Raw genomic sequence first — 144,179 nt, 5'->3', positions numbered from 1 at the left:
CTGTTGGCAATATTCCAGCAATATCACGGCGGGGGACACCAGAAATGGGCTTCACACATTGTACCCATGTGGGTTCGAACCCGGGTCTTCGGCGTGACGAGCCAACGCTTTAACCACTAGGCAACTCCACCTTCCTGGTTATGGACGATCACCGCTCGAGGATTCATCTTGATAAACGACAGTAGAGACTGTATATTCTCATGAGTCATCATACTGGACAGGCAATCTGACGTGTGGTCAGTCGTCCATCCTCCATAACCAGATAATGTAGATTAGAGTTGGGAGCTTCCAGAGGAGTGACAGACGTTTCAGCATGCTGTGTCAAAAGGCTTCTCACTTCTCATCAGCAGGATCCATATTTATCACACCACGTGAGAACACGTGACACCCAGCTGATTTCATTGAGTAATTTATTAATGTGGATTCATCACGAGTTCGCCGCTATCACTAGAGACTATACTTCAGACAAAGCAGTAAAAACACCGAACGTATCCTCCCCATAAGAGTCTTCTCAATAAGTTTACAATGGAAAGGCTTCAGCTTTTCAGATTCCTGAGGTATCTTACTGGAAGAGTGAGTGAGGGAGTGAGGGAGTTTAGTTTTACGCCGCTTTTAGCAATATTCAAGCAATATCACGGCGGGGAACACCAGAAATGGGCTTCACACATTGTACCCATGTGGGGAATCGAACCCGTGCGTGACGAGCGACCACTTTAACCACTTGGCTACCACACCGACCCAGTACCTCGGGGGAGGTCAGACGGTTAGTGGATGATAGCTGGACGAATGAAAGGGATGAAACAGGGATAGATGTAGCCTAAGTATTATAGAAACCAGAGTCAGGAATGATATATAGCATGCTAATCTGCTTATTGTGTAACTGTCTGGGGATATAGGGGGTAAATATTCACTCAAGATATGTTGTTCCACTAAGACAATGCAAATGTTCGAAGTCTGTTGCTGCCATGGCTGCAAGGAACGCATGTGGCTTTAAACTTATAGACATCTCAATGATCCCAACTCATCGTGGTTTCCAAACTTCTTGAAGAAGGATTATGGAAATGGTCATGACGTCATTTCTGCTGAGATGGACTTTTTCTGTTATACAGAGATTGATCACTTGGATTGATCAAAGAGAGTATAATCCATCTTATCTTATTCGTTTCAACAGCCATATAAATTTTATACATGTGTTATTCAACCACACATTTTATACAAAAATACCAAAACGAAATATGTTACGTTCATACATCACTATAAATTCTGAAGTTGATGTGATTCTGTTTAATATTAAAACAAGTAAGGTTACCGACACTTATTTTTTTTATAAATCAGCGATAAATTATGCATTTCTGGTGTATAAATAAACCACGATAGATATTCGAATCATAAGCACGTACAAGCTACGTCATATCCGCCGCTCAGTTCGTATCCCGGCAACGTCGCTAGCGTTTGATGTTGACGTCACACCCTTCGTTAACCAGTGCAAAGCTTGACGTTCACCTACCTGTATTTAAACCACCTGACGGTGTCAACCTTTGTACTTAGAATTACTGTGTTACTGGGCCTTCCCCGCAGGAATAATATACCCGTTTCCCTACCGAGCACGTTCAGTGACGAAGAAGTTCGAGAAAAAGCTGTTATTTGAAAACCAGCGTAGGAGGTTAGTGAAAGTGATAAATACACGCGGTACAATGTGCATGTAATGTCCTCAAACGCTTCAATAGATCTTCCAGGTGTGATTCTACAAGTTTGCTCTCCGTTCTTTTTTTAACGCATTCGTCTTTTTGTAAAAACTGCGATAACCCCATATTCAAATATTTGTACGTCTTTGGCGAGTCCAACCGAGCCTTTGCGCGTATAATACTGGCAATGCAGAGGACAGCCCTTTGACTGGGTATATGTTTGTGTTGCGCTATTAACGGGGGGTGTTTAAAATGTAGCCACGTCGCCAAGTCTGCAAGGTCTTGTGTGTAGGACATGATTAATGAATGTGAGAAAGCCCGTTTCAAAATATTCACCACAGATGATAACCTCGCATGACGTGGAAGGAGTCAAATGATTGACATACCGGCATACCAATACCCCGAGGTGTGTATTGTCTATTTGGGGACATGATAACATGGGTTATCATCGTGATATTCACGTAGCTGAGATTCCGAGTTGTTTGCATATGTGAAAATGTGTGTAATGAGAAACTAATGTGTAGGAAGGTCATAGAGTGCGTAATATATCATTGCTTTATCTTTCCATAATTGCAAAACATACAAGATCCCATTATTAATTATTCTTCGCGCAGGAAGTAGGGTGTCTATAGACACATGATATAGTGTCCTATGCTTTATCTTATAGTAATTAGGACTTTATGTATTACACGTCTTGTTTGTGTGTGTGGCGGGTGTTACCCGTAGAGCAGGACATACTAATCCTTATCGTTGACACCTGGTGTCATTACGGATTTTCAGGAACCATTCGTGTGATTTTGATCACTGCTTTACTGTTGCAACCAAATGAATCTTTTTCGGTAGTCCGAACTGGTAGTCCTCAGGCGTTGACCTTTAGGGTTATTATAATTAGCTTTGGACTGTCGAAGGTTTTGTGAATGATATTGTGCGTTATATTGAAATATCAGGCAATGCTTCTCAATGGTTATCCGCAGAACAAGGTCCAACCTTGTGTTTCATGACCATGCTCTTACAGTAGAAACCCATCATATTGCAGGTATATACCTGATTACTATCATCATATACATCATCAGCAACGCATAAACCCGATAACCTCTTGAACCTGCGTGACGAGGTTTGACATACATATGAATGACATCCCACAAACATTATTTAATTTAACAATGAAAGGTATCTACGCGATTAAACGGTGTGTGAATTGTGTACGCTGCCGTCTCGGCAGGTCATATACCTTTATTCACAAACACCGGGTGTCAATGGTGTAATTGGGTACGATATCTGTGGTGTTTTGGAAACACTTGCATAATGTTTGTGACAAGGCAGAATCAAAACACTTTTTAAATATAAATGTATAGAGAATATAAAGAAAATATTTTACCAAAGAATCAGGTGTGTACTTTCTTTTGAACGTCAGTTTATGAATGAGTACGTCTAAAACCAATGCCTAACGAAATATATGATTTCATTATGGTCATTAACTGGTACTTTTAATTCCTAATATATAACCTCTCTGTTGTCAATGTGTACGCTTAACCAGGTGATGACTATATACATCATAGCAAATTCAGACATTAATGACTGTGTGTCCAAACTACTGTCGACACGTAAATTATGTAAATGCAGTTCCACCATTTTCTGCTTTACCATTTTCAATACTTACGTGAACTAATATAACAGATATCTCCATCATAATTGTTTTGTATTCTGTATTTAAGTTTATGATATTCCCTCAAAAGATTTACATGTTACTCTCATCGGCGGTAACCAACATGCACAGTGTGACCAGTGAATGATAGTGAAGATATGGGTTAGAAGACTTGGGTCAACAAGCCATGCGAGTCGGAAGAGTCACTTGCTTGTCTGGTTTAGACTCGATTATTTACAGACCTAGGTCATATCGCTGTAACATTGCTGAGTGCAGCGTTGAACAACAAACTCACGAATACGTTTATATCAACAATCTACTCTCTGTAACCAATCACTACTCCTTCCCTTCACACGATGCAAAGCACATGCAATTTGTATATATGTGGCTCTAGAACTCCCAGTAGTGAATAAACGATTTGAATACGTGCAGCGTCAGCAATATAACAACCCAATACATGATGGCTAGACTAACGCTTAGTCTCGAAATGCAAACAATGTGGTTAAAAACAAATAATTCCATCAAAGTTGAAAACGAGCCGCAGCGAGATCGGAGATTCAGAACCAGGGGAAATCTAGACTTGCTTCATTAACGCCTTTAACATTGCAGATAGGACTGATCGGAAAGAGAACTAATGTGGTTCAGGGACTGTGAGACAGATTTCAAGGTGGTCGGTAAATAATCAAGCATGGACCTAGCAAACGAGTGGCTGAAACTATGAGCATCAATCCTCGCCTCCAAGACTAAATGTCACGTAACTATATTCTCGTCACTCGATCCCTATTTTAGTCAGCTCGAGCACAATCCGGATACTCCACGGGGCAACAATTATCGCTATGTCCGATGTGCACCCATGAAAGGTTTATCGTATAATGACATTTAAAGAAATGTGTTCGGAATGCACTTGGACTATAGGCCGGGAGGTACGTCTCACAGATCCGTAATATTCTAAATTCTTTGTCTGTCATAAACCTATGTTTTGCTCATAAGCCACCATTGTCTCATGATGTCGAGAGGAACATCCTTCTCTGATGTTTGTTTCACCGCTTTATGTGCGTCTGCATAACATTTTGTCATTTATTACGTTGTCAAACATCAGCTGCCTCAGTATGATGAACCGGTCTCTGAACAAGTGCATGAAAGTGATAAATAACTCGTATTGTTCAAGAAGCTTCAGGTTTGGCAAGAAATATGTCTTATTTATGGTTTGTGTATGAACTTTGTGTACTTATTCTATGTAGGGTTGTTCATAGGGTTACATTGGATTTAGCGCAAAAGTAATATTCGTATTACTACAGTTCCCTGCTTTAGGTTCATCAACAATATGTGGAGCAGGCTTACGAGAAACAATATGTGCCTACAGCTGGACTATTAGCCTTGCTCCAAGGCTGTACTGAATGCTGAGTCCATGGATGTATAGTAATTCAATCCTTCAGAGTGGCAAGTCTAGAAAAGCGGACAGTAAGGACCCTGTCCGCTATTTATTATTTTTTTAGAAATCATTTAAACTATTATTTTTTACCTTAGAGACTTGTGCAAGTCTACTGGGTTATGTAAAGAAGAGGAAGAGAAGGTGATAAAGTATCCGAATCTGCCCCGGTGACCTCACAGGCGAGGGGGTAGTACATGAATAGGTCAGTAAGCGGAAAGAGTGCGTGACGTTGATTTACAACCACTTTCATTTTACCAGTTTACCATCATGTTATCAATTTGGTCGAAGCTCTTGTGTGGATAAACATAGGAAATCTTTTCAGGACGAGGCTGGAAAGAAAGATCTGTATTGCCTCTGACACATAGTACCGTCATTAATGGTACTCAAACGTACATGAATGTAAAGTAGTTGCTTTACCTATGTATAGTTGTGTGAGCAGTAGCACTGACAGATATAGGCACCTTTAGTAGGCTGTGTAGTTCTGTCAGTTGTAGCGCTGAGGGATATAAACATCTTTAGTAAGCTGTGTAGTTGTGTTTAGTGTAGCACTGACAGATATAGACGCATTTAGTAGGCTGTTTAGTTGCGTCATCTTAAGTACTGAGAGATATTGACACCTTTAGTAGGCTGTGTAGTTGTGTCAGCTGTAGCACTGACAGATATGGACACCTTTAATATGTGTAGTTGTGTCAACTGAAGCGCTGACAGATATTGACACCTTTAGCAGTAACGCCGTGATACATAGACACCTTTAGTAGGCTGTGTAGTTGTGTGAGCATTAGCACTGACAGATATAGACACCTTTAGTAGGCTGTGTAGTTGTGTGAGCACTAGCACTGACATACATGAACACCTTTAGTGGGCTGTGTAGTTGTGTGAGCACTAGCACTGACATATATGGACACCTTAAGTAGGCTGTGTAGTTGTGTGAGCACTAGCACTGACATATATGGACACCTTAAGTAGGCTGTGTAGTTGTGTGAGCACTAGCACTGACATACATGAACACCTTTAGTGGGCTGTGTAGTTGTGTGAGCACTAGCACTGACAGATATGGACACCTTAAGTAGGCTGTGTAGTTGTGTGAGCACTAGCACTGACATATATGGACACCTTAAGTAGGCTGTGTAGTTGTGTGAGCACTAGCACTGACATATATGGACACCTTTAGTAGGCTGTGTAGTTGTGTGAGCACTAGCACTGACATATATGGACACTTTAAGTAGGCTGTGTAGTTGTGTGAGCACTACCACTGACATATATGGACACCTTAAGTAGGCTGTGTAGTTGTGTGAGCACTAGCACTGACATATATGGACACCTTAAGTAGGCTGTGTAGTTGTGTGAGCACTAGCACTGACATATATGGACACCTTAAGTAGGCTGTGTAGTTGTGTGAGCACTAGCACTGATAGATATGGACACCTTTAGTAGGCTGTGTAGTTGTGTGAGCACTAGCACTGACAGATATGGACACCTTTAGTAGGCTGTGTAGTTGTGTGAGCACTAGCACTGACAGATATGGACACCTTTAGTAGACTGTGTGAGCAGTAGCACTAACAGATATAGACACCAAAGAGGCAGCCTGAAAATGCCAGCTACAAAAACATCCATGGGAGATAGAGCTTTCAGTGCTGCTGCACCAGCTTTGTGGAACTCTCTGCCAGTTGAACTGAGATCAGTATCTTCCCTGGAAGCATTTAGGAGACAACTAAAAACTCATCTCTTTCTAGCTACCTACTAGTTTCTCCACTTTCTCTGCGCAGCGCCACTGAGCAGCACTGGTTGGACATTAGGCGCTTAAACAAATGCATTATTATTATTATTAGTAGTAGTAGTCGTAGTAGTAGTAGTAGTCGTAGTAGTCGTAGTAGTAGTAGTAGTAGTAGTAGTAGTAGTAGTAGTAGTAGTAGTAGTAGTAGTAGTAGTAGTAGTAGGCTGTGTAGTTTTGTCTAGTGTAGCACTGACAAATATAAACACATTTAGTAGCCTACTCAATGTGTCCCTATCTGTCAGTGCTACACTTGACACAACTACACAGCCTACTAAAAGTGTATATATCCCTCAGTGCTACAGCTGACAGAACTACACAGCCTACTAAAGGTGTCTATATCTGTCAGTGCTACTGCTCACACAACTATACATAGGTAAAGCAACTACTTTACATTCATGTACGTTTGAGTACCATTAATGACGGTACTATGTGTCAGAGGTAATACAGATCTTTCTTTCCAGCCTCGTCCTGAAAAGAATTCCTATGTTTATAAAGACAAGAGTTTCCACCAAAATGATAACATGTGGTAAAATGGTAAAATGAAAGACAGCTAAATGGGGCTTGTAGTTGTGTCGGTTGAAGCACTGACAGATATAGACACCTGTAGTAGGATGCGTAGTGGTGTCAGCTGAAGCACTGACAGATATAGACACCTTTAGTAGGCTGTGTAGTTTTGTCAGCTGAAGCACTGACAGATATAGACACCTTTAGTAGGTTGTGTAGTTTTGTCAGCTGAAGCACTGACAGATATAGACACCTTTAGTAGGCTGTGCAGTTTTGTCAGCTGAAGCACTGACAGATATTGACACCTGTAGTAGGATGCGTAGTGGTGTCAGCTGAAGCACGGACAGATATTGACACCTTTAGTAGGCTGTGTAGATGTGTCAGCTGTAGCACTGACAGATATGGACACCTGTAGTAGGCTGTGTAGTTGTGTCAAGTGAAGCACTGACAGATAGACACAGGAGCACAGACAAATACTTACACTTGCAATGCAAATAGTGGTAGAAGTAGTAGTAGTAACAGTAGTAGTAGTAGTAGCAGCAGCAGTAGTAGTAGTAGTAGTAGCAGCAGCAGCAGTAGTAGTAGTAGCAGTAGTAGTAGTAGATAGTAGAAGTAGTAGTAGTAGCAGCAGTAGTAGTAGCAGCAGCAACAGCAGCAGCAGCAGCAGTAGTAGTAGTAGCAGTAGTAGTAGTAGCAGCAGCAGCAGTAGTAGTAGCAGCAGCAACAGTAAGTAGTAGTAGTAGTAGTAGTAGTAGTAGTAGTAGTAGTGGTAGTAGTAGTAGTAGCAGCAGCAACAGTAGTAGTAGTAGTAGAAGTAGTAGTAGTAGTAGTAGTAGTAGTAGTAGTAGCAGCAGCAGCAGCAGCAGCAGCAGTAGTAGTAGTAGTAGTAGTAGTAGTAGTAGTAGTGGTAGTAGAAGTAGTGGGAGTGAGTGCATCAATGCGTCACAGTATCTGTGTCGGGGAGTTAATTCACAAGCAAGAAGCAGGAAAAAAATGAAAACACTTACTCTATTAACGTGCACAGCAGAAACAACAGTGTGCAATATTGTGTTTATAGACGTATCCCACTTTGGGTGGTACCATAAGGACATGTTTATATTACCTAACAATGTGAAACACGGGACGTCAGTCTTTTACATGTTTAGAAGCCGTCAACCGGGATCGCCCATGAAGAGTAGGCAAGTGTCTGTGTGTTATTTATCCTGTACCATTACCTCTAACAATTTTGCTGTCGGCTTTAAACAAGCTTTAGCGAAATTAACCGTATCAATCCATTTACCGCAAAGAAGATCAAAGACTTGCGCCAATTTGATTGACACCTCATGAAACCTCAGTGTATTTGCGAATAGTTTTTCGTTTAAGATTGGCACGAGACGTAAGGGTTTTTCGCCGATATTTATTCAATCAAGGGTATTTACTCCCTGCTCCTCTGCTGTGAGTGTCTATCACGTCGACTTAGGAGACGGAGTCGGTGTAATTGCTTCACTGTGCTTAAAGTAATGATTCCATCATCGTGTAATTTGCGTTTTACGATTATGCTGCATCTTTGCAACGCTGGTGTCTCAGTCTGCATAAAGGGGTCATTTTGTTAGTTGCGGTATCGATTCTGAAGGCTTTGGTACAATGTAGGCTGGTAGTTTGAGTGTTGTGGACGTAATATAGGACAGGTCGTTACTGTAGACAGTGCCATGGCTGAAAGGACGGGGCGTTATTGGATTTCGTTCGTTGCCTGCCCTTGTGAACGGTGCGTTGTTGTTTCACAATGTAAGATTAAGTTTGTGCAGCTGCGCTTGCAAACATGAGTGAGTGAGTGAGTGAGTCGCTCTGAACATTGCTTCAGGTTGATGAAAGAGTAAAGCCAGAATTGATGACGGTTTAATTGTTGACGTTACGTTTAACGCTGCGGTGAACCAACACCCAGAGGTATGAACCTGACAAACTATATTTAAAGGGCCTATCTGCATTTTAACATTGTATCAATACATAGTATCGCATGTCCATGGGGCGGCGGGGTAGGCTGATGGTTACAGCGTCTGCTCGTCCCGGGTTCGATTCCCCGATTGGGTACAATGTGTGAAGCCCATTTCTGGTGTTACCCGCTATGATATTGCTGGAGGATTGCTAAAAGCGGCGTAAAACAGTACTCACTCACTCATCAAATCCAGTTATGGGTTTCAAATGTTAGATCTTTGCTGTTTACTTGTGGGTATTCTTTTGTTTGGATTGCGCAAGACTTTGGTGATGAAGAGTTATTTCTATTTTCATTAAAACAAAGATTACAAGATATGTATTATCAAACCTGGCACAATAGTATTTCATCTTCATCCCTTTTATGTCATTATAATTCGATTAAGTCAGCTATAGAACCAGAGAAATATTTAACATCATTAGAAAATAAGGATTTGATAAGAGTCATGTGTAAATTTAGACTTTCCCAACAAAATTTTAATGTCAATTTTTCCAGAAGGTATAGACAAGACGATATTGACCTTATTGAATGTGCAAACTGTAAATTGGGTTTTATTGAAGATGAATTCCATGTATTATTAGTTTGTGATAAATATAAAGATTTGAGAGAGAAATATCTTCCACACATTAAATATGTCCATAAAAACAATATGTTAATGGTAAATTTATTAAACTCTCAAAATCCTCTTGTTATACATGCAGTTGCAACATTGTTAAAACATATATTTATTGCTAGATAACTACTGCAATTTGTGCTCACGTGACATTAAAAATACATTATACATTAACTGTAAAATGGGCCATAAGGCCGTATATTACCGAATAAAGTGTCTGTCTGTCTGTCTGTCAAATCCAGTTTTAACTTAAACACTGTTCAAAATGGCGTTAAATTTAGGTTTTTCAATTCAAACATTAACATACAAATAATGCGTAAATGTGATAAAACAACATAACATACATGATAGAAATGATATTAAGGATGCCAGGTCTTCCTGTCGTTCCACTTGTGAAAACAAAGTACATTGCTGTGTTATCTGCAGGCAGCCTGGGACACCTGATTGTGTGGTAGTCAGCTCTCCAGTTTTGAGATGATATTAGTAATGTGCGGAAAGGCCTATTAGCTAATTCGGGGTCAGGTCCCATGCTGTTCTAGGAAGTGATGATGTGGGTGGAAGGATTAGAAGAGTCGCTCCTGGCAGTTACGAAAGGAAGCTATTTGCAGTAAACATGTCACAAAGGAAAACACACTCTTCATCCACAATGCCCACTTGAGATGAATAGCATCCCACGCACAGATACGTAACTTCCCTCCATTGTCACACGCAGTGTGTCGTCAAGAGCCTCTGTGAGATTAGAACTATGGGATGTACAGAATACAACTGCATTGTGTCAAATTAAACACCGAATTCGATTATAATATTATAAAATTTGTTTTAATTAGATGATGGCTTGAGAGAGACTTTCGTCTGGCAAATGATGTTCTGACTGAAATATAACCCTTATTACAGAATGCAAGAGTGAAAGAATGTTGTTTTAGCAACTACTGAGAGGCATGTATATGTTCTGCTGAAATAAGTAAAGGATCACCGGAATCTATCATATATAATCCCTCATATGTGAGTGAGTGAGTTTGATTTTACGCCGCTTTTAGCAATATTCCAGCAATATCACGGTGGGGGACACCAGAAATGGGCTTCACACATTGTACCCATGTGGGGAATCGAACCCGGGTCTTAAGCGTGACGAGCGAACGCTTTTTACTACTAGGCTACCCCTCTGCCCCTCATATGTCAAGTATATGAAAGACTCGGACAATCCTTAACTTTGCGTGAGTAAAATGCTTCTATTCCCAAAAGGACATATACCGTACAATACTTCGGCAATGATCACAGAATGTAGATAGGTTGTGATCTGGACCAAGTAAACCAATGGTTGATAACATGAGCAACAGGTAATACGGCAAGATCACATACAAACCACAAGATTCTCATTACTGATAGACCTCCACGACAGGATAGTGATTCCATCTGTGTTTATTGTCCGTCTTCTCTCATACGACCTTATACCCAAAAGTCATAAGCCGAACACTGTCCCAAAATGGGTCATGAACCTAAGTCAGCTGTCCATACGATAATCATCTCATCTCACGGCAACACCACGACGTCCAAACCATGGTAATGTGTTCGATTAGATACTACTGCATTTTTTAGGACAAAATTAACTTATCACTCTTGACATGTGATCTAACTTCCCGGAAATCAGGACCAGCAAGTTCTAGATATGCCATGTTAGAATGAAATAGATTTTACCAAGAAAGATTGTACCAAAGGTTTCTCGGAAGTGTGCAAATCCTTTGGAAGTCAGTGCACAGTGTAATAAATGCACTATGGCTGCTTTAACGTTTCTTATAATTTGAGTGTTTTAGTTTTACATATGGGTTTTAAGTCAGTTGACGCTGTGAACGAAGACTCCTTCATTACATCGACGTGTGTAAATATCTTGACTACATGCGACACAATGCTGCTTTGTGTTTAGCACTAAATCTATCGCAAAACGTGGGATTGTCAACCTGGAGTTGGAATTATTTTTGCGACCAAGGGGAAGTTTTCATTTGTTGCGGGTATTTCATGTTCGCATTAATTTCATGGATTTCAGTTCCTGTTTATGAGGTGGCATAACAGTAAATGGGTTGTATATTAATTTGCTGACCTAAGCAATATTTGCTTGTTTCCTAACCTTTCATGTAATTTACATTGCTTTCATTTGGTATAAAACCAGCAACTAGGCTGGTCGTAAAAACCGAATGAGTGAGTTTAGTTTTTTGCCGTTTTAGCAATAATCCAGCAATATGAGAACCAGAAATGTACTTCACACATTGAACCCATGTGGGGAATCGAACCCGGGTCTTCGGCGTGACAAGCGAACGCTTTAACCACTAGGCTACCCCACCGACCCCCGTAAACACCGATGCATCGGAGGGTCAACCGGAGGCATGGTCGATTTCGTCTCATCGTTATTGTGTCCGTATGGTTGAAGTCTTGTTCACAGCATCAATCACTATATAATGTTGTCCGATTATTGACTCGACGTCGTTTCAGAGCTTGGGCATTGAAGACGGAATTTAAAACAAGCAAACAGTCACATGTTTATAGAAATGATATCGGTGCTAACAGTAGCTAATGTGTAAGATATTCAGATCTGTAATTTGCCTTATGTCCTGTGAGTGTGAATTCAGGGCCCACTTGCACAAAGCACTACAACCACCTTAAGACTGTGTTAGAGTATATGAATTACGGACAGTTTAGCCCTAAGATTGCTTTGTGCAAGCGGAACCTGATCCATTGCTCTTGAATCTTTTGACAGCTGCTGTTTGAACTTTTTCGACAACAGGCTTACATCTCGTATATGTTCCCTCCAATAACATAGCAGTAAACATATTTAACTAAACGTGATAGACGTAATCCAACAAAGGATTCGAAACCGTTGAAGTGAGTAAGTAAGTTTAATTTTACGCCGCTTTTAGCAATATTTCAGCAATATCACGGTGGGGAACAACAGAAATGGCTTCACACATTGTACCCATGTGGGGAATCGAACCCGTGTCTTCGGCATGACGAGCGAACGCTTTAACCACTAGGCTACCCCACCGCCCCGAACCCATTGAAAGGCAACCTAGTTAAACTGGCCCCATTGGTGAGAAAGTCACTTTGTCGTTTCACTTAACCCTATATCAGAGCCTCCCGTCCTGCGGTCATCCGCTTGTCGCCGGCAACAGAAACAGTGCGATCTGAACCGTCCACTAGGGCACACTTTCCCACCAACTATCAAGGCTTCACGCCACAGGAAGAACACTTATCATTCTCTATGGTATCAGAGTAGAAAACAATAACATGTTCAAACAACTAGTGATGGATTAATGGGCCCAAATCACACTCGGGGTAACTTATTACATCAGTGTGAAATGCCTGAGATTGGATCGAGGTTCAAAGGCGCTGGAGACTTTGTTAGTTTAATAATCTACTTGCCATTTATCAAATAGTTAAAATGCTTTCTCGAGAAGGAGCATTGCATTCCGACGAGGCAATACCCTAAGCGTATAATCCACGTCGACCCTGTAGTGGTAGGTGTTCTGATTAGCCTTGTCGGTTTAGTTTTACGACATAGACGTTCAGACATTCAAGATATATTGTGTTGTTAGAGATTCTCTGAAGGAGGCTGGGATAACGTGACTTATGTCTGTGGGAAATGCAAGGAGATGTTGGAATGTAGGCATAATTTAGTTATTTAATTTGTAAGTTGAAGCCAGTAACAGTTCTTAAAGTAAGGCGGCAAGAAGAGGTGGTGGCGAATGGCTTCATGCAATTTTGTTGCGTTGAAACAAGATCCTAGATCATTTATTCTAAATAATTGACACATTTCAAATATATATTTTTGACGGGTATAAATATGCAGGTTTGTTGAATGCAGTGTATTTCATGACGCATCAGTTGATAGAACCGTTCTGTGTGAATCATCTACCTCTCTCAAGGAGTGGTGGCGAGCCTTGTATTTGAATCACGACCTCACTCAGTCAGGCACTTGTATTTTTGACCGCCGTGTGAATCATATATACCTCTGTCAAGGAGTGGTGGAGGGCCCAGCCGCCCGCTCGCTCACTCACTCACACTTCGGTTCCATCTGGCCATGGAAGTTTTTTTAAGTTGAACATTTCTGTAATCTCCAGATGGTAACGTATTTTTTGGAAGATTAATGTTTTTGTTTAATGAGAACACAATCTTACTTAATCGCATCTTAAAAATTAGACTAAATCAGAATGTTTAAACAGTTTTCTTCGTGCTTTGTACCATTTGACATCATATAAGAGAAAACTAGGAAGAAAAACAGTCAAAACAAAATGTGGGAACCATTAATTTGTTCTAAACCTTTAAAAGTTAAGAAATCATCGACAATGAGTTCATCAAATTTTGATCATTTGGTCAGTTTAAGACGTTTTATTCTTCCTCATGTAATTCCAGCCAGTGACATTCTTGACTTGCACCGACCATTCTATCAATGTCCAATAATTAAATTTGATTTATATAAGGGATTAAGACATAGCAGTTTGAATATGCCAATCCAGTTTCCTTCAACACGTTTTGAAAGAAAACACGTGGATGACAATCAAATTGATTCATTAATAATGAAATTTTCATCGTGCAATATCGAGATAAAAAACCATTGGATGCCAATCTTAAGACATTTATGGCACTGTCCCTTGATCAGCTGATCAATCATGTTTTATGTAATTATAGGTTGATTCATACCTCAGTCGATATGATTGATTGATTGCAGAGCCGTATTTCCCGGTGTTCTGTGCCGCTTGGAACCTGTCCATAAGAGCCAGCAAGACGAGCAGTTTACCGTGGTCAAGACACTGTACCAGAATCTTCAACTGGGGAGTTTAAGGTCATCTTTAACAACCAGTTAGAGAGTGAGTTGGATTTTACGCAATTTTTGGCAATATTTCCGCGCAGCGACGGTAAGGGACACTAAGAACTGACTTCAACATCGTAATCATGTCAAGAATCGTAGTGAAGAATTTCTGTGTTTGTAGACAGCGATTTCTGAACGTCAGTGCGAATATGCTATTGGACAGGTTGGCAGAGGTTTTCTGTGTAGACGTTTCTCGTTATGGTTAAAGCATGGCATTTGAAAATGAAATAATTCCGGCGACACCGTGGATTATGATAGAGTTCAACCATTCTACAGTGACATTAAGACAGCGTCTATATGTACAGTTGCTCGCCTCGACTATGGCATCTATCCACTAACACACAATGAGAACGCATCCTCAACTTCACTTTGAACAGATAAGATGCAAACCATACAACGACAATGTTGTGCATGATTATCTGTAAATATGAACTGAATTTGATATTTGTTGCAATTTTGCAAAATATTAATTTAAACAACCGAATATACATTTTGGACGTTCTTTAGTTGTATTCGGCGATCAGGCATACCTTTAAGTGTGAAAATAAGTGGCGGAGAATATTTCTAAACTCACGAAACATGAACCATATTATCAGGGTAATAGTGTATAAATTTTAAAAATAGAGAAGCAGTTGCATTTCCCCGGGAAATACATTAAATACACATGGGTGCTTGAAGAAACAACTGAGAAGGATAGTGTATCTTCAATCCATTCTTCATTGTCGAGTACAGTGTCATGAAGACACATGTCTAATAAGGATCATGTCATACTTGCAACGTGTGTGACAAATACCAACTGAAACTTGGAGTGACGACAAATATACCAATGATTGCATGAGCTAACAGCACGAACCACACATTTCTGGTTTGTATTTCATGTATATGAATATATTACGGGGCCCACCTGGATTTGCTATAAAATCATACTTAAACCATATTTGTCATACAAAAATTAAAACAGGATAGTAAATGTAACATAACCGATTCTTACCAGCACCACAAATGTCATGATCCTTATTTATTATATCCTGTTTACAAAATTTTCTAATGTTCTTGCGGGAATATATTGTTCCGTGCAGCCACGTATTAATCGCCACAGCGAACCGTGATGTTTAATTGCATGTACGACTAGCATTATGTCCACAGAGATGACAGGCACTGGCACACGTGGGACAGTTGAATCTCTTGACATGCATGTTGGCAGAGTCTGGTCAAAATAATTGTTTAAACAATTTCAGCAACAAAAGGTACATTGTTCAATGACATATACATTTAACTATGAAATATAGGAAGATGGAGATAAGAAAGGATACAACGAGGTAATAATAAATGCACTCCGGTGTCACTGTCATTGTCCAAATGCATAGACAGGGAAATATTAATTATGGCACATTTTACGTCATAATCAAGTTCGATAAGGAATTTAACATTTTCATGTATTAACCAATATTCTTGCAGATACAACTGCCGATTTATGCGGTCTCGGATTAATATATTCATCGATTTTGTGCTGGGATTGTAAATATTATGGGATACAGATATAACCCATGTGAGTTTGGGATGGTAACATCCTATATTTGGAATAAACATTTAGAGTGCCTTGAAGAGTTCAATACCAAGTGTCTATTCCTAATGCAGGATGTTACCATCCCCAACACACATGGGTTATATCTGTATCAGATAATGTCATTTAAAAAGTCTGTCACAAACATTTAACTCAACATTTCATGAGTTCCAGTAATGTATGGTAAGTACGAAGGTCAGTCGACCAGCGATAACGGTCAATTTAGTTTCAACTGAACTGTTTCTGAACAGTGGCGTAACTCTATATCAACAAAATACAAACTGCCTTCACACACATGAGTAATTGCCCTTTATCAAAGGGGAAGCTACTCTAAACCAACTCTACAAGACGTTCACGTTTGTGGGAAGCCTACCTGTATTGTCATCGACGGGTCATAACGTTACGACGTGCAGAGTAAGATGGATACACAGAGACAAATAAATCAAGGGAGCAATTACAAAATATTTCGGATAAATCCAACTGTTTAAATTTGGTGAAACGGACAGCTTGTGCGAACTGAGTCGCAGTTATGAATATAAGAATGAAGTCTCAGATGCCCCCTAGGTCGAGGCTGATTTTTAGTTTCTTCTAAGGTTTCGAAAATCCTGGTAGTTTCTCCGTTCCGTTGTAACTCGATCGCCGATTGAGGGCGATTGATGTTTGTTTGTAACAACTGAAACAAGTGAGTGAGTTTAGTTTTACGCCGCACTCAGCAATATTCCAGCTATATGGCGGCGGTCTATAAATAATCGAGTGATCAACAGCATGAACATCTATCTACGCAATTGGGATACGATGACATCTGTCAACCAAGTAAGCGATCCTGACCACTTGATCCCGTTAGTCGCCTCGTACGACAAGCATGGGTTACGGAAGATCAATTCTAACCCGGATCTCCACGGGTCCTGAAAGTTATACCTTCCTGACCGCTAATATTTGCATTTTATCTGTGATAACCCAACGGATACTGTTTTTATCAGTTGGCTTTATCCTGACGAGAAACCTATGTTATGTGTGATAAAACGAGAAAATCCGTGAAATAGACGGGTTTTAAAATGTTTTACAACACTTGAATATTAATACCATATATCTTTTATAGTGTATAGGCGAGCCTATTAGTAATCAATTTTTAAGCAAATATAGGTCCAATATATTAAATTCCAAATAAACTTTTATTTTGTTGTTGACACATGTAATGACATACAAACGCGCGCGCACGAACACATCCAAGTGATGTTATGTGTGTATATTCTATCTCATATTAAAAATAGTTCCAATGTGAGAAATATAACCATGCTTAACGTGGTACTGGATTGGCATTGCATTGTACACTAGCAACAGACGCCACGATATGTGTCTATTACTGTACGCGAATTATACGCAATTGTCTCTTGCAAACCGTCTTACCAGATTCAGAAGTATACACCTGGAAGCGGTGTCTACAAACCTGAAACTTTTCTGAAACATTTTCACGTGTTTTGTTTCATTTTCATTCTGGGAACAGTCGAAGTCAGTATCTCTTTCTACATGTTATGGTTCTCGTAGAATAGTGGTTCCAAAGTGGCTTTGGCAAGTTTAAAACAACCATTCATCATGTAACGTTGGCTACAAGAAGCATTTAATCTTTTCTGGTGAGAATGATCCATGTAAATTTTCCGTTCTTTGGATCAGTGGTTCTGAAGAAGATGTCGAAACACACGGACAATCTTCGGCCAGGGGAATTAAACCAAGTGACTGTTTAAAAGGAATTCCTTGTACTTGAATTACTTAGAGACACGACTGGTTTATGGCGTACTGAATAAGACACGTGCTCAGGGGGGTTGGGCAACTTTAATTGCATCGCGCTTTCCGTACGTTATGTTTAAACTGAATTTGAAACATATGTTACCGGTACTAGCGATAACGTAGGTAAGGTGGGTAGGCGAGTGGGTAGAGCGTCAACTCGGTACGTCGATGATCGAGTCCCTATACAGATACAGTACTGGTAGAGAAGGTTAAACACGCATTTCATGACAAGGGAGTTAGGGAGTAATTTACATTTCTTTCAGACATACGTATGCGAGGGAATCACGTGTGCGTGTGCATCTGTGTGTGCGTGCGCGCCTCTGTTTACATGGTGTTGAAACACCTGTACCCATTTTCAAACATACCAGCCGTATTAACGTATAAAGATTATAACACTTCATCACTATGTGAATAGAATAACAACGTTTCCTGACAAAGGCACATTGCTCCTCTAAAAGCACTTTTGAATTTCCCTTTAAAATTATCTTGCTCAATTACAGTATATAAGATCACTTTCAATCATATCTTGAAAGCTCTTATCTTAACAGCTCCAAATAACTTTATTTCAGTATAGCCTTGTGTTAAATGCGTTGTCTCGTCACGCCGTATGCCCACATTACGCTCTGGGTTGACCTCATACATGTATGCATGACGTTCGCTCATCGAATACCCGGGTTTGATTCTCCACATACTTAATATGCTCTGTCCTAATACTGTACCCACAAACAATCCGGGTTAGAATTGGTCTTCAGAAACCCATGTTACCCGTTAGAGGCGACTAACGGGACCGGGTGGTCAGGCTCGCTGACTTTGTTGACACATGTCGACGTATCCCCATTGTGTAGATCGATGCTCAGGCTGTTGATCACTGGATTGTTTGGTCCAGAGTCGATTATTTACAGACTGCCGCCACATAACTGTAATATTGCTGAGTGCGGCGTGAAAAAACAAACAAACAAACAAAAAACTGTCTCAATATTGCTGAAAAATTGCTAAAAAGTACCGAACAGACATTCTCTCTTTCAATTGGTTATATTCATTGAAAAAACGTCTCTAAAATCTGAACTTAACCGGACTTCCTTGTTTCTAACAGAGTAATACCCCAAATCTTGCAATACATTGATTTGCGACATGGACTTCTATAATCCCACCTACTTTCATTTTGTGAGTAAAGGGGGCGGCGGGGTAGTCTAGTGGTTAAAGCGTTGGCTCGTCACGCCACAGACCCGGGTTCGGATCCCCACATGGGTACAATAGGTGAAGCCCATTTCTGGTGTCCCCCACCGTGATATTGCTGGAATATTGCTAAAAGCGGCGTCAAACCAAACTCAGTCAGTCAGTCAGTTGTGAGTAAAGAGTAGTTACATGATAACCACGATACTGATGCGCAAAGATGTCTGGGATTAGTCTGCCAAGTTCCAAGAAAACACACGTCCAGGATATACAGATGTTACACACATGTGATCATTATTCAAACAATGAGTCAATGTCAATCAATTGTGACACATACCAAGTGTGTGAGTGCAAACAATTCCTTGGGATTACCTTCACACCGCCTCCTCCTGATAGTGCAGTTACATATCCTGAATCGTGATCTCTGATAACGTAATATCCTGTTCTCGAGATTTCATGAATTGGCTCTTGGCCGTGACAAAAGATAATATATGATCATTATTATTCAAATATAACAAGCAGGATGCCTAATCGTACGACACTGGGATCCTTACACCTACGCCCCTGAAGACTGTTTCTTTGTTCTTTGTTTAACGCAGCACTCAGCAATTTTTAAGTTATATGACAGCTGTCTGAAAATAATCGAGATGGGGCCAGGCAATCCAGTGACAGCCAACATGAATATCGATGTACGCTTTGGTGATACTACGACATGCATCAACCAAGACATCGATCATTTTACGACAAGCAGTGTTTGTTGAAGGCCCATTCTAGCCCGGATCTTCACGGGTCTTCAAGAAGCTGAATGCCCATTTTAGCCTGGAACTTCACGGGTCTTTAAGAAGCTGAAGGCCCATTCTAACCCGGATCTTCACGGGTCTTTAAGAAGCTGACTTTTACCAGACTATCTTCGAAACCTGAGAGATGGTGACCTCAAGATGGTATGTTTGTTAACCACGAATGTGTGTAGAATACATATTGTACAAGATAACTCTCAGCAGTAACTTAACCAGTTATTCTTTTTTGTCGTATTGCTTTGACACGGAGTACTGCCCACAGTATCGACCACTGGTTTATCCTATCCTAGTGTGGGATAGTGGGGGACATTGTGTACAGTAGGTAAATTGTGTGCTGTCCGTTTAACTTGACAGTAATATATTTTTCGGCTAGAATCATGACGAAAGCGATGTAAAGCCACACTCACTGAACTATATGTGAGTATGGGGTTTGTCTACCACAATGATCTGTGTGTATTTACGACCTGAAATGAAATAAATTATTGTGTAAGCACGCACACGCACACACCCATCCACACGCACACTTCCATCCCCCACACGCACTTACACACATCCACACCCACGAATACATAACACATACGAAGTATATACTATCCCAAAAAAGAAACGCATATGCGTTTCGTTTTTTTTTAATAATCTATCAGTTACCTATTGTGTTCAAACAATCGTCAAAATATGTAACAAAAGTGTTGATAACATGAATTTACACAATTGCACTAGTAAAAAATCTACTTTACCTGAAAATGTTGATTTTAATGAGATTTCTTACAATGATTAAAAAGGCATCATCACAACGCAACAGAAATCACCTTCCAGTTGAAATTGTGCAGCAAAGAGCATGCACTGTCTGACTATAAAAATAGAGATTACTTTCGGAAATCGGCATTCGTTTTGAAGGAGGTTCAAGGTCAAATCACTACGCCTCGTCTTGACGCTGCGACACGGAACATCGCCATTGAAAGAATGCACGCTGGAGATTACCAATGTTCTGTTGCCAGGCGTGTGAATGTTAGTCTGAGCACGATATCACTGCTTACAGCTCGTTACAACCAAACAGGTATAAAAAATGACCGTCCGCGTACAGGCAGACCTCGAGTCACCACTGTAGCCCAAGATCGGTACATCAGGGTACTACATTTGTGTGATCGTACTGCCACGGGTGAGAGCACAGTAGCCAGGGTACCTGGACTTTGGAGGATATCCGGTCAAACTGTACGGTACAGGTTGAGAGAGATTGGAGTGAGAGCCAGGAGATCAGACGTCGGGACCGTGCAACGTCGTCACCATGGCGCTCAACGTCTCCGCTATCTAAAATTATCCACTTGGTTGTATAGACAATTCCTTCTTTTAAACTGATGCAAAAATTCATTTCCTAAAGTCTATTTGTGGACGAGTTGTACATGTTTGAAAATACAACATTTTCGCAACAGATTTTGGGTTATGCGTTTCTTTTTTTTAATAGTATATATTCGAATCCTCACATTCATATATGTGTGTGTGCGCGTGGTGTGTGTGTGAGTGTGTGTGTGTGTTTGTAATTATGTATATATTGACATATATATCAAGTTTGACGTCCCCTGCAGACATATGTATAAACATACATATCGCTTTTGAAACTATGTACGAATGTGAGGATTCGAATCGAACCCGTGCGTAACGCTTCAACCATTCGGTTATCTTACCGCGGAATATAAACCACGCACGCTCAAGAAAGTTGAAGTACACATTCCGCATTTCAAACACTGTTCGGGGATGTTAGCAGTAAGCACTCGACTCTAAATGTCCATTGTTATCACGGGAAGCTAACGCCACAACAGGTATGCACACCGTCGCCCAGGTATGCGGAGGGGTAACTAGTGAGCCATGGAAAGAACGGCGTGTACACAGAGCATATGGAGACACCTCAAGTACAGCTAGTTTCGTTTTAACACCAATCCTACAAAGGTCGTACACTTCATTATACCATAATCCTTGATAAGCCACTTACTATTTCAAAAGTTACAAAACCATATTTTTATCATAATTCAATTTTTTATGTTTTTTGCTTTATCCTTTTCAGGATAAGTGTTAAAGTCTAACGTTACGTTTAGGCCAAATAGAGCACAAATTTGTCTCCACAAACACACATGCCGCTAATCCATTATAACTATCGTCTATTGTTTCCTACCGTAAATTATCAGTATTATTTTTGATATTCCTGTAAATAAGTGCATCGATTGTGCCGTCCCTTTTATGGTTCACTCTTCTTCCTCATGTTAGTTGACAGCATTCTATCGTGCAACTTAACATATTTGAAAATATAATTTAAACATATTCATCATAATTATATTTAAAAGTGAAATTATGGATGATGCATAAATAAAATGAAGTCAATGTTCGTTAATTGAGCTTCGTAAAGGGTATATTTGTGTGTTTTAAGTTATTATTGTTCTTTAAACAACGTGATAACGAGCAAAACATGCGGTGGTGTTACCTGACAGTGTTGAACGTTCAGATATAGTTCACTTACTGTTATCTTTCGTTCACACCACGCACAAATATCTTGCCCTCCCCCATACCATCTGTCTTAAACATTCACAAAAACCAACTCTACTGGGTTCACCTCGAGTAGATGCTCGCATATTTTATTCATAGCGATTATTTTCAGAAATAACTGCTTAGTCCGGGGGGCAAGATACCCACGGTCCTTTTCACAATGACATAAATGTTTTCAGGGCTTTTCACAAAACACCATTATTACACCAAAAACTGAACAGCGGATGGGTGGAGCAGGGATAGACGAAGCAGTAATCGCCACAGTACCGCCTCAGGGTGGCTGCCATCCCACCAGGGAAGGTAAATGTTATGAGAATAGAGTAGATTAGAAGAGGCGGTGAGTTGGAGCAGCAGAAACACTCACTAGAAGGCTCTGCTAATGTGCAACTTTGTCACATCAGGTCGGTCAGTATACACTGGAGGGGCGTGTCCTAACGTGTAACATGTCATGCCAGTCTGTAACGCAATGATAATGGTAGATACTTCTCTTAAAGGGCATCTTGTTCATGCCAGCCATCAGTGAAGATCTCACAGACTTATCCTTATGTGGAACTTTCTGTCACAATGCAGTAAAGCAGTGTTGATGGTGGAAACTTCTCACGTTTACTAATGTGCAACTTTGGCACATCAGCCAGAAGCGAAGTGTCGATGATAGCAACTTCACCCGCAACTGTGTCACATCAGATGTAGTTCACAGTGTAGATGGTAGACGCTTCCTGTAATGTGTAACTGTGACATCAGCCAGTAAAGCAGTGCAGATGGTAGAGGCCTCCTATAATGTGTAACTGTGACATCAGCCAGTAAACCCGTGTGAATGGTAGAGGCCTCCTATAATGTGTAACTGTCAATTCAGCCAGTAAAGCAGTGTAGATGGTAGACGCTTCCTGTAATGTGTAACTGTGACATCAGCCAGTAAAGCCGTGTAGATGGTAGACGCCTCCTATAATGTGTAACTGTGACATCAGCCAGTAAAGCCGTGTGAATGGTAGAGGCCTCCTATAATGTGTAACTGTGACATCAGCCAGTAAAGCCGTGTAGATGGTAGAGGCCTCCTATAATGTGTAACTGTGACATCAGCCAGTAAAGCCGTGTAGATGGTAGATGCCTCCTATAATGTGTAACTGTGACATCAGTCAGTAAAGCCGTGTAGATGGTACAGACCTCCTATAATGTGTAACTGTGACATCAGCCAGTAAAGCAGTGTAGATGGTAGAGGCCTCCTATAATGTGTAACTGTGACATCAGCCAGTAAAGCCGTGTGAATGGTAGAGGCCTCCTATAATGTGTAACTGTGACATCAGCCAGTAAAGCAGTGTAGATGGTAGAGGCTTCCTATAATGTGTAACTGTGACATCAGTCAGTAAAGCCGTGTAGATGGTAGAGACCTCCTATAATGTGTAACTGTGACATCAGCCAGTAAAGCAGTGTAGATGGTAGAGGCCTCCTATAATGTGTAACTGTGACATCAGCCAGTAAAGCCGTGTGAATGGTAGAGGCCTCCTATAATGTGTAACTGTGACATCAGCCAGTAAAGCAGTGTAGATGGTAGAGGCTTCCTATAATGTGTAACTGTGACATCAGTCAGTAAAGCCGTGTAGATGGTAGACGCCTCCTATAATGTGTAACTGTGACATCAGCCAGTAAAGCCGTGTAGATGGTAGATGCCTCCTATAATGTGTAACTGTGACATCAGCCAGTAAAGCAGTGTAGATGGTAGAGGCCTCCTATAATGTGTAACTGTGACATCAGCCAGTAAAGCAGTGTAGATGGTAGAGGCCTCCTATAATGTGTAACTGTGACATCAGCCAGTAACATAGTGTAGATGGTAGAGGCCTCCTATCATGTGTAACTGTGACATCAGCCAGTAAAGCCGTGTAGATGGGAGAGGCCTCCTATAATGTGTAACTGTGACATCAGCCAGTAAAGCAGTGTAGATGGTAGAGGCTTCCTATAACGTGTAACTGTGACATCAGCCAGTAAAGCAGTTTAGATGGTAGAGGCCTCCTATAATGTGTAATTGTGTGACATCAACCAGTGACATAGTGTAGATGGTAGAGGCCTCCTATAATGTGTAACTCTGACATCAACCAGTAAGGTCGTGCAGATGGTAGATGCTTTCTATAATGTGTAACTGTGACATCAGCCAGTAAAGCCGGGTAGATGGTAGAGGCCTCCTATAATGTGTAACTGTGACATCAGCCAGTAAACCCGTGTGAATGGTAGAGTCTTCCTATAATGTGTAACTGTGACATCAGCTAGTGAGGCAGTGTAGATGGTACAGTCTTCCTATAATGTGTAACTGTGACATCAGCCAGTAAGGCAGTGTAGATGGTAGACGCCTCCTATAATGTGTAACTGTGACATCAGCCAGTAAAGCCGAGTAGATGGTAGAGTCTTCCTATAATGTGTAACTGTGACATCAGCCAGTAAAGCCGTGTAGATGGTAGAGGCCTCCTATAATGTGTAACTGTGACATCAGCCAGTAAAGCAGTGTAGATGGTAGAGACCTCCTATAATGTGTAACTGTGAGATCAGCCAGTAAAGCGGTGAAGATGGTAGAGGCCTCCTATAATGTGTAACTGTGACATCAGCCAGTAAGGCAGTGTAGATGATAGAGGCTTCCTAAAATGTGTAACTGTGACATCAGCCAGTAAGGCAGTGTAGATGGTAGAGGCCTCCTATAATGTGTAACTGTGACATCAGCCAGTAACATAGTGTAGATGGTAGAGGCCTCCTATAATGTGTAACTGTGACATCAGCCAGTAAAGCCGTGTAGATGGTAGAGGCCTCCTATAATGTGTAACTGTGACATCAGCCAGTAAAGCAGTGTAGATGGTAGAGACCTCCTATAATGTGTAACTGTGACATCAGCCAGTTAAGCGGTGAAGATGGTAGAGGCTTCCTATGATGTGTAAATGTGACATCAGCCAGTAAAGCAGTGTAGATGATAGAGGCTTCCTATAATGTGTAACTGTGACATCAGCCAGTAAAGCAGTGTAGATGGTAGAGGCTTCCTATAATGTGTAACTGTGACATCAGTCAGTAAAGCAGTGTAGATGGTAGAGGCCTCCTATAATGTGTAACTGTGACATCAGCCAGTAAGGCAGTGTAGATGGTAGAGGCCTCCTATAATGTGTAACTGTGACATCAGCCAGTAAGGCAGTGTAAATCGTTGAGTCTTCCTATAATGTGTAACTGTGACATCAGCTAGTGAGACAGTGTAGATGGTAGAGTCTTCCTATAATGTGTAACTGTGACATCTGCCAGTAAGGCAGTGTAGATGGTAGACGCCTCCTATAATGTGTAACTGTGACATCAGCCAGTAAAGCAGTGTAGATGGTAGAGACCTCCCATAATGTGTAACTGTGACATCAGCCAGTAAAGCGGTGAAGATGGTACAGACCTCCTATAATGTGTAACTGTGACATCAGCCAGTAAAGCAGTGTAGATGATAGAGGCTTCCTAAAATGTGTAACTGTGACATCAGCCAGTAAGGCAGTATAGATGGTAGAAGCCTCCTACAATGTGTAACTGTGACATCAGCCAGTAAAGCAGTGTAGATGGTAGAGGCTTCCTATCATGTGTAACTGTGACATCAGCCAGTAAGGCAGTGTAGCTGGTAGAGTCTTCCTATAATGTGTAACTGTGACATCAGCCAGTAAGGCAGTGTAGATGGTAGAGGCCTCCTATAATGTGTAACTGTGACATCAGCCAGTAAAGGAGTGTAGATGGTAGAGTCTTCCTATAATGTGTAACTGTGACATCAGCCAGTAAGACAGTGTAGATGGTAGAGGCCTCCTATAATGTGTAACTGTGACATCAGCCAGTAAAGCAGTGGAGATGGTAGAGTCTTCCTATAATGTGTAACTGTGACATCAACCAGTAAGGCAGTGTAGATGGTAGAATCTTCCTATAATGTGTAACTGTGACATCAGCCAGTAAAGCGGTGAAGATGGTAGAAGCCTCCTATAATGTGTAACTGTGACATCAGCCAGTAAAGCAGTGTAGATGATAGAGGCTTCCTAAAATGTGTAACTGTGACATCAGCCAGTAAGGCAGTATAGATGGTACAAGCCTCCTACAATATGTAACTGTGACATCAGCCAGTAAAGCAGTGGAGATGGTAGAGGCTTCCTACCATGTGTAACTGTGACATCAACCAGTAAGGCAGTGTAGATTGTAGAGTCTTCCTATAATGTGTAACTGTGACATCAGCCAGTAAGGTAGTGTAGATGGTAGAGGCTTCCTATAATGTGTAACTGTGACATCAGCCAGTAAGGCAGTGTAGATGGTAGAGGCCTCCTATAATGTGTAACTGTGACATCAGCCAGTAAGGCAGTGTAGATGGTAAAGTTTTCCTATAATGTGTAACTGTGACATTAGCTAGTAAGGCAGTGTAGATGGTAGAGTTTTCCTATAATGTGTAACTGTGACATTAGCTAGTAAGGCAGTGTAGATGGTAGAGTCTCCCTATAATGTGTAAATTTGACATCAGCTAGTAAGGCAGTGTAGATGGTAGAGTTTTCCTATAATGTGTAACTGTGACATCAGCCAGTAAGGCAGTATAGACAGTAGGGTCTTCCTATTATGTGTAACTGTGACATTAGCCAGTAAGGCAGTGTAGATGATAGAGGCTTCCTATAATGTGTAACTGTGACATCAGCTAGTAAGGCAGTGTAGATGGTAGAGTTTTCCTATAATGTGTAACTGTGACATTAGCTAGTAAGGCAGTGTAGATGGTAGAGTCTCCCTATAATGTGTAACTGTGACATCAGCTAGTAAAGCAGTGTAGATGGTAGATGCTTCATATGCTGTGCAAGTGTGTCACATCAGCAAGCAACGCAGTGTATATGGTAGAGGCTTCCTATAATGTGTAACTGTGTCACATCAGCTAGTAACGCAGTATAGATGGTATAGACTCCACATAACGTGTAACTGTGACAGCAGCCAGTAACGCAGTGTGCGTGGTAGAGGCCTCCTATAGTGTGCAAGTGTGTGACATCAGCTGTAACGCAGTGTTCAAGAAAGGCACTTTCACGAAGAAGCATCAGTGATGATGATAGAAGCTTATCCTGATGTGCAGCTGTCTCCCATGAGCAAGTAACGCAGTCTGTGGTGATAACAATACATACATACATACATACATACATACATACATACATACATACATACATACATACATACATACATACATACATACATACATACATACATACATACATACATACATACATACATACATACATACATACATACATACATACATACATACATACATACAGGGCGGTGGGGTAGCATGGTGGTAAAGATTTCGTTCGTCACGCCGATGATCCGGGTTCGATTCCTCACACGGGTACAATGTTTGAAGCCCATTTCTGGTGTCCCCTGCCATGATATTGCTTGAATATTGCTAAAAGCGGCGTAAAACAATACTCACTCGCTATCACAATTGACGCTTTATCAAACCTCTTACCAATGCTTTGCATAGCCAGACAGTATACATGTCACGAGTATGTCAATGGCTAAATGGCTAAATGTCGTTAGTAATAATTAGTCCAGATAACGTTATCTGTTATCTGTTATCTGGTCTATCTTTAACAAACACAACACATAAACAACACATTCTGCCGTCTGAGGAGACGATAACTTACACTCTCTGATCGTCATAACAAACCCGGATAATACACACGTGTTGTTTTTCACGCCTACACAAATCCAGGGTGTATAATTTCCCTAACAATTAGAATATCGTCTTCTTGTGTTGACAACGTCTCTGGCAAAGGGTATTGCCGTGCTCTTGGGCTAAGGTTAGGATGTGCTAACTGACAAACACGATAACATTCAATGTGCGTGGTAACAACACGCAGGGATATTTTATACGAATATAGCTTGTCTGAAATACATGTTATTCAATTTTGTTTATTGTGTTCAGTCCCGTGGGAATTGAAGGATGGTGAGGCTTTGGGTAGTCATGCTTGACGTTAACGCTACTTAAGCACTGGTGCTTCACAGTCACGTACACTGTTGAATGATTTCTGGGTACCAAGAAGAAACGTGACATGTTGTCGTTGAGCTGGCAGCTTTAGGATAACATGTTACCCAGGACACGTGCATGTCTTACTGCCAGGCCTTAAAGAAGTGAATACAGAAACGTTATATAAATTGGGTAATGTCCCAGCTATCTAAGACGAATATTCTTTTTTACTTACCCGTGAAAATATATACCTGTGTATTACATTGATGAGCCATACATTATGAAATTCCAATATTTGTTAAATAATTTACATCAGTTTGTCATGCAAACAAAAGTGACAAACCATTTCTATATTGGCATGAATTCTGCACCAAACGCAGACTCGATAGCGTTATTCCGACTATATCAAGAGCATGTGCCTATGAATCTCTATGAAATATTAATGATAACAGGTGCTCGCGAAAAGGTGAATCTATGTTGCCAAATCGGTGGACAAACTGGGTCCTTATTCATACAACACGCAATGATTTGGGGAAACAAATATGTGCATAATGACTCAAATGTATGTAACACCATTGTGTGTATGCTCCATTGGAGTGTGTGCTTGAATAAGATCGGTTAACTGAATACGTACCATTGACGGCATGTATCTATCAGTCTTCGTTCTTTAGTGTAGAAGCCCGAGTTCCCCCTTCCCCTTTCCCCGTTCTCATTTCTTTACCACTTTTATGAATAGTTGAGGTAAAACCAGATGACTTACAGTATAAGTGTCTGTCTGCATGTCTGTATATAAGTGCGTGTGTGCGTGTGTGCGTGCGTGCGTGCGTGCGTGCGTGCGTGCGTGCGTGTCGCAGACTTATCACAGTACTTGATTTTGTGCGAACTTGAATAATCCCGATTCTGTCTATTGTCAGATTGTTTAGTGGTTAGAGACCGTCTACGTGGTGTAGTGGTTAGAGCGTTCGCCCGGAGAGGGGAAGGTCGCGGGTTCGATCCCCTGCGGCGTCATATCAAAAGACGTTAAAATATGGTACTCGTTGGTCCCTGCCTGGCGCTAAGCATTAATGGGTACAACAAGGACTGGTCGGCTCGAAGTATAATGTGTCTGAGTGGGGTGTTCATACATAACTGCGACATGGTATCTGAGTGAGCTAACACTATAAAACCAGCTTAAGTCTGGGCTAGTACAAGCAACCACACATACACACGCATGCACGTCGTCATATGAGCGAAATATTCTTAAGGACGAGGTTAAACCCCATTCCACCTGACCTCACCTCTAGTGGTTAGAGCGTCTCCACTGGCCGCCTGGTACCAAAAGACGATATTAAACTGTGCTTGATGCTTCTCTGTCTGATGCAGAATTAGTTAATCGTCTTCTTGTGTTGACAGCGTCTCTGGCAAGGATTACTAACTGATAAACATTCAGCTACCGTTATACACAGCACACAGGGTCCTTTTAAACAAATGTAACTTGTCTGAAACGCATGTTATTAAATTTGGTTATTTGTGATTCACTTCCATAATGCCATACAAGTAATAAGACATTTAAGGCTTGCCAGAATACTGTAACTATCATCTCCAGATAGTCGTTTCCTTTATCATAATTTTACGAATATATGATGTTTTGTGAAGATGTAATTAATTTATAGTCAAACCTCTTTCACAAGCGTTTATGACAGGCATGCGGAAGGAAAATAACAATTTCACTAATCACCGACAAAAATATGGGTCCGAGACGTTCCCATGTGTCTTTTCAGGTGAGGATTTAACTTACCTTTGCATACTTTCCTCGAACAAGTAGTATCATCACTGTTTGGGGATTCACGAACACAGGCTCATGATGGGGTCGGAACACTACAATGGTCACTCTAGATATCTAACAGAAACGTTTTGATGGTAGGGTCTCCTTGTAATGAGTTGAGCTGAGTTGGGCATTACGTCACATCAGCATTATTCCAGCCATATAGCTCCGTGGTGTATTGGTTAGAGCGTCCGCCCGGAGAGCGGAAGGTCGCGGGTTCGATCCCCGACCGCGTCATACCAAAAGACGTTAAAATATGGTACTTGTTGGTCCCTGCCTGGCGCTCAGCATTAATGGGTACAACAAGGACTGGTCGGCTCGGAGTCAGTATAATGTGTCTGAGTGGGGTATTCATGCTTCACTGCGGTATGGTATCTGAGTGAGCTAGAACTATAAAACCAGCTTAAGTCTGGGCTAGTACAAGCAGCCGCACATACACACGCATGCCATATGAGCTAAATATTCTCAAGCACGACGTTAAACCCAATTTCACCTCACATCACCTCCAGCCATATAGTGACGAGATCAAGTCTGCATTCATAAACCTCTTCTTGTAATAGCCATTGACGGGGTGTTGATGGGGCCTTTGACCTGGTTGCTTCCGATTTTTCTGATGTTGACAAAAAAAATACACTGTTTATGTAATACAAAACCGCATAATTCATGTTTTCAAGGCATATTGTACGCACTTTGCATTCCTAGACGAAACTTCATAGTGGTTATCTGAAACAAATATATTAAGGTTCTTGTGCTTAAGTAAGATGTCATTCAGAATGCTGAGGTTATTATGGTTTGCATGTATTGTGTAACTATTGATAACGAAAGCTTATCTAATTATTTCAACAGAGAAACTCATCATTCCTGACCTCTACAGTACGGAAACCTCAACATACAGACACAGAGTGAGGGGCTTGGTTTCACGCCGCACTGTACAGACAGACGTCGCTTCGCATTCGTTAATCCCAAAAGATGCTCATTTTGCTCAATTTGAATGAAACGGGTTTCACTGACTGTGTCATTTCAACGTACGACAGAATTCAGGTATCAAATTCTATCAAACTCATCTCTTTAATGAATCCAGGATGTAATATCATATTTGTATATACATGCAACATAGTTTGGTATCCTGTGACTGGTAGTGTCAGTAACGGGGTTAATGATGTCAACGATGGTGCTAGGGTGATCGAGGTCGGTCGTCGTATGTGGTCAATTATCCAAGTACCATCCACCCGTATTGGCCACCTGATCCTCATTTCAGGTGTATTTTACGACACCAGCAGAGGTCCAGGGGCCAAGTCTACCCTGGAATCCCTACGGGGTGGGACATTAGAGCAAAGATTTATGACAGAGATTAGCATCAATAGAAAGAACTCCACGCCTAACATATTTCATCCTTCTGGTGCATCATCAGTCACCCTATTTACATCGTGGAGTCGTATTCAGAAGCCACAAAGGAACACATTTTTAAACAACTCCTGATGTTTAACGATAATAAGGACACATTTATTCATTTATGGTCACGGAATGTCAAATATGTTGTATCATGAAACAAAAAATGGCTTGTTGAAAGCCAGGCAAAAACCGACGCACATCCAATCAACATGAATGTCAGTTCAATGAACTCATTTCGCGGATAGTCATACTTTGGAGTTATTCATATCAATTATAGCAGAGCACCTTAACAAAATCTAAACAAATTGTAGATAAGTGTATGTGATGTGTTTAATTCAAACATTCTTTTGAAAACTGATTACCTCAAGTGCATATGGTTCACGCAACTCTGATAAAACATGTCAAGTTATAGCCTGTTGAAATTAATATTGTTTACCTAATTTTCCACCTGAAAAACGTGATGAATATTTGAAATATTTTGAAAAAGAGTCTGTGAGATAATATAGACGTTTCCCTTACTAAACAGGGAAGGTATAACGTCTAAAGAGGTAATGGCCATTTTCATTATTCATTATAATACCATGAAATCACAAGAGGAATAATTCCAATTATTCCTTTATAAAAAGTTGGATTACCAGCAAAGTGTTCTTCAGTGGAGCATGGACGTTGTTAGCTCTATGATAATAGCAACATGATACAAAAGTCAACCACTATAATTTATGGGTTCGTGAGGATAATGACTTAATAATGTGGTGGAAGGGAATAAAACTACCTATCAGTTGATCTACAGGGGAATGCGGCTGCAGGGATGTTCTCATCGATGTCTTGTGAACCCCTTCTACATGAGAAAGACGTGTCCCTTTTCAATGACATAACAGCAGCAGTAAGGGATGTATCTAAACATAACAAACAGTGGAGAGATATGGGCGTGTTTTATTCCGGGTGGTAGCATTGTGAATACTTTGTATGACTGCTCACCGTGCATGTAAGGAATTCCATATGTGTATTATGCAGAACCAACTGCTCTCCGCTCAATTGCTTCATTTGTATAGCGACGGAGTATTTTAGGGCTGCGAACCAAATGACTGGTGTGTATGTGTTTAGATACACATTAAGATTTCCGAAAACTTTTATTATCTACAATGCTATGACTTCTTTTGTAGCCCGTCTGCAGTTATAAGTACAGACAATGGCTGGCTGACTTTCTATAAATATTTCAATGTGCTTGTGAACAAAACGCTCATGGTGTGCCTCATGTGTAGTTTAGGCGTAAACATAATATGGTCTACAAGTGACTTTACTCTCCTGCGATTCGATACCATAACGTAATCTCACGGTCTCTCTGAAAGGATTCATAGGTTTGAAAAAAATATTAGCCTACACAGACATACAATGAAGATAAAAGAAAGTGAGATTAAATGTTGTTGAAGAGGTAATTACAGTGCGTGTTTACTTTCAATACAGGTCATGTACTAACGTTCATATATATATATGAACGATATATACAGTACAACCAGAAATTATTGAGAATTTAAGATTGTAATTTTTTTAAAATATTTCACTCATTACTGACGTATTAAATGTGAATATTAGCAGAACATAACTCCAGATTCAAAGACAGGTGAACAGTTAGTATTTTGTCAAGTCACCATGGGCAGCAATGCAGGCTTCAATGCGGCGGGGCATACTACTGATCAAAGAAGTTAGAAAGTCGTGGTCCATGCTGACCCAATATCGGACCACCTCTTCTTTCATTTCAGCAATATTTGTCAGATTCTTCCTATTGACACTTTCCTTCATAAGTCCCCAGATATTTTCTATTGGATTTAGGTCAGGGCTATAGCTTGGACAATCTAATAATGTCATATTTTGGGTCCGAAACCAGGCCTGTGAATGCTTTGAACGATGTTTTGGGTCGTTGTCCTGCTGGAAAATCCAAAAATGTCCATAGAATACGTGAGCAGATGGAAGTAAATGTCCCTCGAGAATATCTGTGTACCGCTCACTGTTCATATTGCCTTCAAATACACAGAGGGGCATTGCCCCTTACACAGATATGCCACCCCACACGTTAAATTTCGGACTGTACTTTGGGCGCTGATACAAAGGTTTTTCAGTTTGTTTGGTCCAGAATTTCAGAGTATTAGGAAACAGCCACACAGAACTTTCATCTGAGAAAATCACATTGTCCCAGTTAAAAAGTCTGTGCTGTAAGCACCAGTTCAACCTTCACTCCTTTTGTTCAGGTTTCATGATCGGTGATGGAATTCCTCGACTTTTCTGCCAACCCATTGCATGCAGCTCAGTTCTAATTGTCTCCTTACAGACAGCCACAGTTCCTCTATCAATCACATCCAGCCTTAAGTTTTCTAAACTCCTTCGTTTGTTTTTAGAAACAAGAATACCAAGCCGCCTCGTGTCACCTACAGTCAATTTTCTGGGCCTTCCTGCGCCTCCTTGGTGCTCAACCATATCCATTTGTAATATTTTTCGAAAACACGATAAACAGTGGACAAAGGGATGCCTGTTCTACTTGAAATCACTTTAGCTGATCTGATGTCCTTGTTATAATACTCTAAAATCAACTTCCTCTTCTCTAAATAATCCATACTGAGGATCACTGTACTGAAAATGTCGTCTGCTAGCAAGTACACAAAGGGGGATAACTCTTCACAAACTAATGAAAAAGGATTAACGGAGTTGTCTCTCTTGAATGAAACCAAGCACTTGATAGCTGGTCAAAGTTGTTTATACTAGAAGTCCAATTAAACATATTCCTTAAATTCTCAATAATTTCTGGTCATACTATATCATGTCTTGGTCATAGTCGTGTAATGAGTTTCTCAGTCCCTTAATGCGCTGCAGAGTTCCTTCCCCTAAACGCAAATGCTCGAATCTCAGATGTACAACGACTGTGATTTGAGATTTTCGGCATCATTTTCATGGGCATTAAAACAGTAATGCACGTTATATTTAGTAAGGCGTCATCCCCCAGGAAGATCCGGGGTATATTTCGTCTTCAGCTGCCCATGCTTGCCGCAAGTGGAGATCCATTCGTAACTACTCGCCTCTTTCCGCGACCTAAGAGAAGACTCGTACCTGTATTATTGCCAAGAATCGTGGCAAACCAATCAAATCACGCGTAGTAAAATATGAAATGAGGTCAAAAAGTTTATTTGCGATTATCGATTTTCAGTATTATTTCTATGATGATAAAATGATCTTGTCACTGATATTTGTTGACGACATAAGAAACTTACTTACAGTGACTTTCGCGTTGTGTTATAAAATAGCAGGAGTAGCCATATTTGGAATTAGTTATCTTTCCTTGGAAATAGTCCTAGACTATTTTCATCTGCGTGTCCGTTTGCCCTTAGACAAGGCCCAGTCGTGAACATGGCCACGAGAGGGGTACGAGTCGCCATCCGGCTTGCCGGAATGACACGAGTAGTTACGAATGGTTGAGATCGGGCGGTGAGGCTTGCTGACTTGGTTGTGCATGTTGATGGGCATGGTGTCAATCAGTGGATTGTGTGGTTCGACTACTTACAGGCCACTGTCATATAGCGGGAATGTTGCTGGGAGAACAGAAACAACCCAATATCTGTATGTGGTTTGACACTTCATGGTCCAGGAACTGGTCCATGTTCAGACCAATTATAACTCGGTACCAGCACTGAGAAAGATGTTCTGTTTCGATATTGCTCATGCCTTTTACTCGGTCAATGCCTGGAACTCGTTTAAGTTGTCGTATAGTTTCAAACAAGGTGTTTTTAAAGTAAATACATTGATGCACGAAGCGCATCTGATTCACTTAAACAAGGTTTTTAAAATATACAGTGGAAGCCCTCTAAACCGGCAGCCCTCCCATCCGGCGTGCTCTAAATAACGGCACTTGAATTTGGTCCCGGCAGAAGCTAGTTAATTTATGATCATTTACACGCCCTCTAATCCGGCGCCAGTCTATTCCGTATTTCGGCACAACAAAGACCCAATTTACTGTTTCTACAGTAATTAATGCTCTCTAAACCGGCATCCCGTAAATAACACAGTGGATTACCATAGGCATTAAGCTCATTGATGTTGCCTGATAAAAGGAGTATGGATAAGGATTAGGCCTAAGTTGGTGAGGTAGGTGTATAATGAATAAAATTCTATTATATTATAGCATGTTAACATGTATTAATCTTTTCTTACATGGCAATGCAGGTCTCTCAATCACTAAAAACCAGAATGATTTCAAATATGTACATATCTATATCTCTCAAACAAAACGTTTTCTCAGTTAACATCTGCTGTGCATATCCTAGCCTATGTCTGTCACTTGTGTACTTTGTTGTAAGATAAATTGTGTAACTATCGGGAGAGGGCTTTTTCTGGATAACTTGTGCCCAATCCTTTTCTAGAATGAATAAAATATGTTTAAAACAAAACAAAACATGTAGGGGATGTTTGACGCATCAGTGACCAAACGATGTTCGATACAATTCCCAATTCTAACTTAATTGTACCGTATGCTCCTGTCTATATTCCCATGAACAGTTAATGTACGTTTATATATGTGTCATTCATAAAGACATGCTCGTGATGTAGTAAGGAACGCACAATCGACTAAATGTTTTAAACAAAAATCGCTTCCTTTATTTTTTTCGTTAAAAAACTCGAGGACAATACAGCTTTAATTCACCGAGCATAGTATCACATTCATGTAAAACCATTTCAAAGCCATAACAAATAAATTTATGATTTGGTGTGTAATTCCTGTTTCGGTAGTACAATGGTATCTCCTAACAGCAAATCCCGTATCTTACACAGATAAAGGTTGCTGAATATCGTCATATAGACCCACAGAAATTTCACGAGGGCAACGACAATAAATGCCAATCACAGTGATCCCACAGAAAACTTAAGACACCCTTCCTATGAAACCGCTTTATGTAAGATTGTAATGAGATTTTATCTGAAATAACCAACTCCTTTTAAAACACCTTCAAGTTTCTTAGGTGGTTTTTCCAAAAGCCATAAGCCATGAGGGATTTGGAAAATGACAACAAGAGACGCAAAGTAACAATCCATGAAAGTCAACACCACTCTGAATCACACCTAGGGAATAACACACACAGAGGAATATCTAATTTCCTAAATCTGGTCAAAATCCGTGGCTTTCTGAAGGTGAATGCTTTCAGACGCAGGGTTGAGGAGAATGACATGTTTTTGGTTCGTCTAGCGTTAATGATAGGTTCCCCTTAAACCTACGCTCAGGAAATACCACCTTCAAGTGGCCTTGCTCTTTCGCGTAAAGAGGATCAAAACGCTGATTTAAAACAAGAGCCATAAATGTCCATCTTTAATCGGTTTGAAGCAACTATAACAGGAAATTAATCTAGCCCGTGACAGTCATGTGACTTCATAAGAGAAAACGGTCTCCCGTGGTATCATTTAGAGTAATATTGCAGTAATTTGATGAAACGCCTAACCTTTGTCGCGGTGCATTTTCGTTGATACATCCTGTTTTGAATGATTCAACACAGTGTAAGATTTTCAGTTAAATAATGGGGTTCTTGAAATGATTACCTAAACACCGAGACTGCGAGGAGACTTGTTAAGACGGGTTGTAATTCTATTCCATGTAAGTCAGGACACACAATTGTGGCATATACTATTTTTCTGAGTAATTTAATCTAAGTCAGTGAGTTTTAGTTTCTAGTATTTCAGTTCTACGTGGATAGCGGCATGTCAGCTTGTTGACGTGGGAGGAAAACATTGAGTGGTGCACGCCCTCACTTTTACCACGTTTATTAAAACTCACAAGGATGGGCAAAGTGAATCTAGTACATCTGGTCATGGATTCATAAGCAGGAGCATACAGTTTAGTCTTTGACACGCCTTAGTATATGTACGAAGCTAATTGTCTCTGAAAACAGACATACAAAAAAAATGTAATGCTTGCAGCTCAGTGTGGGCATACAAAATCTTCTTAGTGCGAACTTGGATTTGAACCATGCACCGATTAAGGGTTTCTGGATGTAGCTCTTCACGGTAAACTGATTTTGATATTATTCAAAAAGTAGCGTAATGTACATAATCATATTTATTTCTTCATCCCATCTTACCCATCACCGTGTAGTGGAGACCCACTTTAGAAAAGGTACCCAGCTTCTCTTTATTGTATTTACAATGTATAAAAGTTGGCCAAGGTGTCCGGGAGCGATGATGTGGTGGCTTGCGGCCTTTCATACCACAGCGGACGCTGCTCTTTTCAGCAACAAACTCCGACCAAGACGTCAGGTCGACAACGTAATGACGATGGCAAAGAACTAATGGGAAAACAAACAACCAACCAAACAACCAACCAACCAACCAACCAAACAAACAAACAAACAAAACAACACAAAACAAAACAAAACAAAACCAAACCAAAACTAGCTAACAAACAAACAAACATCCTCAGAGACCTTTCAACACGGGCTGTTGAATCCCGAAAGGAATCCCCACTAAAATTGTCTGTTACATTATGCATTTAATAAGTCATAGGTTAAACATGGTTTTCTTCATATACCAATGTGAACATGTATGACATATGGAAACCTATTTACTGTGTCAAAATGTAATTAAAAAAATTCCAACCATCAAAAAAAATTTAAATGGTCCTTAAATATGGGTGGGTACATTGCAATTACGTGTCAAACCGTATCGTATATTGTATACCTTTTAAGCTAGTTGATGTATGTAAAATATCCCTTTAGCCCGAGCCACGTCACATAGACATAGCCTTGTCATTTACACCGAAGCATGCTCGGCATTTTGTTTCACGTGAAAGACCCATTCATTGTACCACACACATACGTCTCATGAGAGATTTAACTCGTGTTTACGGGACCTAACCCACGTCGGGTGTAAAGTATATATCATCTGCACTTTGTAGGATCTCTACCTGATGTTGCACCTTTGGGGTCTGACCCAACTTCTTAATAGAAAGGTGCTGTCACTGTTGCAGACACTGCGGGTACTATTAGACCGAGGACGTTGATGTGCTGTTATCCATCAAGTTGGTCTGGGGAATCTACAGCTTTTGAAATGTATAAGCGTCGGTAGGTTGTACATTACACATGGGAGATGGTAGGCTTTGGTGGTAGTGGTCACATGTGTTATATAACGTCCCTTCGGATGTTTTTGATGAAAACAGCACGGAAAGGGGTGAACAGCGCGTCCCAAGGGCCAAGTACTGGAAGACGTACTCTCCCGTCCATGATATCAGAATGCAAGCGTCGGTAGATGGTTTCAAAGGAAAGAATACATTTATTTTCAAAATGCCTCCGAGTGTATATCTTGCACGTGTGACTACCAGATGCAGGGTGTTCACGTAGCTCGTTTCTTCTGCTGTAGTTTTGTCATGTTGTATTTCACGCACTCTGTGAAGTTTGATCATGTATTTATCATGTATTTTAGAACGCAGGACTGTCATAACAGAGCATAAATTACAGATGTGGATATCAAATTAAAGACATGTAGGGGTAGGGGAAGGTCGGAGGAGGCGGTTCGGGGAGGTGATGCGTGCATTGGTCTACACCGTGGTTATTTGCGTACCTTGGGCGCGCTAGACTGAGTATAGTTTTACGCCACCGAAACACAGAATGTATCCTTCCCAGTAGGTATACTCCATCAGCCGGCAATGGAAAGGCTTCGGCTTTTCATATTCCTGCGACATCTTCCTGGGGAGTATTCAAGAATGAGTGAGGGAGTGAGTGAGTTTAGTTTTAAGCCGCTTTTAGTAATAGTCCAGCAATATCACGGCGGGGACACCGGAAATGGGTTTCACACATTGTACCCATGTGGGGAATCGAACCCGGGTCTTCGGCGTGACAAGCGAACGCTTTATCCACTAGGCTACCCCACCTGCTAGATACCTGCTCGAATCCTTTTACATATTGTGCTTCTCTGTTAGCATACGTTCAATAGTGTAAGTACATTAGGACAGGACTTGCTATCCTTTTCGCCAACACATATTTTCAACACTATTTTGCTCTCTTCGCCCAGTGAAATATGTTTATTAATGTTGTGCTAACGTTTCTGTCTTCCGAGCCGGTAAACGTTTAAGACATATATTCAGTCGGCTTTCATTTCCCAATAGGATGACAAGCCGGGAGTGGTATACTGGCAAGAAACCAAACTCACTCACATGTATTCCTGATGTTGTATAAGTTAGGTATGTTTAATGTCATGAGGTATGATTCGAGGCATTCCGCTATTATATGTGCCATCTTCAAAGAACATACTCTGAATGCCTATTCCCACGTTCAATAGAACGGCATACTTGCCATATCGATAAATGGAACATAAGGTTCAGAGTGAGTATCTGTGGGAGCCACGAAGCGCCATATTTCTACTTCGCTATTTCAAAGCATCTTAATTTATTATTGTACATTTATCTTGTATGTACGTGTTCAAACTCACGTGTTTCACGAGTTACACGAGTTGATATGGCATTGTTCAGCTTTTGAAAGTTCTCTCAGAGCAAGTACCTTCCAGTCAAGTTGTAGTAACGAGATAAGTATATCCATGAATACACTACTAAGGTATTTTTCTGTTTAAATATGCACTGATTGCATGTGACTCTCTGCATACCCACGTTAACATGTCAGATAGAGTTCATTTGTAGAAAGACAAGGGTATCATCGACATATCCAGTCATTCGAGATAGCGGGTCATGAGCAGTCAGACAGACCAAGTCACACTCCTACAGATTCACAGCAATACGATTATTTTGAAAGGAAAACTTGCTCATTTGGAGTTGAATGCAGTTGGAACGCACACTGACTGATGTATTGACCTGGGTGACAATGCCATGTGTACTGATCATATGAGCAATGTAATGAGTCATCTCACACCATGTGGCATATGAATATAATCCGAATTGATGTGATATACATATTATTATCAAACGATACCTTTTATATATGAGTATCTACTTCTTTACCACATGTAATGCTTTGTGTTGGATTGCTTTGTTGGCCATAGTCTAACAAAATCAATAAAAAAATATTTAAAAAATCACAAACTTTTCTGTCTTGTTGCTAGGTGTCTACTGAAACAGATTGCGTGGTATATATATGGCATCGGTACCAAAGAATAATCACCCTCGGTTATACGACGAAACAGATTTGTTTGTGTTGGTTTGTTGTTTGACGCCGCACTCAGCAATAATCCAGAATATGCTTGTATTAAAGATATTTTTTATTTCAATTAATTAATGGTGTAAATATTTCATGCAGGAATATTTCGACTGCATTTCGTCTACTTGTAAATAATGGGGCCTGGACAAGGCAGCTCGGTTATTTTAAGCATGAGCAATGATTAGCTCCATTGTGGCACAATGGCTTTGGTGCCATCACTGATCCATTCATACAGGTGTCGCTGCTGTGTTGTGTTTCACGCCCATACAAACAAATGTGGTCTGGTAATTTTCGGATCTGAACCAGACAATCCAGTGATCAACAGCATGAACACCGATCTACGCATTTGGGATACGATGACATTTGCCAAGAAAGTCAGCGAGCCTGACCACCCGAATCTGTTGCTGTTGGGGTGCTGAAGATCAATTCTTACCCGGATCTTCACGGGTTGATTTGCTATGTAAAAATGTACACCATTAATTAATTGAAATAAAAAATATCTTTAATACAAGCATATTTTCATGCAGTCTCACTTCACAGCGGGTTCTTTGTCTCCATGTAACACAAAATTGCCCAGCAACAACTGTGCATTCTATTCATTCATTGATGACATTAAGCCCCTTAGCGAACAACAACGCTCCATGTCTGTTAAACAAATAACTGTGAAATGAACATGCCCCCCTACATCATACTCATTCACAGAGGACAAGGCCAGTACAAGCGGAAGGCTTTGTCCGCTTATGCCAAGTTACAACGTCCCCACTGTCAAACTCAGCACTCAAGCTCTGTAATAGGAAAAGTGTCCTCTTCCGTATCGTCAGAGGTCATGGATGAAGTGTCACACAATGGACAATATCGCCCACGGCTGAATGAGTGTGCCCCTGTTCTCTGTCCATCATTGCACGCAGACAGAACATGCTTACCAGGTTATGGCAATGTCAGGGACCACAAGGTCATGTCTCACCGTTAAGAGTAGAATGATTGCGAATCATATTTTCACATGGGCGTTTTCTCATTTTGTGATGATGACTGGTCACCTGAAGGTCACTGGTCACCATATGACGTCACAGTGCTTCATTGTGGTGAAACGGCAACATGACGTCAAATATCATTCATGACGTCACAAACGGATCAGAAAAATTGACTGCATTCAGGGACGTTTCCTTTTAGAGTTGTCATAACTTCATTGTTTGTTCATTTTTCTCTCGTAATATCTCAAGACCTATTAGAGCCATTAACCTACTCTAAACCAACGAATTTCAGATTATCGTTACCTCTTGAGGGGCGTTGTGGTAAAGGCGTTCGCTTGTAACGAAACTTTGGTGGGGGGTTGTAGTGCTTGCCTACTGAAATACAAACAGATCGTTCTAGCATGGACACCCCATTCAGACGAGAAATCGCCAGTCACGGTAACAACCAGGTCAACTTCAACATAATTCGACAGACAGACAGACAGACAGACAGACAGAATTTATTCAATTTTTAAGGCCTCAGGCCCATACAACATACATAAGAGTTTGGGTAAAGATTTATGCATGCATAATAACAGTTACATTGAAAAATATTAATTCCGATAATTCGTGGTTTAATTCGATATTACGAGACCCATCGACCTTCAGCTCTCAACAATCACTGGATTGTCTAGTCCAGACGTGATTATTTACAGACTGCCGTCATATACCTGGAATATTGCTTAAACAACATACAAAAAGAAGAATGAGGACATATTTTATGGATATACATCTTCATTCTTCATCTCCTCAACTTCTAGAATGCCAATGCCAAACAAGTTTGCATAAAATATTATGCAAAGGGTTAATCTGTCACGTCACATAAATATTCCTTAAAGGCATTTCAAATTATATTTTCAATAATTTTCTTAATAATTTTGTAGTCAACAACAGTTTTGTTCAGTTGAGGTATTAGATAGATTCTTACGATGTGGAAGGATGGTAAATTTTATGTGACTATGCATGACAGCATAGATACGAGTGCATCGTCACATAAATTGTTCTCGTCAAATGGGTTTAATCAGTTAAGCCTTCACATCTAAGTATTTACTACTACATGCATATGTCAGGTTACCAAAAGGTCAGGTTACCGTACCGAGGTAACAGCATGGTCATCAAGGCACTTGGTAGTAAATGAAATACTCACATCATTGTAATAGTTTTCGGCTAAATGAGTCTGATGCCACTATGGAGTGTGTGTAGATAGGAATACTATATCAAGTAATTCATCAGTGGAATCTGTACAGTTTCAAGACGATTTAGTATTTGTATCATATTTCTACATCCACCAAACATTGCTTGAATGGTGACTTCACTTGACTTTTGGTGCATTTATTTGAAATATAAATTGAGTTTCTCTAGGCATTCGAGTTCTGTATAGTTCGTGTTAGTGGTGATGACCTATACATGTGCCTACCTGCATACAATAAAACGTAATATTGTTTTACAAGCTTCACATTACATTTCATACCTAGATTTAGCGTGGTATCCCAATACCATAGGAATCGCTGACAAGCAGCCTCGCAGACAACTTCACATAGCCATAACTTTACACCATAAAAGTAAGTGAAACATAGCACCAGGTGTTCACAATAATTGTCACCTCGCGCTTTTTTCCCACACGAATCTGTCACGACGTGATATAACTGAAATACTATACAAAAGAACATTAAGTCACACTCACTCGTTGTCATATAATGTTAAACCCTTAAAACGAGATAATATGAGAACCTTGTCATTAGTGCGATTTAATCTCAGCGTTTATTTATCCAAGTTCTTACTGGTTTCCTTCTCTCTAGGAGATAATATGCTGACCAAAAGCATGTATTACTAACGCAACAATTAATTTAAACAATAATAGTAAAATTATGTGATTATAATCGTGGGAAAAATGAGTTTTGAGCAAAGGTAAAACATCCATCCTCAGTCTGCACCCTTGAAAAAAAGCATGTTAATATTCACTTAATGAATACTCCTGACAGAGACCGGTAATAATAAGAGTTTCTGGACAATTGGTTTTGCATAATTGAATTTGTTGGCTATATGTGCATAATTGTGATTATATGTTCATAATTGACAAGGTTCGTAGGATCTATCATTTGACTGGACTGTAGATCAAACAGTTGCATTCCGGCATGTTGCATTGCCATACAAAGGCTGTGTCATATCACCTACGTCATATGCTGTAATCCTGTGCTTGAAAGCCATTATACAGGAGGTCACTGATCCCCTTCACATAGTTTTATCCTTAAATAAATGGTCCCGGATACAGAGGGATCAGAAACCCATTTTAAACCTTGTAAACTTGTCACGTACTTGTTTTAACAAGCGCACTTATTTTGAAATTCTCCTTTCACTGGCGACCTTGTATGTGTATTTCGTGTTCTTCTGCTCTCGATGTCACGATCATAGAGAACATTGCATTAAACATGCCATGCTGGCTTGCATTTATGAAATATTAAGACTTTTCATTTCTGACATTTATCAAATTGCATTGAGCATGGGTCAGTGAAGTGTGTCACTTTAAAACATATTTGTTAATCAAATCTTGATATCCTCCATTTCAGGGGGCGCGTGTGGCCCAGTTGACTGAGACACCGAAAGAGGGGTGCAGGACTGCGTTCCTTGGGCATGCCTGAAAGGAGTGGTCGTAGATTTGAATCTTGATTCGTACGGTTCTGTTTCTGGGCTTATTGTCATCATCGGCACCATTCAGCACCATTGTCGTCATCGTGGGTATAATACCTACATCACCTCAGGCTTTCCTCCAGCAGCCTGCTGTAACGTCGTGATGTCACAAAGTGTACAATGCTGCCAAGTTGTGTCAAATGTGTCCTAGGCGATGGCATATCAACTTCCTATAGGATTTCTTCAACGATAGGTTGCTGTGCGTGTATAAACGTGCCATGACTGATCACAAGCACTGAAAATAACTGAAGACATGTTGTGACAGGTAAATAGTTTGATTTCCGTAAAGAACCAAAATGATAATCAATCATACCGTTGGCTCTGGAGTTGTAGTTGCAAGTTTGTATCATAGCAAGGAATCTTATAAATTAGGAAACATGGCAGCATTGTGAAAAGTAATATTGTCCCAAGTTTATACAGTGTTTGTACTTTCTTAAGAACAGCTGGTTTGCCTTTGTATGCATTTGCCCGATGGGTCAAAATACTCCTTTTTAGAACAATTGGTATCATGGCTAATGGGAGTGATTTGTAAATACATGCTTATGGTACAGATGACTACAATCATACAATACCTTATGATTATGGAAATAATAATAATAATAATAATATGGACATTTGCAGAGCGCAGTAGTAACTCCACACCTCAAGGGCATGCTCTTTGCGCAACAGTAAATACACTATATACATGAAGAAGTGTTATAAGATTTAGTTGTGGTTGAACAAGAATGTTTTGAGTCTTGATTTAAAGATGGGGATGGGCATGGAGAGACCCATTTGTCACTTTTAATGCGTTTACTTGTAGCCGATGTTACGAAGGTGGTTCAGATTTATAATGTCATATAGACTCATACACATCAGTGTCGTCTCGTTCTACCAGACTGTCAGCTTTTTCTATTATGGTGCTTACAATTTCTCCCCATCCTTTCATATCAGATGGCTTGACAGATCGAACTGTCCACTGCTAGAATTGTCCACTACTCTTGATGCTACGGTATATGCCTCTTTCCCACAAACTCAGACTTTCTGGACATAATGAATGACTTCATCCACAGTCCTACATATTTTCACTGACAGGCATATATTACAGCCCATGGAAATCCGAATACTGACCTTGACCTTTACGAGTGAGGTCAACACGTACTTCTGGTTGGGGTAGACATACGACACATTGTTCATGCAATCACTGTGCTGCGTTTGAAGTTTTGTTAATAAGTAACGTGGTTTTTCTACACTTTAAACACAGTTCCATAAACTCAATAGTTGAGTGAACCAACACTGCTACAGGAAACAACGGTTATAACGAACTTAAAGGAACTACTACTTTCAGATCGTTTTAACCGTAGGTTGGTACACGAATTTCGTTTTATATGGGGGATGGGGTGGGGTGGGGGTATGGGGTCGTTTTTGAAAAAAAAGCTTTATGGTAGATGTGGTGTCCAAATATAACGTAATACATGCGCAGTTCAATTCACTATTTCGACGTGTATCATACGTGTTGTCAGGAGAACAATTGACTAGCCTTTGTATTTGTTCATGACGGGTGGCACCGGTGGTGCAAGATATGCTCACCTTTCCACAAACCTTTTTACATGCACAGTACAATGCTGTCGTTGGCCTAGCATTACATGAGTACGTCCTGACATGACTAATAGCAACCATCATACGTGTTACATCCACGTGTATCTTCCCATATGTTACGTGTGAGTCACGCCAGTCTGGTTTACAGTTAATAAATCAAACGTTTAACTGTTGGTAGGATTAAAATTATGGAAGTGTATGGCATTTGCAGCCTGGTCTGGTATTGTATTGCCCCCTTTGGTTGTAAATGTCGAGCTCGTTATCAATGAGAAAAGCGTTCAACATAAAACACGTATTGTGTCTAAAAACCCGTTAACAGTAAATCTGTGATTCACGTATGAGTGAATGATTCGTAATGCTGGGAGGCATCAAAGGAATAACCACACCATTGGCATGAAAAAGCTGGGAGGGGAAGGCGGGGGTCGCCAAAATATATCACAACTACATGGGCGTGGGTCGGTGTTTTGATGAACAAATAGTATTATTTTTTTCAAATTAAAAGAATGCATATATTTGAAGACTTAGAGCCGATAATTTACCAAAGGGAAGGGAGGGGGAATGATAAACGTTGCATAAAATGGGGGTTAGCGTAATATGGTACACTCCCAAAACCAATTCGTTCGAAATGAAGACAATGATTGCATTACAACAGTTAATCTTAAATATTTATATTCACCATAACATTTTACCATCATGTATACCATTTCACACCACTGCCCTGTCTACATCAACATTTCAGTTCATCAAATCCTACTCCTCACCCGTTTTAGTGCTCTTATCTATCTATTTGTATACTATCTCAACTGTGATATCTTGCGATTTCTTGTTTTGTTCTGTCTCATGTGTTTTATGATGTAACCAAAATTTCCTTCGGGATAATAAAATATTATCTTATCTTATCTTACAATGGTTATGTTGGTCCACAATCGTGCCATCTTAAAACAACAATCTAATGAAATTATATCCAATTGCGGTGTAGATATCTGCTCACGATATAGTCACAATTGTACAATCGACTCTGCTTTTGGCAGAAATTTCTTATGAATGTGGAAACTAAGGTCTTTGTCGCTTGTGTGTGTGTGTGTGTGTGTGTGTGTGTGTGTGTGTGTGTGTGTGTGTGTGTGTGTGTGTGTGTGTGTGTGTGTGTGTGTGTGTGTGTGTGTGTGTGTGTGTGTGTGTGTGTGTGAGACTGACATGCAATGTGCAATGCAATTAATGTTTACGTTATTGAGTCACGCACATGAAAAAACCCGGGTATCATCTTACGGAATAATCTAGGCTCATTCAGTGACTCAACATGACTTTCACGACAAACACGTGACACGTGGTAGATCCATTAACGTGTCCCACATGAAGACGCTGAAACAATGACGATCAGTTGCGTAAGGTATTATGGTAAAACACGAAATGAACATGAAATGTACACGACATTGACATACTAGTATTTAATCCCATCACCTGCTATGTCGGGTGACCCCATAGGCATGTCTGGTGCAGCTATGGGTAACTACTTGCAACTTTATGCCACTATGTGCGGTCACTAATGCTTGTAAGCAAGAAATTCCACTGCAATGCAGCGAATGAATGATCTTCTCAGACGTAAACATGCAACTCACTTCGCCTTGAAACCTGAACACAATTAAATAGCACCTGCATGCATTTGGTTTGCTTTCCCTCAGATATCAGTCGAGTTGTATTAAGGTTGAAATGAAATGAGTATCCATCGTGCACCAGCTCATGATCAAGCTGATGAGTCTCAAGAGCTGGTACGGTTTTTTTTTCATATGATCAGTTAAGAGTGAGTGAATGAGTTTGGTTTTTCGCCGCTTTTAGCAATATAGTAGCAGTATCACGGCGGGGGACACCAAAAATGGGCTTCACACATTGTGCCCATGTGGGGAATCGAACCCGGGTCTTCGGCGAGACAAGTGAACGCTTAAACCACTAGACTACCCCACCGCTCATGATCAGTTAAGATGCTAAGCCAAAGGTGAATTCGGCACAGTAATGAGTGTGAGTAGAAATGTAACAAAGGGTTGTATTGTGAATTATTCTGTTTGTGGGGAGAAGGTAAACCAGCCGCTGATCGTGTGGTACTTATCAACCATTGGTTGATCAAGGCTAATTATCAAAACCATTAGGTGGTATAGTGTTAATTATGAACAGCCATTGCTTTAATAAGTGGAAGATATCAACGATGCTAGGGTGCGATGCCTCATTAAAGGAAGTCCCATTATTCTTGAAAACACAATGTGAGGGGTCGTACTACAACTTAACACTGCCAATACGGTATCAACATATCAATATATCAGAAAATATTTCAATTTATTATTTTGTGAATTTGTCTTAGAATTGTGAATTTGAAACGTGAATTTTAACCGCTGTTGACAATGTCGTCCATTGGTGATAACACAGAAGGATTTTAACGAGATCGGAAGAGAACTCTATTTTTATTAAACGTGAGTAATGGGTTTGTCAATGTAGAGGCACGGGTGGAGCGGTCGTTGTGCAGAGTGAGTGAGTGAGTGCGCTTGTTTTACGCCGCACTCAGCAATGTTCCAGCTATATGGCGGCGGTCTGTAAATAACCGAGTCTGGACCAGACAATCCAGTGATCAACAGCATGATCTACGCAATTGGGATACAGACAGACAAACAGTTTTTTTGCGTAATATCGGCCTAGTGGCCTATAATACAGTTATACAGTTGTATAAATCGATGTACAGTGGTCACATGGATCCAGCTCTTGTTTGGAATACATTATGCAGTAATAAAGCAGTGAAATATATTACCTGACTGTTTCTTGATTTGAAAATAGATTCTAAAGTTAGTGGACCTTTATACACTTTTCGAAGTTGTACCAAATATTTTTCTCGCCAACATTCGTAATATTTACAATAAAAAAGACATGATTCTCGTCTTCAACTTCCAATGCATTACATACAGTGCACAAATATCCTGTTATGGGGATATCTTTTTTACATCTAAACTTGTTTATCTTGGGATACGATGACATGTGTCAACCAAGTCAGCGAGCCTGACCACCGATCCCGGTAGTCGCCTCTTACGACAAGCATGGGTTACTGAAGGTTCATTCTAACCCGGATCTTCACGAGTCGTTGTGCAGATTACACGAAATCGATATTACATGAAATCGAAATCCGGTCAGTTCTGATTATGTATCTAGGTTTGTCAGCATCATACTCTTTTCGTGGGTTTTACCAAATTTGCACAAGTTCGTGACCCAACACATCCAAGTTTTCTTCCGACATTGATCTGACATACCGAAATAAATCCTGATACTTTTCCAAGTGGTGTTAAAACCAATACCTCCAGGTGATCAACAGCTGTCTTTAGTCAGCCTGTTCAAAAGTTCTTATTGTTCACAAAAACGTTTTGTGTTCCTAGATCCCAAAAGAGAAAGTAATTAAAACAGCTGATTGCAAGTTCACATTACTTTAACCAAACATGACAACATGAAAATGTGCATATCAAATACAGGTAACATGAAATGTGCCATAGTGGACGTATAATCAACTGAAGTAATATTCACATACATTAAACAGGTCGCACACGAGCATTTGCATTTCCAAAAATTCACAAGAAATGAGTTCAATATACTTAGAAATAACATAAACTAGCATGTGCACTGATGCCGTGTGTCCTAAACGCCTCTGGTATTCCCATCTTGACATGATTCGTGCGAACAATTGGCATCCTGGCGCTAATCTCGCTCTAACAAGCAAATACCACGAGCACTATCTTACACGCTGGGTATCCGTCGCCATTACATGTCTTCCTATGCTGCAAGCGTCATCCGGCAATGATAAGTCCACCAAGAAAGTACTTGTGACATACCTGTGCGACATATACCTGAGTCTTTCCCTTAATCCGATAAATACTTCCAACTGACCCCGCCCTTTTAGTTTCCCAAACATGGAAAAGTGGGGTCAACATTCTTTCCGACACAGTCTCCGACGAGAAAAAAACATCACTCTGCCCTGCATGTATTTGTCGATGTTCTTTGCGGGGTGACGAAGACATCTAGGAAAAAGGAGTACTCACGCAGGATTAACAAGCATTTGATTCAACTTAGACTACAAACCACAAGCTAGCAGAGAACAGACAAACGTATGCAAACATACCTACACCTGTCTGTTGAAATGTGTTTGGCTTTACACTCTGGAAGGGGTTTTGCATTGCAGATTCACTTTAGACGGTTCCCATACGAGTATCATATTCACCTCGAGCTGGTACTGAATTCATTATAAGTTGATTGACGCACTGTTCTGAATATACATCCTGGCAATAAGCAAGTTAATATATATAAAGTAAACGTACCTTATTTCTCGTCTACTTAGCAACAACGCCCTGGGAACATAAACGTTGGTTCTGTATGTGTGGAGGAGAAACACCACACTAATACTGTATCGCATAAACAGTCTCATGGGTTATGAGGACCTTCTTACCCTTTTCATGAACACCTGGTTTCATTGATTTTCAGTGATAGATATTTCGTTCCACCTCGAGCAGAATCGAGAATGGTTATTTTCGTCGATGTCTGATATACCCGGGGAAGTTTTGCAAACATAACGCATTTTGCTGTAAAATAGCATTTGGGAGGTAGTGCCTAATGTATTTATAACCTATTCATTCATGTTAGTTTACTAAGAAAGCGTAAGTGAATATTAACAGTGTTATGTGATGTAGACTATAACACCGGCACATGAGTAGCGATATAAAACAAGGGGTGCATGAACTAAAGTGTAAAGCAAGTATGACAGTATGCGTGTGTAAATACAATAGAGCAGGTGAAATCTAATATACAATAATGTGTGGATTCGAATACAAGTGAGAGAGCAGAAGAACTCTAATACTTCCCATACAATAATGCGTGGATTCGAATACAAGTGAGAGAGCAGGTGAACTCTAATGTACAATAATGTGTTGATTCGAATACAAGTGAGAGAGCAGATGAACTCTAATATATAATAATGTGTGGATTCGAATACAAGTGAGAGAGCAGGTGAGCTCTAATATACAATAATGCGTGGATTCGAATACAAGTAAGAGAGCAGAAGAACCATAATACTCCCCATACAATAATGCGTGGAATCGAATACAAGTGAGAGAGCAGGTGAACTCTAAAGTACAATAATGCGTGGATTCGAATACAAGTGAGAGAGCAGAAGAACTCTAATATACAATAATGTGTGGATTCGAATACAAGTGAGAGAGCAGATGAACTCTAATATACAATAATGTGTGGATTCGAATACAAGTGAGAGAGCAGGTGAACTCTAATATGCAATAATGTGTGGATTCGAATACAAGTGAGAGAGCAGATGAACTCTAATATACAATAATGTGTGGATTCGAATACAAGTGAGAGAGCAGGTGAGCTCTAATATACAATAATGTGTGGATTCGAATACAAGTGAGAGAGCAGGTGAACTCTAATATGCAATAATGTGTGGATTCGAATACAAGTGAGAGAGCAGGTGAACTTTGATATACAATAATGCGTGCATTCGAATACAAATCATAAGTGAAAAGTTAAACACCATATCTATTCCGTAATGTAAATCGTGTGTTTAAATAGAAATATAACACTATGCGTATAGCAATACATGCATAAAAAGGAATGTGAATAAACATATAACACTATTAGTGTACAGGAATGCAAAATAATATGTGAATAGGAACATAATACAATGCTTAAACACAGAGAATGAACAGGGATATGATACCAATGTGAAGGTAGGGATAATATTCGGTGTGTGAATAGACTCACACTCGTAATTCGACCACTAATACGTGGACTGAAATACAAGGAGATGTGTGAACAGGTATTTAACACAAATGCGTGAACTGAAACACAAGGAGATGTGTGAACAGGTATTTATCACAAATGCGTGAAGTGAAACACAAGGAGATGTGTGAACAGGTATTTAACTCAAATGCGTGAACTGAAACACAAGGAGATGTGTGAACAGGTATTTAACACAAATGCGTGAACTGTAACACAAGGAGATGTGTGAACAGGTATTTAACACAAATGCGTGAACTGTAACACAAGGAGATGTGTGAACAGGTATTTAACACAAATGCGTGAACTGAAATACAAGGAGATGTGTGAACAGGTATTTAACACAAATGCGTGAACTGAAACACAAGGAGATGTGTGAACAGGTATTTAACACAAATGCGAGAACTGAAACACAAGGAGATGTGTGAACAGGTATTTAACACAAATGCGTGAAGTGAAACACAAGGAGATGTGTGAACAGGTATTTAACACAAATGCGTGAACTGAAACACAAGGAGATGTGTGAACAGGTATTTAACACAAATGCGTGGACTGTAACACAAGGAGATGTGTGAACAGGTATTTAACACAAATGCGTGAACTGAAACACAAGGAGATGTGTGAACAGGTATTTAACACAAATGCGTGAACTGAAACACAAGGAGATGTGTGAACAGGTATTTAACACAAATGCGTGAACTGAAACACAAGGAGATGTGTGAACAGGTATTTAACACAAATGCGTTAACTGAAACACAAGGAGATGTGTGAACAGGCATTTATCACAAATGCGTGAACTGTAACACAAGGAGATGTGTGAACAGGTATTTAACACAAATGCGTGAACTGTAACACAAGGAGATGTGTGAACAGGTATTTAACACAAATGCGTGAACTGTAACACAAGGAGATGTGTGAACAGGTATTTAACACAAATGCGTGAACTGAAATGCAAGGAGATGTGTGAACAGGTATTTAACACAAATGCGTGAACTGAAACACAAGGAGATGTGTGAACAGGTATTTAACACAAATGCATGAACTGAAACACAAGGAGACGTGTGAACAGGTATTTAACACAAATGCGTGAACTGAAACACAAGGAGATGTGTGAACAGGTATTTAACACAAATGCGTGAACTGAAACACAAGGAGATGTGTGAACAGGTATTTAACACAAATGCGTGGACTGTAACACAAGGAGATGTGTGAACAGGTATTTAACACAAATGCGTGAACTGAAACACAAGGAGATGTGTGAACAGGTATTTAACACAAATGTGTGAACTGAAACACAAGGAGATGTGTGAACAGGTATTTAACACAAATGCGTGAACTGAAACACAAGGAGATGTGTGAACAGGTATTTAACACAAATGCGTTAACTGAAACACAAGGAGATGTGTGAACAGGCATTTATCACAAATGCGTGAACTGTAACACAAGGAGATGTGTGAACAGGTATTTAACACAAATGCGTGAACTGTAACACAAGGAGATGTGTGAACAGGTATCTAACACAAATGCGTTAACTGAAATACAAGGAGATGTGTGAACAGGTATTTAACACAAATGCGTGAACTGAAACACAAGGAGATATGTGAACAGGTATTTAACACAAATGCATGAACTGTAACACAAGGAGATGTGTGAACAGGTATTTAACACAAATGCATGAACTGTAACACAAGGAGATGTGTGAACAGGTATCTAACACAAATGCGTTAACTGAAACACAAGAGGATGTGTGAATAGGTATTTAGCACAAATGCGTGTACTGAAATACAAAAAGATGTGTGAACAGGTATTTAACACAAATGTGTAAACTGAAATACAAGATGTGTGAACAGGTACATGATACTATTGCATCGACTGAAATACAAGGTCATATGTGAAAAGGTTTATAACACTAATGAGTGGAATGAAAAAGACAATGTATGAACAGGTATATAAAACTCATGCTTGGACAGAACTACATGAAGATGTGAGAGCAGGCAGATATCACTATTTCGTGGATTGAAATACAATGAGATGTTTAAACTGTTAAAAATACTAATTTGTAGATTCAAATACAAGGACGTGTGTGCACAGGTTAGCAATAGTAATCAATAGTTGACAGGAATACAATAACCTGTATGAATAGGTACATGCAATGTAACGCATTGTTTGTTGAACGCCGCATTCAGCATTGTTCCATTTATATTATGGCGTCTGTAAATGATCGAGTCTGGACCAGACAATCCAGTGCTTGACGCTATGAGCATCGATCTACACAACTGGGATACAATGACATGCATCAGCCAAGTCAGCGAGCCTGACCACCATGTCCCGTTAGTCGCCTCTAACGACGAGAATGGGTTGCTGAAGACCAGCTGCAGCTCTAACCCGGAGTCTCCCGGATATGGTAATGCATTGTTTGAATTATAAGTCGTTTTGTGAAAAGAGATACTAACAGCACTTGTGCACTAATAGATTCATGGTATTGGGTAGGCGCATTGTGTAACACTAATGTACTGCTGTGAATACAAATCAATGTTAGAATAGGCAAGCGAAACTTATGTGTCGACAGGAATAACAGACGATGTAGGAACAACTATATGCTATTGCATGCAGGGATGTGAGTGGACGTGTATGAACAGTAGGCCAGTGGATAGGCATATAGCTAAACACTAATGAACTGTTAGGAACACAAGTCAATGACGAACTTGAAAACAGGTACCCATGGAAGGAAAATGGAAGGACGGAAAGTATGCTTCTTCGGGGCTGCTGTACACTGAAATGCAAGCATTGAGCCCACAGATTGTTGCCACTCGATCTTAGGTGAACCTATTCCTTACCCGACTCCTAAGAAGACATGTCCACATATAATGTATTTAGCACATGGCTAAGTATTAAACACGAAAATTCAACACATATGTGAATAAGAACTACTTACTAGCTGGCAATGCTTTCATAAAAGTCATAAAAATTACAAATGTTATAGATTGAAGCGATAAGGTGACGTACACTGGACATAGTGGTGTGAATCAGCTCAGTACGTTATAGTGATATCGTCCGGATTAACAAGTGTCCTTTAAGGCAAATCACGTGAATGAGCTCAGTGCGTTATAGTGATATCGTCCGGATTAACAAGTGTCCTTTAAGGCAAATCACGTGAATGAGCTCAGTGCGTTATAGTGATATCGTCCGGATTAACAAGTGTCCTTTAAGGCAAATCACGTGAATCAGCTCAGTATGTTATAGTGATATCGTCAGGATTTACAAGTGTCCTTTAAGGCAAATCACGTGAATCAGCTCAGTATGTTATAGTGATATCGTCAGGATTTACAAGTGTCCTTTAGGGCAAATCACGTGAATCAGCTCTATAGTGATATCGTCAGGATTTACAAGTGTCCTTTAAGGCAAATCACGGTTAAGCTGCAACATTGATTCCACGATCTCCCACATCGGGTTTCCGCAATGATGTTGTCCGGACTAGCGGCAGTTCACTATACAATAACCAATTTATACATATACATTTGGAATCGTTATCTCTCACTGCGATCACTGGCAAAGATCATCATTACAAAATGCACAGGTATTGATCTATCACGATCCCTGTAGTTGTAGTTACCAACTGTAAGCACTCATCGGCTTAACTACAGCTCATCGGGAAACTATTTCTGTGATGAGTAAACACCTAAAAACAGAATACATCTTTAAATCAATTCTTCCTACTGTTCTGAGAGATCCTTTCACTGTTGGGATCTATGTGCAATGCTTCATGCATTTCTTTTGCGATTCAATGTTCACTTGGCGATAGAACATAAATCAATCTCACGTATTGTCAATAACCTTGAACTCAAAGAATAGCTTTGTATAATGCTAAGCGTTGTTACTTTTACACTCGCAGAGGGATAGACTAAATACCCTTCCAGACAGTTTGCAGGTGCCCGATGAATGGTACGTTGTTCATTTGAAGACACACCTCATTTGTTTAAAAAAGCCAAACCAATTGACAATTGTTTCAGACTTTCCAAACAGACGCCCAAAACAGTTTGTCCTGTGAAGTGTATAGCAGCTATTGATGTCATATGGCCTTCTGGTAGAATGGTAATTTGTCAAACTGGATTAAAAAGATTAAAAATGATGTAAACATCTACATTGAGGTGGGGATAGCAGAGTAAGCAAATGGGTCTTCCGATCGAGACTGACGATGCCAACTGGGTCGGGATGATGGAACAGAGGAGGTAGGATGCATCATTCAGGGATGGTGATTCATGGCAAGGGAGTCCCCTGATGGGGATGAAGGATGAACCCTCGCATGTCTCAGCAGCTTCCCTGTTCTTATGTCCTGGGAGAGGCTGAGAAAGCACCATAAACATCCTGTTATGGTTTGTCTTGTTTCGAATGACATCAGATGTAAATTTGGATTTTCGATTGAATTGTATCAGATTTAAATTGAGAAGTTTCGTCTGAATGACATCAGATTTAAACAGAGAACTTTCAAGGATATCGACCGACGTATATCGTTTTCAGTCTATGATGTAGTATTCCGTTGTTACATGTGTACAACTATTTGGCACCGACCCAAATTTCTTTTGAACGTGAACTCCAAACCTTATTGTAGTTTGTAATGATGAATTTGTCCAGCAAACGTAGCTTATTATTATAACGCTGTAATGCTAGCGGCGAAGACTAAGCGTGGACGTACGCACAAGAGGGAATTGTTAATCTTGAGTGACTTATGGGGACGGGTAATGAGACTTACTTGAAGCGACCAAGGTGGAGAGGATGATGATAAATTAGCAGCGATAACACCATGTCATTACCACCACAGACGACTTGCTAAATAAAACATCACTGATGCAGGAAAATTGCTACTTGGGTTGTGTGTGGGGCATCGCAACACAATGCCGACTTTCTTGAGTATGGTTTACCGGCACCTGATATTCTTACAGTCTACTGAACGACGGGGGATAGAAAACTGTGACCTTAGAGGGGATTTATTTCATCTTAGAAACAGTTTCAATGAAGAAGTTTGTTGCCGCGGCATACCATGCATACACCAGCCAAGCTCCACTGCACAGATATGTTACCCTTCTCGCTGCACAGAGTAAGGACTCAACTTTCTAGGCGCCTTAAGAGGAAGGTACACAACAAAGGGCATGCGAAAAAACCTGTAATCATCTTCCTATAACAACTATACTTGTAATCCTTCAATTTAAAAACCTAGTCCCCATCCTTAGCAGTCTGGTGAAATCACTATCGTCAAATCCTACAACGTGACAACCAAGTGTATGAGAATAAAGAACCTCATGCCCATCTTGTCTTGACAAGCAGAGTGAAGTCATTTAATATCTCCAGCACATGCTCAACATTAACAACATGCTGGTGTCTAAACCTCCACGTGGGCTTAGCTGGTGTATGATCATAGCACTTCACACATCGATGTAAATCTGATGATAATGCAAAAAATAAAGAAAATACGTAAAAAAAGGTTCCTTTTCCGCAGCCAATGTCCCGGAATGTACCATTTACAGGTGTCACGTCAAATGTTGCCCAAGGTTAACGTTGTCATGTTGTGGCTCAACGTAGACGTTAATGTCGTAAACTAATTGCTGAATAAAGATACCACAAGTTGTATTCACGTGTTACAGGATAAAAAACTAACTAGCGGTTGAGAGTGAATACATTTTGTATTTATCAGGTCATACACAAGGAACGCCTTCGTTGTTCATTGAGGCACTGCTCTCGTATATAGTCTCTTGACAAGGCAATTGCGTGGACATGAGTGTCAAAAGGTGTGATTTGAAACATCATTATTACACTCTTTTACCTGACATTTTGTTAATTTCCCCACCTACGTCGGCGTTCTATACAGACGTATTCATTCATTCCTTTCTATGAGTATATTAGAGTTATTATATAAGAAAGCGTACATGTATGTAGCTTGTGAAATAAACACTGTAAACTGGTTATGCAGAAAATGTAACAAGAAACTGCAAGATGCGCATAATTGTATATTTCAGGATATCATCCAATTCCCACCTTAGAAATAAAATGCACTGGGGGTTCAGTTATATTTAGGTTCATCCTATGTGCAATTACCCTTGGTCTACTGCAAGGATCGTATTTCGTCCCGTTTATATTATATTTCACGGGGGTATGCTATAACAATCTCGTACAGGATACCTCTCGCTAACTTTCCGGTCTAATGACGCCTGTTTTGCAGTCTCTCTCCTAATCTGTGTACAAATTAAGAGTTGTGACGATCGTTTTACGGTAACCATTCACACCTCAGTGACACCTTTCATTGTCATTAGTAGAAACATGCATCACTGCATTCCTAGCGTGTGTTTTTTCCTTTTATTATTTCCTGTTTGTAGTCCTTTTGTTATTTAATATCTCAAAGAGGATTAGAGGAAATTGCACGAATTTCAACACGTAGGAAAGGGGATGGAGTTAGTATACATTTTCTCCTCGGTGACGCGGTACATCATTCGTTTGTTCCTTTACAGAGGATGCTTGGTATTCAAATTGAAAAGAAAAGTGTATGTCGGCAAGACATTCTCTTCATCCAACTCCCTGTTTGACAAATGAGAGGTCGCTGGCTGAAAGTGACGTTTTGGATATGTCCTGGCGGACATACGTGTAGCTTCGATAACACTTATAAACTGTACCTGAAAACCAAATCGGTTGGTCATACACTAGCTAACTGTGTAGTGTCTATCAGATGTTAGCATCGTATTAGTGTCGGGACAACGTGCTATTCGTTTTACTCATTTAAAAAGACCATACACGCTTTAGGTATCAATGGACGCGTTTCAATAACGTTGGCAGAGACAAATGGAATGTGGGAAAATGTTTCAAGAATTAAACACTGCATGAGTGAAGTCTCCGTTTCAGGACAGACGCAAATTAGTTGACATTTTGACCTTGGAATGAGAAATGTTAATGAACGCAGGACACGCTTTTGTGATAAATCGGCCAAAGTAGCAAAGGTGAAGATCAAAGGATACCGCCATAGTTTTTACCTGGGCTTACCTGAGCTTTATAACGCCTCAAATATACCACATGATCACCATATCATCTGACACGACTGCGAGTTTCAAGGTGTGTGGTTTCTCTGCAAGGTAGCCTACACACCTACATGAAGATACAGCTTATGGCCGGTATAGTTGTCAAGTGTTAACGAAGACAAATATAATTCATGATCTTCAGAATGTTTACTCTTGTAGGCCACGACCTAATTCAGTTTACAGAGACAAACACCCGCGCACCAGAGACCAGGAGGACTTCTGTCCGTGATTAGAGGTCCCCACTTAACTTGAGAGGCTATGAATGCATGCTGTTTGCTCTTTCGGACAGCTATTGAGTGTCTGGTGGCGATCCGTGCTCCCAAACTCGTTGAGGCTATTTTCTGGAAATCGAGTGTCAATTACTTAGATTTTAAGATCACATGTCATTGGCGTGATGTTTTTTGGCTATTGTGAAAATCATGAGAGCTATTGTCCAGGGATACTTACGCCAATTAGAGTCCGAAAGGACATGCTCCTTTGGAATACCTTTCATTTTTCCCTAATTGTAGTCTTTCTTCAACCTATAAGCACGTGATAGTATCTCGAGCACATTAGTGGTTGGGTTTGAGGTATGTGTTCACTTTGAGTCACATTGAACCCATAATACTTGTAAGTATCAATTCTAAGAGCAGGTACTTACAAAGTAAGCGTTATCATCAAAAGGACGTAGGTTTCAATGTGATGTCGAATGTACATCTTGATATAGACTCAGATTGCCATCACAAACTTTGTGAGAGAAATGTCCTTTGCTCGGTAGGGCAGGCCATGCTTACCATTTTCGCTGACATCTAGTCATCACTCACTTTCAGCTGCCCATTCATATGATTTTCACAGCAATGTATCCTATACATAAAGTGGAATCCATTTCTGAGAATTGTAAAGCTTGCTAATCTTTTGCACTTATATATCATCATTGATGAATCATAAACACCGTAAGAGAGATAAATCGTATTGTTACATTGTTTAGTTTAATATAGACTTCCGTGCCGCATGTCGCAGTGTATGAAAATAATGACAATTGAACAGCTTCGTGAACCGTGATCATCACAAAGGTCACACTTGTCTTTTCAGTTTTCCCCACAACAAACCACCCAATGGATGGCACGTGTGTTCCTGTATCCGGATGATGAATCATACTTTACTTTTTCCATTTACAAATGAAACATAAAACTTAATGGATGACAACGTCTTGCTTGTTAACGGTGTAAGAATCTAAATCGGAACGTCACTCTATGCAATAAACAAGAAGTTGTCATCCATAAAGTTGTATGTTCCATTTTGACTCACCAACTTCTAGAATGTCCATCAAACAATTTTCCATTTACTTTCAACTTTCAATCTTCTATCAGACAAAAAACCTGTTTCATAATGTCTTTAAGGAAATCATGTTGGCCTTCTTCAACAAAACAGAAATGACCTTCTGTACCACCAGCAAACTTTGCCCATCGATCATGCAAGAAATATAACCTCGAACATTTCCATAGCCATGACCTATACATACCTTTACACGGGACCAACGGGTTGCTACTTGCTTCATAATTGCATAAATATTATTTCTATTTATTCCAAACCATTAACGTGTCAGATTGAATATTTAGAGCGCGCTTGAAGCTTGACCAACGGAGACTTGGACATAGAAAAGACCGCTATACAAATGAACCACATTTTCACGGATTTAGTGACAAAAATGCTCGTTGGAGTACCTGTTGTGTGGGTGACCACGCCAACATTGTCCAGAGGGCAATGGCCAAATGGGATATGTTTGAGGGTAATTATTTCGCTTTTTTGTTCAGTACATTCCTCAAGCCGTTAAGCACTTAGGCCCACACCACATAAACCAGCGGTGGGGATATTCATGTTGACGGGTATTTTGTTCATGTAATCATAATGAAGGCTTTAGTCAGACTGATACGCGCTTGATGGTGATTATGACTATATGTTTGGTCTGGCATACCTTACTTGAGAACGCATTGATACGTTTAATCTACTTAGGTCTTCACAAGTTTTTAAAGCCTGAAGGTCACTTGTATCTATTATGACCACCGCCAATGATATGGTTGGTCTAGTAGCTGTTGTACATGTCATGGATTTAGGTCTCCTTCGTGACGGCTTTAGGCATTTAGGTGTCATGATTGGCGAGTGTTTATTTACCTGGAGACTGAAGGGGTTGTTTGGGGAGATACCGTCTATTATTATCTATACAACCAAGGCTATTTTAGGGTAGACACATTTTTTGCATTTTTTCTCCATTGTGAGAGGATGTTATCCTAGTTACTCTCAGAAATGGGCAAGAGGTCTGTTTGTTTTCGGTTCATGTACATATATTTTCGGGATGAGAGAGTATTTGGAATTGTCCATGCAGATAATCCACAAGATTAAATATAATTGTCACAGATTCAAAAATAGAAACGTCTGTACCTACCGACCTGCAGTTATGTTAGGCATGGCAAAACATTTCAAACTGATTAAACAATTAAAACAACATATTTGGGGACATCATATTTGCATATTTGTAATCTTTCTATCTAATAGCAGAAAACCCCAAATTAATGAAACAGGCAAGACACCGGGTGTTTGCGAGACTCAATACATATGGAAAGATAATACCCTCAAACACTATGCATGTATCTGGACTTGTTTTGTTACAATGAGGAAAGTCTGCGATAGAGTATATCAGCTTTAAAAACGTCTTTAAAAGAACAGGTCGGGACGCCTGGTTCAGACACTGCTCTTTAAAGTACATTTCACGCACGGAAACACTTGAAAAAAAATCAACTCGGGGGAAAAGGCTTAAAAAAGACGTTTAGAAAAGAAAAGAAAAGAAAATTGAATATTTTAGAAAACTTAGATTGATGCTTTGGGTGTAACATAACAGACAGCAAGTGCAAGAGTAATGGTGGTTTTAACAGCTGCCCGTACAGGTGTTTCTTTGACCCACCTGTCCCACATAACACAGTAGGTAAGCTGTATTTTAGTCAAGATGCTGGCACTGTGGGTTGTAAAACACCACATATATCAACATCTGGTTTGAAAAAGGAATGGGACTGTGTCCAGAACATCAAATAGGGCAGTTCTGAAGCTATAGCTAATTTTGGAAGGTTAACCTAGTTTAGAAGTAGGCCTATTCCTAATTATGCCACTTCATGCACTTCATGACACGTGCACTTGAGTGGCCTCTGCTGTTTTCAATCTTCAAAGTTGTAATGAGTGCTTGTTCAATGCCTTTGAGAGGGGATATTCGTTGGTACCTTTTAATTGCAAACGTTATGGGTAGATGTTTCTGTTCATTTACAAGACGACTACATATCCTCCTTGAAAATGCTGTTACAAGCGACTGGTTCAATTCCATAATCATAAGGCATATTTCTTAGTGTAGTGTAGTTTCTATATCCAAAATATGGATTTATGAATCTTTATCAAATAGTAACATTTCAAGATGTCCCCAAAATGTACGCGTATCCTGCCCAACCGTGCACCCATGCATAGGTAAGCTGGACACCTGAAATGTATTAAAGATAGGAACATATGGCGCCAGACATGCCTTGTGTCATTGACATTAGGCCGTATTTACGTTACGAATATTGTGAAAATAAACGTCTACTGTCTGAAACACAAAACGTTTGATAACTCTGTGAATGGTGAATATATCGTATTAAATGGAACTTACAAGAGTTTAAAGGAAAGCTCGAGACACTGCCATTTTGGGCAAAATACCTGTGTGTTCATTCTAGTCGTCTCTGCCACGCTGTACGTAATACACTGTCTTTATCTGTGTTGTAGGTGTGTGTATTGTATATAATAAGATGTTGCTCGGATCATACAGTTGAATAAGATATAACACGCACACTGAGTGCATTTGTGTCTTGAAATTATGTTTCTGAGAAGACCCTGATCTTCCGTGCATATGGACCTCAATGCACGTGTATTTGATAGCTTGATCATCATTTTAACGAGCGTAACAGTGCGGTGAAACACGTACACTTAGCCATGACGATAGGTTACTCTCCCTTGACTAAAGTTACCAGATGAAGAAGGCGCTTTGTGTGACTCCTAATGTGCGTTCCGAACATTTTGCTGTGGTTGAAGCTTGGATGATAACTCATAACCGTCCACCAACCATTTTGCGATTGTTCTCTGACAACATCCTTCAGAGAGCAAGCAGAACGTAATAAACAGAATCAGTGGCCATCAATACCAGCTCGGCGTGAGACAGATTTATATCAAGATGAACGCTATTGGTATGTTAATTCCACTATTTTACAGACCATGATAAGACCAATCTTGTATCTCTTGAACGCTGTCAATACAAAACCCCCGTCCTGGGTCCATTTTCACCAAAAGAGTTGGCCATCTAATATCCATATTTGTTTGCTTTTGTTATTCGTTGACCCCCCACATTCACGACACCTTATCATACCGGTTTTTTCACAAGGTTATAAAACTTGTTTCGCCTCCTCTGTGTTGGAGATGTTTTAGTGATGGCTGACCTGTTAAAGATGAGGACAATCTTCAAGTGAAGTCAAGTGTGTGAGGCACACGAGTATACGTCAAGATGATTCAAGGCGTTCAAGGATTAGCGATCTTTTAACTGTATTACGAGCTTAGTGCTGAAAGAAACAGGGGCCTCTTGTATCCGTTATAATGGGGTTTTCATTACAGTTTGGTTGTAACTACCATATGAAAGCAAACTGGTCAATGGAACTTACCTCTTTCATATTGCTTTGCGACAATATCACATTAATACATAGGATGATATATGATAATATTTTCAAAGGAATTGCACTTTAACGTATGTAAACTGAAAGGGAAAGAAAACTATCAGTTGACATTATCTCATGTTTGAATTTCAGCTAAAATTTGTACAGTCAGCGATATTTTATCCCCCCCAAATGAACTGTAGATGTGCTTAGTTTACACTTAAAAATACGTTCACTTTGTTTTAGTTTTTAAATACAACTTAATTTAGAAGTTTAAAATCACAATAAAACGTACACAACTATGGATGGGTATCTTGACATCGTTTATTTGAAAATCAATGAATGTGCTTTTTTCGGCTCAAATGTACACAAAGTCCACTGACGTCAGGTGTGAGACTTCATGGAGCATCCTTCCTGTGGCAGTTTCTGTGAGTATTGTAATCACGTATTGTTCATCAATAAACATTCAATGTGTGTTTCCGTTATATTTCGTTTACCTCCATATATAAGAGACACTGTTTTGTAAACAAAAATATGATATTTCAAAATGTATCTTGTGTTACAGCGTTAAATTGTTAGGTCCTGTGATTTTCGGTGCCAAGCTATCGTAAAGCATGTACTTCATCTCAGAGAGAAAAATGGCCCTAATTCTGTTTCATGAGCAGGATGTACCTCATTACCATTCAACTCTAGTTTACATGAAATGTCTGTATCACAACGTACAGGAACATCGAATTAACTATAGTTCGAGACAACAGAGAACTGATATTCGATCGGTGTACCCAAAATAATTTGTTTGATAAGTTCATAGCCATAGACTTTAACATAAACATACTGGGGGCATGTTTCAACGTGTAGAGTTCTAACGTACAACCATGAAGAAAGTAAAAACATTGAGAATAAATGGGTTGTTTATCACAACACAGTCATTGAGTCCTTATGCTATTACGACCTTCGCCGTGGAAGCTTGCGCTTGATTACGTTCAATAGACCTAATAGTTTTGAAGGCGGTTCTTCCGACTGGATTGAACAATTGCAGTACTTTGAGAACGCTGAACATGGTCTGTCTATCACGCAAGGGACTAATGCCAGCTTTGAACACAAACTCTCGAAATCGATTGATTAATGATCGTATTTGGATCTAGTATCCGTGGAACCATTCCAGTATCTCGCCGGTACATTCCTTTGAAGTACAGGTGCATATATTCAACGTCTTGAGAGCCTTCAATTTGAAATGAAGAATTTAAATGATGCTGTTTACAATAACTAGTTTATCAAAACAATAACCAAAGCTACAGTTACAATGCAGTTTAAAATATGTAAACCCATGATTATAAACTGTATCAATGTAAAAATGGTCTAACGAATGGTAATGATATAAATTCAATTTCATTCGACGTAAAAAGAAAATATCTGAGAAACATATATGAGTGGACCACTGACAATTAGTGACATCAAGTGTTCGCCCATGTTGAAAGCACGTTTTCTTATCATCAATCTTTACTTATTGATATATATATATATATATATATATATATATATATATATATATATATATACGCACAAAATGTCCAAAGTAGTACAGGTGTTCAGTCATAAATATTGCATAGATAAATAAAAACAGAATGCCTTTTTCTCCAACATGTTTCGTTCTTTACTCTTCAGGGAGATTGTAGCGGTTACAGTATGACGTCATTACATATATATTGTGACGTCATAATAGGGACAACATTCTAGAGCGACAAGGTCACAGCTTGCAATGGTTTAACATTGGTTTGTACTTTTCTATGAAGTAGTGTTCTTTTAAAATTCGTTTTACTTTGTCCGAATTTTGAACTTAATAAAAAGTGTCCTGAAACCCGATGTATCCCACTGAGTGAACATCTAGATGTCTGTGCGAAAGGAAACGATGTTAAATTTACAATATTTCCTTTTTATCAAGTTCAAAATTCGGACAAAGTAAAACGAATTTTAAAAGAACACTACTTCATAGACAAGTACAAACCAATGTTAAACCATTGCAAGCTGTGACTTGTCGCTCTAGAATGTTGTCCCTATTATGACGTCACAATATATATGTAATGACGTCATACTGTAACCGCTACAATCTCCCTGAAGAGTAAAGAACGAAACATGTTGGAGAAAAAGGCATTCTGTTTTTATTTATCTATGCAATATATATATATATAGATATATATATAGATATATAGATATATATATATATATATATATATAAGAAGAAGTTTCTGAAATAATCACACGACACGGATCTTCTCCAACATGATTCACTTTTATCTTCAGGGAGAAGTGATTACAGTTAAACGGATTATGTTATGACGTCACTTTGTCATGACGTCACAATGCAACTGTATACAAATGTTGTGACGCGGCGTTGCACGCTCGGTATTCTCATCACTTTCTTTATATATATAAAATATGTGTGTGTGCGTGTGTGTGTGTGTGTGTGTGTGTGTGTGTGTGTGTGTGTGTGTGTGTGTGTGTGTGTGTGTGTGTGTGTGTATAGAGCAGAAGTTCAAATTACTATTATTATTTCTTTTATGCCTGACTGGCTTCTTCTAGTCACAGTCATGATTATACGATGTTTGAATGACCTTCTTATCCGAAATGTCTTTGGAACTAAATCATAACTGCAGGAGCAATATCCTATCTAATCCAGGTGTTGAATGTGCTCTAAAGACACGTGCTTATTGAGCACACATCCATAACTCACACAGTAACACACGCTGTTGAACAGAAAATGTCTCTCATTTCCTAGTTCACTGTACCAGACATTCCTGTAGCTACAGATGCTTATCTGGCTTTCTAGAAACGTGAAGTCAAGTGACGTGATGTAATGCAATATATATTACAGTGTTCAATGTGCAATGTACCGGATGGTATATAGCCTGTCACACCATATCACTCCACAGTCACAGCTGAAATCAGATATGGGTGGAGTTACCTTCTCTGTGTTTGAATTGACGTTGAGAACATAACATTGTTATTTGTATATACACGTGTCTCCGTTAAAGTGCCCAGTGTTCGAGTTTGTTATATGGTCTGCTATCTTGCTGTGTAAGTTGTTGAAGTGTCTTTTTACAATAATTGGATACGGTTGGAGACCGTATTGGTTCTGACTCACACGCGTGGGTGACGTTCTTGAAATTGACATCTTGCAGTATGTCATGTGTAGGTAGAACTTTAACACAAGTAGGTAAACCATGGTATACATAACCAAGGTGGGAGTTTAGGGGCGGTTACAGCTCTTTGAGAAAGGAGGGGGGAGGGTGTGTGTGTGCACAGTTCATTTACACGAAAGTTTCAATTGGCATTTAATAAAATTTCAGGACAAAAGAAGGGGGCACCCCCAACCCCTCTAGATCCGCCTATGGAGTTTATCACTGTGTATATTTTATCTGAATATGATATATTATTTCACAAAAAAATAAGATAAATACCCTTTGTATCCGCTATATTGTATTACGTGACAGTGTATCCATCATACCTGAATTATTTAATATATTTTCAGTCTCATTACGTAAAATTTTGCTTGATGGCATTTGCAACCCTTATCGGAACATATGAATGTTTTTAAAATTGTAACAATTCAAAGGTTTAGTTTTCTTTCTTTTGTAGGATTCAATTGCCAGTGTGTAATCTTAGGATAAGAGTTTGAACCTTTGTATTCATTAACAAAAGTGAGGTTTTACCATAACATAGTAGTATGTATTAAACAGTGTGATAAATATACATACTACCTGTCTGCTACATGGTTTTGTACTCAGCGAGTGAGTGGGTGGATGGATGAGTGAGTGAGGGAATGACTGAGTGACATGAGCAGTACTTCATTCCGTGTAGGTAAAGACCAGTAATGTGGATGTCTTATACTTTGACTTTGACCAATCTGGGATTCGAAACCACGTATAAAGGATTGTCAAACTGCCCCATGACAGATCGTAAAATAGTGACCACCCTTGGTAGTTGACAGTCCAAGCTCCGTCCTAGTGATGGAAACCATTGTTATCCGAACGGTACGGAGAACTCCAATGGTCAGGGGGTCCTCTACAGACGCTGACTTCCGGGTCATACTACAGCTTCGAGCTGACCGTTTCCTGGAAGGCCGACTGTACCTCTAGATCAAGGTGATGAAAGGCATTTCCCACTTGACAAATCTGATTATTCTTTCTGTGCCACCTTTCTGCCTGGTTCAAAGATCGTTTTCTGGATTCAAGAACGGCAACATGCCTTATTCACGACATTCTATAGTAACAAATTCTGTCAATTACTGGGTACTGAGTTATGGTATATGGTTAATAACGATGATCAGGTGCGTTTTAAAATAATTACCGATTTTAGGCTCATTTTACATTTTAGTTCGTACTGATTTATGGCTGAATCTTCAAGTTTCAACTTTGGAGTCAATTCGTAACAATGTGTATACTGTTCGTTTCTGCCAAACAGCTTAGCTCACACGGAGGGGGCCACATAAGTAGCCACTGATGTGATAAGAATTACTACACTACATTTGAAGGGATTAAGGGGATAGTAGAGCTACAGACCCCTTGGAATGCAGATGTGATAGGAACGTCAACAGTTGGGAGGAATGCGTTCAATATGAGGCAATGACCTGCCACATGTTGATCCTAGTGATGTGACAGGATGGTTGGTGTCTGCAACAGCTCTCTATGTAGCAATGTGTCTGCCTGGACTGCCAGCTTGTTGTGGGTTCGAATCCCGGTTTCATTCCGATTATGACAGACGTTCTGTTTGACAACAGTATACGGATCTGTACCAGAAAGTGAGTGAGTGAGTATGGTTTTACGCCGCTTTTAGCAATATTCCAGCAATATCACGGCGGGGGACACCAGAAATGGGCTGCACACATTGTACCCCAACAGAAAGTGAAGGTGAAGAAGTTGTTTTCCATGAAAGGTGTTTAGATACCAGACACCTTCTCTGCCCACCATTATTCGTAAACCGGGGCGGTGGGGTAGCCTAGTGGTTAAAGCGTTGGCTCGTCACGCCGAAGACCCGGGTTCGATTCCCCACATGGGCACAATGTGTTAAGCCCATTTCTGGTGTCCCCCGCCGTGATATTGCTGGAATATTGCTAAAAGCGGCGTAAAACTAAACTCAGTCAGTCAGTCAGTCAGTATTCGTAAACCGGTTTCCTCTAACTTTCCTTATGCTCTGGTTTTCGATTATTCATAATATAAATCAAACGCGCAATACGAGTAAATACTGACTAATTACATTAATGGACACTCACGTTATTTCGAGAACACGTTCGGTTAAATGTATAGAGTTCATTTCATACAGGACACACCTATGGTCAAAATTTGTCCTCACCTTAGGGTTTCACCTTTCTGTCTGACAGCGGGTTTGGACTAGGCCTGCCTATAGGACAGCAATTACATATATAAAATGTCACGTGCCTATTCTTGGCACCGTTTAACAGGGAATTGCATATGTGGCTCAATGTTCGCCATCTCAGGAGCCATAGGGTGAAATTTTGAATTCGAAGTAAGCACTACCTCGATCGATCGATATCCACAGACTGATGCACACCGAGGAAGATTCTTTATGGCCGTTAACAAGATATCGATTTGAGAATAGTGGATGTAAGTACAAAACTACCTGGTTTAAGAAGGTGCTAGCATACACTTGGAAATCACAAACGTCACAAAACACCACTTGGCTGAAAACCGCAAAAATGAGTGAGTGAGTGAACATGGTTTTACGCCGCTTTTAGCAATATTCCAGCAATATCACGGCGGGAGACACCAGAAATGGGCTTCACACATTGTACCCATGTGGGGAATCGAACCCGGGTCTTCGGCGTGACGGGCGAACGCTTTAACCACTAGGCTACCCCACCGCCCCCCTACGAAAGTGTATCATCTGTGATACGTTTGTTGTGTGATAAGTGTATGCTACATTGGCTTACATTGACGTCACGGCGAAACATTTCAATGAATCACCTTTTGTGTGTATGTCACATTTGAATGTCATAAGAATCCATATATCCTGAAATTAAACATGAGGATCGGATCTTAAAAAGTAAATATCAATGAATATCTTTGAATTACAAGTATTTATTGATATCTAATTCGATATGCGTAAATTATAATATAATGAGTTTGGATATCATAAATTAATATATATTTGATGGCATTAAATTTACGGCAAAGAAAGAGATGCAGAACAAATACCCACAATTGTGTCTTTTACAGATCACGATATTAGCCAGAAAAACATGAATTCATATTAATATGAGGCAAAGCGTTGCTGGTACATATGACACGTGACCAGGTCGCATTGAAAACGATTTGAAGTAACGAAGTTTCTGTGTAGAGATTACTAGTGAGTGAGTTTAGTTTTACGCCGCACTCAGCAATATTCCAGCAATATGGCGGCGGTCTGTAAATAATCGGGTCAGGACCAGACAATCCAGGGATCAACAGCATGAGCATCGACCTACGAGATTGGGATACGATGACATGTGTCAACCCAATCAGTGAGCGACCACCCGATCCCGGTAGTCGCCTCTTACGACAAGCATGGGTTACTGAAGGTCAATTCTAACCCGGATCTTCACGGGTAGAGATTACTACATGAGTGTCTGTCAGGTATTATTTATCATACAATTAGTTGTCTCAAAACGTATCGAACAAGTGTAAGATCCGTTTTGAAAGAACTCGCTGTAAGATTTATGATAGATAACAGAGCCCGGTTGTGATACTCTGTTTCCCATAGACATCTGAAGCAGAACAATTGATAGTTTTATCGACATACATTTTGTCTATTGTCACTATCTGTATTAATACATAACGCAACGATTACGAGTGACGTCATCCAACTTACTGCTCTCTACTCCTCAAATATATGTCTTCGCAATATCTGTGGAATATGAAGGAGATGATGTAAATAGATACCCAAATAGCATTTATTGACCACTCTAAATCCATAATGTATACACACAGACGGAAGAGATTTCGACCGAAGCGTGAGAAACTTGTCAATGATTAACAGTCAGGAAAGTAGTACTTCATAATTTGATCTTAGGTCAGTCAGCCAATCACAGAGCAGGAAATCAGTCTCGTGTTTGAAACCAGTGATATCAAACAGGTCTCTAGTTCCAGGTCGATAAAAAAAATCGCGATTATCACCAGGCTTTGACAAAATGAATTATAATATCAGTTTCGGGGTAAAGTTTCGTTCCAAATCGAAAATAGATTGTGTATACCTGCCAATTGTGAAAGTGAATCTCCACTAATCCAGTGAATACCTTATGGATCGTTGATGACCTTCCTACCAAGCAATACCGAAATGTATCTCAATAATAGGGATCTATAAAGTTGATAAAATTCTCCCGCGATCTTCTGTTTCAAACCTCATTGGCTGCTCCGTCCAATTAGCGTCACATTTCCAGTGATGGTCTAACGGAAAGAAGACTCCTTTAAATCCTAATTAAACATTTCATCGACACTAACATCATAACCAACAAAGAAACAATCCCCTTGTCAAATTATTAGAGTGGGAGGGAATTCAGGTTTTAATATATGACTGGCGTATCCAAGTCGCAAAGGAATGGCTGGATTTAGGCTTATATGACCAAGGAAATGAGACGTACAGTCACGTCAGGACCACGAGAAGAGGACCATGGGCAAATGTTATGTTAAGATTTGTAATTAGAAACATACCTGTAGGGGGTAGACCTACTGGGTTAACAGGATTTTAAAGGGTGGAGTAGGTTATATTTGTGGGTATGTATGGCTGATTAAAATTTAACTATGTACTACATTAGGTATTTAGGCTATATAAAAGCTGGACCATTCCTATCTCTCCACGCACTTTCTCCCTGTTCATCCTCCAGCCCAGATGTATGTATCTCCAAAATTACTAATCTACATACGTATGTAGATCTCGTTTCATAAAGCCCCTAATGCTAGGACCTTAGAATATGATGTACTTTCACACATACTTAACACAGCCCTGGTCATAGGAGCACTTTGGGAGACGGGTGTCTTTATTCTGAAGTAAGCCTCGGTGCATGACTTCATAAACTCTGTTTACGCATTCAGTGACGCTGTCCAACGTTATCGTATGTACGATGGCTTCCTCCAAGCACTGTATCGAGCAGAAAAGCTGGCGATGGGGTAGCCTAGTGATTAAGGTGGGGCTCGTCACCCCGAAGAGCCGGGTTCGATTCCCCACATGGGTACAATGTGTGATGCCCATCTCTGGCGTCCCCCGCAAGATTATTGCTGGAATATTGCTTAACGCGGCGTAAATCCACAATCTCTCACTCACTCACTCACTCTTACAGAAAAGAATGTACAAACCACCTCCTAACGTCCGCTCATAGCTTCATGTATTTATCGCGAATGTATCGCAGCACTGCCGCGATAATGGCATGATAGTGTTATCGCCGTACCGCGTTGATATCGCAAAGACTCCGCAAATACAAATTGGGTATAAAGTTGGGGTACTGCAAGTCGTGTGAGTAGTTCGTGGAACCAGTTTTGCTTTCCCTTTGCTCGTAGACCTAATACAATGGCTGAGTTTATGTTTCGTTAGATAATGGAAACTAGTTATCATCTGGTGTTGACATTTCCTTTCTATTTCAACGGGCGATTGAGTGAGTATTGGTTTACGACGCTTTTAGCAGTACTTCAGCCATAGTAGACATCCACTACCCTGTCCCCATGTAGGTAATCGAACCCAGGTCTTTAGCATGACGAGCGAACGCTTTAACCACTAGGCTACCCTAACGTCCCCGTATCTATTTGAACATTATATAGGTTATCACGACTTGTTTTGTTGAAACTTTTTACGAGTGCGGTTATCCTGCTCAAACACCAAGAAACATGGTCAGAACAGACATGGCCTTAAACGACATGACCAGCTGTGCCCTAGCAATAAAGTAATATGTACGTACTCACTAACCCATATAAATATCTACATACTTACATTCACACTCATAATCAATTAAGCATGTACACACGTGTGGCTGTACATACATGTATTTTGCATATTTCCCAATATATTCCTAATTACACGTCCTAAATATGGCAGGAGAACATGTCCTACTCAGTTTTATAGCAGAGCATCCGCTCACTACATTTATTATTGAGTCTGATTAATGTAAACATGGCAAAATAACGGTGAAGCATAGCTAACAACATTTCAAAATACACCAGGTAATGAAAAAGGCAGACATTTTGCACTTGCCGTGTCTGTGGTTTCATCATAATAAATTTTGACCCAGATACCAGCAGTTCATCCGGTGTAGCACACATATGAAATAAACAAGACTATACTGAAGAATGATAAAACATGACAGTCACGATGTCAGCGGTGAAGAAATGCATTCCTCCCGTTTAACGTCCAACTCCACTGACGTCAAAACACCGTGAAACACCCTCCTGACACTGTCAGTGCACATGCCCATAGACTTATCCGCTCTTCTTAAGGCAAGTTATGATATTACTAAACACTACCTTCACATGCACCGAGGAAAGGTTACCTCGAATTTTGAAAAAAAGCAAGGATTCAAATCCACGTGAATATGCAAAGACATCACGCCTTGGAATTTGTCTGCTTTGCTTATAAGTGAACGCCGCACTTAATTTTGCCTTCATAAACATGTCTATTTAAAGGCTTTGGGACTACACCCATAATTTTCCTATGCCCTTATGACGGTGTCCGTGTCCTGCATACTTAGAATTTTGGCACGTTCTATGAAGTTTTTACACAAGAGACTCTCCAAGCATTGAAATGGGTATTTCGTGATGTCTACGCTAGCAAAGATGGTGGTTTGGTGTTATTAGTAAAATGATAGTTCTACAGAGCGCTTGCTCCTTTTGACCGGAGGATTGAGTTACGTTACATGCAACTTAATAAAGGATTGCAGTGGAGAGTAGGTGCACATACAGTCGTTTGCCTAACCTTCCGACTCCACATAACCTTCAAATCAAACGTCAGGCGCCAATCATTACCCTCGCCATTCAGTTTCTTTTCCAAGGGCTGCCTTTACCCGCTTTAATGAAGTGGCAACATGATGGGAAGGAACGACCACGTTGGTATACACAAAGGAGTTAATCCAAGTATTTCACAACTGTTTAGTCTGTAAAGACGCTAAGAGGTACAGAGTATACCGAGGTGCTGAGTGTATGCCCTGTTTGAGAGACGCGACCGAGAGCTAGAGGTGGTCTGACATGAATATAACTAACTGTCCGAGTTTAATATTACAAGCTGTACACAGGTGAAAGGATCGATTGCAAGGTAAAGTTATCCGTCTGTTCACACACAACATCTTACGGGTTGACATTCACTAACAGGACGGACTATTGCACCCGTACGCTTGTAAAGATCGTTCAATATTTGTACGTCACAGAGGCAGGATTTCCTTAGTCCAGCCTTAGCGATAAAGGTAACTGACAGACCTTCAACCTACCGCCCGACCCAAGCAGGCTGCGACATACAGGTCGTCCGGGCCATGAAGGCAAAGTACGTTGAGAACTAGCGCCTGCTACATCTTATAGGGACGCTCCGACGGTGAAACGACTTCTATGCGGTGGGAATATTCAATCTGGGATGATCGGAAGCGATTCGGCGGCCACTGCATCTTTCAAACCGAGTCACTTCCCCAGGCGAACAGGACAGGGAAATTGAAGTCGGTGAAATATTTTGCTGTGAACTTCAAAGAAAATCCACCCAAGTCAAAGGAGTAATCGTGTTTTTCTTCTGCACCTGTGCTTAGCAGATCCCCGCTGGTAGCAGACCTGGCAAAAGAAATTTCATTAATTCCATGCCAACTATCCACGGATACCATTTGTTGACTAGTGTGTGAGGAGCTCCCATGGCACAAGCGATGTAGGTGAGTTTACAACTTGTGAAAGTACAACTATGTTATTGACAATGTAAAATTCACATTGTTCTTTCCTCGTTGTTTTGACGTCCAATTACTCGTGTTCTAAGGAGCCCGAGAAGAATTAATTCTTATGGAGATTGATTATACTTTAAGCTAAATATATTTGAATAAAATATAGCGTGTTATGTCGGGATTAAGATCTTTCCTACTTCCTGGTTTGATGTAATCGTTGTGTGTTTACGGAATTCGAAATCCCTCTTCCATTCCACACAGCTTGTATAAAACTCAATATGTTTGATAGCATGATCAATCCTTTAAGGGTCGTGGTTAAGACAACAAAACCTTCATGCATATTTTATTCGATACACAGGGCTCAGACACGGGCCATTGTTTGGAAAACTGATCGAAAATATTTGAACGCCTATCGACCTGTCAGGACCGTGTTATTCAACTATAAATTAGGGCGAATTACCGCAAGGCGCACTCGATAGGCCGTGGACCATTACACTGAACCATAAACGTTTATCATCTAACGGTGTTGCTAAAGTTTATTTCATACTTACTCTTGAGATTTATCTGTCACAGCTTAGCGCAGTCTGACTACTCGCTCTTTGTTTTATGTGCTTGGAGTACAGCAGGTCAAAGTTCAAATGTCACATGTGTGTAAGTCTAAAACGATATTCAATAACGTAATGATCCACAAGCTGCAGCATTTAAATCAGCATTCACACCATACTGGTATCAATACATAATACTGACACATAACCATTTCGACAAGAGGACAACTTCACGACCAAATTGTACCTATTTTACAACGAATATCAACGATAATGAATATTCTAGATCCTTAAAGTCAAATACGGGTGTGAGCGATAAGGAGCCGTTTATGTCCAAATGTTTGTACCATATGTTCGTCATTTCTCGCCGAGTCTCGTCATTTCACGTGGCATTGTATTTATAATCTTTTGTATAATTCAGTTTTATTTGCCGAAGGCCATATAGCAGATTAGTAACTCGAGGTATTCGAACAACGTGCGCGTTACGCTGACATGTGACGGTTGTAAGGAACATTTGACACAACAACCTACATAGAGCCGTTGAGATGTAAATCACTTCTTGAGAATGCATTACAAAGCACTTGTCAACATTGGAGTATAATACTACGAAGTCATGACTAGGAATTCAACTCGAACGTACACAAAGGTTATAGACCGAACCCCCTTTGACCATGTTTATACCAGTTGCACGCCGACAACACACTTAAATCGGATTGTTAACACCACGTGTATATAAAAAATATGTCCTCATTTGTATATCACACATTGGCATAGAACCGAATATCAAAAGTAAATAATACAGTGTTATTGCAGCCTTAACAAGTGAGTGGCGTCTCGGGATAAGTTATTTACCAGCTGTACAGACAGGTTTAGATTTCATGAGGTAAATATGTGCCTATTTGTAATCAGCCAGTGTTCACCTACAAGTGTACAATGAAGAAGAATCTGCATCATCAGTAGCACCACATGCCGTGTGTATGTTTGGCTGTCGTTGACATTTGACATTGTACATGTCCCCGTTTTCCTGACATAGGAAACAATACAACGAAGTATGTGACCTAGCCATGGCTTCCTGTTGCCATGTTTAACCCAATTTCGTAATACCCTAACAATTATAAATTAGTCGAGACAATGCATCCAATGAAACATCCCCGTCCTGCTTCGTACTTGATTTAGGGACATGTGCTTGTCAGACACGTGAACGGGCTGATAACGGATATTCTCCGGAATGTGCATACTTGGTTTGATTAACCATGGGGGACTAATGGCTTGTTCTTTGGTTAAATACTTGTGATATCACACGCTTATTTAACAATGAACAATATCAGTCTTACGATGCTCCTTGTTGCCGTGGTGATCCTTGCACTGGACCATACAGGGTTGTCTTCTCTGGCCTTATGTTTTAATGTTAGGGTCTATGAAACAGATTATGAAATTATTCTGCCCTAACTTGCCTTACGTTTTTTGTGAGATTGGTTACAAAATATCCCCATATCACTACGCAAAATGTACCCATTTGTTAGTCAATGTTCAGTGCTTGGATATGAGACGAGACATGTGACAAGCGTTATGCTTCCTCTATATCCATTTTAGTGCTAAATTGGGCAAAAGCATTCGCTAAGCAGAGTAAGGTCCCGTATGCGTTAGACGGTAGATATGTCGGTCGGTTCGAATCTAGGTTTGCTTGATTTGGTACTTGGTTTGTCAGCACCGTGATTATATAAAAACCTAAAATATACGTCACATAGGGATTTTCTCGCACATGCTGCTGTAAGGTCATATGTGAATGAAATACTGCTCAAAGCCTTGTTAAACTAGCTCACTCTGAGCATTGAAATTTGCAGGACATGTTTTTATCGGTTTTGGTGTTGGTCGAAATAAAATACGGTGGATAACTTCTTTAATAGGGGAACGCTTGGTGGAAGTATCAGATACAATATTTAGTAATCAGCTGATTACATTTGTCCACACGAGACGTTGAACGTGATTGGAAGGTACAAACCATTACTTGGGGAGGTGGGTTAGCCTACTGGTTCAAGCGTTCGCTCTTCGCGCCGAACAACCAGGATCGATTTCACATACAATGTGTGAATCCTATTTCTGGTGCCCCATCATGAGTGGTATACAGCCAAAGTCACTCACTCACTCACTGTTGTAGTAAATGGGGTCATATAAATAAATGAATTCTTAGCAAAACGGTATTCCCACAACTTAATGGGGATCATTTTCACGTAATGCTCACGCAGTTAGTAAAACGGCTTAATTTAAATGTCTGTACACTGAATGTATGACACGGTGAATGTATGACGGTATAACTTGTGCCGTAAATACCCCCAGGCTTTCAAAGCGTTAAACATTCATTTTTAATTTCACGTTTGAATTCAGCCTTTAGGACCCATATCTTAACCACTGTCACCAGGTGCAATGAATGGCATATTGAAACTCATGTTTCGTTGGCTATTTAAACTTAATAACGCAATTCTATTATTCCGCATATGGTTGACTAGATTCCAAAAATTAACGAAACGCATTCATAAAATATTTACATCTATTTTCTTCTTCTGTAATTATCTACCAACCAGCGGACCGGAATGTTTAAATCGAGGAGGGGGCATGCTACGGAAGCTGTCCCCTCTCACCCACTTTGGAAATGTCTTTGTGTGTGCATCCAAGCGACAATAACATTAAATATGAAGGCGAGCATAAAGAATGAGAACAGATTTCTTGATGGGCTGTATCAATGCACACGTAAATAAATAAATGAAACCACCGACTTCAAGTTTAACTTAATTCTTGCGTGCTCACGTGGAAATATGAGAATGGTTTGTCAGTCCGAATCACGTTTGACGGGATATGTTATTTATTAGAAGCCCCGTTCAATTTCCGGCATGCATATGGTGTTTTAATATTTCATTGGCCGTGTACCCTATGTTACGAACAATTTTAATGTAATTTTGTATGTTTTTTCCTCAAAACGAATTGCATTGTGATGTTTCGTCTTCATCTTCATCATCGCAATGGATGTTCGTATGATAAAATACATAGCGTAGACGACTGTACATTCTTAAATACACGGAGGAACCTGGTTTTTATTGCTGTGTCAACTACTCATCACATATAACTAGGTTTAGGTAGCTAGGCAGATGAATACCGTCGACCCACGTAGAGAAGACGCACATACCGCCCGTTATTACAATCCACCTTTGTTTGGTTTGACGGTGGAAACCTGCAGGTCGGCATTGTTTACTAACTAATCTTGTGGCTGTAGTATATCGCATAGAGGCGTCAAATATACACATTGCGCATGTAGATTATACTATCAATATCTTTGCCATCACACCTGACTACTATTGAAGTCCTCGCGAGGTGTGCATGATAGCCCGCCGGCCGTGTTGTATTAGCGAGATTTGGCAGATAAAGTACTGCTGATGGTTGCACTATTTGGACAGACTTAAACGCTCGGCCTTGTGATAATGGGACATTGGCCTCTAACGTACCAATATTCAACCAGACTGTATTTGCAGACTGTCAATATTTCAAAATGTCATATCCTTGGTTTGTAATTCTGTGTGCATTAAATATTTTACAACTGAAACCATCTCAATGTATTCCTTGGAGGGTATTATGATCGCTAAGAGGCATTACGTTTACAAAAAATGTTTTGTTTGCCTATTATAATATGACCGCAGTCTACGCATGAGCCTGAACCCGGCAGTCTAATGATTGACGGCATGAGCATCTATCTATGAAAATGGAGTACGATGGCATGCAGTAACCGAGAGCATGAATCAGGGTATCCCGTTAGTCGCCTCTTACAACACGCATTGGTTGCGGGCTTCTAACCCATGCGGTCACGGGTTGTGTAAAAAGGACCAAACTGTATCATGTTAGTTCTCTATTAAGATTATCTCTTTTGGCACCGGACTCAGACATGACGTATGGTCCATGTACCTGGAGCTAAGTGGTTAAGGTTGTTGGCTATAACTAAAGACGGCGGGGGCGGTGGGGTAGCCTAGTGGTTAAAGCGTTCGCTCGTCACGCCGAAAACCCGGGTTCGATTCTCCACATGGGTACAATGTGTGAAGCCTAGGAATAAAGCGGCGGGAAAACCATACACACAGATATAAAACAGAAGTTATAAAAGTTAGATATATTAATATATTGATTAGTTACATTCAGGGAATTAGTTACGGCGAATTGGAGATGTTCACACATCTTCGTTCAGGGGCTCCTTTCAAAAAGCAACCTTTACTAAGGTTAACCTTAACTCCTATTCTTTAACATTACACTGAGGTTACCTTAGTGACTTAAGATCACCTTAGTGCTTTGTGAAAGGAGGCCCTGGTAATGTATAGCAGCCAGTGTTACCATCTGCAGTGCAATACGAGGAATGTTAACATGCAATGCGAGTGATGTTAAGATGCAATACCAGTGATGTTAACATGCAGTACCAGTGATGTTAAGATGCAATACGGTGATGTTAAGATGCAATACGAGTGATTTTACGATGCAATACGAGTGATGTTAACATGCAATACGAGAGATGTTAACATGCGGTACCAGTGATGTTAACATGCAATACGAGTGATGTTAACATGCAATACGAGTGATGTTAACGTGCAATACGAGTGATGTTAACGTGCAATACGAGTGATGTTAACATGCCCTACATGTAACATTAAATCTTATGTGATGTGTGTATTGTGTGCACATGTTTGCCAGTAATGGTATTCTTACACCACATGTTATAAACTCCAGGTCACGGAAATGAGGTATGTGAACGTTCCAAGAATGGCATGCAACACTATTCTGCAGAGTTAACAATGAGGGACAAGATCTGACAACAACACCCTTCATTTTACGACCCTACCCGTTTGTTATCGGGACATCTGTAATAGCTTCTTGTTAATGTTCTCAAATACCTGACATGCTCTTAAAGTATATCAGTGGTTTTCGGAAAGAAAACCTTCAAATACCAGCCAACTGCTCAGGTATAAACCTTTTAGGAACAAATTATGGACGATTTAATGTGACATCATCGCTTTGGCCGCCTTTTCATACACCTGTTAAATACCTTGATTTCTTTTAGTAATTGCTATTTAATAGCCAGAGAACACATAAACTGTTATAATATATGACAAATTAAATCGCACATTTTATAGATTGTTATCCTATCGTCCATATATAAGCTTCTCTAATCTCCAGCTTAAAGAGTGACTTTGACCATAAGGTAAGAAATCCTGGGTTAATTCATGGGTTTGTCATCAAGCTATTAAATTTGAGATATATGGTTTGAAATCAAGCGAATTATCACTGGCAAACTATTTCTGCCATGTAATGGTCCTTATTGTTATGCAAACCTTGATGTACAACCATAAGTTGCTGTGATCATGAAAAAGCGGACCTGATAATGATCCTGAGTGATTATAATGTCGAGTAGGTTATCACCGATCACCAGAATTGTTGACGACAAGACGGTAATAAGGCTATTTCACATATTCTGAATTATACCTGTTGGAGATGTTGAACTTACGTAGGCATTCAAGCTGAATAATTTCGGGTTTTTTTTCGGTGGATAAAAAGCCTAAAGCTGAGCTGTGGATTGGATCCTTAGTCTGAACTGAGTTCTTCTCCATCTCCCATGGCAGGGTCTATGCAGTCTTAGTCTTAAGTAATCCAACCTTTCATGGAGATTTTGACTGCGTTGGTATCGTTAATTAGGATGTTGCTATTCTGATGACCTATATTTGGTCTGTATTTACACCGGGTTTCCTTACCTAGGACCTCGTTAGATGAGAGACCATCTGTGTAGGCCTTGTATTCCCGGACTCCAAAAGCTAGCAACAGTTAGCCGTATCTTGTTGAACCAGATCTCTCAACACCAATGACCGCTATTTTGGATTTCGTAATAAGCAACGACCTCGATACTCATGAAGCTGATTGCTCTGCCATTTTGAGTTTAAACTTGTAACATCTGAACCCAGTTCCACAAAACGATCTTAGAGCTGCCTTAAGTCAACGTAGAGTTACGATCGAATTAGCGCTCAGACCGCTTTGTGGAACCGGGTCCAGAAGTTCGTTCGACAAAGCGATCTTAGCGCTAAGGTGTTCGTAACTCCCATACCTTGACATAGACTTGAGGTAGTTTTAGCGCTAAGGTTGTTTTGTACAACGGCACCCAGGAGTTCGTTCGACAAAGAGATCTTAGAGCTGACTTAAGTCAACGTAAGGACTGAGAGTTACGATCGACAAAGCGATCTTAGCGCTACGGTGTTCGTAACTCCGCAACATTAACATGGACTTACTGCTGCCGTCGTCCTAAAATCGCTTGTGGAACGGGGTCCTTGGTCCCGATCCACGAACTCATCGTAATTCGACACTTTATCATAGACTTACGAATGGCATGGTACGACGAACGATTTGTGGATAGGGTGCCAGAACGGTAAGTCTATAGTGGGATGACTAGGAGATATGTACCGTTGTACAAAGCGACCTTAGCGCTAAGGTGACCGTAACTCCCATACTTTAACATACGACTGTCGTAGCACTAAAGTTGCTTTGTACAACGGTACCCTTAATAAGGGACCACGTTGGTTGTAATCTAGCTATGGATTTTATTCGCATGAATCTCGCTTGTCCAGATCTTAAGTTCATTAGCCTGGAACACTTCGAATATGTGCCGTAAATACGGCAATAACCCTGCCAGGGTTGCACATTTCTCACACGTGCTTCGCGTTATGGCGTATCGGAAATGATCAGAGCAGGCCAAATTCATGAGGCGTTACTGAGATATATCTCAATGTGGATGAAGGAAAACATTATAAGTCCGAAGGAGAAGGAGATCTGAAGTCCATGACCGTGTTCACTGACGTATCGCAATGTGATCCTTATCACTACATCAACAATCCCTGTTTTCGATATCGAAACATGACAGATATGTTCTGTAAAAAATGTTAACGCCCGAACCAGATTTCAAACCAACTTTGATGACTAATTTAAAGGAAAACTCCTTCCAAATTTTGTTTCGACCTGTGGTCTGTGGCATCTTGCAATTGCTATGGCATTAATAAGATGAGTGAGAGAGTGAGTACGGTTTAAGGCAGCTTTTAGCAATATACCAGCAATATCACGGCGGAATGGGATTCCCACATTGCACCCATGTGGGGAATCGAACCCGGGTCTTCGGTGTGACCAGCGAACGCTTTAACCACTAGGCTACCCCACAGCCCCTATTAACAAGATGCCAACGTTACTATGGATCGTGCTTATGCCTGTATACCGATTAATATTATTAACCTGTCGTTTTTGAGAGCAAGTATTTAGTGCTTATAGTATCCGTCATTTGTACACTTGTCATTTGGTATTATTGTGTTATTCGCTGTAATCGTTGTTGATGATAAAACCACCAGTGAAGATCCCATTAACGGGATCAGCTTGAATGTTGCTGAGTGCGGCGTTAAATAACAACAAAACATACAATGTTAAAACCTTTGGCGAATCTACGTTGAAGAGTAAATAACATGCAACCAGGTGTATGTTGAGAAACAGTGTGGTGCAATCCAAAAAAGTCAGTCTTAGTGTAAGTATATATTTTACGTGAAGTGCCAGTGTAAGTGTCATTTAAGTGCATTCGATACATTTCACTCTGGCAAAGACGAGACGCGATGTGTGTTAGTATTAACTAAATTGGCCATTCTGCATTATCCATACGAATGCAGAAGTTGACCTTTAAAGTCAGAATTAAGGCAGGGCCAGGCATACCAGTGGATAAAATCATGATCCAACAGGACCACTCACTCGTCATACTTTAATGACAGCCATGACGTTAAGGAAACTCACCCAGGACCTGAAGGTACATTGTGCATGTTTTGATATATATTTAGCAGTCAATACACTTACAAGATGGACATATGTTTAACTTTTAACAACGACAGTTTGAGTTCGTGATATGGAACTTACTCATAAAGGCTTGATGATTAAATATGTATGGTTTGGGCACTGACATTATCAAGTGATTGTTAGTATCGTCGCATTGTGACCTTCCTTTGACAGTAATTGTGCTTGTTGAACAATGAACCATATTGACCTAAAGGTACACGCGTCACATTCCCGGGGCTTTAAAAACAAAGAAATAGATCTCTCCTAAGGTCCCCTGTAGCGCTGATAGTGCAGAGAAGGTTAACGGCTTGATCTGTTCTCCATATCCAAGATTCGATAACCAGTTGCGTATTGGGACTCTGTCCTTTTAACACTGAAAGGGCATTGCACTTCAGACGATGACAAAGCATGACGTGTTCAAACCGAGTTATGCAGTCTAGGATGAAGTCTGACTAACGCAGTTGTTGGAAAAAAATATTTTAAAATGTTTTAATCTACTTAAATAACCCTCTTTTAATAACACGGTTTCATATTAGCTCAATGATCAAATACAGCATTGGGGTATCGCCAACTATATTCAAACACTGTCTCATCATATGTGAAATGGTTTAAAACATAGATACTATATGTTACTGCAGGAATAGTTTACAGTGTAATGTACTTTGCCACAAATGGCATAATGGTACTGAACATATGATATGCTAACTCGGGTTATACAGTACTCACTCAGTTTGAGATTCTCTCCCAACTGGAACTGATAATACCCTTTATAATAAATGCTGCTTTCAAAGTCACTGCCACGACAAACAAATACTTTCCCTTTATTTGTAAATACGACACACATTCAGGTATCAATTTCAAACTAATTGTGGTTTAAACCTGTTCATTGTCCCATTTGAAACATTTGACAATATGAAACAAACATGTTCTCAAAGGATCGGCTGGGTAGCGCTGTTGTATTTACAATGTTCGTAACAAATTAAGAATATGTTATTAAAAAATGCTTAAGCAAACAAGCTATCAGTACACTATCCTCCTAAAATTAATCAAATCCAAAGCAGTCCCAGTTATTTTGAATAACATATCTATTAAATAAATTCACATGTAAATATAAATGCATAGCATAGTCCAGACACCATAGGTAATATGTACTTCCTAGATGGGGAATACTTTGATGTTTACGATGAATGAAGTCTTGCAACACACGCGTGACAGGTAAGAGCATACCCATTATTTAACCTGTCTACCACATTCCCCTGTGCCCCAAACAAACTAATATCCTTGAAAGGTAGCCAAAGGGCATGAGGATGACCAGCAACTTTGGGGCTTCTACTGACCCAACGACATTCCAGATGTTCGTCCAATTTGCCCAGATGACCTACGCAGGTGTAGAGGAGGGTCTGCGACAAGGCCGACCCATTAGAGGTGTCTTTTTATACCACAGACCAGCGGTGTAAATAGACATTTACTTTTGAACTTTTCCTCGGAGATTCTATTCTTAGCCAGAAGCCACCTTATCTAGAAGTGGCGGAATGTCGTGGCAGGTCTACCACTGGAGTACACAAGTGAATTTTCATGGTACAGTTTTCACAGTTTGGCGGTAAAAACACCATCTAGAAGACCCTATACACGTTAAACTACATTGTAACTTGTGAACCTAAGTCCTGAACACTTAACATGTTGCTGTCTGCATTTTCCTGTCCGCCTTTAAAAATCTTCAGGTGTCACATGTGATAACCTAAGGATTCCCAAAGCAAATTTATAGCACGGCCTTTGTTCCCTTCACGTAACTTTGCAGCCGGCTTTACCTAACCGAGTACCGTTAGCCAGGTCTAATTGGCTCAGATGACAAACCGGCAGCTGGGGTAGAGTGGTACTGAGTTTAAATCCCAGTTGGGTACTCACGATCAATCCTCACATATGTGCCACAGTTGATTGATGTGGTTTAGCTTTATATCCCTTCGTGACGGATTAATTGACAGAATACGGGCTGATATAATTACAGGCACACACTGATCGAATCAGAGTCTTTTATACTGCACAACTACAATCAAGTACCGTTGTGCCGAACTCACCCTTTTCGCGAACGTACGGTTGTGTCGACGTTATAGCTTGTTCCATAATAAATGCAAATATAAAAACAGGCATTAACTGACTCAGAATCTTTTATCCTACACAACTAGTCAAACACCGTTGTGTCGAACTGACGTTTGTCTCGAACTTAAGGTTATGTCGAAGTAAAAGCTGGTTCCTCATTTAGTCATCGGTTTGATGTAGTGTCGAACTTCGGATAACTCGAAGTATTAGGTTCCTTCAACTTCGACACATCGATGTTCGAGTGCAGTTCATGATCTGGATATCCCTTTTCTATAGTTTGGGAAATACCCGAACCCCTGCCCCCAACCATATGCATATAGTGGCCCCTTCCTTATTCATAAAAGCCATAAAATCCTTTCCATGATGATAAGAAGAAAATTTCTAAAAGCAGAAACAAAGTATACCTAAATGACCTCAAGTGACTTCCTTCATATTTTCTGCGCCCATTTAACCCAAAGATCGACGAGATGTCTATGGATTAAATATAAACAAATGTATCATATAAGATAGGCTATGCACTTTAATCATATACAATGACAATTATTCATAGGTTTCACGTGAGAGTGGTTAAATACTTTTGCCTTGAAGCTTTCTTTACCACATATTACTCATGCAGAACAACTGTCCAATTTTTATATTGACTATATATAGATAGTATATTGTTGCGTCTGTATGCGAATTTGCTTGGGGGACATTGTGAAGAATGTGATTGCTTTGTGAACCATAGATCCGTTTGTATTCGTAATACCAGTTCATCATTAACGTCCGCATCCTTTGACATTGATGAACATAACGGTATGCCACCCTTAGGATAATGCAGAAAGTAGGAAACAATAACCCTATGTATACATGGGACAATAATTTGTATTAACCTATTTAATTGGCTAATAACTACCTCACAGCTTGCCTGGTAAAACACGTCCATATTTACTTAACAAAACGTTGGCAAAACGTGATACAGTGTTACTGAGACGTAAAATAACATGTAGCAGACATACTCCTACATGTTTGGTAAAACACGTCCATATTTACTTAACAATACGTTGGTAGAACGTGATACAGTGTTACTGAGACGTAAAATAACATGTAGCAGACATACTCCTACATGTCTGGTAAAACACGTCCATATTTACTTAACAATACGTTGGTAGAACGTGATACAGTGTTACTGAGACGTAAAATAACATGTAGCAGACATACTCCTACATGTCTGGTAAAACACGTCCATATTTACTTAACAATACGTTGGTAGAACGTGATACATTGTTACTGAGACGTAAAATAACATGCAGCAAACATACTCCTACATGTCTGGTAAAACACGTCCATATTTACTTAACAATACGTTGGTAGAACGTGATACAGTGTTACTGAGACGTAAAATAACATGAAGCAAACATACTCCTACGTGCCTGGTAGAACACGTCAATATATACTTAACAATACGTTGGTAGAACGTGATACAGTGTTACTGAGACGTAAAATAACATGCAGCAAACATACTCCTACATGTCTGGTAAAACACGTCCATATTTACTTAACAATACGTTGGTAGAACGTGATACAGTGTTACTGAGACGTAAAATAACATGAAGCAAACATACTCCTACGTGCCTGGTAGAACACGTCAATATATACTTAACAATACGTTGGTAGAACGTGATACAGTGTTACTGAGACGTAAAATAACATGCAGCAAACATACTCCTACATGTCTGGTAAAACACGTCCATATTTACTTAACAATACGTTGGTAGAACGTGATACAGTGTTACTGAGACGTAAAATAACATGCAGCAAACATACTCCTACATGCCTGGTAAAACACGTCCATATTTATTTAACAATACGTTGGTAGAACGTGATACAGTGTTACTGAGACGTACAATAACATGTAGCAGACATACTCCTACATGCCTGGTAAAACACGTCCATATTTACTTAACAATAAGTTGGCAAAACGTGATACAGTGTTACTGAGACGTAAAATATTATGCAGCAAACATACTCCTACATGTCTGGTAAAACACGTCCATATTTACTTAACAATACGTTGGCAAAACGTGATACAGTGTTACTGAGACGTAAAATAACATGCAACAGACATACTCCTACATGCCAGTCTTCTCGTTTAAATATTCTACGCAAACATTGCCAGACTCCAAATCACAGCCCCGTGGCGTTTGTGGCATAAGGAGATCACTACTTGGGCTTGCAATGCGTAGAGCCACCTGTATCTTTAAGCTGCATGTAATGCTGTCATCGATTCCCGTAGTCCTGCACAAGCTTCTGTTATGCCCTACAGCATAGGTGTAAAGGAATTCACAATGTCAGTTTGTTTTTATTCCACAGCATGTATTTATGAAATATGACAAACTACCTTTATCTGATGATAATAGGTCACGAATATGAGAGCATTATCACGCCAAGGTTACGTAACTTATCCACGAACGCGTGTACAGATGCCGGAGGTGTTTCTGTGTTTAGTTAAATCTCTTCACAGAAAAATGTTGGCCACGGGCAATGTTTGCATTGGAAAGAAGTGCAACAGATTGATCTGATCCGTGGGCAGCCCATCTGCATATAATGCTATGTACAAGGGCTCGCAAACGGGACGTTTCGTAATTCAATTAACAACACCCGGAATTAGTCGTGCATATGAGCCGTGGGTGTAGCCTACTGAAGATCCGGGTTCGATTTTCCACGACGTATGAAGTTCATATCTGGTTTTCCCCGCTGTGAAATGTGTTGTAGGCACCAAACCCATATCTACTTCCTAATTATTTTCAGTGCTCGTTTTGTATATTTGAACATATGAATACGTGCGCTTACTAGCATATGTCATATTTGGGATTACACTGTCTCAGTAGCGTATAGATTCTACTTTAATTAGGTTGAGTTCCATCCGGGATTCGAACACACTGTCTCAGAGTCAAGCACCTAATCGCCAGCACAGAAAGTCAGCGATCTAACCACTCAGCCATCGCAGCTTCCACAAAAATGTAAGTCGGACAACCGGTAGTCTGGATCACGTACTTTGTGTACCTCTCTGTATTAAGCTCCATCTTCCGAGGGGGGTGGTCTGCTAAAATTACTTGGGGTGAATAAATCTACAGCAATCACATCAGGAGTACTTATAGGAATCATTGTGAATAACCAGTATACTATGTTTATAGCGAACACACATAACACACTGATGGTCACTTGTATATATAGTAGAAATGCGTGTAACGAACTACGCTTATAACGAACTGAAACTAGTGGTCCCTTAGAGTTCGTTACAACCGCAGTTTACTGTTCTTTTAGACAATCACGTCTATGAGATGGATGTAGTGCAGCTTGGGTGTATTGGTAACCTGAATCTTCGGCATAACAGTATTTCGAGATAAATGAATAAAAAAAAAATATTTCGAGATAACCATGATTGATTATATTCAGGCATATACATTCATTTGAATGGTGCATTTGATATATCTTCTTGGGTGAATTCTAAAGACATTGTACTTGTAGCCTCTTGGTATACAAACCGACATTGGCAGTGGTAGAGCAGTAACGCTTTAGAAAGAAGGAAGCTGAGCTGACTCCAGCCGCACAAACCCAACCACTGCCGTGGCCTGGTTAACGTGCCTGCGTTAGCTACGTTACTTGGTGTTTTAGTATTTATATAAACCTATGCGGGTTCAAAAAAGAGCATTTGTTTACATCGGAATGCATGTCAAGAAAGGGAGTATAAAAATCCACCGAAACATTGAAAGGGAAACATTTCGAGTTTCGGCCTGTGATCTTTCAGACTGAGGGAGGAATACAAGCTTGCCTTAACTGTTTTCATCTTAAACATGAAGAGAATACGAATCAATATTTTCTTTAGATGTGTCTTCGTCACACATGTGTGACTATGTGAATATACCTCTTGAAATATATTTAAACATACACCATGTCCACAAACACACGATTTTCGTCGATGCACCTGCGATCTCGCTGTGGGCATCCTGAATCCCTTTCGTGCTTTCTATCGTCATGACCACGTGTTCTGTTTCACAATTATCTAGTTGAATTTGTCTGTTCTCATTGTAAGTACGGCAGATGTGCTATATACCGTAGGTAAGTATTCTACACCCAGTGACATCCATAAGGACGGAACGTACCCATAAATAAAAGAGGACCAAGAAGAGCTCCTTGTTGTATACAAACCTGGCTGTAGACTATTTAATGTGATATACGGTCATTATCCGATAGTTTGTTAACTTGTTACACTCTACCGTGGGATAAATCAACTTTTTTGAAAATGACTGTTTGACTGTTCTGTCAGATACATCCTTCCTGTATGTCTTAATATCCTCACAAACTTTTTCTTTATTTACTAAAAAAGGTAGAAAAAGAAAAGGCAAAAAATAAACAAAATTGAAAAGTGTAAATCATGTTTCACAACCTCGTGATTATCAAGCTGATTGACGCAAGGGGTTTATGTGATGTATTGAAAAAGAAAAGTACTTTGTCATTCCCTATTATAGTCTGAAAGATATTTTCATTACGTATGTTAGAAGAGGATTCACTGAGGATTATGTGTGATCACGAAGGCAATTTGTTGTTTCCTGAGTGAGGATATCCGACCCAATGCACTGCTCATCCTATCTGGAAGTATATTTTATATTGTCATGTCACTCATTTCCTTTGTCACAAAGCACATGATTCATTTATTCACTCATACAGGTCCCGGTAGGCTTGTTTCAATCTGTCATGTTAGACATGCTTTTGTAGGTCAATTTCATGGCATATAAGACATATCGTTGCTAATTTCGTGTCTTTTTTTCTTAAATTACAGGTGTTGTTGTTTATCAACAGAACGAACACGTGCCTTAAAAGTAACTCTTAAATCTGTCTGTATGGCTGAAATATTACCCAAGCGAAGTAGAAACTCACTCATCTAACGCGGGTTTTAAATGAATTGTATTCTCCTTTGAATTAGTATACATTTATCAAATTCCCCATAAACATTAAAGCGTAACTCTATAATCACGCGGATTCTCCAGTCATTATGTTGCACTAGAGGTCAATCTTAATAAGTTTAACACTCATGACACCCGTATGAAGCAATCATGAACTGAAGGTTAGACGTATTACAACTACATGTTATTATCAAGGGGTACATGGGCTGGTAAAAGTGGATAGGAATTCTGACTCATAGTGCCATCTTTATGAAATGGTCATAAGTAGTTTATTCATTTTAAACGCAAACAACGTATCAATAAATACACAATATTTACGGATGGGTTCCAAGTTACAACGATCACAAGTGCTTGACAACAAAGAATATAGGACATATTAGATTCAATTTTCAAACCTTATTAGATAATGCTTTTATTACATTTAGCCCTTCCATCTGCCAGGAATTCATTCCGTCCTTAACTCTGCCAGGAATGTCACGATTCGGGTCCATCTACCCGGGATGCATTATGATTTTACGATTACGCGGGATGGATTCTGAATAATTATTTTTCTACCCGGAATGCTTCCTTAAATCTACATAATCTCTTTCCATAAACCTCCCAGGGATACATTGTGGTCGTACGTTCACTGAATTTACAAAAGGCTGCATTAATATTCCGGCTGGAATGTTATCATTCCTTAACTCTACCCGGAATGCATTCCGTCCTGAATTCTACTCTGAATGTTACCGTTACTTAACTCTACCTGGGATGCAATCCGTCCCGTCCTTAATTCTACCCTGAATGTTACCATTATTTAACTCTACCCAGAATGCATTGCGTCCTTAATTCTACTCTGAATGTTACCATTATTTAACTCTACCTGGGATGCATTCCGTCCTTAATTCTACCCTGAATGTTACCATTATTTAACTCTACCTGGGATGCATCCCGTCCTTAATTCTACCCTGAATGTTACCATTATTTAACTCTACCTGGGGTGCATCCCGTCCTTAATTCTACCCTGAATGTTACCATTATTTAACTCTACCCGGAATCCATTCCGTCCTTAATTCTACCCTGAATGTTACCATTATTTAACTCTACCCGGAATCCATTCCGTCCTTAATTCTACCCTGAATGTTACCATTATTTAACTCTAACGGGATGCATTCCGTCCTTAAGTCTACCCTGAATGTTACCATTATTTAACTCTACCCGGAATCCATTCCGCCCTTAATTCTACTCTGACTGTTACCATTTTTAACTCAACCCGGAATCCATTCCGTCCTTAATTCTACTCTGACTGTTACCATTTTTAACTCAACCCGGAATCCATTCCGTCCTTAATTCTACCCTGAATGTTACCATTATTTAACTCTACCTGGAATGCATTCCATTCTTAACCTCCCCGAGATGCCTTAATTCCGCCCTACCCGGGATGCTTTTGCAATCACTACCCGAGATGCTTTTGCAATCACATACATTGGAAGGTTATAAATCCTTAAATCTACCCGGAATGCATTCAGGTCTACATTTTACCTGAGGGCATTTTTTTCCGGAATCATTATTCAAATGCACCAGGAATACACAATGATTGTAAAGTTATTCGGGATGCATTCTGCAAAGATATATCAGGAATGCCATCATTCCGTCCTTAAATCTAACCGGGAAAGTTATTATATTTTAACTCTTCCCCTGATGCACTCCACTCTTTAATATACCCGTAATGTTATCAATCCTTAAATCTTCCATGTAAGCATTCCTCTCCGTGTGTTATTCATTCTTAAATTTACTCGGGATAAATTCCATTCTTTACTTTTAAATCCATACATGATTCATTCTACCCGCAGTGTTGTCGTTCTTGAAAAGTACCCAGGATGCATGCATTCCGTCCTTAAATCTACCCGGAATGTATTCCGTCATGCATCCATCCATAGTGGAAAGGCGTTGCTACCAAACATCGGGGTATTCATTATCATTTGGTCCGAGTCACTGTAAATAGATGCATAAGTTAAATCGTCTCTTGCAATGTAAATTTGTACATCTGTGAATGACAAATTATCGGTATATATACAAGTTCAGGTCACAGAGAGTCATCGGCATATACACTGATAATACGAATATTTGTTTGGACGTTTCGAGTGTGTCGACACTTGAGACAGTTTTCAAGTGTCACCATACAAGAGCAGAAATATTGCCAACACGGTTTGGTACGGATTTTATCCACTTGTTAACAAATGGGTAATATGTTTGCATGCTTCATCGGCTCAATAGAGCGCTGTATCAATGCCTTGCGCACTACAAACAGAGGGAGTTTAACACTGCTTTCACTTTCAATGCGAAGAATGTCTGTATTATAGCATACCGCTTGTCAGTAAATCTTGTATCGATGTGTCGTTTTAGTTCTCAAACACAAAGTCCTCAAGTATGGAACTCACACTAATTAAGATAAGACTCAGTTTTAAATATAGCTCGCTAAATATGAAGAAAACGCAGCTATGAATATGGGACACACACCTTAGAATTATATACTGAACTGTAAAAGTAATGGGCATAAGTATGAGTGAGTGAGTTTAGTATTACGCCGCATTCAGCAATATTCCAGCTTTATGGCGGCGGTCTGTACATAATCGAATCTGGACCAGACATTCCAGGGATCAACAGCATGAGCATCGATCTACGCAATTGGGAACCGATGACATGTGTCAACCAAGTCAGCGAGCCTGACAACCCAATCCCGTTAGTCGCCTCTTATGAAAAGCATTGGTTACTGAAGATAAATTCTAACCCGGACCTTCACGGGTGGCCCAAATATGAAGCAAGCTTGGGGGGCTGTGGTGTCTCCAGGTCTTGGTGGACTTCATTTCCTCATAGGAAGATATCAACGACTTATGGCAAAGTAAAACACTCAGATATCCTATAGCTTGGATATCAATGCCATACTATTTTAATTGACCGTGACCCAAACGTATTTTAAAGTCATTTCCATAAAAGATTTCTAAATGTCATATTTGAGTTGCTGCTGAAAGTATTTCTTTCAAATTGATACAAATGATAAAATTATAACTAAAAGGTTTTGGGGGTAATATGATGATCATCCACAGCCACCTTAATTTTACACTTCCGTATTGAGGTTGTGTTAAAACAGCTCCTTAATACTATTGGGTTATACACTACACGAAAGAAGTTAAGGAGCACTGATAATTTCATACCACAGCTGTTAGTGTGTCATGGCTACGGATTATTGTGATAAAAAGGATCGGTTGTCCTTAATTCTATTTTGAATGGCCTATGTGATACGACACATATAGCCAACCATCACGTACACCTGAGTAAAAAGGCGGAACACAACATCATGACGCAATACGTGTGCTCCTATACATAAATTACGCATATGAAATCACGAAACGTCGATGTGTCATACTCTATGTCAGGTGTATGACGGCGTAAGTGTAAAAACTGCCAATTCATCCCCGAGTAATAAAAAGTCATATTTTTGGAAACATATGACCAAGAATAGATTACTACCAAAGAAATCTCATATGGAATTTTACCACGCCTATGTTAACGCACCATAATGATTTTAGAGGAGAATAATGCTCACATATTTACTGTTGACTGAATAAGCAAAATAAGCAAGAGGTAAGGCTATCTTCAATGAATGTACCAGAGAAAGGGGTATTTAGGGGGAAATCCATTTAAAGGAGTGGAAGTGAAAACTGTACAATGGTGTATTTTCAGTGTCTTTCAACCAGTCAATTATATACACATATGCGACTGGGCGTTACTGTCAGGCCTTTATACGTCAAGCCGTCTTGACTAATGATACAGAAAACATATAAAAGATCCGAGGCAAAAAGCCCTCAGGTTAAATAAAGGAAGTTACACCTTCGTTAGAATCAGCGTCAACAATTGGAAAGTCAGGACAGGCTCTAACGTATCTACGTCACAGACCACAAGTTGACCAATCAAAATAGCGCAATTTTTGCTTTTTACGTACAATATTCCCACGTCTTTTTAACAAGCTTGGCGCTACTGTGATCGTTGTTTCAACAAGCGAGTTGTCCTCACAGGAAAGGTCGTTTTGTCACATTCCAATAGGGTGGATTATTCTATGCATAATAAATACAAATGTGGATTGGCTATATGGGAGTCGACGGATTCATTTAAGTGTCCTGTCCTTTGTCGCTTCATTTATTCTGTTATCAGCCTCTGACAAAGTTGGTTTAACATCTACCTACATGTATACGAGGTAAGGCAATCGTTTCAATTAATCGTTGTCTACAGTGACGTGTCAATGCAGACTACCTTGTCATGTTAGATGTATTGTTGCTAATTATATGCATTGGTTGTAGATATCAGTTGATTGACATTACCAAACCGACATGTGTTGTTTATCAACACAACAAACACGTGTCTAATGACACAGCATATGCCAGATTATCGACCACGGTTTTGGCTCTTTTGAACATAATGGCATAAAGTATTAGTAATTGGCTCGTAATGGACTTTGATGTTCTATGCTCATACAAAAAACAACAAAGCCTTAATCCTATCCTTCTTTGAATCAAATATGAAATCAGCTATATGTTTAAGCATAGATTCATGTGATCAAGATAACTACAAGGTTTTTCTTCTTACTTGAGTGAACATGTGTCATCTTGAGACAACTACACAAAACCACCTACAATGGTAATGTCAAATAACAATCTTTAATATTCACCTGATATGTTATTAGACATACAATCGTGTGGATTGAGACTGTGTCCTTTATGAATGAATGTACACAAGGGTATCTGATCAAAAAAACTTCAAGGAATGCTACAGGAATGTGTGTTTAGATCACTAAAGCATAGCACGTTTGCCTGTCTATCAGATGTACATTTCACAGAGACACACATCAGATATTCGTAGAGTCACAGTCAAGATAGACATCTTGTCAAGTTTCGGCAGCATTACATAGAACCATTTAACCTCGTGACACATATCAGACAATCTTGGGTCGTAAATGCGGTCACATGCTTACTGATATGCATTACTGCCTATCAATTGTACATCGATAGTTTTGTAGGCGGGTTTACTGTAGCCTAGTCACATGTCAATGAAATGCAAAAGCACTTGTCGATAGCTGTCGTGATAGAGTCATCAAATATGAGTATTGTATGTTTATCTTATCAGCTATTATGATAACTATGTGATAAAGTCACGCCAAGGGCTTGTCTGACGGTTATCATCTACTTGAGAAAACGCAATGTAATTATATGTCTATTGCTGAAATTAGTGTATGAGCTTAGTGATACGTAGCTAACGCATGCGTGTCATTCGCAATACTTAACGGTAACAGGTGAAATGGACATGCTATATACATGTACAACCTGTAAGGATATACTGACACCTGAGACACTGTCGCTACGTCAAACACGAATATATAGGCCCTTTATTCACAGCACAGATGATGATGTATCTTAACACGAGTGTATACTGATGGTAATAAATCATGCAACTATTTTCGTATTGATATTTGGAAATTCATATGGAGCAATAATGTTACCATCCCAAGCACAGTTTACGAAATACAGACACATATCAAGGATACACAGTCATTCAATTCATGTCAACATAAACGGAAGTGTGTCCGCTTCAGAAACTTATTGTAGGGAATGACTGTGTGAGTGTGTGAGTGAGTGACTGAGTGAGTACACATATAATAACACGCAGCTCTCTCTCTCTCTCTCTCTCTCTCTCTCTCTCTCTCTCTCTCTCTCTCTCTCTCTCTCTCTCTCTCTCTCTCTCTCTCTCTCTCTCTCTCTCTCTCTCTCTCTCTCTCTCTCTCTGGACCGCCTCCGTGGTGTAGTGGTTAGAGCGTCCCCCCCGGAGAGCGGAAGGTCGCGGGTTCAATCCCCGACCGCGTCATACAAAAAGACGTTAAAATATGGTACTTGTTGGTCCCTGCCTGGCGCTCGGCCAAGGATACAACAAGGGTACAACAAGGACTGGTCGGCTCGGAGTCAGTATAACGTGTGTGAGTGGGGTATTCATGCTTCACTGCGGCATGGTACCTCAGTGGGCTAGCGCTACAAAACCAGCTTCAGTCTGGGCTAGTACAAGCAACCGCACATACACATACACACGCATGCACGTCGTCATATGAGCGAAATATTCTCAAGTACGACGTTAAACCCAATTTCACCTCACCTCTCTCTCTGTGGATCTCCCCCCCCCCCTCCTCTCTATAACCTACACACACGCATTATTCAATCGATGTAATATCTGTAATCTGTCTGCCTGATTCTGGATGACAGAACAATCCCCTCTGCCCTTGATTAAAAACTGCAATGTCTTTATAGTACATTCAACATTGTACATTTCACATGACAGACACACATCGCATACACTATGGCTGGCGGATACCAAGAGGGGATGAGTTAATACAATCAGGCAGTCACTTACGCATGATATGTGAATAGGAAATCACGATACATAAAAAATCCTACGATGAACTTTAATAGTAACATCATATTATACCAGTATTCTTGACATCTGAAATGGAAAGTACACGCATACTCGCGGTCCTGTGAATAATGACTGATATGTCAACGGCTTTATATTGGATTACCAGCTCCTTCCGCATGGTTGACAATGCTGGGCATTTAGGGATACCATCCTGCAGCGGGCAGGGATCGTACACTGCATTTCATGTTCTGTTGTTCTGACTTACGGCCGGTCGTCAGTTGCATGCATGGACCGTCAGTGACTCGAGTTTCTACGTTGATATTTCATGTGGCATTTGTAGACTACGAACCCTCCTTACGATGCCTAAACTCTGGTGTGAGTTATCTATTTCCGCATTATTTGCAGGAAATAGTTCTGGGAATGTCGTGATGGTCTCGTTGTATATGTCAGTCTAAAACTGCTGTTCCTCGACATGCCGTTAATGTTTATGAAGTGATCGCCAACAACCTGCCGTTTAATTCAGCCATTCAGTCTTTTCGCCAGGTCTTAATACCCTGGAGTTAGTAAACGTTTCCCATCCAACCTATCAAGGGCACAGGTAGCTCGGCTGACTAAAGAGCTGTAATTTCACAGAGTTACGCCCCTTAGTTGTGCCAGAATGTTATGAGTCTGGAACTGAGATTCTCGGTGATTATTGCTTTTGGTTATCAGGCAATGCCCGTGTCCCCGGGTATCACAAGTGGTTATTGTCGTAATCGTTTCGGGCTTCCTCTCCTACTAAGGTGACCAGCCGTAAAATAGTAGACTTGCTGTTCAAAGGGTACCGAAAATAGACTCAATCACAAGCTCATCTACGCATGCTCTGAAGTTAGTCAGCTGTCTCATGCATATTCAATGTAGAATCAGCTGAATAAAGTACTAGCGTTGATAATATGGGTATTGACAATGTGAATAACCCAGGTTTATGTTAACAAAAGCCTTATGATCTGTCAAGACTCAGGAGCATTCAAAGATATAAATTAAGTGTCCACATTATATTATCCCAGTCCATTGGGTCATTGGTATAAATTTGTCTCAGAACACAATGATATAAGCAACGGAGCATCTCAAACCTACAGGTCTTCAGCTGACGTTTATGTACACTTATGTCAACGGTCATAAATCTAAACAGGGTAGTAAACAATGACTGGTGTTCATAGGTAACCTTTTTGCTGTAAATCATATCTTATATTACTGCTATTTTTGCTGTCAATCCACCACAGATCTTGATCATATCAGTTCACATAAGACATAAGTGTCAATTTCGTATCCTTGTATAGTTGAGTACAATAACACAAGGGGCGATGGGGGAGCCCAGATGTTAAATCGTTCGCTCTACACGCCGAAGACCCGGGTTCGTTTCCCACCCTAAGATAATGCGTGAAGCCCATTCCCCGGTGTCCACCGTTTTGATAGTACTGAAATATTACTCAAAACGGAATAAATCCATACTCACTTAGGATATATGTTTGTTTTAGCTTAATGCTTGGTATTAATTTCTACATATGATCACGTTATGTATGTAAATGGTATGAGCTACGTGTTAGGGAGAATACATTGTATAATGAAACATGGTATATAACGTCATACCATTTCTAAGCGTGTTTACCTATGTGCCAAAGTTTCACCAAGTATCCACCTCACACACTCGCTCCAATAACAAAAGACGTTCGAATTAGGTCTGTCATACAGACCCTGAAGCAAATATACCCAAGAAATCCCACGCAAGTCTAGAAAATGTGGCAAGTCTGAATATGAAGAATGTCTCAGGGCTCCTTTTTACTATATTCTATTTTTTATACTATGAGTTTTTTTTCTGTAAAATATGTTCATTTCGGAGACTAGTTGTTAGTCTAGAATAAGGTTTAACTGCGCTGTTCCACTCAGGGGCACCAAGAGTCTAGTGTACCCATGTAGGGATTTGAACCTCAGTCTTCGGCGTGATAAGCGAACACTTTAACATCAAGGCCATAGGAGGTTCAAAGACCTACACATCTTTCTCTTTGTATTCACATAATGCTGGTACAGAGTGTGCAGGGCCTGTCGTGATCACGAATCAAGTGTTTTCTATGTAACATTACATGGAAGTGTTAGAGAACAAACACAGTAATTTAGCACACAGCAAGAGTATAATACAGACGAAGTCGTGCTTGGTTCAACAGGAACTAGACACCCAGTCTTAAACCAGCAGGTAGCGTTCCATCAGCAAATCTTCACTTTCATTTTTCGATTCCCTCGCTTTCTTTTCACTTCAATATTTATTCATCAATACAAGGCCATTCTCCTGCCCGAGTGATGGTCGAGATTGACAATGGGGTAATTTTCAAGCCCAGGTCTCCCGACACGCGATGGCACCGTCACTCTGGGGTTGACATTTCACACACAATGTACGACGCTCGGATTCTCACAGCATAGCGGACAGCTAACCAAACCTGTCCTCACTGATCAGGCGAATTAGTTGCATCGACCAATTGTGTCGTCACAGGGCTATCATGCTCCCCGTTTACAGTTTCTGTGCGCTGGTCGTCGGAATGAGACTAACTTTGAGAACACAAGGCGTTGATTCTTCCTTCTCTTTTCTACAACAGGTTTGTTGATAAATGGGAAGTCCAGCAACACAAGGCCTTAGCCTAACACGCTCCTCATCACGAAGGGGATAACAAGCTACCCCATGTATCTCGACAAAAAGGGTCGGCGTTTAATCTCCTGGCAAAACATCTTGGATATACCGATCAACGACTTCCAAGAGATAAGGGTAAGTCATATCTTGTTTGTTTGTAAATGTTTTACAGAAACGTCAAAAATGATTTAATATTGAATGATATTTTCATTAAACGTTTGTACCCAATTTAAGAAACATATCGTTTCTAGAATCAGCTTCTAATTGCTAATACATTATATGAAGCAACATACCAAATTAATACCTTAAATATGGAAAATATGGAAACTGTTTCACCAAACGATCTGTATATTTCATACGTATGTCCATGTTTTCATGACATGTTAAACTGAAACCAGCCAGTGCGAGTTTTTTTTGTAAAATGATAACACATGATACGTCTATCACTAAGTGTACATGCTCTTAAGCCCAAGCCTTCTCAAAACATTAAACATATTTCTCTCTGTCACGAATTATTACAAATATTTTCGTAACAATAAAGCTCCATTTGAAAAGCTATTCAAGTCATTAAATACATAGCATACGCCTGGCGCTTTCTTCTACAATATCATAACATAATAAACAAAGCCCAGGCCCTCAACGGTATTTGTGTCACCACGCGTATCCATGTTAAATTATACCTACCCCCAATGTGCTGAGCATATGCCGATCTTCACCGCGTCTCTATTACGAAAGTTAACCACTGTACAACTTAAACCCCCATGCACCAAAATGTACTACATTTTGGCTGATATGTTATCCGAGGAGGGTGTATGAATTCTGCCTACCAGGTTTGCAACTGAGTTTTTGCCCAATGCTCACCTCGAGTATGGAACGGACCGGCACAAGTGTCTAAGATCATGACCTTTGCATGAATCTGTAGACATGAAAAACTCCAGCGTTTGTATTTCAATAACCGCCCCGCCATCGAAAGATATGTACTAGTATGTACATTTGTAAAGACAGAAATAACTGTAGTTGAAAGGCGAGCGTCGATCGATCAATGTGGTTACTTTCATAAGTGTTTGACAGTCAATATTGAGGGAGTAGCGTGGCCCGACATTCCTTGGAATGGCTTAATTTAGTCTCTTTACGTCACTTGATGAAAGCACGTTTTGCACGTGCGTATGTTTCACAGTGGTGGGTGGAGTTATATAGCTATAATCTCTAACCCGTAAATGAATTCGAGGGTCCTTCACTTTTCAACACAAGAATGCAAGACGCTATTGAGAGCAATAATTTGAATTCTTGTTTGTAACAACATATTTGGGGTATCTATGAAAGTAGATTCGATTGTCCCGTAATCCTTCAACATGTCAGGACAAATGTTGTTAGGAATAAACAAGTTCAAATACTTTGATCATAGTGAAATCCTTTAAATGCCCAAGTCAAGTCACGTCTTATGTTGAACCCATCTTCCTAACAAACAGGCAATAAATTTGACATAAAAGTGTGGAAAATTGTAAAGCCAGACTTTAAGAATGATGACGTCATCCCCTTTGATTCCATGCCATGTTGGTCATATCGTGAAACTCATTATCAGCGTTACAGCCAGGATGGTCCAGCAGAAGGAGTGTTCACCCTGAGAGCGGAAAGTCGGTGGTTTCATCCCTGGTTTACCCATACCAAAATGCAGTGAAACGTAGTACTTGTTGTTTCCCAGCCTGCGTACCCTATTTCGTGGGTATGTTCCACATTAATTCTACACCATTATGTTATATGTTAATTCCTCATTCGTCACATTGGATAAAAAATAGAAATGACATTACAATGGTACCTAACCCAAATATTTGATCTAACATACTCATACATACACACGTAAATACACTTAGAAGCGATATGACGTGATAAACCAAATTGTATCAAATTGCATTCAGCCATGTTTTCTTTGTAACATGTAGCTTACATCCTTTCAGTAAATTTTTTTAATTAGGTCATGATCAATGTCTAACATACCCAAAAGAGACATTTATCGATATTCATGAAATATACAGCATATAGTGGATGAGTATGGTTTTATTCCGCTTAGAGAAATATTCCAGCGCTACCCAGGTGCAGGACGCCAGTGACTAGGCTTCACACATGCTCCCAGGTTGGGAATCAAACAGAGGTCTTCAGCGTGACGCGCGAGAGCTTTAACCACTAGGCTACCCACCTCGACTACAGCATAGGAATGCATTGATGTTTGATCGACATTAAACCAAATACTTTAATGAGGTGTATTTGGTACGTATTATATTAGTTGAATGCACACACACACACACACACACACACACACACACACACACACACACACACACACACACACACACACACACACACACACACACACACACACACACACACACACACACACACACACACACACACACACATTTTAAAGTGCATGTTTGTATCCAGCTAACTGGTGTGCTGTTGACAGTGTTGTAATCGATTTTGAGTATAAAAGTAATTATCCCCGTCGCCTATTGCGTTGTCAAGTATTAGACTGATTTATTGACAAACTTGTTATTTACACAATCAGGCCTCAATATTATTCATGGACTGTGTGATTTATCGGGAATTATGTCATAAGGTAACGTTTTGTATTATAACAAGAAACGTTGATAAATTGCCTTGAATTTCCTTCCATGGCAAATTTCATGGAAACAGTCTTCTGGATGGCATTTCCCTATTGTACGTCCTGCATTTAATAACTTCGTTTCGTTTTTGTTATGCTGTATCGACATTGTATGCCAAAATTTCGTGTAACCATGCGGAAAAGGTAGTCGCATTAATGGCCTATAACCGCAGAGGGTTCGTTTCATGAAGTTTATGATCAACTATGAATAATCAAAGTGTTCTCAAAATTGGTTATGAATAATATCAATAATGATTGTCAGATGGTTTAATGGCATCCTATGCGCAATGTAGGATGTTGACAATAAAGTTATGTGTTACAAATAACATATGTTGTATGTGGGATCACTCTTTCTCGATAAGGTACAGATTCTATTGGGGAGGTGGGGAAGTCCAGTGGGTAAAGCGTTCGCTCGTCACGCTGAAGTCCCGGGTTCGTTTCCCCACGTGGCTGTAATGTGTGAAGCCCACTTCTGTTGTCTTCCCTCGTGATAGTGCTGGAATGTTGATAAAAGTGGCGGAAAACTATACTCACTCACTCACTCAGATTCTAGTACTTTGCTTTTGGGGGTTCAGTCCCATCCGGTATTCGAACCCACACTCTGAGAGTTTGGCACCGACGTGAGCTACCTAACCCCTCACCCCCAAAACGTACGGTACTACTTTGCTGAGGAAGTGCAATCCCAAGTATAAAGTGTTACATTTGACCGCTGTTTAAATGGAAGTTTGTATTCATAACTGATGTTTTGTTGAACGATGTTTTCGTCTTCGCCCAGACCCGTGCCCTTGAATAACACGATATTATGGTGAATATTTTCTGTTCAGCAAGTACTTTTATTGTAACGGAATGTTTGAAACAGTAACGCTTTGTGTTTTTCATTACCATCGATAAAACTGTTTCTTTTTTCACAAAATTCAAAAATGTATGACATAATAGCAACGGATAATGAACACTTGCATTTTTTGGGGCCATGTGGCACCAAAGCCTTTTTGTCTTAGATATTAATCCCATTCTTTCATTTATTATTAAAACAGTATTCAAGCAGGGGGTAACGTAAGGTAATTATCGGGACATTTTGTTATTTTCAAGATTGCAGTGATTTCTGAGGATGAAACGAATTGCTATCCAACAATCAAAATATTCACGGTCAGTGAATGTGAATGAAATTACTTTGATCTAAATTGCAGAATAGTTTGAAGGTCATGCAAATCCATTATTAAGTGTACAGACAATGTTTGCACGGTTGGATGTTTGCACGCAACAGACAACGCTGAGCGTGCATAACAGCGTTATCTGTGACGGCAGGTACAGGCAAAGACATACAGAGTTAGGTACAAGGTAATCATTGAGATGACGTTGTGGTTGTTGGCGTTTTGTAACAATGACGTCGTGACGTTACTACTGTACTATGGGGATAGAACAAACTCCCCAACTGAACATCCGGCTTCATTGTTGTCCTGATCCTATTAAACCCAATCTAAGTATTAGTATCAACTCGATGACGTCAGTCAACTTCAGGAAAAACACCTGACTGTTATTCACGCTTTATGTAATAACCGCCGTGGGTGGTATCGTCGTTTCATCGTTTCGGAAAGACATATTTCGTGATCATATTTTCAAAACCTGTACAATCGTTTCCTGTGTTTTATCCCAGCAATTGTATATCGGTCTGGTGTGTGGCAACGTTTATTCGATTTATGCATGTTGTACAAGGTACTGAAATTGAAAATATGCAAAAATCGTGTCCATAGGTAATTATTGCTGAAACATGAATACATTGCGGCTTTTCCCGAACGTCACAAACATTCCTTGTAAATGAATGAACATCATGTCAGGATTGCTTTGTATTTCCATAATTTAATAACCTGTTGAGACCAGTGTTTGAGCGATATGATAGTCAAGATAAAAACGCTAAGGTCGACTCTGTGTACATACCAGCGAAACATCCTCTTATGGCCACCAACATCGGACAGAAAGGGCCCTTGACATCAATCTTTTAACTTTCCCTGCTCTTATCGTCCAACCATGTAAGTGCATTTACCTAACGCGCACATATCCTCGTTGTAGAAATGGGCCAACGATTTTCAAGAGGCTCGTTTTTTTAGCCATCGTCGCTTTTTGAAGTTTGAGAAGACGTTCCTTTGAACTAGAATGTCGCACCGCGGGTGTAGGCAACGAGGCAAAGGGCGAGTCTCCTAGACAAGGAGCGAATTCTTCACTCGGTGGTCTCGTTGGGTCGTTTCTCATAGCGAAAACAATGTCTGGTGACTATTTCAGACGTAAAATTATCCTCCCAAAACCATACAGATAAGTTTGATCTCAAAGGATGTGAAACTATACTTAAGCCTCACCTGTCGTCTTCTTTGGTAGAAAGATTAAAGACCTGTTCAATGGATAAGTACTTGATTTAGTCAAGAGGTGACTTATGTTTACGAAGATATTTCAAGTAGTTTTATTTTTTATATCCCGTCATTTAGCCGCCTCCAGAAATTCTTAAGTCACTTGTCCATTTTATGATTTTGGATTCAAAAGGACATACTCAATCTATGCAGTATAACACGCCATGCAAATAGAGGAGATATGTGTACGTTAAGTTATACAATATATATCTTTGCACAAGACTTTCGCGACGCACACGAAAACATGTAACAAGATACACTTTAAATTGAGCAAAAAATTGTGTTGATGTGTATCGTTGTAAACGATCAAAATTTTTAACATTTTATTCAGAGTATGCTGGTGAGCGCCCTGAAGAAATACCTGAGATGTCTCCGGTGGTTGAGTCGCTGTGTTCCTTTCTCATTTCAAATTGATTGCTTAAACCACGACATCGACTTCCCCCTGTCTCTGTAGGCAGATTTTATTACAGTTCTTGACGGTGATGTAGTATAGTAATTATGGGTCCTGGCAGGGAAGAATTAATAACATCAGAAGTTGAAAAGTGTTAATCCGCTCTGCTTAAGGAGTATATTATCTTGCAAAGGTAATTCTTCGTACAAACTGATTTATGTACTTTGATTGTCGCTGTACGTCAAATTAAATTATATGTATGTGTGCGGTTTGTGCCCATTGGTTTAAATGCTGTCTGATTGTAAGAACTGTGATATGGTAGTGACTGAAACACATCGTATCTTAACATTTTGACGAAACTATACCACTGTCTACATTTCATGGGCGATAAAGGAATTAACCTTGGTAGATAAATGGTATTATTCATTCATTATGAATTAATGTTCTCATCACCTTTGTTCTGTGAAGTAGTGTGCGGTATTTCCAGCATGTGTGGTTGGTCATGGCTAACCGGTTTCTCTGACTTCGTTAACGTGAAAGACATACTTGCGGTGAGGCTGTAACGTACTTGGGTAACGAAATACTTCATCATGGTGAGGTGTGAATAGTTTATTACACTACTAGCAACACGACTCGGTATTCGAATCCGAATTACAAATCGTAATTACGTCAAGGATCTACTCAATATTAAGTAGACCATAAATATATGTTATCGCACAATTTACAATTTATTATATTCTCTATCAAAATCAATACGTGATTAACACTTGCCTGTGGCATACTTTATTCTGTCACAAAATGTACTTTGTATTTTCCGGTACATGACTGACATGGAAGTCCGTGTTCCTTCGCTCATCGTTACCTTTTTCCTCAGAAACTGCTATATCCACGTGCTTGTTCCCACCAGTAGTGGGACTAGGATCATATGTTCAGTAATGGCCGCCACGGCAGCCATTTTGAAAACATGCGTTTATCTGAACAACGTGTTACACCTTTGCAGTTGACCATGCTTTGAAATCCTTTAAAAATGCATTGTTTTTCAGCATAAGTGACATTATTTCAGTACGCCTGCTGGCAGTGGCTGTTTCTGTTTGGCAATAAAACCATATTCAGGTGGCATGGAATCTTCTGACCGTTTGACCGTGCTATCAAATTCTCGATTGCCTTAAAATACTCTAATATTTATAGGTCGTTGTGAAATAGCTTGCATACTGTTGGCTAAATATTCAAACAAACAACAAACAGTAAAAAGACGAAGTTTTCTCAAAAAGGTTTTGATTCTTGTAAAATGACCGAAGTTTGAAGTATTTGGGCAAGTCCATCGTTTATAGCACAGAGAGTTGCTGACGCTTGGGTGTTCATTGAACACATGTGACATATTTCCTGACGGTCATCCGCCTCCTGTCCCTGGTATACTCAACAGAGACAGCTAAAACGGAAGTGGCAGACCCCTAAATGCCAGCACACACGAATCAATGTGTGTTTAAATTGTGAGACTCATCGCTGTACATGAACACCGGCAAACGAGATCGCGCTTCCTCTTCCAAAGTGACAGCATAACAAAATAAACAGCAAAAACACTGATCACAGAGCATCTACCTTTGAACTCAACACAGACGCACCACCCTATGACACGTATCCTTAATCCTTCAATATCCGCCCACCCGTTTATACAAGAATTCAAAAATAGTATAAGGACTCCACAATGTAAACACCAACAGCCAATAAACACTTTTTCTGTTTAATGTTCTTGGTAGGTTAGTTAGTTTATACTCCATATTTGCCAAAGGCATACCGGCGTCTGTTGAGCAACGTTCTCTAAATACTTAATCGGTAGATCAATTTGCATTATGCTAAATTCCAACCCCAAATACACCACCGTTTGTTTGACCCAGATTTAATACATTAAGCGTAATGTAGAATTAGGCTTTCAGTCATTAGGGTGTAAAGATATTTTCAACATACCGCGTATACCAATCCTTACCTGGATTTAGAAAAAATAACATTATCTTACGAATGTAAATATCAGGTGTATATATTTAGCAAATAACAGGTATAAAGGCGCGTGCTGTTGAAGTTTATTTTTAATGCACTGAAACTCCGCTGTGTAAACTGGAACCTATGCGCCTAATGCAGCAGACGGGTTTACCTAATCCAATGCTTGTAACTCAATATTATAAAAAGTCAGCGAGTGATCTCAAATATGATAAACGCTGACGGGAATATGTGACGTCACAACATTAAGCCGCGAACATGCTGCGCATGTCTGGTGGGCACCACCCCAAATTAGTCACAAATTGGACGTCTCTTAGGCATGAAGTCGGTTCGACTTTGAAACTTGAACATTTTGGTCATGTTAAGGATTAAATTTTATTACGTGCTGCTCGTTTTACTGGTTCTATGAGTATTTCTTGGATACATTCTTGAGTATTTTGCCATGACTGGGATTCGATTACAGAGTGCGGGCATAACTTGATTCATTCTTACACTACAGAACCTGTCCTTTATGTAATACTGTTTCATGATAGCTACTGCGGCTTTGTTATTCGAGTTTGTGTGTACCCAGATAACTAAGATATTCGTCAGAAGAACACTTGGCCTATTATATGAATCTACCGGCCTGAACTTTGTATACATATTTCTTCTTTTAAGCATTAATTGGAATTTACTTTCTTGCTGTAGTCAGTAAATGTAACACATTCTTGCAAATTTACGATGGTGTGTGAAATATTGTTTTATTAAACAGGTTTTATTGAAGCAAATGCATTGCATTAATCCTTGTGTTCGTCTTTGTGCAAAACCAATCCTTTCCTACTCAGTTCTCGTAAAGTGCGCTTGAACATATTCTGCAAGAATTTTATTAAACCTAACTTCAAAGAACGAAACAAATTTATTTTGTATGTACAGCCGTTTCATCTCAACGCAGACAGCGGCTAAGTCATAACATCATCAGCGAAACCCTTTCCTTAAGTAATTCAAAAACACAGTGATTGTTTATTTTGCGTCAACCTTAGGTCCCCTTTATAAATATACATGTCTGTAGAGGCGAAAAATCTGTGTTGAAAAGTTAAAAAGAAAAAAAGACCAAAGGAACTGTATGATAATACGCGTGTTTTAAAGGGTTCTCATTGGCAACTTTAAAAGGATGAAAAAATATATATTTCATTTTGAAGAATAGACAATACTGGGGGGTCTCCAAGCGAGAAACGTGCGATTGTTAGTAGTGAAACTAGATGTATGATGGTTTATATAATGGCAAAGTGCATGAAGCAAGTACATTGATTCAACATGGAATGCTGGCCTAGTTCTCGCCATTACACGATGCAGCGTCAATGCAGGAGGTGGTACGTGTATACAACGTGGCCCTTTGCCATATAGCCTGTTACGTGAAACTGAAGGGTGAACGATTACACCTATTGTATTGTGGCTGAGGCACCTTCTGCTGCCTTGGCAATGCTGTAAATCTCTACAGGAATTTGGAAATCAACAAATGCCGTTACAGGCGAGGAAACTACTCTGTTTATAAGATTTACATCTCATTGTGAACAGAGTATGAGATTAAATCCTTTAATTCATGGACGGGAACTTTGCACGTGGTGTCCCGGAATTAAGCCTTGGAGAAGGAAATATACGAATGGGCCATTTGGAGATGTTATATGGTTTCAAGCCTGATCTAACCAAATTGCCAAGGTCAATGTTTAAAGTCGTCTTGGGGGCATAGTCTGACAATGCCTCAAATACTCTTTAGATTCAATTGGTTTATGGCTCAGGGCTTCATACAGAATTCGTACAGACATACTTAAGATGAAAATAGGTTGTGCTGAAATGGACATTTTGGAATTGGGAATACTGTGTATAATGAGCTCCCATAGTTCAATCTTTTAACAGGTTCAAATGTTTGTGAGATGTGCATTCTGAGAAAAGAACATAACATGAGGATGCTGTAATTAAGTTCTTTGATCACGTCGGTGTTCCCATAACTCGCTGTATAATGTATTTTCAGAACTATGAAGTTATCGATCTTTGTTTTATTTTTTATGGGATTATTTGGAGTTATAGGTAGCTATTTTTTTTGCACTGACCCAAATAGGGCAAAGAAACATACCGGTAGCATTTCTATACTCAAACCCAACCTATATGAACCAAGGTTTCGTTAATGACCTTCAAGATATTTCGCTCTTTTGAAAGATTGGGCTAACTATTCCAAAGGTGCCTTTCTTTAATTAGCACCATCCCTTTAAGCTATCGTTGTGGAAACTGTCAAATTATACAAATAGTTTTGCCGACTTTGAAAATGTCACAGGCGACGTATCACATGACCTATTTGCACCTGAAGACGCATGCGTAATCATCCAGAAAACGCAATCCTTCACCCCCACAGGGTACGTTTATTTTAGCCTCGTTGTTTCTATCCTCGCCATGGCCATTATGTTAAAATGTGAGGCTCTTTGTATCCAGGCCTATGCCACGTGTCAGAGGAGGCTATTTTCGGGTAATTGCTATGCTGACCCTGGGGACGTAATTATTGTCTACAAGAAGACCATCTTAAATCACACAGCTGTTTGATAACACAAGAATTTTGATGTTAAGCATTTATTACATATGTACACTTGTGATTACACAGCCAGACAGATGAAGTGTGATTTGCTGATGTAGTCGGAAATAATAGCTCCCAGCTATCTTTAATTCGCATTTATGTAAGTAAATATCAATATCAAGATGAATATTCAATTTTAATCACTGCTTGAAAGAGAAACGTTTATACTCAAGATCGATGGTGGCTGAACTGCAACAAACATGAAACGATTATTCGATGTGATGTGTTCGATAATGGTATCATAGTTGTGTTTTCGACCTCACGTTTCTTTCGAAGACGGGGCGGTGGGGTAGCCTAGTGGTTAAAGTGTTTGCTCGTCACGCCGAAGACCCGGGTTCGATTCTCCACATGGGTACAATGTGTGAAGCCCATTTCTGGTGTCCCCCGCCGTGATATTGCTGGAATATTGCAAAAATCGGGGTAAAACCAAACTCATTCACTCACTCTTTCGAAGACTGTGTTAAGGACCAGAAGTATTTCGATAAATGTATATTTTTTACATACAAATCTTTACCAATTTACTATTTCAATATACTTTCATTTGTCCAGCTGTTTATCTTGCTTAAACAACAATACATTACATCCTGTGTTTCAACAAGGGGAGGTACTCTTGAAGTAACTTGACACTTAAAAAAATAAACCATCACTCTATGATACATTGAAATACAGTTCAAAGCAGTGTTGAATAGAACTCACAATCTCATTCAACACAATACACAGTTCATAATCTTATATACCCGACAGGATAGTTTGATTGTAAATGATTACTTCATAGTTCACTGTTTATGATTATTGCACATTAAATCTCACATAGTCCCTAGTCACTTTCAGTAGGATATGGTGATGATGTTGGTGAACAACGAGTGACAACTATCATCCAGCAAACAGCACATGTGAATATCTGCATACATACAATATATTATGGTAGGCAACGTTTAATAGTCCATTACACTGAATGCACAGTAATAAAGCATGATGACAGCGGTTGCCCCTACCGAAATAGGATATAATCTTTCCACGACATATTTTCAGTACATACTTGTAGGGACTGTGCTCTATTCTGTGTTGTCTACGTGATGTTGCATTAAACAGTCTCGTAAATCTGGGCTCTGTTTCGAGCTCAGCTGGCACCTTTTCTACTATGTGATTCGAATTCCATGAATACCTATGGAAATTAATTCAGTTTCAATATGAATCCACATGCTTATTTCACAATGAAGCAGCTGATCTCTTTGTTTCGGTTTTTGACATTCTTGAGGTTTCAGTGTTTGGAAGTATGTTTTGAAGATTGATGGCAAATTCCAGCTGTCAAAACTCAATGTTCTATTCAATAGCTGCTATTGGATTGAGCTTGTGGTCAGTTGGACAAATCTACTATCATTTGATATTGGTGTTTGTCGCGTGTTATGCTAAGATTCTCCTTGGACAATCCAACCGACGTACGAATCTGGCACTCACACAATGGGCAAATGACACGGTGAATTCTCAGCCAATGGCCATTATCAAAATCATCTAAATCTAGTTTATTTATATGAATTATATACATATAGATGCACGCCTTTCATAACCGCAAACCGACATTCCTTTCTCTGAGGGGCCCTCTTTGGGTTTTTAATCTTTAAAGGCAAAATGATCTTAACTCATGTACTTCAGGGTGCTTGTTGCAACACTGGAAACGCCCTGGACAGTTTCAGCTTTATGATTGGACATTGGAAAGGAATTCTAGGTGTTCAGTTGTACCAACTGGTCTTATCTGTGATCACTGCATTCATAGGCTCTACGTACAAACAACGCTAAGGTATGTTTCGCAAGGATGAACAGATCATATCATAAGGAGACACAAAGCGTTAGGTTATAACGCCTGTGTAACCGCTTTGATATACATCTTTCAAGAATGAAACAGCCCAACTTTATAGATACATCATACGTACAATATTACAGCATGCAAATTGACACATGTTGTGTATTCACTGTTAAACATAACATTGTAAGGAAATGCCTTTGCATGAAAAGAAGATGAACACTTTACAGATACCCCATATATGTGTAAAAGAAAATATTGATATTCAGAGAGATATGAGGACAAGTCTAAAATATCAGACATAATTTGAATTGAAATTAATATTTAACATGTCCTGACATTCTAAAACAGCCTGATTATATTTATCGGGTTCCATTGCTTATCGGACCCTGAACTGGTTCAAGCATATGTTTCTCCAGGAGTAGATCAAACTATGACAACACGAATACCTGATAAGATGTAAGAAACACCTTAAAAGGGCCCCTAGTTGGTTCGCATGAGCGTATTTTGCCGTCGTCAATAGCACGAGTTAAAGCTGTTTCCCATCGACTACAGCTATTGTGAGGGCCCCGCAGAGGTTCACCTCTTGTCGAAGGCACCTATTGGAGTTAGGAGTTGTGGACCTGCCCGGCATACTAAGTAAGCTACAACTATAAGAGCGCGCTTCAGCTTTTCAATGAGAGATTTTCTACATTGCAATTTGTCACGGCATAAAGCTTGAATTTATTTACTCGCACAATGCCATATCCAGGTGAATTTTTAACGCTAATTGCGTTCTCGGCAAAGCTGGAATACTTTCCGTTGCCCGCGGGTTAAGGCACATGCTTCTTCACGCACTGTTGGCAGAGGGTGCTCTGGTATAAACGCACTGTGAGTAAGGTGAAAGATGTTCCCGTGTAAGCGTGGTCCTATTGGATGCTTGCTTGCCCGGCAACGTGCTGACGTTGCAAATTTTCATCACATTCGTCTTATCATTCTTAAAGGTTATTTCCTTAATCTTGATCCAATGCAGGCAGGGTAACAATAAGTAGCTATTACATACCATGTAGCTGGAATATTGCTGAGTGCGGCGTAAAGCTAAAGTCACTCACTCATAACAACTAAATAAATGCTTGATTTGTGTAGGTATAGTGAGGAAATAAATACAAAATTTGGCTCAAAATTTAATGGATAACAATTAAAAGAGTATACACAGTATACGAGAAACACATATATCCATGTATTATACGTATATATTGAAAGTAATCATCTAGGCATATGTGTCCAATCTGATATTGTCTGGGGATATAATGGTCATAGGGTGTCGGTAAGGCATTATGGGTTTAATCCGACCGTTGAAATCAAAGGTTACGCTCGCCGTTTCCTTTAATGTCATTTTCAGCTATTTATTCTCGTTTATTTCTAAATGTGAACTGATTTGACTGTGACTGATTGAAATTAATGAGATTGAAATGTACAATGAAGCGTTTGATGACACAATGAGAGACACATATGTCAATGAGGTTGTGCGGAACTACACATGCCCCATTCTCAAATGTCAAAGGTTATGTCCGTAATAAGGTGTATTACCCAGGGCAGGTCAAAGGTTAAACTCAGGAATGCGGAATTCGTTAAGCCCTTACGACTCTGTACTTTGTCGAACAAAATTCCTACACATTTAGCTGTAAGGTGAAACGATTTGTTGTTTGACAATTAGGAGAACAGGAATAATGTAAAGCCGTGAAGAGGAATGGTAAAATCATGTTGTTTTGAGGCTTGGAAAGGAATAGCTTTACATATTCATATTTTTGTGTTAACACAAGTGCGATGTGATGCGACGATGATTACATAAACAGATTACATCACGCTCCATTATATGAGGGACGGTGGGGTAGCCTAGTGGTTAAAGCGCTCGCTCGACACCCGAAGACCCGGGTTCGATTCCTCACATGGGTACAATGTGTGAAGCCCATTTCTGGTGTCCCCGCCGTGATATTGCTAAAAGCGGCGTGAAACTTAACTCACTCACTCCAATATATGAAATAAACACTTTATACAGATAATATCTGATTACTAACGTACACTGCTGTCAAAATGAGTTATGTGCAAGTTTTTTGTTCAGATAATATTCAGATTATAATATTAAGTAAGTATTTTATACGAAATCACACCCGTGTGAAGACAATGTTCCAAATTGTGCTACACGTAGCATAGTGAGTTACATGATAGGTCATGGTCCTGTTCATAATTCCGAATATATCTCAAATCAGGTAATACCCGCCACGGCGGCGGGGAGTAGTTTGATGGGTGAACGCGTTCGACAGCTTGACTACTGTGGTGCCTCATTCGGATGGCTTTTCTCAAAGCCTGTTCTCCACCAGTAAAAGTGTACCAGGAAGGATGAGATGGTAATGTTACTGTTACCCGCCGTATCACTGTTCTTATTGATAATAGATAATTGTACAAATAAGTGAGTGAGTGAGTTTGGTTTTACGCCGCTTTTAGCAATATTCCAGAAATATCACAGCGAGGGACACCCGAAATGGGCTTGTTACAAATGGCTGAACACTTAAATGGCCATAGTTACGCATTTAGGTGTTGTGCGCATGACAACACAAGACTGTTTCTCCACAGCCATGGCGTACGTTATGAAGTATTATCAAACCAAGTGGTGATGTTTCTCTCTCAAAATACTGAAAACACTCATTATACCTGTCTTGTGTATATAAATGCAGTCGGTACTGTCATATTTATGCGCGCAATGTAAAACTAACGCTCCTGTGTATAAATATCGCGGCGATTGCTGATATACGTCTGAAAATGAATGCATGGCTTGATTCTTTGAACAGACCCGTCTGCTATATACGAGACAATGTCCTCTCAAACCCCTCAAGAATGTTATATGTAATATCACAAGATGAAGTTTATTTAACATTCCTCCTTAAGGGTGTTCTTTGGATATGGTAATATCAACCACGGCATTAGATTGTGATCGACCCTGTATTACCCAAAATAATCCCCATGCAGCACACGTAAACAAATCTAATTATAAAACAACTTTCCCCCGAATGCCGATTTGACATGGCCAATCTGGTCACGTCAGAACAGTCTCGGATAGTATAGGAAACGGCAAGTGCTATGATATCATAGCTATCTGAGTCGTCGCTGTTTGCGTTTTCTTCTATCTCAAGTAGCCTTGGATCAATAACAGCGGGATGATGCCACAGCATATTCCGGTCTTGTTTAACAATCATTACAATTTGTCTCGCTCGACTGTACCAAGATAGCCCCAAGATCTGTCATAAAATTTACACATATTTCAGTTGTCGTTATTTATTTTACCGTCTCGCTAGCCCGTCTGTCTCCATTTCATTAGATAACATTGACATACCACAATGAAAATTAAATCATGCCCATGAATTTCCCTGAAGTTTCAAACCCTGACTTTTGATATTACAAGAAGCGGGTCTTATTTGCACCAGCTTACTTAACACTGAGCCTAAGGTTAGACACACTTCTTTCGTCCCGACGGTGTGGAGATGAGTGAACCTCACCGCCGCGATCCGACAAATGATAATCCAAATCCAATATTTTTACCATTTTAATAGGGAAGTATGTTGATGATAGGATTAGATTTGAAAGGTAAGCTTATCCTGTCCATCTTTGGAACGCTACGTAGACCAATACGGACGACATTTCTCCATTAATTGCAAGAAAATGGAAATCTTGCCTTAGTGGAGCTCTTTAATATTGAAAGAGTCTCCTAGGGCTGAAATGCCCGTCGTTTTGTCAAGATCTAAAAGTCACGATTCTAGAGTGAGTCCGTCTCGCCTGTATTAAAGGGAAGGGGATTCAGTGCTTTAATTAAGTGGTTATAGAGGTTGGTACTTTGGGCGAAGGTTTCATGTCAATATGACTGAATCGATCGGAAAGATAAGCCCGAAGCTCACATAGAAGTATCCTCTAGACATTTGAGAAGCAGAAATAGCTCTTCGGACCTTTGTGAATGAATGACGAACTCTGATTTTTATGGGAGAGACCTGTGGCAGATCGGGAAGTTTCGTTTAAATTCAAGTATTTAAACTCTTTATGTCTTGGAGTGTTCCATGGTATTTGGATATCAAAAAACTCTTTTTTGTAAGTTGCAATGCATAATATATTTCAAATTATGTGGACTTGACTCGCAATTGTATTTATTTTTGTTTGAACTTTCAACAGCATGACGTCCATTAAATAGACCTGCTACTGTTAGGAGGCATGTGTGATCACGTTACCTGGTGGATACGTATTTCGGTCAAGTTACCTCCCCTAGTCGTGTCAGGAGAAACTGGTCGAGGACATCCGAATACCAGATGGTTCTTTGTCAAACAAGTGCATATTGGCGCATATTACCAAATGTAAACGTCCACCACATTGCTTACTTCGGGATTTCCTCCCACGTTCAGCTTATAAGAAATCATATTAAACCCCCATAAAATCCATGTCACATATATGCATAAGTTATCAGATTAGCAATAGAGTATCCTGTTTCAAAACAGAACATTAAATAACCGTGTCTTCTTTTCAACAAGTTGAAAAACAGGGTTGTCCTTTTAAGTTCAAATCTCAAAATGTATAGAAAAGGTAGTCCTTGTTAGCTTAAATGTTAACTGAGGACACCAAATAAGCATGTTCCCTTTTCTATAAGTTCAAAAAATTAGTCAGTTTTAGTTCAAAGTTTATAGAAAGGGTAACCCTTTTTAGCTCAAATGTTCACGGACAGGTGACAAGGACACCAAATAACCATGTCCCCCTTTACTCGAAGTTATAAAAAAGTCAGTTTAGTTAAAATCTCCAAGTTTAAAGAAAAGGTAGTCCTTGTTAGCTCAAATGTTAACGGACAGGTGACGAGGACATAAAATAATCATGTCTTCTTTCCTCCAAATGTAAAGAAAAGACAGTTCTTGTTAGCTGAAATGTTACCTGAGGACACCATATAATCATGTCCCCCTTTTCTCCAAGTTATAAAAAGTCAGTTTAGTTAAAATCTCCAAGTTTAAAGAAAAGGTAGTCCATGTTAGCTCAACTGTTAACGGCCAGGTGACGAGGACATAAAATAATCATGTCTTCTTTCCTCCAAATGTAAAGAAAAGACAGTTCTTGTTAGCTGAAATGTTACCTGAGGACACCATATAATCATGTCCCCCTTTTCTCCAAGCTATAAAAAAGTCAGTTTAGTTCAAATCTCCAAGTTTAAAGAAAGAGGTAGTCCTTGTTAGCTCAATTGTTAACGGACAGGTGACGAGAACATAAAATAATCATGTCTTCTTTTCTCCAAATTTCTATAAAAGGCAGTTCTTGTTAGCTGAAATGTTACCTGACTGAGACACAACAAACCCTGTGGACATCCATCGGTGGGTGCATGTTTCATCACGACAAATATGTCTCTATACATCACAAGTAGGCTTTCGTGGTCACCGATTGAAATCATACACCTCACTTCCAAATATTTGATGAGCTGATACTGGGGATGTATCGTGAAAGTCATATTCCTTGAGGATTGCTGAGGTGTTTGTGGACAATACAGTTGGATTATACGCTACCTGCTCAGGCATAATAATCACCACAATTACTATTGGGTAACGTGATAGGACAGTTTTCCTCTTCCTGACCTCTGCTCAAGCACAACCTGAGAGACTTTGGGTTATTTCGAAGTGATCGCGTATCTTCGTGCTACAGGGAAAACCCTTTGAGATAAGACGTGTTAAAAGAACAACACGTTGATGAAAATTATCTTGTCATACGGTATATAATGTACTCTGTTAGTCTCTTTAATGTCTATAAATGATTTCAAATACGGTGTAAGTATCTGACTCTATTGAATTGTCGTACTGAGTGAGTTTAATTGTACACCGCTTTAACAATATTCCAGCAATATCACGACTGGAGACACCATAAATGGGTTTCGTGTATTGTACCGATGTGGTGTCAAACCGGGTCTTCGGCGTGACGAGCGATCGCTTTGGCCACAAGGCTACCCCACAGTCACTTTAATTACCGTACAACAGTTTCTTTTTTATAATGACTTTAATTGGGATAGCGAACTGAGGATCGTTGTATGTGCATCATTCCATCCGTAACATGCTGCACACTACCACGGCGTCACGTTCCATCACACGGTGTATTAAAGGAGCACTGTACTATATAATCACCACATGAATTGTGCACGTGCTGTTGTACCCGATTATACACCATACAACAAACGAAGGATTAGTTCTTTTCATTTATATAAAAATTAATGACATACATTTTGACTATAGACGTCATAAGGGTACATTCCGTCTCTTTTCATTCTTGCATAGCTGACATAACTTACGTAGTTTTATTGCAATGCTGCTTTGCACACGTAAAAATATACTTGTTTCTGCTGTATGAAAGGAATAACAACACTTAATGCAGGTTTATGAGTTTCCCCTTCTCCTTCCCTTAGGGTTAGCCAGGTACATGATCTTATAGTTGATACTGAGATGTCAAAATACAGTTGTTAGTGCCTTTTGACTGCGTTGGGATACATGATAAGTCACATGATTAAGTAAATATTTTCCTCTTGGCCACAGCTCTATTATGAAACATTCAATGTTTCGGTGTTCATGCTTGAATTGGGTGTAATTGTTACTGCAGATATTTGCTATACCTGTCACATTGTTTATGCACGTGGGTGTACTGCAGGGTGATCGTTTATGCATTATGGTTTTGAGCAAAAAACACCAACTAATTATATAATCAAAATACAAAGTTCAGAGTGATATATTGACAAAGAATGAATTAATAAATGGACATAGGGTTATATTTCCTTGCATATACCGTATGTATACATGGTATGTAGTCCTGGTTAGTTCATACAGAGAGTCCACACAGCGGTAGACCTAATTATTCGGGTATCATACTTACAGTAACATCCGATAACATCTTGGTCTGCCGCCCTCCTTTGTGTTATCTCTATCGTGACAGGGGACGTGATTGAGATGACTTGGCAATATCAGTGTCTAATGATTCAGCAAAGGCAAACAAACTATAAGTATTTCCACAAGTACTAAATATACTTATGTTGTCACTGTGGCAAATTAAAATTTCACAATTACGTCCGTGTACTTATGACATATTCATACAGTACATTTAAAAAAGAGAAGAATGAAACATTCAGTGATAATGGTATGTTCATATGACTCGAATGATCATTTCATTCATACCTATTGCCCAACCCGTGTTTGTTGAAGCGTTTTTTGACAGGCTACTCTCCAGTTTTGACATAATTTGTTTACACGAAGTGCAGAAAGACATATTTCACACAATGGCATATTGTACTGTCTGAAATTCCTTATGAATACCTCATGTATGATTTGTATAAATTCAAAGTAAATTAGGCCCTCGACAGAAATATGTTTTCCAAATATTTCATAGTAAAGTCAAATGTCCAAAAAAGTTTGCACTTTGCAAGCAATTACAACTTTACGCATAAAGTGATATGTAGATCATTTTTGACATGTCAAATTCATAATGAATTTGCCCCCGGCTTTTAAAGTTGCATTTCTAAACTACTGAAAGCAGCGGTGGTACATTTTTATTGAATTTCTCTAGACCCTGATATGGGTCAGTGTTTAATGACGTGTAAAAGGCATTTTTCCGACTGTGTTGGTGACGTTCTATCACATCCCGTTTGTAAGGTTTTTGAAAGATGTGCCTAGGTCCAACTGCTCGAGTGCTTTCCAGCCTTTGGCGTAAAGAGAAGTGTCGCGACAAATGTTGATTTAGTTATCCAACCCCTGAAACATATTCATGACACAAGTGTTAAGAGAAACCTCTTTTCGATCGTTTTAACCTCTGTGATAGCACATATGAAATTGGAAGACAAATGCTTTCACGCTGATTGCACAAGCATAAACGAAGCATCTCGTCTAACCATGCCTACCTATTTTAGAAGTCAAGAGGCACATTAAGTACACTGTGCTTGGATCATCTAGGGGTTATGACTTTGCCTTAAATAGTCCCCTGTTTCTGTTCTTATCAAGCTTAATAACAAGACATGCTTGTGCTCGTCATGAAGGTGAGAACTGAGGTGCCGTCCAAAGCTGTATGTGGTAACAACAATATTGTCACGATCATTTATTCATGGCCATGGCGTCTAAGATTTATGATCTTCGACAAATTGCATGGAATACTCTTTACCTTATTTGTGTAAGGAAACCCTGGAGAATGCTACCATTAACGCATTTTTTGATACCCAATATGTCTTCAATGAAGGATTTATTTGTGTTTTATGCTTAGATTTCAATGGCCACTTTGTGAACAATGCGGTCTGAAAATGATATATGGCTTGAAGTTGGCATTGTGATTGTTATTGTTTATATATTTAGGATGCCTTAAGCATATTATATTCGTATAAAACACCTTTTTTGTTCCTCCGATTCATGTCAGTTGGTATAGGTTAGATGTCGTTAATATGACATTCATGTGTTTAGAGTTGTATATATGTTAAACATGTGTCCGAGTCAATGCAGGCCCTTTGCTAACACAATGGTAGTGACAAGCAATGGCCTTACATGGTATATCTCGTGAGCAGGGAGCACTCCATGAACCAATCTACATATGATTTAAAACACATCACATGTGAGAAGTCGTCAGTGTATCAAAGGACAGATAAAAAACTCTCAAGCACAACATATTCCCAATGTCAGACCAAGACCATTATGTTTTAAACACAAAAGAGTTTGCCAATACGGTTTATGAACTGCACATTAACTACATGTGTAGGCCTGGTATAAGGGTATATCCAACCAAGATGTATGTACATGTCTTTCCCATGTTGTACATAGCCCTCATAGCATGTTATCAGCAGTAATTGATAGACAATTCTCTGTTGATAGCCCTAACGCTTGTGTTGTATTGCCAGAAGACCAGTGTCATTATCAACTGAGTGATTGCATTTAGCGGTGTCTCGCTTCAACTCCATTCCTCGGTGTTGTGAACAGGGGGAGATATACTGGACAGATAGTGTATACTATTGTTGACTCTAGGGCCGAGGCCTTGTCTGGACACTGTTTACCTGATGTTGGGTCAGTATGCTGTTTTTCGTATATATGTGGTACAAAATATCATATTTGTGATAGACTTTTATGTGTGTAGATATACGGTCAGGAGGTATGTGGTCAAGAAGCCTTTTGACCTTGTTAGCGTCCACTTCAATGTTTGAAGGTTGGATTAAGTATGCTTTCAGTGTCGAGTTATTTCATGCCTGGTTAGGTTTTCATGCTGCCCGTCAACTCGTATGTGACCTCGATTGGCTGACAGTGTGTACTGATGTTTACTATGAAGTCAAATGTAATCAATACCTAGTTATAGATATAAAACAGCTGAGCGTTCTGTGGGATACATCGTGACGTCAAGTGGGGGTTTGAAGATGTCACCAATGAAATTTGTAACCTGGAGGTGAAAGTGCCCCCTTGTTTAAAATGTATTTTAGGTGGCGTTGGGAAACAATTATATCAATTGCTCTTCAGCCCACACATTCCATTTTCACTAACAAACTTGTCTTTTTTCGGGAAACGCTAACTATCCCCATAACGCCTATTTGGCTTCTGAGCCAAACACCATTGCCCTGTTTGGAAACACTATAGTCCCGTTTCACAGTTTAGATAGAAACAAATACTCCGGTATGAGGGCGGAATGCAGATACGTATTAGTGTGATGATGATGATGGTGGTGGTGATGATGATGATGATGATGAGTGAGTGAGTGAGTGAGTGAGTGAGTTAGTGAGTTCAGTTTTACGCTGCACTCAGCAATATTCCAGCTATATGGCGGTGGTCTGTAAATAATCGAGTCTGGACCATACAATCCAGGGATCAACAGCATGAGCATCGATCTACGCAATTGGGAACCGATGACATGTGTCAACCAAGTCAGCGAGCCTGACTACCCGATCCCGTTAGTCGCTTCTTACGACAAGCATGGGTTACTGAAGGCACATTCTAACCCGGACCTTCAAGTGATGATGATGATGATGATGATGATGATGATGATGATGATGATGATGTGATAAACTGTTGATTCTGTATTATGATGACGAGGACTATTCTTCTGTCACTACGCGATACAGCAGTGCACCTTAAAAGGCTAATCTGTATGTGTCATGGGGGCGGTGGGGTAGCCTAATGGTTAAAGCGTTGGCTCGTCACGCCGAAGACCCGGGTTCGAATCCCCACATGGGCACAATGTGTGAAGCCCATTTCTGGTGTCCCCCCGCCGTGATGTTGCTGGAATATTGCTAAAAGCGGCGTAAAACCAAACTCAGTCAGTCAGTCAGTATGTGTCATGGGGCGGACAATAATGAATTATTTAGGAACAGTGTATGGCAACAAAATAAACATGTTATGTTAACGGTAACAACGTGTGTTGGTGAGCGATGAACTTGTAGGCATGCCATAACAATATATCATACCACAACGTAACATTATGTCACAATCTTTGACCGTACCTGTCACGTAGATTGCTGTTACTGAGTCTCTCTACAAACCGCGTGCAATAATATATTTCAGCCGGTATCCATTCTGTCTCTCTCTATAAGTACCCGTCTCCCGCACCCTCCCGACCTAAGTCCGGTGACGGTCAAGTCAACATTTACTATGAGAGGCAGTATTTATAGCATAAATATGTCTTTTGAGAAGCAGAATCCATCTCTTCTAAATAGCCTCAGTCAATGATATCTTGAAAGCAATTACTCGAGATAGCGTACTATGCTGTACCAATGCTGTAACAGAGAAGGCTCAATATTGAATTATATGTCAGTATCACGGTTCAATTAGTAAAGTATGTTATTGAAGCTGGATCATGTCAAAGCATGACACACACATTGAGCTATATCGAAATACTTGTCGCTGGTTACGTTCGTATCTTGGATGGGAGCGGTAACATGATTAGTGCAGTACAATGTCTATGTTTTAAATAAGATACTGAGTTTTGACGAAGGGCTGTGTTTCAACGTATTGTGAATATGGTTCAGTCTTTTCAATATTAATCCATGATCTATGATAAATGGTTGGTTAGGAATTCGAAACCTTGCGTTCGTCTTCGTAAACATGGAGGAATAATGTGTCTATTAATTCACTGTTTTAATCAGTGGACATAGACAAGATAGTGAGTGAGTGAGTTAAAATTGTAAGTCATATCGGCAGTATTTCAGCCATATTGTGACTATATCAAGTTATTAAAACATGTCAGCGAAGGACAGTAACACAACAAGTTTATCACAGATGTAGATTTAAAAACTAGTAATTAAATTTGAAATAGTTTAACTGTGCAAGACGATACAATATATACAGGCTATAGACTACCAACAACTGAAGGTAGATCACGATACTAGGGATCATGGGGACTTACAGTACCACTGACAAGATAAATTCTGATGGGTGGAACATATATCATGAAGTGTATGCACAGTGTTTATGCAATGTCACATTAATTCACTTACACAATTCACAGGTGTTATGGACTAAGTCAGTTCATTAAGATAAACCCCATTTAATTATCATTTTAGCATTTTCATTGTAAGTCATTTTCACAAACTAAATGATGAGGTGACTTATACTTTTTGGATGATAAGAAGTGGGGTCTGAGTCCTCTCTCTAAGCGCGGTGATTGTGTTCATATCGCTTTCGGATCATAATATGCAGGCGCTGTTGGAGATAGAATTTGGAATGCTGGCTTTAGAACTACTGTTGCAGGGGTCTTGGTTTAAAAGCGGGATTATATATGTATCTATCTAATAGTATCTTTTTTCATCACGTGTTCTTTTAAGAAGTCGTATACACGAGTGGAGAAATCGCTGAGGGTATATTTTATATGATGTCATTTTTATGTTAAGTCAACTTTCAAATATTAATTTTAAACACAATTCAAATCGGGATGACATTTGTATTTTAAAAGCTGGTTCCATTAATCAACTCTGGATTACATAAAAAATCATTTTCCCCTTTTCCCCCTTGAGGTTCATTTTTGGATGCATGAGTGACCAATATGACATCTGATTTCAGTTCTTTAACTGACTTGAAACATATGTTCCTGTGTTTGTTAATTCGACGCTAACCATGCCTTTTCGTGTGTTTGTGACCGGTGTCAGCGTAGTGGCAGGGTATGCTCACAGTTTCTTGAACATCTAATGTTATATCGTCATGCTGAAGACCCGGGTTCGATTCCCCATTGGACACAATGTGTGAAGCCCATTTCTGGTGTCTCCCGCCGTAATATTGCTGGAATATTACTAAAGTGGCGTAAAACTAAACTCACTCACTCACTCTGATGTTATGACATTTTGAAAGTGAGTCATAACTATGCTTTATGATACAGTCGAAATCCTATAGTTGATTAATAACATAGAGACTGTTTAGTGGCTGTTATTTGAGAGTTTGGGGCACACTAAGACATAACCTGTATACTTAGAAGTGTACTTATACTTTTGGTCAGGGTGATAGGTCATTAAAGTACAGTATTATATCAGACTCCCAATTTGTACGTACAGCTGCACCGGTCCACACATTGTGCTCAGGGACTGGTGTGAATTAAATGCCAATGTCCAGATCAAGCAAAGACAAGCGAAGGCCACAGTTCAGCTATTATGGCATTTCAAATAAAGTAGGAAGCTTTAACATGGGATCTCTCATGCTGACCCTCGGTCGTTACCAGACATTGATTGACAGAAAGTTACAAGGGAAACGGTCTCTTAATCCACTGTAAGTCCTGAAACATTCGCGGAGAGACTCGACTTTCCATTGGAGACGTTCGTTTAACAAACTGGGTTTGACTATTAGTGATCGCATGTAATTTGGGCACAGAGCGTGGGTGGAATTAATTGACTTACAAGCTGTTGCTATTTTCTGCTCATTATCACAAACATGTTGTAGCGATACGATTGTCGGGTCATCATGACGACCTTGATATCTATATCCACGGCGTGACATGACGGTGACGTAATTCCTTTTGAGAAACATTTGTTTGACGTTAGATTGCCCGACGATAACGTATTTTAACGAGAGCATACGTTCGTTGTCTTTCGTCTTAATTCTGAATCTAACTTGATGACTCTCTTCGAAGTTATTTGCACGAAGATATTTACATCGTATCTTTTATAATAACGGAACAAAATTGTCTTTTTTAATATTTTAAATCTGATTTGGCCTTTCCTATTCAAATACGTGTTTCCCTTTTAACAAATGTCAACTAGGGTTTTTTAACCTTGCTATAAGATTATAAACGTCTAGTAAGGAGTATCTCGAAGATTTCTTAATAGCGTTTGTGGCTAACGACGACCTTGATCCCATGTTAATATTCCCCAATGGGTGTGTTTGGTCGGGACACATGGTGAGCGGGTGGTATGTTGAAAAAGATGTCCAATGGCATCCTTTCTTTGAAAAAATGAATAAAAAAATAATTACATGCTTCAAGCTGAAGGAAGTGATATTACAAAGTCAGAATTGAATTGAACTACACAAGCGTAGTGATGAAAATGAGAAAACGAGGGGAGATAACTCTAAGTATCCTAATTCGATAAGAAATGTTAATAACTTGAATACGCGCTCACCACGCCGAGGGCCCCTCTTGAAAGAGGTTGTCGTATACTTGGTAGTAATATAAGAACGTAAGTGTCACATTAGTTTGAAAATATGATTGTTGGCGTCATAATACACATTTACACTGTTAAGTAAAGGGACAAAACATTTCGTATAATGGCGCGTCTCTGCTGGTCTTTACGAGAACAAAAACACGCTGGTTAAACACTATCTCTTTGCCTGTCATTTTGATATGAAAGTTATTTGTTGCGTCAGTGAGGTCATCCACCCATGACCACCAACATTACACACACAGAGAAAACCGCACAGTAGTAACAATTGCGCCAGAACGCAGAATTCAAACCCCTCCGCCCCAGTGAGTGCTCTGGTATGTTAGCAATTCTCAACCATAAGATGTCGCATAGTGGCTTTGCGTTCTCGAACACAGACATTCATACAATTAACATGACAATGGGTGATCCTCGTCTTATCACTGGAGACAAGATTCGCAATACATACACGATAATGCAGACTTTTATAGACTGCGAGCTATGATAGACATTTTGCGGAGTTGAAAGTCAACGAGAGTCGTGTATGGAAGTGGGTAGTTATATAACGTGGAATTAACGCAAGGAGATTGATACGTTGGGACAGACGCATGGAGAAAAGTTTACAAGGATATAAATCTACATGTATACTGAAACAGACATTGGGTGTGGCTTGCTAACAGAGCTGTCCTGATTGCAAACCTTGGTTACCGTATGGGCGGTTTTTCCGAATTATCCTAATGGCGAAGGACCGGGTGGTCAAAGCAGTCTCCATCCCGACATCTGGACTCAATATGTAATTTAAAATGGGTAAGAGCACCCCGGGTACTTGTGGGAGTTTCCAAGCCTTGAATCCATACCCAGTGGGCCTCATCCTAAGCGGAATGGTGGATTTCAGCAACAGTAAATGGAGCAGAACTGACACTATAGGATGATACCTTGTGCCGCTCACGGTCCCTCTACTAAGTCGCACCCCGATTTATACACTGTGGTGTGGATAAGGGAAGTCAGTAGACAGGCTGAGACGATACGCTAAGACAGCACACAGAGCAACGGCCCGAGTTTACCTGGGATTTTTGAATGCAACTTGTGAACGGAGTACCTTCCGAGTGGATTGCATGTGACAGGTGTCTTGTGATGGATTTCATGTTATGTCAATCACCTGGATGTATTATCTTGTTCATTTCATGGATTTATTTGCCGGTTGAGAAATTACTACCGCTGTCACTGACGACAGGGGGATAGCATGCGGGGTACACAGATTTCATTAACGTTGTCGAGTGGGGATTATACGATTGTTTCAAGTGGATTTTAAATGTGTTCCGTGAAGAATAAGGTATGTTTTCGTTTCTGTGTATATTTCTGTCAATTTCATGTCAAGAATATGACAAGTGACATATCCCGTCACGTTGTTTTTCGAGTGTGCGGTTTTATGATGTAAGCTGTGCAGATAGCTGGAGAATTTACATAAATTACCAAGACACTGTTGTCAGTATTCTCAAAGATCATTTGTCATGTATTTTCCATAAATTTGATTGACATGTGTTTGTAAGTAATAGACATCCTACGGTATGTAGTGGTGTATCTCACATGATTTCTGAGGTTAAAAATAGACCTTGTTTACAAATATGTAACATTATGTCAGCATTATATTTACATACATTTGAAAAACAATCCGTAGAGAGTATATAATTATAGACTCTTTGAACTCAAACCTGTTCATGGAAATTCGGTGGTTATTTGATAAGGTATTGACATCTGCTAATTTACGCTGGAGTGTTTAAAAACGTCGTTGTGGATCGCCCACGCCTCCTTAACAAACACGGGAATAGGAGAATAGCTATCCGGGGTATTCGCCATAAACCACACTGAGAATAATCCGATATGCCGAATACCATTGGGTTTTAAAAAAAGTAAAGTATGATTTTCAACTGTTGCCGAATAGACAAATATTTTAGGAAGGGATCCTCACGGAATGAAAATTTGACTGCTAAGTCAAGACATGCCTGTCGAGACGGCTGAGACGAGTATAAAGTTGAACTGTACATATCAACGCAATGGACATGATTCAACCCTGACAGTTTGGCACGTGAGCGGTATTCCACGTGCTGTGCATTAAAGCGACCCAAGCGTTCACACGTTGCTTAACGAGTTGATTTGAGATCAATCAGTTGACTGATTGTCTTGGCATTGTTCATTAAGTGTCCCCAGATTCCCGTCACTTGACATAGTGTTGTTTTAGTGAGGGGTATTAGTAATGAGGCTGATCGTCACATCATTAGTGCTGTTTGTTACTAGCTAAGTAATTACACCAAGACTGGTACATATACTCGTCTCGATAATGGAAGTGCAAAGTTTGTCAAGATCTGTTCCTCTGTGCTGCCTTCAGGTTAGTTTTTTATCTGTAATTCCGCTCGTGCATACTGTTTGAACACAGACCAAGTTGAGTAGCATTATAATATTATGTGAAATTTGAGCAGAATGCAAAACCTTCTAAGTTCACGGACGCTTTGAATGATACACGCATGATGCAGTTTGTACCTAACACCAAATCAACAGAATGACCTTGGGACGAAAAGTATTTTAATCCAGCTAACATATAAACACGGAAAAGGGAAATACCACAAACAGACTATATTTGTTGTAAGTATAAACGCTAGGGATATAAAGTGCTTCATTTTACAATCGTGAACACATATCCATTGTGGTTGATGATTGGGATAAGACGCTTCATGCCAGAGCTGTATTCTACCCTTCGTTACGCAGCGCACGGGATCGGCGATCGCACTGTGTTGGGTCACACGCTCTTCGCCTCTGAAATACCTGCCCCTTTAAATCTGACGAGGCGACGATGTGGAAGTGTCTATTTTCGCTTAACTGCTTGTACTTTGGGATCAATCGTTGACGACATGGGTCGCATTTTCGTCATGGATAGTTGTCATCTTGCACATCAACGTTTATGTTGATCATTATGTTAAATTATATTCATGGCGGCGGGTATTTGGGGTGTTAGATGTAGTAACAGTGATATAAGAAAGCTGACGTATGGGGGTGGGTTTGAGGAGGTGCTTGCTAAATAATCATAGCATATTGACTCTGATAGGAGCGTACATGCTACGAGATGTTTTCTATATACTAACTTGTATAAAAAAACCTTGTATTGGAAATTTAGTTTATTTTGTCTTTAAATTACTGCGGATAAGTAAATAATGAAATGCATTACTGTTTTCCCGCTTAATCTTTTAATACATTTGATATTGTATGGTATATTGTCAGGAATATTCCAAATGGTTCCTTAAGTAGTATGTATGAATCTTGCATATTTGTACAAATGTTGATTTATTCTGCACGAATTATATACTCTCTATGTCAAGTTGATCACCAGTAAGCATGTATACTACGCAAAACAGACATATATGTTAACTATATAACTCGATAACTATCTAAAAGCACCATTTAGTCACAGTTAATGAGAATAATGAAATTGGATCATTTAAAGCTCAAAATGAGCCGCTCAGAAGTAGGTTGTACAACCGACAAACATCACCAGCTAAGAGTTAGCGAAGCGCCGTAAAAGCGTTATTAATAGTCCAAGAAGTAGCTCAGAAACGTTATACAATAAAGAAGAAGTTGCCATCCATATACTCGTCTTATATATTCACCAACTTCTAAATGCCTCTCAAGAATCTAATAGTCCAACATTGACACACTATTCGTCTCATTCGACCTGTAAGAGACTGTTCAATTCAGTCATTATGTTTGTCTTGGAATAGTAATCAACATTGGCGGTGGGGTAGCCTAGTGCTAAAAGCGGTGGCTCGTCACGCCGAAGACCCGGGTTCGAATCCCCACATGGGTACAATGTGTGAAGCCCATTTCTGGTGTCCCCCGCCGTGATGTTGCTGGAATATTGCTAAAAGCGGCGTAAAACCAAACTCAGTCAGTCAGTCAGTAATCAACATTAAGGATGTACATTTGATACTCCAGAAACTACCTTTGTTTATAATTCGTTTTCCAACCCACCCACTCTTTCAGAAAATGTGTCAGGTTTTACACAAGGTATATCGAGACATAAACATTTGTTGTTTCACAAATGAAATAACCGAAACAAAGATTGATTGAATTTAGAAAAATCGTTTAACTTTCTCATCGATTATCCATGTTAGACCAGTTCTGAAGTCAGAGTGACATTTCAATATTCATAATTTCAAATAAATCACAACGTATCTTATCAATGTATCTTATTACATATTGTGAGCAATGTCCCCCCACACAGCAGTATTATCGACAACATATGAATGTATTAAATGAGAGCGTATTTCAATCAGTCATCGATATTTCGCAATCGATTCCCACCAGGTACACAACTTCATGGATATAAACTCTGTTGTTATGTTTTTCCGTTCCTACCCCCATTTTACCATTTCAGTAAAGGTCGGTCACAATACAGTAATTTGCTTTTCATATCGACGTGATGGATAGAAATTACAATATCAATATGTTAAATCGTTCCCTACTGACGAGGTTGATCTACCGAATTAAGCCATTGCGTTACTTCTTCGTAGAGTAAGATTTCTTCGATCGCTGCCGATTTTGTCTGTAAATTGTCTCACTTATGATACTGAACTCTACTCTCAACTCCAAATCCTTGCCTAATAGTGTTATTTGTCGATCAGCTATCAATTGCTTAGCCGAATGTCATTAATGCGATCAAACCGTTTGCTCTATTACGAACTGAGCTATTTATGTTTCGAAATGTCTGATGTAATTTCAAGGGTACCTATATCTGAGGACAGGCCTCTGACAATAGTCAGTTATATTATATGATAGGGTTAAACTACCCTTTCCACTTCTCTACCGCGCCGTATCAACACCGCGACTGATAATAATTCGGGTTTAGAAATCCGACCAGTAATGTACTTCGTTAAGGTGTAGTCTACATCATTTACAGTCAAATCCATGACCATCGGTGCACATTGGTCCAATAGCGTTCTGCGGTTGTCCGAACATTTCAATTTAACACATGCCAGAAGCTGGGCGAATTCACCACCCCGTCTATATATAATAAGTTGATTTGGACATGAAGTAAATTAATTTACTGCACAGTGTCTAGCAGGCTTAGTTTAGTAGTGGGACCAGAAAGGTTCGATCACGTACTGGTTACATTAACACGGCAACGAACATACGCAACACTCCCACACGTCAAAACTGATGGAATCTATTCCTTTTACAGTGATCGGGGCACTGCCATACTTCACCACGAGCACGTGAGTGCAGAGTTGTGAAGCTCCTGCACTGGACACAACGTTCATCGCCGTTGGCACCAATCAAGAATCTTCTCAATCTGAAACACCAGGACTTTCTACTTGTTGTCCGAGGCAAACTTTCAGAGTAGACCAGCGAGTGTGACATTCTAGGGAACTTTCTGACTTATAACTGTTACCATGTTTTTTCCCTGATCGTGATTCGGGAATGGATTTTGCCGACACTGATGCTAGAAGACCACCTCACAAAACACCTTGTGTGTCTTCCTAACTGTCATGAGACGAAGCCCTGAGCCCACCTTCATTGGTTTACTGTCTCACATAATTCCTTCTACTTTTCCTCATGTCCAGTCTGCAAGGAAAGGCAACAGACCGCACGTTTCAAATCAGGTTTGTAAGTTTTCGTCATTGTGATTAGTGACATGAAGACTTTAAACTTGTGTTTGGCTTTATGACTTAAAGATTGAAAAACGTATATTTCTGAAATGTTTTCCAACAATATCACGAAATACTAAGCAAATAAGCAAAACGCCATTTCTATGCATTTGGTCCAGAAGAGTCACTTTTGTTAATGTGATATACCAGTATGTGTGTGATAAAAACATGTAATATACCAGTATGTGTGTGATAAAAACATGTAATACCACACTTTCTAAAACAACTGAACTCGGTACATTGCTTGGCACAAACTAAAGGTGATTCATTTCCTGAACGTTCAGTTAATTAACATTTCTAACAAAAGTCTCTACAATGTATATAGTTGTAAACATGTAAGACGCAAATGACCTTTCCTAAAGCCGGGTTTTCGTATATAAACTCGTGCTATCCATGTCCACGCGAATAAAAAACTGGTTTTATTTCTATCATAACGCTATTCCCCCTTCACTGAATCGTAAAGAAACAGCAACAGTATTTTTCTATTAAATTTTGGCCAAAATCTACCTCTGTATCAAACTGCAGTCATAGAATTCTTTTGAATGCATAAGAATGAATAGGAACAAATAATTCTTGAGAAGTAGAAGTGTCCAAAAGTTTCTGTACGTATAGCGAACCTTCCCTCCTCCCACAGCCCAACAAGTGGTCAGCATCGCTATAGTGTATTCCGATCAATAACGCCCGGGATATTTTTAGATATATCGTCAAACTTGTACAGTTTTGCTGTGCTCAGCAATCTGAGGCTGGCAATATCAAAAGCCTCGATCGGGACTTGAAAAGAAATTTGAAACACTGAGACTTTGAACAAGTTTTCTTGTATGTACGTCATTGTGGATTATGATAACCTTAGAATGGTCTTATGTCTGGTGTTCACAATGAGAGGACACTTTGAGAGCGCTGTTCACTTGTCTTAAATGTTGACTAGAAAGACTTTCTGTGACCGTTGCGTTAACTATGATCCCATGGGTAGGTACGTGTGTCTGTTGCTAGGGTTCAAAACGTCACCCTGGAATAATTTGTCAACATTTCAGGCTTCGAACCTCGGTGGTGTTGTGTCATATGTCTCCAATGCTTTCCACGAACGAATTTGTTTAATGTAGTTTTATATGCGTAAGATGCTAAGGCAATTTTTCATGACTACATTAAAGGTCCATTTGCAATGTTTGCTTATGTATGGTCAAGAAACATTGTGAATGAACTTGCAAACTGGTCAGGTAGAAAACCAAGGCTCTATGTCTGTACAACGTTCGGCTCATGAAGACTCTAGTGATGGGATTCACATAGGGTCGCTAACTAAATCCAATGTGTTCACAGCAGTCCTAGGTATTGTGAGACGTGGACAGTTTAAGCGTAGATATTATAATCGATTTCATCGCGGAATCAAATGAATACGGATATATCATTACACTGGCTGGTGATGGTTTGGAGTACGGAAGTGCCAAGAACCGTCAGGAACTGTACATGTATATCCCCTAGCCAGGAAATGTAACGTTATAATATGATTTGGCAACAACGGAAACGAATTGCTAACTATTAAGTAATAACTGATACACACGCTGTTTATTCGCACTGATTTCAATAATGAGAATATCAGTTTGAACATGTGGTGACATTTGAAGTTATCGCCCCTGATAGATATTCTTGGAGATTGTATTCCAAGTGCAGTTAATCGCCTATCAAGACAAACATCAGCGTTCTAAAACAGTGTAATATTTGATATAGTTTGGCTTATATCATTCAGAATAACCTTAGCATGTGGAGTATTGGCAGGAGGTGTGATAGGCACGAGGACAACGCATAGACACGTATGTGTCGCTGACAATGACGTTGCTAACACTCCCAGTGGTCAATGCCTATATAACAATATTGTTTCATTCGATTAACGTTCAATGTGAACACGAAGGATATGGAAAAGGTTTTTCTAACAAAGGTCCGGCACGTTAAATGTCAATGTTCTTTTGTTGTTATTGCAAACTGCTAAAATATTTCAGAATTTGTTGTTGCAATGGTTTATGAATCATCTGTGCATATTGTAGTTTTTACCGATGTTGTATTATGACATGGCCTTGACATTCTGTTTTTCTGTTCCAGGTTCGTCTTCCAGTAAAGAAGCGTCTTCTTTGTGCCATCGTGTTTCTTTTTCTCCTTGTGAGTTCGTGTGTTGCATACCCAAATCCTAGAATAGAAGCCCCTAAAGGGAAAACGCCCGGAGCTATGTACTATAGGACACCTTATTGCAGACCTTTAACAGATGAACAGCTTCAGAAGAGAATGGGCTCATCTTTTGATGGCTCGAGAATGGGCTCTGATTTAGAGTCTTTAAGACTTGCCAATAGTGCTGACAAAGTCCGGGAGGATGGTTATAGTGATGAAGAGGACTTAGATGAATTTCAAGGAGACGATCCATCTGCTGATATTGACGATGATGTGATTTATGGTGAGAATGAAGACGTTGACGAAGAGGATGAATATATTGAAAATAAACATGAGGATGCTAAGAAACCCAGCTATGAAGATAAAGCACAAGTGTTCAATTACATGAGACGCAAGAGAGGTGTATCGGACGATGAGTTGCCACATCGAGGTCCCCACTTGACAAAAAGGGGCTCGCTAAGCGATTTTGGTACACTTCATCTGAAACTAGCGCTTAGTGGTCGTAGAAACAAAGGACATAGATCTCATGACGCAAGGAGCAGAAAACAATTGAAGAAAGAACTCCGTGATAAAGTGAAAAAATCAAACAAAGACCCTCCATGGGAATGCAAAATGGACCATGAATATAAAAAGATGAAGGAAGGTATTTTCCCTCCTTACGTCACCGACGCAAAGTGTGTCACGGACAAATGCTTTTTTAGAATCTATAACTGTGTCCCTAAAAAATACAAGATTCGTTTATTGATGAGGGACCCGGATAGATGCAACCCTTTACCTCTTACAGGGACAACAAACACCACTTACGAGGAGAAGTGGTACTTCACATACCAGTTTGTAACTGTTGCGTGTAATTGTGAAAGAAGGAAAGCGAAGAAGCGGAAGCGACAATAGTGCATTATTAGTTCTACAGTCTTATCTCCAGTCGACAAACCCAACGTCATGGCTGCTGGGTGCTTGAGTTGAAAAACTGTTCTTTTTTGAGATAATGTAATTCAGCTACCCGTTGTAAATCTTATTTATACAATACATAAAATCGTTTCAAATTGTTTTTCCTGAATGTTTTCTTTCTTTGACATTGTATTGGAGAGATGCGACCGAAGAAGTTAGTGTCAGATGTATATGATATCATGAGATGTTGGTTGTTGGGTAGCCAAGTGGTTAAAGCGTTCGCTCGTCACGCCGAACACCCGGCTTCGATTCCCCACATGGGTACAATGTGTGAAACACATGTTGGTGGCCCCGCCGTGATATTGCTGGAATAATGTTGAGAAACGGCATAAAATTAAACCCATTCACTCTCCAAAGACGGCGACAAATAGATAAACACGTTTTCGGGTTGTTAAGGTGAACACAGTGATTCTTTGTTAAGGATTGACTTTGAAATAACAGTTCTACTGGGAGGCAATGTTTCTGTTCTGAAAATTCATAACCAACACTGTTGAATAATACCGTGTGTCCAAGATATATTTAATTCTGAGAAAAGAAATGGCATACATGGTCTGCATAAATGGTGCATACCAACAATACTCTTTCCGAACAAACCTATTTCTAAATCTAGCATCATGACACATTGCGTGAAGTTGCGTGATTGGATGCAGCGATACAGAATGTATATACTACTCACACTTTGCTAAGGATCATAAAAATTCGCAACTTTACTTAGATTTATAATTTGAAATTGTATCCATTTAAACCTGGATAAATAATGATATGGTAACACATCTTTAGGTAAACAGCCGCTTTAAGCGAACCGTATGCACGTGATACATGGGTAACCATAAAAATGGTTTTCATGGCACCAACCAACCATTTTGCAAATCATGGCACGGGTCACTGACAAGTACACAACGCCTGTAAACAGCAGGTAGGGGATCGACAAGATGCAGTGACATACTGAAAACTTGGATCCATGCTTACAATAGGCTTAGATATTTAAACCAAATTTGACCCCATATCATAGTTATATGTTGAATCAATGATTTGATCCTTAGCAAAGTGTGAATAGTATATTAGTCGGCAGGTGCACCCAACGTCATTGTCGAAGTGAAATTCGATTTGTGATCTGGACATAGATTCCAAATCTCTTCTTGTGATTCATGCAGAGGTACGTGGGCACAGGCATGATAATAGGAGACCAGATAAGAAGGATGCATTCAAATGAACGAGGGCTCGACAGTGGTAATGGTAGTGTCGTATGTTGGATTACGTGTCTGTTGTAATGATATCAGGTATGTTTGTATGGGTATGTTAATGGTCGAGTCATGTTGGTTGTACGCATCTGATATCAGGTATATTGGTACAAGATCAATGGGACGTTCCAATATGAGGTACGCCTGTCTGTTCCTAAGATATACTCATGGAAACAAATAAGGGAACGCATGAAAGTACAAGTGTTCCTTTATTCTTTTCCAGGTTTCTTCACAAGGTATGTATAACACTGTGAGTGAAATTCTGGAAATAGATATTAAACACTTGTATATTCCCTCGTTTCCATGAGTATACATACATACGCAGATGGGTGGCACAGGCATTCCAGTCGCCTTCGCACCGCAGTTCGCTCTGCGGAGCCCTGGACACGGAAGATATTTTTATCTGGGGTTCGAATCACGCTTCGAACTGATGATGGTTCCAAGTTATGGTAGCACCATACCCGAGCTCATGGGCTTCATCAAGCCAGTATCCTTATGAGACCCGCATCACTTATGACTTACGTCACACATTAGGCTGTCATGCAGTGACAATATCATGGAGTACCGTTCTAAACTGTGTTAAACCACCTTACTTACGTAATATATTTATTGGCACCGGGTACATGTGGTGTAATTTCATCGGTCATTCATTCACCTATGCTCTGTACCTAGGTGAATGAGTGAGTTTAGTTCACTCACTCACCCCGTGTTCATTTGCAACTGAGAGGGGGGGGGGGGGGTGGTCTGATTTTACAAAACGATTGTATCACCGTATTTTATAATTTAGCTTTTACATATAATTTACCATGAAACAAGGCGTAAGAGTGAGGGGATGCATGTAACTGTGCTGTATATCTGTAGTTATATACAATGATGTTTCTGGATGCGTTCATAACAGGCCTAGGATATGTTAAAAGATGGCATTTAATGTTACTCTTCCTTGCGCTCGACATTAAGGGGCAACACATGGACTGGTATTTCTTGTCTGAGTGGGGTAAACCTGGATATGGAGTTTAAGTAAGGCTGAACTGTGAAGCCAACCCAAGTTTCGACGATTAAAGCAGCCACACACACGTACATGCACTTTGATATTAAACTGTAATATAAACCTAAAACGTTAAATCCCATTTATCTCATCTCAACTCATATATTGTGATTGCTTGTTTAATGCACCACATTAAGCAATGTTCAAGTTATGTGACCTCGGTTTGTGTGTCTGGACCACACAATCCAGTGAGTGACATCATGAGCATCGATCTATGTGATTGGAATACGATGACATGCTCCAACCAAGTCAGCGAGCGAAACCACCCGACCCCGTTAGTCGCTCTTACGACACGTCTGATATATATAAAAACGTAATATGTAACAATTGGTTAATTTTCTGACATTTTTTAAATCTTTCCATTACAAGAATTTCGGAATATGTTATGTCATCAGCAGTGTATACTCTGTGGACAAACATAGAACTAACAGGCACTAAGACACATTAATTCTTACAAAAATGTGAGAAATACAAATCTTACGCGTTTTTGACGTTTTCGAAAACAATCTAATTTTACTACAGGATCTCCCTGTATACTGTGCGCATGTTTGCACTTAAGAGAAGAACCGTATAAACGTGTCTTAAGTCTTACTGGAAGGGGTCGGTGGGGTAGCGAAGTGTCACAGCGTCCGCTCATGACTCCGAAGGGTCGGGTTCGATTCTCCACAATGTGTGAAGACAATTCCTGGTGTCCCCGCCGTGATATTGCTGGATTATTTTCTAAAAACAGGCGCAAAAGTTAACTCAGTCAAGTTTTGGGGAAGGACACGTTTAGAAAGATAATTAAACTGTGGTATCCTGCAGAGTGAGGTCGTCATTGAGTGAGTGAGTGAGTGAGTGAGTGAGTGAGTATGGTTTTACGCCGCTTTTAGCAATATTCCAGCAATATCACGGCGGGGGACACCAGAAATGGGCTTCACACATTGCACCCATGTGGGGAATCGAACCCGGGTCTTCAGCATGTCGAGCGGACGCTTTAACCATTAGCCTACCCCTCCGCCCCGGGTCGTCATTGATAAAAAATAAATATGATATTAAGGAAGTAGTTCTTAAATGTAGATCAGTTCTTCATTGGCCGCAAGTTCAAATATGTTTCATTTACGAAGACTTTGTCTCTTGGTGCAGGGATAGGAGAGGCGTATGCTTCAGTCGATACAGTCAGTTCATACAAAAGGTATGAACGTGAATCACGTGAGATAGTCTTGGTCCGAATAATTAAAATAATCGAAGATTGGCCGCATGACTAAACGACTAAGCAATCGATAATCGAACACAAACAGTTTTTGATCACTTGTTTGCATGAACAATATTTTCCACAAGGTTGTTTTTTTCTGTTACATTTCATAAGCACTACAAGCTCGTTCCTTGTCATGATTGAATTCATCTTGAAGACTCCAAGAAATTTATGTTCCTAACATACTAGTCATTCTTTAAAGATGTGAAATTTTGTGCATATTGTGCAGTTTGCAAAAACCTCGAAAGATCAACATGATGTTTCTTTATTTTTGTGCATTAACAAACATAACCAGGATTATTTGATAAATGACGCTAACCAATATCTGCAATAAATCAATCATGAATTATGAGATTTTAACCAATTCCCCACACTAATGTGAGGTGATCGGATACACCTACGCACACGTTCTTGATATTGTAACATAAGACCATGATAAAATCGAAACGTCAACCATACGCCCATCGAATGGAAATGTATGTCTTAAATCTCGTTGGATATATCTGATAATTAAGATAATTCGTGAGTGAGTACGGATATTGATAAGCGAATGAGTGGGTACGTTTTGTTTCACGCCGCTTTTGAAGAGTATTGAACTTGTATTCAGACGTGTCAGCTTAAATGTGGGAAGATTGACTGATTGACTGAGTTAAGTTTTACGCCGCTTTTAGCAATATTCCAGCAATATCACGGCGAGGGACACCAGAAATGGGCTTCACACATTGTGCCCATGAGGGGAATCGAACCCGGGTCTTCGGCGTGACGAGCCAACGCTTTAACCACTAGGCTACCCCACCGCCCCAAATGTGGGAAGAAGCCACGGGTAATGCAGGAGTCTAACGTCTATTAGTTTGGTAAAATATACGAGCTCAGTTTGTGAACGGGATGCGAACCCACAATGATAGGTTTGTACCGTTGTAAGGCGCCTTTATTCGTTTGCACACTGCCTCTCATGTGAACGACATAAATCTATGATTGCAGGTTCGAATCCCGTTTCGCATCTATTACCTGTTTAGGTTTGTGAGCGCCATAACTTTTCTCGCACGGTTTCACCAAACTTGTAAACACAACCTAAAAATCACCGGACTTCGTGTGTATGCTCCAACAATTGTACACGAAGGATCACTCCTGCTTGACACGGAATTCAAAGTTACAGCCACTGATGTCAAAGATATGTCTTTTCAAAATGAACTTGTGAAGATCCGGGTTAGAATTGGTCTTCAGTAACCCATGCTTGCAAGACGCGACTAGCGGGATCGGGTGATCAGGCTCGCTAATATCCTGCACTAGGACAGACATTGTAGTTTACTCCTAATGCAATATATTAACCATCCCAAAACACACGAGTGTGATAACATATTTATCATACAAAGTAATTCTTACTTTATAATTTAAAAAGAAATGCGATTTCAATTGCCACAAACCATGAAACTAAACTTCGTGGAATGTACACAGATATCTATGACATCCCAGATAGGCACGTAGTAATACGTTACGTCACAAGCTCGGTGACACGATTTTCTTCTGATCACTCAGTTGACTGCGTTAGGTCATCTAGTTATTACTTTATGTTAAAACACGTGTTGTTGTCAATAAATCCGAGCTTACGTTTCAAAAATAACAACAAACTTGTGTGGAACTTCAGAAACCTTCAATTAACCTTTAGAACAACAAATGCAGAATTTTTTACAAATTCATTTTATTAAAAAAACCAACTTTTATGTTTTCAATTTCTCGGCACAGTTTCCATACTATCTTGGCGCGAAACCCTACGCCTTATTTACGGGTGTGACGTAAATTGTGACGTCATATGCACACGTCATCTTTGCCTTTTCGTAGTGCTGCTCAGTTCACTTCAGACCGGCTTCGAAGCTACATCGCATCTCTACACAGGAATTTAAAACCATCTCCTCCCAAGCCTCCTCCTCTCTTTCTCTTTACCTTTAAAGTTAGTATGGTTCTTTGGCGTGGCCTTCCCCACCTTTGTGGCCTATTTGTTATATACATCTAATTATTACGGTAATTATCATTAACGGTTAATAAAAGTTGTCCGCCTTGTACAGGCCTATACAACAACAATCCATGTTGTTATGATTCGCCACAAATTAATCTTGACGTTCTCGGTTGATACTGGTTTTGAGTATAAATACACTTTAATGTTCTCGTGACAATCTGCACCTGGCTTCCTGTGCCGTCTGCTTGCTAACACTGGCAGTTGGTCGGGGACCTGGCTAGCTATTCTCGAAACGTTCGTAGCCCTACGAACTTCTTAAGCCCATTCCTAACACACTGGCTACGATCAAAGTTAAGAATTCTTAGTGCTACGAACGTTTTGAGAATAAGGGCCCTGGTGTTTATATCTTCGTAAGCTGCGCTTCGTAATCCACTGCATCATAAACAGACATGAATTTTCTTGCATTAAAGCACTGACAGTACCGTAATCACAGCCGTCAATCCGGACGCGATCGTCGACACGTGACACCATGTTTGTGAAAGTAGTCCCTAAATTTGCAGATGACCTCTCTAATTTGCATAGATATCCTTATATGACACCACCGGATACCGAAAATATCCGTTGGCTTTATCCTGCCGAGAACGCTAGTCATTGTATGATAAAATGTGACATTGTGTATGTCTTCTTTGTGGCAGGTGATTACTGAGCTGGGATTAACTGCTTTCAACACTAATCAAATATACTAGCGGAAAAAATAGTGTGCATAACATAAAAATGCATAAAATAAAGGTTATTTTAAAAGTTATAAAAATAACCCTAAATAAACATGTAGTAAAGCACTTTGCATGAAATTTGATGTCACGTATACGCGTATCAATCTGATACGTCTGAGATACAGGGATGAGATCATTGGGCCTCATGTGCAGCCTTTAATTCAAGGACAGAGACGTAACTTCATGCTTCAGCAAGATAGTGCCCGTCCACATGTCGTTCGTGTTGTGACAGATTTCCTGAGACAGCAGAACCAACTGGCCAACTGTTTCTGCGGACCTGTCCCCTATCGAGGACGCTTGGGATGAAATGGAGCGACGTTTACGTCAAGCCCAGAATCAGCCACTGACAGCTGAATTTGGACAAGCGTCGGTTCGGACATGTAAGAACATTCCCCATGCTTTGTTCTATCGCATAGTGTCGTCTGTGCGTCGTCGTTGTCAAGCCTACATCAACGCCAATGGTGGACATACTCTATACTGAATTTGTGAACTGACTTTTGACGCCATCACTTCTTCAATTCTTCGATACGGATTTCGATATTTTCCTGTCAACAGTTAAACAGTGATGAAGAAAAACCACAAATCGTGTTATCATCTTTTTGCATCAAAAACCCCATAGCATCAAATAATGCACAGCTGCTGTATTCCAGTAGTACATACATGTATGTCTCTCGTTGCGGGGAGAATCCTTGATTCAAGTGGATCCTGACACGGCTTATGTTTGCAAATCGTCGAATTGATTTGAGGTGAGGTGAGGTGAGGTGAAATTGGGTTTAACGTCGTGCTTGAGAATATTTCGCTCATATGACGACGTGCATGCGTGTGTATGTGTATGTGCGGCTGCTTGTACTAGCCCAGACTTAAGCTGGTTTTATAGTGCTTGCCCACTGAGATACCATGCCACAGTGAAGCATTAATACCCCACTCAGACACATTATACTGACTCCGGGCCGACCAGTCCTTGTTGTACCCATTAATGCCAGAGATATAATGAACATATTTTAATGTTTGTGTTGGCGGAGGTGAAATGGTGTTTGACGTCGGACCAAGACATATGCACTCATATACATAAGCGTGCGTGCGTGCGTGTGTTAGGGTGTGTCAGTGAGTGACTGTGCGTGTGAGTATGTGTGTGAATGTGATTGTGTGTGTGTGTGTGTGTTTGTTTTAGCCCGGACTAATGACAGTTTTGAGTGGAGGCCCACGGAGACTCCTTGCTACAGTTGTATCATCAATACTCCATTAAGACACTGTATACCTACGACAGGTCCTTGAGTTACCCCTCTAACGACAAGCGTCACGAAGGGTAATAGCCGCAGCAATCTTTTATCTTCTTTTGGCAAGTCTTTGGACGGGTATCGACTCTGTGCCCTTCAAATCTCCTTGCATATTCTCACATGTCACACAAAACACAAGAAAACAAACATGCAACTCACAGAGGTACAGATTAAAGTGAATATTCTCACGCATATCCCAGCTACATGAGAGTTTCTTGAACAGAGAACGCATTGATTGATATTACGGGCAACAACTAAATCTGATCAAATTCATTCAGGCGTGTCGGGAACCGACTCAGGCCCGGAAAACTAAGCAATCTAAAGCTGCGTTTGATATTTCCAGAGTGGACCCTGTAGATAACGATGGAGGCGTATTTGAACTACACACAGTGACTGTAGAACGCAAAGCCTCCTGAATATTGGTCAAAATTGTACATCGTCTTTTTAACCAAGATGCATCCTTTCATACACCATCTGTTTCAAAGAAGATGTTTGTCAGGCACATCTCTGTCCGACAACTGTGTAAACTCACATGTCGTTTCATGTACATCTATAGCTCTGTTAGACACATTTGGTATCTAACATGTCGTTTCCTGTACATCTGTAGCTCTGTGACACACATTTATTATCTCAAATGCCGTTTCCTGTACATCTGTAGCTCTGTTAGACATATTTGGCATCTGACATGTCGTTTCTTGTACATCTATAGCTCTGTTAGACATATTTGGCATCTCACATGTCGTTTCCTGTACATCTATAGCTCTTTTAGACATATTTGGTATCTGACGTGTCGTTTCCTGTACATCTATAGCTCTGTTAGACATATTTGGTATCTCACATATCGTTTCCTGTACATCTATAGCTCTGTTAGACATGTTTGGTATCTTACATGTCGTTTCATGTATATCTATAGCTCTCTGAAACATATTTAGTATCTCACATGTCGTTTCCTGTACATGTATAGCTCTGTTAGACATATTTAGCATCTGACATGTCGTTCCTGTACATCTATAGCTCTGTTAGACATATTTTGTATCTCACATGTCGTTTCCTGTACATGTATAGCTCTGTTAGACATATTTAACATCTGACATGTCGTTCCTGTACATCTATAGCTCTGTTAGACATATTTTGTATCTCACATGTCGCTTCCTGTATATCTAAAGCTCTCTGACACATATTTAGCATCTCACATGCCGTTTACTGTACATCCATAGCTCTGTTAGACATATTTGATATCTGACATTTCGTTTCCTGTACATCTGCAGCTCTGTTAGACATATTTGGTATCTCACATGTCGTTTCATGTATATCTATAGCTCTCTGACAAATATTTAGTATCTCACATGTCGTTTCCTGTACATGTATAGCTCTGTTAGACATATTTAGCATCTGACATGTCGTTCCTGTACATCTATAGCTCTGTGACACATATTTAGCATCTCACATGTCGTTTCCTGTACATCTATAGCTCTGTTAGACATATTTGGTATCTGACATGTCGTTTCCTGTATATCTATAGCTCTGTTAGACATATTTAGTATCTCACATGCCGTTTGATGTATATCTATAGCTCTCTGAAACATATTTGGTATCTCACATGTCGTTTCCTGTACATCTATAGCGTTGTGACACATATTTAGCATCTGACATGTCGTTTCCTGTACATCTATAGCTCTGTTAGACATATTTAGTTTCTCACATGTCGTTTCCTGAACATCTATAGCTCTCTGACACATAATTAGTATATCACATGTCGTTTCCGGAACATCTATAGCTCTGTGACACATATTTAGCATCTCACATGTCGTTACCTGTATATCTATAGCTCTCTGACACATATTTAGTGTATCACATGTCGTTTCCCGTGCATGTATGTCTCTGTGACACATATTTAGCATCTCACATGTCGTTACCTGTATATCTATAGCTCTCTGACACATATTTAGTGTATCACATGTCGTTTCCCGTGCATGTATGTCTCTGTGACACATATTTGGTAACTCCAGTTGTTCTGATTCTTTTGATACTAGTACATTGAAAGGATATGATCACATCTGCTACGGAACAGACGATTGGATCTAATGCTTATATCTTTAAGGAAACGTGGTGCACTAGGTCGTGTTATTCGTCCAATATCTCCCCAGCATGTTCTTTTCGTCATGACTGAATGCTGGCCACGGTATGACAAGGATGCTTTCCTGTTTGGGAAACAGCACAGTTGGGCGATCTCAATACTGCCACGATCTTGAGAGATGACACGCTACCAATATGTTGTGCAAATGGCACCACGAGTGGTACAATGGGTGTGTCCCGATAGTACCGGGGGCAATATAGAGCGCAGTTTGCAAATCAATCATGCTGCGGGACGTTAACATCAACCAGGTCGTTTCAACTCTCCAATCCTTGGAAGAAGGAAGTCCAAAGTCAACAGTCAGAAAACATGACATCAGCCCATCGTCAATTATTCCAGTCGTGATGCTGCCAACGCCGCTGATGAGGATGACGTGCAGTAAGATGTGGGATGACACGTGGACGTCGTGCAGGGAGATGCCATCTGCGCTGACGCTTTCAGGCACGTACTACAGCACCAGCTGCCTAATGCATCGGGTTCCTGATCTGAGTGGAAGTGTGCAACCCATTTCATAATGCCACCGTTCTGACTAATGTCTCCTGGGGTGGAGTTGTCTCTCTTGGACGTCCACATCGGCGTCGATCATCAGCGTTATGTGTTTGTTGTTATTGGGCAACAATCTGCTGATCACAGATTGAGAAACATGTACCATTTGGGCAATGTCCAATACTCTGACACGTTTCCATCTGCAACACAGGTTCAAATCATAGGACATACAAACACAGTGTTCGAAATATACATTGGCCCGTAGGTCCGAGGCCGACAACTTTGTTCTTTGGCTAGAAGTTTAAACTTTCAACAGGCTCTTACGACAAGCAGTTTATTCTAAGCTGTAAACTTGGTAAGTGAATCTTTACACAGCGATCTTTTTTAAAAAGGGTCCAGCTGTAAAGTAGTCTCCGTGTGAATCAGTTCTCCGTTGTTTAATCAATCGTGACCGGGAACTTACAGACGGAGAAGAGTTATGAAACCGGTTTACATGCACTCTACTCAGTGCAGTTAGCATCGCATTACATGCTGTTGAAACGATTACTGCACTGCAAGGGAGCCCGTAGTTATTTTTTCCGACAGCCGATACACCTTGTCTGTTCGTCACCAGATTTCTTTAGGCCATTTCGTGATGCAAAGCGGTGAGTGAGGGAGTGAGTTTAGTTTTATACAGCACTCAGCAATATTTCAGCTATATGGCGGCGGTCTGTAAATAATCGTGTCTGGAACAGACAATCCAGTGATCAACAGCATGAACATCGATCTACGCAATTGGTAACCGATGACATGTGTCAACCAAGTGAGCGAGCCT

General features: G+C 39.9%; 1 protein-coding gene across 2 annotated transcripts; it reads left to right on the top strand.

The window, feature by feature from the left end:
• Positions 1-73,976: 73,976 nt before the first annotated feature.
• LOC124275481 lies at positions 73,977-133,321 on the top strand. 2 transcript variants are annotated; one of them, XM_046711058.1, is made up of 4 exons: positions 73,977-74,401; positions 98,936-99,102; positions 129,654-130,074; positions 132,211-133,321. In XM_046711058.1, exons 3-4 carry the CDS (start codon positions 129,961-129,963, stop codon positions 133,162-133,164), a joined length of 1,068 nt encoding a protein of 355 aa, XP_046567014.1. In that variant the 5' UTR covers positions 73,977-74,401; positions 98,936-99,102; positions 129,654-129,960; the 3' UTR covers positions 133,165-133,321. The 2 variants fall into 2 exon arrangements, with proteins under 2 accessions (XP_046567014.1, XP_046567013.1); XM_046711057.1 differs by lacking the exons at positions 73,977-74,401; positions 98,936-99,102 and adding an exon at positions 124,834-125,756.
• Positions 133,322-144,179: the final 10,858 nt, after the last annotated feature.

Source organism: Haliotis rubra, unplaced genomic scaffold (assembly GCF_003918875.1).
Source record: "Haliotis rubra isolate DU_JTF1 unplaced genomic scaffold, ASM391887v1 Scf2, whole genome shotgun sequence".
Lineage (NCBI taxonomy): Eukaryota > Metazoa > Mollusca > Gastropoda > Lepetellida > Haliotidae > Haliotis > Haliotis rubra.
This window is presented reverse-complemented; position numbering and strand designations above follow the sequence as displayed.

Coding starts and splice junctions, on each gene's coding strand:
- LOC124275481 (XM_046711058.1), top strand. CDS start 129,961: ATGAGACGAAGCCCTGAGCCCACCTTCATTGGTTTACTGTCTCACATA. Junction 130,075..132,210: donor GACCGCACGTTTCAAATCAG/GTTTGTAAGTTT, acceptor TTTCTGTTCCAG/GTTCGTCTTCCAGTAAAGAA.